Source organism: Bombina bombina, chromosome 7, assembly GCF_027579735.1.
Source record: "Bombina bombina isolate aBomBom1 chromosome 7, aBomBom1.pri, whole genome shotgun sequence".
Lineage (NCBI taxonomy): Eukaryota > Metazoa > Chordata > Amphibia > Anura > Bombinatoridae > Bombina > Bombina bombina.
The window spans coordinates 112,862,427-113,006,605 of NC_069505.1; the positions used below are offsets into that span (position 1 = coordinate 112,862,427).

Sequence of the window (144,179 nt, forward strand, 5' to 3'; positions counted from 1 at the left end):
CCAAGCTGTTCTCTATAACTACGGAGGAGCCTCGCTACCTTTCGGCATCTTGCAGTGGTTTTTTAGTTAATATAACTATTAATAATTAATAACCATTTCCTTAATTGATATCTACGCTTTCCTACACTTAGCCTCTATTACTAATAGCGATAGATATCCAGGCTACTGTTTTAGCAGGGTTGGCTCCCCTAGAAATACTCCCAAAAGCAAACAGGCTCTCCTTAAGTGTTTACTACTCTCTCCTAAGGGCCGAAGCTACCATACTAACAGAGTTGTCATATACTGTGTTGAAATGGAATGTTTTGTTTTTCAGCTATGTTATTTTACCACGTAAAGGGAATACTGAACATTGGATAGTCGCTGTTTAATGCTAATATTCTACCTTATTATACATTTAATCAACTACTAGTTTCCTACCCCCTGTATCATCTCACCCTACCCTTAAACAGATCACTTAATTATAGTCCCCTCTTCCTAAGCTCAATCACTACCAGAATATGTGCCTACAGTCACTTATGGGGAGTCGTCTATGATATTTCATTTATGTTCCTTATACCAAAATCTATCTATGTACTTAGATATGCAGTTTTTAGGGATGCTTCAGAGTAAAGTTATTTACCATCTATCTTACATTCTGATATTTTCAGTTATATAGGTATCTGTTTTGTTGCCTAAATGTTGTGTTATATTAATTTTATATGTTATTTGCTATCATTATTTGCGACTGTAGGACTGTCATCCTTAATTTATTTATGCTCTTGCCCACATTATTGGTACATATTATTTGTCCCGGTTGAGCCTCTCTCCGCCCTTTCCCGCTGGTACTTACTGCCTGCGGGTCATATCCCTCCTCCTTTTTCCTGCATGGCCTATAGGTGGCACTCCCCTAGGAGAGGGGCTCACCCAGAGGTCCCCTAGGCTCCAACCATTATAACGTTCCCCCCCCCCCAATATGTTATCATATTGTAGAGTGCAATTTCTGTTTACCTCATAGAAAGCGAATTTGCTTGCATTAAGTGCTGGATTAGGATTCAACTGCCTTCTACTTAACTGTCACCCCTCATTTTTCATAAACATGTCCTTCCTCTTAAGCCTAACATATTGTAATTTTATAATATGACTGCTGCTAATTAGTCTCCTATTCTGCCAAGCTCCGCCCCCCCACTCCCTTCCCCGCCCCACCTCAAGCGGCTCTTGCCCGCTGCACTCCTTTATCCCCCTCCTTGCCAATTTGGCCCAAAAGTGGCCAAACAACTAACTCTGAGTAGCTACATTAGAAATAACGTTCATGATAATACTCGGTCCGCACAAGGCCAACGCTGTAGCTACTCCCCTTTTAAGTTTAAAATATATAAAACTGAAGTCTCAATTTAAATTGTCCAAATCCCTCGCTAATGCCCACGATACGTTGGATTTATATGCCCCATGTGTCTGCCTTTATTGCCTAGTCAACCTCTCTCCATTGACATATCTCCTGCCAATTATAGCTCCCTCACTTCATCAAGAATCTTCATCAAATACTACTCTTGAAACTCATAATTGCTCACTAGGTTGGTTTAATTTGTATTGTTGGCTCAGCAATATCCTTGTATTAGCACTGTACTGTTTTATTTTTATTTGTCATTGCTTTTGGATGTCTCACTATTGTTATACTTGTTTATGACTTCAATAAAAAATTATCAAAAAAAAAAAAAAAAAAAAAGAAATTGTGTCCCAAGGATATCTTCTGGACTTCAAAGACTCCCTCCCAAGGGGGAGATTTTCACATTTCTCAATTGTCTGCAAACCAGACAAAGAGAGAGGCGTTCTTACGCTGTGTAGAAGACCTACATATCATGGGAGTGATCCGCCCAGTTCCAAGAGCGGAACAAGGGCTAGGTTTTTACTCCAACCTGTTTGTGGTTCCCAAAAAAGAGGGAACTTTCAGACCGATCTTGGGTCTCAAAATTCTAAACAAATTCCTCACAGTACCATCTTTCAAGATGGAGACTATTCGGACTATTCTTCCTCTGATCCAGGAGGGTCAATATATGACTACCGTGGATTTAAAGGATGCGTATCTACACATCTCTATTCACAGAGCTCATCATCAATTCCTCAGATTCGCCTTTCTGGACAGGCATTACCAGTTTGTGGCCCTTCCTTTCGGGTTGGCCATGGCTCCCAGAATTTTCACAAAGGTGCTAGGGTCCCTTTTGGCGGTTCTAAGACTGCGGGGTATAGCAGTGGCGCCTTATCTAGACGACATCTTAATTCAGGCGTCATCTTTCCAGCTAGCCAAATCTCACACGGACATCGTGTTGGCTTTTCTGAGATCTCACGGGTGGAAGGTGAACATAAAAAAGAGTTCTCTCGTCCCTCTCACAAGAGTTTCCTTCCTAGGGACTCTGATAGACTCGGTAGAAATGAAAATATTTCTGACGGAGGTCAGAAAATCAAAACTTTTAATCACTTGCCGAGCTCTTCATTCCATTCCTCGGCCATCAGTGGCTCAGTGTATGGAGGTAATCGGACTCATGGTAGCAATGGACATCATTCCTTATGCCCGCCTACACCTCAGACCACTGCAACTATGCATGCTCAAACAGTCGCACAACATCACGACTGTAGCCTATATCAATCATCAAGGATGAACACGGAGTTCTTTAGTGATGATGGAGGTAACCAAAATAATCCGATGGACGGAGACTCACTCTTGCCATCTCTCAGCAATCCATATCCCAGGAGTAGAGAACTGGGAGGCGGATTTCCTAAACGTCAGACTTTTCATTCGGGGGAGTGGGAGCTCCATCCGGAGGTTTTTGCCCAGCTGACTCAGCTATTGTGATATACCTTTAAGGTATCTCCCTTCATGCACCTTGCTCCTTTAAAAGGGAGCCTCCTACAATCAATCTTTGCCTGATTATTGAGAAGTTCTGCAGCCTTGAGGCTGTTTCCTTTGTTACTTTTCAGGTCGCAACTATACCTAACAATTTATTCGATTGGAAGTTTTCCTTAATTTTGGTTTGCCAACATGTGATACTTTTCAGCTACCTCTGAGTTTGCATATCCAGCATCTATTTACCTGTGATTACCGCTCTGTACTAAAATCCTCTACAGGTCTCCCTCTGCAGCTCCTGTCAGTTTTACACTCATCGCGGTACCTCCGCAGCTTTCCGACGCCGGATCCCCAAACCGGAAGTGAGTCACACATTCACCGCAAGCCTTCCACTCCTGCAACAGGCAAGCTCTCTCTCCTTACTCGCAGGTAAACTTTTCTCTGTTACAACTTCTGGATATTGCTTGTAACGGTTGGCTCTCTTGTTGTCATAATTAACCAAGTTGACTTTGACTAAGTTACATTTCTAGTGAACAGATAAAAATGGAAATAAGGGAGGCGCTCAAAGCTAAAGGTATCAACACTAAAACAGATTTAATAAAACATATTAATGATCACAGATATAAATACAAAGGGACGTCTCCCCAAAATAAATTAAGCTAATATCCTAAAAAGTCTATTGACCGCTAATATCCTAAAAAGTCTATTGATCGCTAAAACTAATTCAGATTTAAAAAACAAACAAGATAATCGGCAGTGCCTATGTAGTAATTGTGATTCAGGCAGAAATAAATGTTGCCAATCAAAACCAACACCAATTAGACTGGAAGCTATCCCTTTAAATAAGGCCACTCACACTAGCCACCACTATCTTGATAAAGCCCATAGGTGGGCGAAACGCGTCGTATGTGTTGGCAGTGCTGTTGTTATTACCATTGTAACAACTAACCATATCTTTGGAATCTCATTTGGAGTCTCACCTAATAACCCGGGTTACATTATTGGGACATTTTCTCTTAAGGAGCAGAGCCTCTGTATTGGGGAACACTGTTTTGGATATCCATTATACCAATCTGTTTTACAGCCCCCTGCGTGCTACTAGCACTAAGTGCAGGGCTTTCCAAAGAGGACCGGGAGTACAGCGCATAGAGGGGAGCGCAGGAATCGGCCTCTACCTTCAGCCGGAACACCTTTCTGTGACGTCAGACGCCAAAGCTGCAGTCAGCCCCGCTCGAGGTGAGGACCGGGCGAGGGAGTAAGACCAGCAACTGACAAGTCTACAACTTGGTAAAGTACACGGCTTTTTGGTGTTGACACACAAATATCTTACAAAGTAAGAGAACTTTGGACAACGGATTCATTTCTCTAAACACTATATTTGGCAGCTACGGCTTTTCTCTAATAAGGCAGCTTGGTGGTATTTCAATTACGGAACACTGTCATTTGTTTTGGTGTTTTAAAAATAACATTTATTTCTGCCTGAATCACAATTACTACATAGGCACTGCCGATTATCTTGTTTGTTTTTTAAATCTGAATTAGTTTTAGCGATTAATAGACTTTTTAGGATATTAGCGGTCAATAGACTTTTTAGGATATTAGCTTAATTTATTTTGGGGAGACGTCCCTTTGTATTTATATCTGTGATCATTAATATGTTTTATTAAATCTGTTTTAGTGTTGATACCTTTAGCTTTGAGCGCCTCCCTTATTTCCATTTTTATCTGTTCACTATAATCTAGACAATTGCAGGGATTTTTGTCTTTTAAGGGGGTGTGTGGTTATCAGTTTGGCCCAGCGCACCCATCTACCTTTTTTCGTTTTAAGTTACATTTCTACACGCATGGTATGTGATTTACATCAACCTCAGCAAATCATTCTTTAGTAAATACTGTTGACAAGTTACAAATCTGGACAACCCTACGGTTGTATTAAGCTATTTGTGTGAGTGACTCTGTATATATTTTATTGGGTGAATGTGTGTGAAGCAAACTGGATTACTGAATCATATGCTACAGATGATAAAAAAGACTCTTCCTCTAAACTTTGCTTAAACTGACTACTGATTCTGGGCTATCAGAGTTAGAGTTCTAACCTTACCCTACTGGCTATTAATTGCTCACTGTTACCATTTCTGTTCAAACAAAGTCTGTGTTTGCAGAAATAGATATACAAAAGAGCTACAAATACTCAATTTCTGGGTTCTGAGTGAGTGGATTCATTACTTAATAATCAGGCCTAAACAGATCCTGTTACATTACTAAAACATGGATCCCACAGAAGTAAAAAATGAATTCACTAACGTGTACCAGAAATTGGATTATTTAGCCCATGCTATACAAGAAGTCCAGGCTGAGAATACAGCCATAAAAGCAATGTTAAAAGATTTCATAACACCTAAACAAGTGGATATACCAGAACCCCAAGTACATACGCCAACACCTTTTTCTGGAAAACGATCTGAGTATCGTGATTTCAAAAACGCTTGCAACTTGCTATTTTCTTTGAAACCACGCACCTACCATTCAGACAGGATTAAAGTTTGCACCACAATTTCATACCTGTTAGGAGAACCACGTACCTGGGCTAACAGATTCTTTGAGCAAAACAACCCCATCCTAGATTCATTAAATGATTTTTTTTCAGCAATGACAAGTCTGTATGAGGACTCAAACAGCCAAATACAAGCTGAGACAAAACTACGGTCATTAAAACAAGGGAAAAGGACTGTAGAGGAATACACAACAGATTTCCAGATGTGGGCCTCTGACTCATTGTGGAATGAGGTAAGCTTGCGTAACCAGTTTCGCCTAGGTTTGTCCGAATCTCTAAAAGATGAACTCTCACGACTGGAACTCCCTGAAACACTCACTGGCTTAATCAAGCTAAGCACCACATTAGATAGACGTCTGAGGGAAAGAAAAGCTGAAAAAAGCATGTATGACCCCTCTATCAGACGCACCTATCCATCATCGGTCTCCCAAGAAAGAAACCTGACCTCCAGCACCCCAATGGAGATTGGGGCAATCAAAGGTCCTCTGACTCAAGAGGAGAAAACAAGAAGGAAATTAGGAAATTTATGTCTTTACTGCGCTCACAAGGAGCACACAGTTGCAACCTGCCCCCTCCTATCAAAACAGAAGAAGAGTAAGAAAAAGAATATAATATCATTATATAACTTATCTACTGCTACCCAGCTCACTGTCTCTCTCTCTTTACAGTGGGACCGTCTCCACATCCAGAGTGACGCGTTAGTAGATTCTGGTGCTTCAGGGATATATATTGATGTTACATTTGTTAAAAAGAATAAAATACCCACAGTGTGTAAACAGCAACCAGTTTTTGTGAAGTTAATAGATGGTACTTTGATTCAGAAAGGCCCTATCACACACCACACTATACCTCTGCTTACAACCACAAAAAACGGTCACACTGAATACCTTACGTATGATATCATTCCTATTGATAGACACTCCATTATTTTAGGATACATGTGGTTAAAGACACATAATCCAAGCATTGATTGGTTAAAGGATGAGATAAGTTTAACATCTAGATATTGCACAAATACGTGTTATCCACACTGTTCTATATCTTCTATTGAGAATGGTGTACCAGCAGCATATTCTGATTTGGTAGATGTATTCGATTTGAAAGAGGCTGAATCATTGCCGCCACACCGTGAATTTGACTGCCCCATCGAATTAATACCAGGGTCTCAAATACCCTATGGCAAAATATATCCTCTGTCCCAGGACGAGCTAACCCATTTACGCACATACCTAGATGACAACCTTAAAAAAGGTTTTATATCACATTCAACTTCACCCGCAGCTGCTGGTATTTTTTTTGTTAAAAATAAAGATCTAAGTCTAAGACCCATAATAGATTATAGAGCCTTAAACGCGATAACAGTAAAAAACCGTTACCCATTGCCTTTAATACCAGAATTATTGGAAAGACTCACCAATGCCACCATATATACCAAATTGGATTTGAAGGGGGCATATAATTTGATTCGGATCAGGAGTGGAGACGAATGGAAGACAGCTTTTCGCACACGATACGGGTTATTTCAGTACAATGTTATGCCTTTCGGGTTAAGTAACGCTCCAGCTACTTTCCAACACTTTATTAATGAGATATTCCGAGATTTAACTGACATATGTGTTGTAATTTATCTAGATGATATTCTAATCTATTCCACAAATTTACAAGATCATGAAAAACATGTACGATGGGTTCTCACCCGATTACGACAACATAGATTATTTGCCAAACTGGAAAAATGCAATTTCCATGTTAAACAGATTAAATTCCTTGGTTATATTCTATCTCCTCAAAAAATCCAAATGGACCCTGAAAAGATAAACACAATCCAGGAATGGACCATACCACGTACTGTTCGAGCGCTACAGAGGTTTTTGGGTTTCTCGAACTTTTACAGAAAATTCATCAAAGATTTTTCTACTATTGTAAGACCATTAACCCAACTCACAAGGAAATCCCATAGATATCATTGGAACGAAGAAGCTCAAAATGCTTTTAACAATCTAAAGCACTGTTTTTCCACTGCTCCAGTGCTGACGCTGCCAGACTATCAATCTCAATTCATACTAGAGGTTGATGCCTCCAACACCGGCATAGGAGCAGTCCTATCACAAAAAAGCAAGGAAAACCAAGAAACACATCCCGTGGCTTTTTACTCCAGAACTTTGCTCCCAGCCGAAACAAATTATAGCTTTGGTGACAAAGAGCTTTTAGCAATTAAAAGTTCATTAGAGCATTGGAGGCATCTATTAGAAGGGTCAAAAGAACCTTTTCTGATCTTTACTGACCACAAAAACCTCGAGTATTTAAGGAAAAGTAAAACTCTCTCTGCACGTCAAGTCAGATGGTCTCTGTTTTTAGATCGCTTTAATTTTTTGATTACTTACAGACCAGGACATTCTAACACAAAAGCTGATGCCCTCTCTAGAATGTTCGATCCTACGAACATCTCTGAGACCCTCAATCCTATCATACCGGAAGAGAAATTTATAAGCTCACTTTCTAACTTAGAAAAAGACATTCTTCTTGAAACTCAAAAGGAAAATGATTGCCCCCCAACTTGTGAGAGAGATTCCACATCAGGGTTAATGTACCATAATAATAGAATATATGTACCTAGGGCTCTTAGGATGGTGATATTAAAACATTACCATGACAATGTCTTGTCAGGGCACAAAGGTGTACAAAAGACCACCAACTTGATCAAACGATACTTCTGGTGGCAACAGCTAAAACAAGATGTTATACATCATCTGAAGATTTGTGATATCTGTGCAAGAAATAAAGTGGCTCACAAAAAACCTATTGGTTTATTAACTACTTTACCAATACCAGATATGCCATGGTCCACCATATCAATGGATTTTATTGTAGATCTTCCAGTCTCACGAAAGTACACCACCATTCTAGTGGTTGTAGATCACTTAACAAAACTGGGTCACTTTATTCCACTAACAAGTTTACCCACAGCCATTATTACTGCAAAGGTCTTTTTGGATAATATAGTCAAACTACACGGATTACCAACTACAGTGATCACAGATCGAGGTACTCAGTTCACCTCAGCCTTCTGGAGGTCTCTGTGCAAACTGTTACAAATAGTACACGTTATACCACAGCTTTTCATCCTCAGTCAAATGGGTTGACTGAATGTTTGAATCAGACATTAGAGCAATTCCTACGTTGTTATCTGAGTCATCTTCAGGATGATTGGGTTGATTACCTCCCGATGGCGGAGTTCTCATACAACAACTCAATCTCTTCCTCAACCTAAGTAACACCATTCTTCGCCACATACGGCTTCCATCCAACCACTATCACAATATCCCATACCACAGTGAATTGTCCAGGAGCAACAGATTTCGGTAATTCCTTACAGGATAGACTTCAGTTGCTTAAAACTCATTTGCAGGAAGCTCAAGAACATCAAAAGAAGTATTATGACCTGCATCATTCCCCTAGTCCCACCTATGACATAGGTGACTTAGTTCTGCTGTCCACAAAGTATCTAAAACTTTGTGTGCCTTGTAAAAAGTTGGCCAATCAATTTATTGGTCCTTTCCCGATTGAGGCAATAGTGAACCCGAACGCAGTTCGGTTGACTTTGCCTAAAGATCTCACTGTTCATCCAACATTTCATGTCTCTCTAATTAAGCCTTACGTAGGAGACCCCTTACTGCGACTGGCAGATCCTCCTCCACCAATTTATCACCAGGATCAGTTGGAATATGAAGTGGAGTCCATCCTTGATTCCCGGATACGTCGCGGACATGTACAGTACTTGATACAATGGAAAGGCTATGGTCCTGAAAGCAACTCGTGGGAATCGTATGAGGATGTTCACGCTCCTGATCTGCTCTCCGCCTTTCATCGACGGTATCCTGGGAAGCCCTATCTCCGCGCCCCTGATGACTGCCCTTAAGGTGGGGGATATGTGATATACCTTTAAGGTATCTCCCTTCATGCACCTTGCTCCTTTAAAAGGGAGCCTCCTACAATCAATCTTTGCCTGATTATTGAGAAGTTCTGCAGCCTTGAGGCTGTTTCCTTTGTTACTTTTCAGGTCGCAACTATACCTAACAATTTATTCGATTGGAAGTTTTCCTTAATTTTGGTTTGCCAACAAGTGATACTTTTCAGCTACCTCTGAGTTTGCATATCCAGCATCTATTTACCTGTGATTACCGCTCTGTACTAAAATCCTCTACAGGTCTCCCTCTGCAGCTCCTGTCAGTTTTACACTCATCGCGGTACCTCCGCAGCTTTCCGACGCCGGATCCCCAAACCGGAAGTGAGTCACACATTCACTGCAAGCCTTCCACTCCTGCAACAGGCAAGCTCTCTCTCCTTACTCGCAGGTAAACTTTTCTCTGTTACAACTTCTGGATATTGCTTGTAACGGTTGGCTCTCTTGTTGTCATAATTAACCAAGTTGACTTTGACTAAGTTACATTTCTACACGCATGGTATGTGATTTACATCAACCTCAGCAAATCATTCTTTAGTAAATACTGTTGACAAGTTACAAATCTGGACAACCCTACGGTTGTATTAAGCTATTTGTGTGAGTGACTCTGTATATATTTTATTGGGTGAATGTGTGTGAAGCAAACTGGATTACTGAATCATATGCTACAGATGATAAAAAGACTTCCTCTAAACTTTGCTTAAACTGACTACTGATTCTGGGCTATCAGAGTTAGAGTTCTAACCTTACCCTACTGGCTATTAATTGCTCACTGTTACCATTTCTGTTCAAACAAAGTCTGTGTTTGCAGAAATAGATATACAAAAGAGCTACAAATACTCAATTTCTGGGTTCTGAGTGAGTGGATTCATTACAGCTATGGGGCATACCAGAATTGGATCTGATGGCGTCCCGACAGAATGCCAAACTTCCTTGTTACGGGTCCAGGTCCCGGGATCCCCAGGCGGTACTGATAGATGCTCTAGCAGTGCCCTGGTCCTTCAATCTGGCTTATGTATTTCCACCGTTTCCTCTCCTCCCACATCTGGTTGCCAGAATCAAGCAGGAGAGAGCTTTGGTGATTATGATAGCGCCTGCGTGGCCACGCAGGACTTGGTATGCAGAGCTGGTGTACATGTCATCTGTTCCACCGTTGACTCTGCCAATGAGGCAGGACCTTCTAATCCAAGGTCCATTCAAGCATCCAAATCTAATTTCTCTGCGTCTGACTGCTTGGAGATTAAACGCCTGATTCTATCAAAGCGTGGTTTCTCTGAGTCGGTCATTGATACCCTGATTCAGGCTAGAAAGCCTGTCACCAGGAAAATCTATCATAAGATTTGGTGCAAATATCTTTGTTGGTGTGAATCCAAGAGTTACTCATGGAGTAAGATTAGAATTCCTAGAATTTTGTCCTTTCTCCAAGAAGGATTGGAGAAGGGATTATCAGCTAGTTCCTTAAAGGGACAAATATCTGCTTTGTCTATTCTTTTACACAAACGTCTGTCAGATGTCCCAGACGTTCAAGCATTTAGTCAGGCCTTGGTCAGGATCAAGCCTGTATTTAAACCTGTTGCTCCACCATGGAGCCTAAACTTGGTTCTTAAAGTTCTTCAAGGGGTTCCGTTTGAACCTATGCATTCCATAGATATTAAGCTTTTATCTTGGAAAGTTTTATTTTTAGTAGCTATCTCTTCGGCTCGAAGAGTTTCTGAGCTATCTGCCTTGCAGTGTTACTCACCTTACCTTGTTTTCCATGCAGATAAGATGGTTTTGTGTACCAAACCTGGGTTTCTTCCTAAGGTTGTTTCTAATAGGAATATCAATCAGGAGATTGTTGTTCCTTCTCTGTGTCCTAATCCTTCATCAAAGAAGGAACGTCTGTTGCACAATCTTGATGTGGTTCGTGCTTTAAAGTTCTACTTACAAGCAACTAAAGATTTCCGTCAAACATCTTCATTGTTTGTTGTTTATTCTGATAAACGGAGAGGTCAAAAGGCTACGGCTACCTCTCTTTCCTTTTGACTGAAAAGCATCATCCGTTTGGCTTATGAGACTGCTGGCCAGCAGCCTCCTGAAATAATCACTGCTCATTCTACTATGAGCAATGATTTCCACATGGGCTTTTAAAAATGAGGCTTCTGTTGAACAGATTTGTAAGGCGGCGACTTGGTCTTCGCTTCATACTTTTTCCAAATTTTACAAATTCGATACTTTTGCTTCTTCGGAGGCTATTTTTGGGAGAAAGGTTTTACAAGCAGTGGTGCCTTCCGTTTAGGGTATCTGTCTTGTCCCTCCCTTCATCCGTGTCCTAAAGCTTTGGTATCGGTATCCCACAAGTATGTATGAATCCGTGGACTCGATACATCACAAGAGAAAGAAATTTATCAGGTAAGCATAAATTCTGTTTTTTTCCACTTTGTTGAATCAATAAGAGAGCATTTTAACATCTATTACAGTTTTTGGCAATTTAAAAAATGTATGTTCCTGTACTGAGAATTTTTTTATTTTTTTTTATACTTGTGTGTTTTATTTCCCTTTAATTAACCTTAACCCCTTAAGGACCACAGCACTTTCCATTTTCTAACCGTTTGAGACCAAGGCTATTTTACATTTTTGCGGTGTTTGTGTTTAGCTGTAATTTTCCTCTTACTCATTTACTGTACTCACACATATTATATACCTTTTTTCTCGACATTAAATGGACTTCCTAAAAATTATTTTCATCATATCTTATAATTTACTATAAAACAAATTATAAAATATGATGAAAAAATGGAAAAAAAACCCACTTTTTCTAACTTTGACCCCCAAAATCTGTTACACATCTACAACCACCAAAAAACATGCATGCTAAATAGTTTCTAAATTTTGCCCTGAATTTAGAAATACCCAATGTTTACATTTTCTTTGCTTTTTTGTGCAAGTTATAGGGCTATAAATACAAGTAGCACTTTGCTATTTCCAAACCACTTTTTTTCAAAATTAGCGATAGTTACATTGGAACACTGATATCCCTTGACATGTATATATTTTATTTTAGAAGACAACCGAAAGTATTGATCTAGGCCCATTTTGGTATATTTCATGCCACCATTTCACCGCCAAATGTGATCAAATAAAAAAAGTTAACTTTTTCACACATTTTTTAACAAACTTAAGGTTTCTCACTGAAATTATTTACAACCAGCTTGTGCAATTATGGCACAAATGGTTGTAAATGCTTCTCTGGGATTCCCTTTGTTCAGAAATAGCAGACTTATATGGCTTTGGCGTTGCTTTTTGGTAATTAGAAGGCTGCTAAATTCCGCTGTGCACCACACGTGTTTTATGCCCAGCAGTGAAGGGGTTTATTAGGAAGCTTGTAGGGAGCTTGTAGGGTTAATTCTAGCTTTAGTGTAGAGTAGTAGACAACTCCAAGTATTGATCTAGGCCCAGTTTGGTATATTTCATGCCACCATTTCACCGCCAAATGCGATCAAATAAAAAAAACTGTTTCCTTTTTACTAATTTTTTCACAAACTTTAGGATTCTCAGTGAAATTATTTACAAACAGCTTGTGCAATTATGGCACAAATGGTTGTAAATGCCTCTGTGGGATCCCCTTTGTTCAGAAATAGCAGACATAAATGGCTTTGGCATTGCTTTTTTGCAATTAGAAGGCCGCTAAATGCCGCTGCGCACCACACTTGTATTATGCCTAGCAGTGAAGGGGTTAATTAGGTAGCTTGTAGGAAGCTTGCAGGGTTAATTTTAGCTTTAGTGTAAAGATCAGCCTCCCACCTGACACATCACACCCCCTGATCCCTCCCAAACAACTCTCTTCCCTCCCCCTTCCCACAATTGTTCCCGCCATCTTAAGTACTGGCAGAAAGTCTGCCAGTACTAAAATAAAAGTTTTTTTTTTTTTTTAAATGATCTATTCAGCTGTGATGGACCCCCCCTTTAGCCCCCAACCTCCCTGATCCCCCCCAAACAGTTCTCTAACCCTCCCCCCTACCTATTTGCCGCCATCTTGGCTACTGGCAGCTTTTTCTGTAGTGTAGCTGCCCCTCCTCCCCTTTCCAGATCCTTTGATATATATATATTTTTTTATTTCCCCCGCTCCCTCTCACGCTGCAATTCCCTGGATCATTGGTGGAAGTGGTTGCTGCGCATGTGCGCCCCCGCAGGCCCCCCCGCACGCTCCCGGCACCCGGCGTGCACATTGCACCTAAAGGATCCGGATGCCGGGTATCGTCTGGCCGCCCACCTGCGTTCCTGCTAAGCTCCCACCCACCAACGATCGGCACCATCGCTACCGGTGCAGAGAGGGCCACAGAGTGGCTCTCTCTGCATCGCATGCTTGAAAAAGGGTATTGCAGGATGCCTCAATATCGAGGCATCACTGCAGTACCCTGAGAGCTGCTGAAAGTGATCGCAATCGCTTCCAGCACTCAATTAGACCAAGGATGTGCCAGGTACGTCCATTGTCACTAACTGACAGTTTTTGCAGGACGTACCTGGCACGTCCTTGGTCATTAAGGGGTTAAGCTTCATAAGGAAATGTGGGTAGACTCAATAGGCCTTTTGGTTCTTATATGGTGTAAAAACATGTTACCTATGTAGGGCTAGATTTCGAGTAGAGCACAATTTAGCGCTCCCATTTGCACGTTAACTATGCTAGACAGAGGATTTGTGCACGCATTGGGTTGCACTCGTATTACAAGTTGAAAATAAAAAGTTTTCATACAAGCATAAATCTGACGTATACAAAAAAAATTTTTTTTTTTTAGTTACCGCGTTAACTTCTTCCATAGAATTAATGGAGCATGAAACTTAAAACAAAAACATACTCTTGCGCTAACCCAACCACGTATATTCAAGAGTGCTAAACCTAGTAAGAAATATTAGTATTTTACATTCCAGTGTTCTTCACTTAGAAGAATATGTTCTATTTATTCTAAAATACATATTTTTATATATATATTACCCTAACGGCTGTGGGTAAAGCCTTATGTACTGTAATTACCCCATCTACACAATTTTTCTGCCTCCATCTGGGGGGGGTTGAAGGGGGGTGCCGGCCGATCCTCCGGCATCCACCCCTACTGAACCTTCGCGCCCCCCCTTGAACCCCCCTGGCGGAGGGAAAAAAGATAGTGAAGATAGGGGAATTACAGTGCATCTTATATGTTTGATGAGGTGACTTGATGAGTATGATCTTACATCAGGCTTTACCCCCAGCCACTTGGGTAATGTCTGTTTTATCTGGGTAATCCTAGGATTACTCAATATTTGACTTTACCCATAACATATATATATATATATATATATATATATACTAGTCCTAAAGCCTGTGTACACTGGCTATTTTTTGCAGTACAGCTGTTCCACCCCTTGCTCTCTCTCTATCCCCCCTCTCTTTTGCTCTTTCCCTCTCTCTTTTGCTCTCTCTCTCCCTCTCTCTTTTGCTCTCTCTCTCCCCCTCTCTTTTGCTCTCTCTCCCCCTCTCTTTTGCTCTCTCTCTCCTCCTCTCTTTTCCTCCCTCTCTTTTGCGCTCTCTCTCCCCCTCTCTTTTGCTCCCTCTCTCCCCCTCTCTTTTGCGCTCTCTCTCTCTCCCTCTTTCTTTTGCTCTCTCTCCCCCTCTCTTTTGCTGTCTCTTCCTCTCTTTTGCTCTCTCTATCACCCCTCTTTTGCTCTTTCTCTCTCCCCTCTCTTTTGCTCTCTCTCCCCCTCTTTTTTGCTATCCCCCCTCTTTTGCTCTCTCTCTCCCCTTTCTTTTGCTCTCTTTTCCCCCTCTCTTTTGCTGTCTCTCTCCCCCTCTCTTTTGCTCTTTCTCTCCCCCTCTCTTTTGCTCTTTCTCTCCCCCTCTCTTTTGCTCTCTCTTTTCCCCCTCTCTTATGCTCTCTCTCTTCCCCCTCTCTTATGCTCTCTCTCCCCCTTTCTTTTACTCTCTCTCTCCCCCTCTCGCCCCCCCCATCTTGGCGCTCTCTCCCCTCTCTTTTGCACTCTCCCCTCTCTTTTGCTCTCTCTCTCCCCCTCTCTTTTGCTCTCTCTCCCCCCTCTCTTTTGCATGCTCTCTCTCTCCCCTCTTTTGCACTTTCCCCCTCTCTTTTGCTCTCTCTCTCCCCTTTCTCCCCCTCTCTTTTGCTGTCTCTCTCCCTCTCTTTTGCTCTCTCTCCCCTCTTTTGCTCTCTCTCCCCTCTCTTTTGCTCTCTCCCCCTCTCTTTTGTTCTCTCTCTATCCCCTCTCTTTTGCTCTCTCTCTCCCCCTCTCTTTTCCTCCCTCTCTTTTCCTCCCTCTCTTTTGTGGTCTCTCTCCCCCTCTCTTTTGCTCTTTCCCTCCCCCTCTCTTTTGCTCTTTCTCTCCCCCTCTCTTTTGCTCTCTCTTTCCCCCCTCTCTTATGCTCTCTCTCTCCCCCCTCTCTTATGCTCTCTCTCTCTCCCCCTCTCGTCCCCCCCCCTATCTTGGCGCTCTCTCTCCCCTCTCTTTTGCACTCTCCCCTCTCTTTTGCTCTCTCTCTCCCCCTCTCTTTTGCTCTCTCTCCCCCTCTCTTTTGCATGCTCTCTCTCTCCCCTCTTTTAAACTTTCCCCCTCTCTTTTGCTCTCTCTCCCCTTTCTCCCCCTCTCTTTTGCTGTCTCTCTCCCTCTCTTTTGCTCTCTCTCCCCTCTTTTGCTCTCTCTCCCCTCTTTTGCTCTCTCTATCCCCTCTCTTTTGCTCTCTCTCTCCCCCTCTCTTTTCCTCCCTCTCTTTTGTGGTCTCTCTTCCCCTCTCTTTTGCACTCTCCCCCCTCTTTTGCTCTCTCCCCCCTTTCTTTTGCTCTCTCTCTCCCCGTCTCTTTTGCTCTTTCTCCCCCTCTCTTTTGCTGTCTCTCTCCCCTCTCTTTTGTTCTCTCTCTCCCCCTCTCTTTTCCTCCCTCTCTTTGGCGCTCTCTCTTTTGCTCTCTCTCTTCCCCTCTTTTGCGCTCTCCCAACTCTCTTTTGCTGTCTTTCTTCCCATCTCTTTTGCTGTCTCTCTCCCTCTCTTTTCCTCTCTATCCCCCCTCTTTTGCTCTCTCTAGCCCCCCTCTTGTGCTCTGTCTCTCCCCCCTCTCTTTAGCTGTCTCTCCCCCTCTCTTTTGCTCTCTCTCCCCCTCTCTTATGCTCTCTCTCTCCCCTCTCTTTTGCTCTCTCTCTTTCCCCCTCTCTTTTGCGCTCTCTCTCCCCCTCTCTTTTGCTCTCTCTCTCTCTCTCCCCCTCTCTTTTGCTCTCTCTCTCTCCCCCCTCTCTTTTGCGCTCTCTCCCCCTCTCTTTTGCACTTTCTCTGTCTCTCTTTCCCCTCTTTTGCCCTGTCCCCCTCTCTTTTGCTCTCTCTCCCCCCTCTCTTTTGCTCTCTCTATCTCTCTTTTGCTCTGTCTCCCCTTTCTTTTGCTCTCCCTCCCCCTCTCTTTTGCTGTCTCTCTCCCTCTATTTTGCTCTCTCTATCCCCCCTCTTTTGCTCTCTCTAGCCCCCCTCTTGTGCTCTGTCTCTCCCCCCTCTCTTTAGCTGTCTCTCCCCCTCTCTTTTGCTCTCTCTCCCCCTCTCTTATGCTCTCTCTCTCCCCTCTCTTTTGCTCTCTCTCTTTCCCCCTCTCTTTTGCGCTCTCTCTCCCCCTCTCTTTTGCTCTCTCTCTCTCTCTCCCCCTCTCTTTTGCTCTCTCTCTCTCCCCCCTCTCTTTTGCGCTCTCTCCCCCTCTCTTTTGCACTTTCTCTGTCTCTCTTTCCCCTCTTTTGCCCTGTCCCCCTCTCTTTTGCTCTCTCTCCCACCTCTCTTTTGCTCTCTCTATCTCTCTTTTGCTCTGTCTCCCCTTTCTTTTGCTCTCCCTCCCCCTCTCTTTTGCTGTCTCTCTCCCTCTATTTTGCTCTCTCTATCCCCCCTCTTTTGCTCTCTCTCTCCCCCCTCTCTTTTGCTCTCTCTCCTCCCTCACTTTTGCTCTCTCTCGTCCTCTCTTTTGCTCTCTCTCCCCTCTCTTTTGCTCTCTCTCCCCTTTCTTTTGCTGTCTCTCTCTGCCACTCACTTTTGCTATCTCTCTCCCCCTCACTTTTGCTCTCTCCCCCTCTCTTTTGCTCCCTCTCTCCCCCTCTCTTTTGCTCTCTCTCTCCCCTCTCTTTTGCTCTCTCTCTCCCCTCTCTTTTGCTCTCTCTCTCCCCCCTCTCTTTTGCTCTATCTCTCTTTTGCTCTGTCTCCCCTTTCTTTTGCTCTCCCTCCCCCTCTCTTTTGCTGTCTCTCTCCCTCTATTTTGCTCTCTCTATCCCCCCTCTTTTGCTCTCTCTCTTCCCCCTCTCTTTTGCTCTCTCTCCCCCCTCACTTTTGCTCTCTCTCATCCTCTCTTTTGCTCTCTCCCCTCTCTTTTGCTCTCTCTCCCCTTTCTTTTGCTGTCTCTCTCTCCCACTCACTTTTGCTATCTCTCTCCCCCTCACTTTTGCTCTCTCCCCCTCTCTTTTGCTCTCTCTCTCCCCTCTCTTTTGCTCTCTCTCTCTCCCCTCTCTTTTGCTCTCTCTCTCTGTGTGTCTCTCTCTCCCTTCTTTTGCGCTCTCCACCCACTCTTTTGCTCTCTCTCCCCTCTCTTTTGCTCTTTCTCCCCCTCTTTTTTGCTGTTTCTCTCCCCTTTTTTGCTCTCTCTCTCCCCTTTTACTCTCCCTTCCCCTCTCTTTTGCTGTCTCTCTCCCTCTCTTTTGCTTTATCTCTCCCTCTCTTTTGCTTTCTCTATCCCCCCTCTTTTGCTCCCTCTATCCCGCCTCTTTGTCTTTTGCTCTCCTTCTATCCTCCCTCTTTTGAGCTCTCTCACTTTTCCGCCCCGCTCAGTCCCGACCGCATCACGTCCCGCCCATGTCCCACCCCCTCACACCGGTCAGCACTCGGCAGATGCCAGGGTTAGTTTGTGTAAGGCCAGGTGTGTTTGTCCTCGCGCAGTCTATACTGCGCATGACAGCTTCGGACAAACACACTTGGCCTTTTATATTATAGGATATATATATATAAACTTCAAAGGAAGAAGAGGCACTCACAGGGCTTAATGAACATTATTTTTATTAGTAATTCATCAACAAAGGTTTCAGTCAACGTCTCACAGCTGAAAATACTGCACATATATTGACTACGAAACAGTCTTGACAAAGGTCCCCGTGAGGACCGAAACGTTGACTGAACTTTTGTTGATGAATTACTAATAAAAATAATGTTCATTAAGCCCTGTGAGTGCCTCTTCTTCCTTTGAAGTTTCTACTTATCTACCATAGAGAGCACCCAGGCAATTCACCAATACAGTGAGTGCTTCTAACCCAGAACTACAAATATATATATATATATATATATATATCTGTATATACCTATACATCAATTCCTATAGATATAGAGGTATAGATATCTATTTTACATGAACAGTATCAGATATATATATATATATATATATATAAATATTTATATATAGATATGTATATATATTTTATAACACATTGATTGGAGTAGCCGTGTTAGTCCAGAGATTTAGATTTCAAAATAACAAGAGTATTGCATTGAGCAATGATACTTTTTTTTATTGGACTAACTATACAAGTAGACAATCTTTTGGAAGAGTTCCTTCCTTTCTCAAGTCTGAAGCAATACTGACCAATTCAATGGAATTTAAAGATTATATCTTAAAACACAGAATAGCTAAAAAAAACAGAAAATGTTACAGAGGTCTGAGTGCAGGGAGAGGAGGAGGTGTCATAAAAATCATGAGGGGGGCTTAGGTAACAGGCAGACAGTGTCCACTGTAGAAGAACAGACAGGGGAAATATATAGCTTTACATAGAGCATATTGTCAGTATATGGTTGGGTTATAATACAATTTATTTAATAAATATTCTTTAAAACAAATTCCCAATAAGATGCATATAAAAAATAATTAACTGAAAACAGAAGAACAGAAAGCGCAACCACAACTCAAGGTAAAAGGTATAAAGTCTTTACTATGAGCATATAATAAGTTGTACTTACAAGAAAGTGTAAGTAAAAACGCCTTTAGACAGCACACAATCAGTTGGTATCTGGGTAGCTGTACTCGCTTCCAACACTGTAAACCTTTGTCTCTGTGTGTCCGTCAGCAGAAATATTAAGGTGAGTCTCTTTTTTCCTGAAGTGGCAGTAATGTCTGTAGACTGTCCTTGTCTACGCGTTTTTTCCGACTTCTGCGGACTTTGTCAAGACACTGGATGCTGATTTCCTCTGCTCGCGGGTTTCCTCTCTTAAGTACAGTTTGGCCCCTCCTTTTGGCCATGACCTGCACCAATCTACTTCCAGGATCCTCACACGCCCACTAGCCATGTGTATCAGGCGTGCGTGTTGTTTACATATGATTCAAACGAGTCTGCTGGTGCAACGCCGCCCCCTGCAGACTCGCGGCCAATCGGACGCTAGCAGGGGGGTGTCAATCAACCCGATCGTACTTGATCGGGTTGAATTGTGGCGATCTCTGTCTGCCTCATCAGAGCAGGTGGACAGGGTTATGCAGAAGCAGTCTTTAGACTTATTTCTATATTATTGATGTGCTCGTAACATCTTCTTTTTATTTTCCTTTTAGTCCTACCTATGTAAATACTTACATCCCAATAGGGAAGAAAAATAGGTCTGGCACCTTAGATCAATGGGTCACGGGGAAATCAGGGACATACAAATGAGGTCATAGGAATTGCTGTATGTGTCCTCTTTTGTGGAATCTTGATTCTATTATGAACTGGAATCACACAAAAACTGTACCTATAACTTCTAAAGGTACCTGCCAATCCACATATGTAGTCTATGGCCTTACCTGTGGCTGTAAAAGTATTTACATAGGTAGGACTAAAAGGAAAATAAAAAGAAGATGTTACGAGCACATCAATAATATAGAAATAGGGTTAAAAATGCAGTGTGTCCCAACATTTTAAAATTCATCATAAACAGGACCCTAGCAGTTTACGCATCAGCATACTTGAAGTAGTACCATCAGGAATAAACCCACATCAAAGGTTAATCACCCTAAGACAAAAAGAAACAAGGTGAATACAAGAATTGGATAGTCTTGCCCCGAAAGGACTGAATATAGATCTAGACCTTCAAGCATTTATGGTGTGATGGATAAAATAGGATTGAGACATAGGCAGATAGTGTGGAAGCTTCATAGAATACGATAAAATTAGCTATCTGGCTTACTGATATTAATAATGTTAGACTAGAGTATAGATTTGAAATGTATATTAATTGTTAGATAGGTGACCTTAAAAGCGATTTTAAAATGCAATTATATTCATATTTACATTTATATTGATATATAGTATTAATGAATTTAGATTTAATTATAATGTCTTTGTTTATGAATTTGTTTTTTGAATGTATATTTCTTTTAAAATGAATATTGTTCTATATAGGTTTTAATATTAAAGTTGGTATTTTAGTTTTAAAATCATTTTAAAGCAGCTAATGGCTTGTTAGTAAAGATTGAACTTTTTCTATCCATTTGAATCATATGTAAACAACATGCACACCTGATACACATGGCTAGTGGGCGTGTGAGGATCCTGGAAGTAGATTGGTGCAGGTCATGACCAAAAGGAGGGGCCAAACTGTACTTAAGAGAGGAAACCCGCGAGCAGAGGAAATCAGCATCCAGTGTCTTGACAAAGTCTGCAGAGGTCGGATGAAACGCGTAGACAAGGACAGTCTACAGACATTACTGCCACTTTAGGAAAATAGAGACTCACCTTAATATCTCCGCTGATGGACTTTACACACAGAGACAAAGGTTTACAGTGTTGGAAGCAAGAACAGCTACCCAGATACCGGAACCAACTGATTGTGTTCTGTCTAAAGGCGTTTTTACTTACACTTTCAACTTATTATATGCTCATAGTGAAGACTTTATACCTTTTACCTTGAGTCTTGGTTGCGCTCTTTCTGCTCTTCTGTTTTCAGTGTCTTGTAGTCTAAACACTCCTTAGTGTTCAGTGAATTGGGAAGCTGCACCACGGACAGAATACAATAGGAGAATTTTCCTACCCACCAGAAGCAAAGGGTTTCTTAAATAGATCTACCATACTCCCAGAGTCACGAAGGTGATTTGTGGTCAGTATAAAGATGGGATAAATCCACAGTAATTGTCCTTATATTTTTTAAGATAGAGGTTATAAAACATATATCCTTATATAATAAGCTTTATGTGGAAAACATACTCAAGGCGGTTATATTTTTAAATCTTTGTATTAAGATAGCAGTTCAGATATAATTTGTGTTTTTAACACTTTGCATTGTATTTAAGATTGTTTTTTAAGACAGTAAATACATTTTAAGCCTATAAGAGTATTTGTCAGTTAGCACAGCGTGTTTCTAGTTGTGGCTCTGTTACAAAATAATTAAAATTAATATAAATTGATAAATTCCTTATATTAGTTAAAGTTATAAACACATTGAAGTATATTTATAGAAAACCAGATTATGAATCAAACTGTACACTCTTAAACTGTTACAATATTCTATACAAAGATCATACAAATATACCTTTACAAATTACCTTATTCACAATAATCTCCCAAATCAGAGTTGCATTAAAATACCACAATGAGATACCAAGGTATGGATTGTTAACTTCCAGACAAATATAATTAAGCTACTTAGCCCACAAATGATTCTATATAACTAATTAAAACACCAGAAGTTATATATATTATTAACGCAAACAGCCAATTTATTTGAGCTGAAATAAATACGTATTTATCTACAATAAGATAAATCCTAAAATATATCTGTATAGCTGCAATCTGACTATAGTCTTAGAATACCTTTGTTTAAAATATTAACAATATAGAATATTCATGCATCACCACATAACCAAATGATTATTCAGCTTCCAGAATTTCTTGTTGGTCATCTATGGAGGGTTTACTCACAATATGCAAAGGTATAAATCTCAAGAATTGTAAATCTTTCTTTGTTTAAGAAAGTGTCCTCAAAAATGGTAGAGAATATACTTGGCACCAAAGCATATGTATGTTTCTCTCCAAAAGTTAATGATTCTTTGAGTCTGTCTGTATCCTTCTCCCTTAGAGTGTGTGACACCCTTTATTTTAATCATTCCCACAAGATTTTGATAGGCCCTTACTGGTGCTTGTCTCTGATTCACCCTCGAATCTGAACATCTCATAGGTTATTTTGGGAAACGCCTCCATGAGTAGCCAAATGCCTTTTGGTTGTAATACCATTTTTTAACTATAGCTGGCAGATAACAAGAAATGCAGTTTTACCATCAATGCTGCTACAGTTTAATATAGATTCATATGTATGTTTACAATGTATTATATTTTCTTGTATTAGTAAGTCACATGTTCTATGTGTAGTGGACCACGTCACACCACTCATCCTGAGCATTTCAAGGCCAGATATGATATATTTCTCATAATACAAAGTAATTCTTATACATTTAAAATATATGGGTTTTTAAAAGGATTTTTAATACTTTTAGCATGGATCCAATTAATATCTCAGCCATCATCTTAACATCCCATACATACCTTGAGATCAGCAATCATATGTGCTTTCATATTTATTACTATCCCATATAAATATTTCATATCTGCATATTTCTTGCTGAGTGTATAAAACACATGACACTATTTAAAACACAAACCACATATGTACTTATTAGATGCCTAAAAAATATAAGAATATGTTATCCATTAAATTTATTACAAACCTGAAATGCATTTCTCAGATCCATGGAATTGTACATTTTTATACAGTACTGAAAATTATACCAGTTGTATTTTAAAATTAATTTAACAGCTACAATTCAACATGTGTTTCTGTTAGCCAGCACAGATGTGTATCCAAGGTCCAGGGGTAATTAACAGGTATGTGTTAATTACTATATTCCTAGGCCTTAGTGTTTGCTTATCTGACTTATTCACAGACTCTTGTCTCCAAGCTGCTAATATTTCCCTTGAAGTGGCCCACTGGCCTTATCTTATACAAAGGTCTAAACCTTTTGTTCTTTCTAAGATAACTATGAAAACAATTCTTTTGATGAATTTGGAACAAAGGCCTGCGATGCATCCTATGTAACCAAGAAGAAGTGGGGGTTGGTCTGCCATGGCTACAGCCCACACAATTAATGTAAAATTAGATTATAAAATGAAAACAAAATGAAATATTAGATTCCATGATACATCTGTAGTTTATTTAGGGTTACTTCACAGATACCCTGACAATATACTGACATCAAGTTATATATCAACATGGAATCAATATCTATAAAGATATGAAATTATATATACAGGGGGAATACAAAAGTTTAAAAAAGACAAAAGTGTGGACATATACTTACCTGTGTACCTATGTATAAAGAGTGTGGAATATACAATGTTATTGACTAAATGAAAGTACATTACAAAAATTTTTGATAATGTGTTAAGAACCCAGAGTCTGCATTTAGTCCAGGCATTATCATTTTCATTTCAAAGGTTTTTCTGGACAATGGATGTGGAATCCCTGTACAGCAATATTCCACATAAAGATGTTATTGATGCCTGCTTAAACTTTCTTTCCTCCGACAGCCCTAACGAGACATATAGTGCTTCTAGTCAGTAAGCTTACAGAATTTATACTTACCCACAATTATTTCATCTTCAACCACTCCATCTACTTATAAACCATGGGAACAGCCATGGGCACCAAAATGGCACCACAGTACGAAAACCTCTTCATGGCTGACTTATAACAGCGATTCCTAGCCACTCACCCTCAAAAACCCTTTAAATACTTTCGCTACATAGATGATATTTTCATCATATGGACAGAAGGAGAAAAAACCTAGAACATTTTCATAAATCATTTAATCTATTTCATGCATCAATCAAGCTTAAAATGAACTTTTCTAGAGACTGTGTCAGCTTCCTGGAAACAACAATATCCATCAGAAATGGCAAACTGCACTCATCTGTATACAGGAAACCAACAGATAGATACAGCTACCTCCACAGCTCCAGCTCCCACCCCAATCACATCCATAATCTACAGTCAGGCTACAAAATACCACAGAATTTGATCAGATACCAAGGACCGTGACAAACACCTCATCACATTGTCCCAATCATTCAGAGAAAAGGTTACAAAACAAGGATTATAAATAAAAAAATTAACTCTGCCCTCAATACTCCATGTGAACACTTACCACAATACAGGGAGAAGAAAAACATATCACGTATCCCACTAGTAGTCAAATACAACCCTGCTGTGGAAGGGATATGAAAACTCATCAAAAACTTACAGCCACTACTCTTAGAGGATTCCACACTCAAAAAAATCTTTCCAAAACCCCCCAATCCTGGCATATCGGTGTGTCGACACATTTGTGAAAGCAGCACAGCAAATCAAAATAATAAATCCTGTAACATTAAAGGGACATATTCATGTATATCTGCAAATGTGGTATACATGATACATTGCACTGCATGTGAAGTGGGATGCTATATTGGAGAAACAAGCCAAAAACTGCACCTTCGGGTTAAACATACACAGGCACATGATACATTGCATTGCATGTGAAGTGGGATGCTATATTGGAGAAACAAGCCAAAAACTGCACCTTCGGGTTAAACATACACAGGCACTCAATCAAAAATCACTGTGAAACAAAAACATAAATTATGCTTACCTAACAATTTCATTTCCATCGTGGGGAGGAGAGTCCACAGCTTCATTCATTACTTGTGGGAATTAAGAACCTGGCCACCAGGAGGAGGCAAAGACACCAAAGGCTTAAATACCTCCCCCACTCCCCTCATCACCCAGTCATTCTGCCAAGGGAACAAGGAACAGTAGGAGAAATATCAGGGTATAAATGGTGCCAGAAGAACAAAACTAAATTTAGTTCCGCCCACCGGAGCAACGGGCGGAAGCCGTGGACTCTCCTCCCCACGATGGAAATTAAATTATCAGGTAAGCATAATTTACGTTTTCCATCTAAAGGGGAGGAGAGTCCACGGCTTAATTAATTACTTGTGGGAAACAAATACCCAAACTCTAGAGGACACTGAATGGAAACGGGGGGGGGGGGGGGGCAAAAAAATACAGACCCTAATCTGAGGGCACCACAGTCTGCAAAACTTCTCTCCCAAAAACTGCTTCCGCAGAAGCAAAAACATCAAATTTGTAAAACTTTGTAAAAGTGTGTAAGGAGGACCAGGTAGCCGCCTTACAAATCTGCTCCAAAGAGGCCTCATTCTTGAAGGCCCAAGACGAAGCCACCGCTCTAGTTGAATGAGCCATGATCCTCTAAGGAGGCTCATGTCCCGCTGTCTCATAGGCTAAGCGAATCATGCTCTTCAACCAAAAAGACAATGAAGTTGAAGAGGCTCTCTATCCCTTGCGTTCCCTGAATACACCACAAAAAGAGATGTAGACTGTCTGAAATCCCTTGTAGCCTAAAGATAAAACTTCAAGGCTCGAACCACATCCAGATTATGAAGTAACCTCTCCTTAGGAAAAGAAGGGTTAGGACACAAAGACGGAACAACTATTTCCTGATTGATGTTACGGTTAGACACAACCTTGGGAAGAAATCCCAAACCATTGCGAAGAACAGCCTTATCAGCGTGAAAGACCAAATTAAGAGGCTCACATTGCAAGGCCGCCAACTTAGAGACTCTGCACGCCGATGCAATAGCCAACAGGAAGCAAACCTTCCAAGAAAGGATCTTAATGTCAATAAAATGCAAAGGTTCAAACGGAAAATTTAAGCTCCAGGGAGGAGCGGAATTTCTAAAGACAGTCCTGATTCTAGACAGGGCCTGAACAAAAGACTGAATATCAGGAAGCTCAGCGAGCCTCTTGTTCAACAAGACTGATAACGCCAAAATCTGTCCCTTTAAGGAACTGGCAGCAAGCCTCTTCTCTAGCCTATCCTGAAGAAAGGACAAAATCCTGTCAACCTTAACCTTGATAGATGCGATGAGTGACCGGCTTCCTGGCCTGAACGAGAGTATCAATCACTCTGTCAGAAATTCCTCTCTTGGCCAAGACTAAGCGTTCAATCTCCACGCAGTCAGCCTCAGAGAATCTAGATTTTGATGTTGAAAGGGACCCTGTTCCAACAGATCCCTGCAACAGGGTAACTTCCATGGCGGAGAAGATGACATCCCCACCAGATCCGTAAACCACGTCCTCCGCGGCCACGACGGAGCAATCAGAATAGCCGAAGATTGCTCCTGCTTGATACGGGCCGCTACACAAGGTAGAAGTGGCAACAGTGGAAAAATGTAAACTAGGTTGAAACCCAAGGCACCGCTAAGGCATCTGTCAGCTCTGCCTGGGGATCCCTTGACCTCGACCCGTATCTGGGTAGCTTGCAATTGAGTCTGAATGCCATGAGATCTATCTCCAGCATTCCCCATTTGTGACAAATCTCCGCAAACACCTCGGGTGGAGAGACCATTCCCCCGGATGGAAAGATTGTCTGCTGAGAAACTCTACTTCCCAGTTTTCCACACCCGGAATGTGGATCGTTGAGAGCGAGCAGCTGTGGGAGTCTGCCCATTCTAAAATCCGAGACACCTCCCTCATTGCTAGGGAGATTCTCGTCCCCCCCTGATGGTTGATGTAAGCCACTGAGGTAATGTTGTCGGTCTGGAATCTGATGAAGCTGAACGACCCGAGAAGAGGCCACGCCTTCAGAGCATTGTAGATTCCTCGAAGTTCCAGAATATTGATCGGGAGAAGAGACTCCTCCCTGGTCCATTTTCCTTGTGCCATTCTGGCACCCCAAACAGCTCCCCACCCTGCCAGACTTGCGTCCGTGGTTACAATCTCCCAGGACGGTCTCAGGAAGGATGTCCTTTGTAGCAGTTGTTCCAGACGGATCCACCAGAAGAGGGAATTCCTTGTCCGAACATCCAGAGAAATCTGCTGTGATAGATCTGTATGATCGCGATTCCACTGTCTCAACATGCACAACTGAAGAGGTCTGAAATGGAACCTGTCGAATGGAATGACATCAATGCTGGACACCATGAGCCCGATCACCTCCATAGTCTGGGCCACTACGGGCCTGGAGGAGGACTGCAGGGTAAGACAGGTAGACGCAATCTTCCTGCGTCTTTGATTTGTGAGAATTATCTTCATGGATATAGAGTCTATTATCGTGCCCAGGAACTCCACCCTATTGCTGGGAACCAGGGAACTCTTTCCTGAATTTATCTTCCAACCGCAAGATTGGAGCAAGAGAAGAAGAGCCCTTGAATGATCCTCTGCAAGACTGAATGACGGAGCCTGGACTAAGATGTTGTCCAGATGGGGCGCCACAGCAATGCCTCTGGATCTGCCCACTGCAAGTAGCACCCCCAGAACCTCCGTGAAGACTCTTGGGGCTGTCGCCAGACCAAAGAGAAGGGCCACAAACTGGAAGTGTTGGTCCAGAAACACAAATCTTAGGAACCTGACATGATCCCTGTGGATTGGAACATGACGGTAAGCATCCTTCAAGTCTATTGTCGTCATGAACTGTCCCTCTTGAACTAGGGGCAGAATAGATTTGATTGTCTGTATGTTGAACGATGGGACAGCCAGAAATTTGTTTAAACATTTTAGGTCCAGAATCGGGCGGAATATGCCCTCCTTCTTTGGGACCACGAAAAGGTTTGAATAGTACCCTAGACCCCTTTCTGCTGGGGGTACTGGTACGATTACTCAGAGAGAAAAGAGATCCTTCACACATTCTAGAAAGGCATCTCTCTTTTCTGGCCTGGAAGACAGGTTTGACAGAAGGGATCTGCCCCTGGGCGGATGAGATCTGAACCCTATCCTGTAACCCTGGGTGACTACCTCCAGAACCCACGGGTCCTGAACGTCCTGCAACCAGGCTTCTGAGAAAAGAAATAATCTGCCCCCTACTTGGTCCGATGACCGGTCGGGGCTGCCCCTTCATGCTGATTTAGTCTTGGTGGGCTTCTTGTTCTGCTTGAACTTGTTCCAAGACTGAGCAGGCTTCCAAGTTCCCTTGGACTGATCCGCTTTCACGGCGGGCTGCTGGTGTTGGGCCTTGTCCACACGAAAAGGATGAAAAGTAGATCCTTTAGACTTAGCCTTCTTATCCTGTGGTAGGAAAGCGCCCTTGCCTCCCGTGACCGTGGATATAATTGAGTCCAAACCTGCCTCGACTTAGAGATCATGTCCGCAGACCACGACTTTAGCCACAGAGCCCTGCGGCGAATAATAAAAGAATTAGTGATTCTAAAAGCCTTAATTCTCTCCTGTATCTCATTGATGGGAGTCTCCTTCTCGACCATTTCACACAGAGATTTACACAAATATGTTGCAGCTCCGGCAACCGCTGGCTACCGCCGCTGCCGGTTGAAAAACAAACCCTGTGTGCTCAAACATTTTCCTTATCATGTTTTCCAACTTTTTATCCATGGGCTCTTTAAACAACGACCTATCCTCAAGGGAAATTGTCATCCGATTTGCGAGCGTAGAGATGGCACCATCCACCTTAGGGACAGTTCCCCATAGCTCGAGCTGAGAGACCGGAACGGGGAACAGTTTCTTAAAAGAAGAAGGGGGAAAAGGATTAACCTAATTTCTCCCATTCATTCTTAATAATATTAGCCATCTTTACAGGAACCGGGAAGGTTTGAGGCACTACCCTGTCCTCATATACTTTATCAAGCTTAGGAATCAAGGGTTCCTCCGGTAGTTTTAGTTCCGGAACCCCCAGTGTAGCAAGCACTTGTCTCAGCAAAAAGCACAAATTTTCCATCCTAAACTGAAAGTCAGGCTCCTCCGCAGCCGGAGGCCTAGATGACACGGATTCCGACCCAGAAGGGACGTCCTCCAAAGAGTCGGAGTCCTCATCAGCGGATATATCCATAGGTGTAGACAACTCCTGGGCCGGGCCGCCATGAAGCACCCTATGCTTGCACTCTGCACTTAGCAGAACATAGTAAAGCATTAATCACCTTTGACACCGCCGTTTGCAGTTGATCCGCAAAATCTGACGGCCAGCGAAGCTCTCCCAAAGGAGTAACGGTTGGGCCCTGGTGCGCTGCATGTGCAATTGGAGATGAATGCAGGGAACGCACCTCATGGGACGGAGAACACTCAGAGGTTGACGGCTCAGTAGTACTAGACATCCTCTTTTTTCTAGATGTCGCAACTCTATCAAGGCAAGTGGAACATAAAGTGCAACGTAAGAGAACGGCTACAGGGCTACAAACCTACTTAATCCAGTGAAAAAGGGGACAGCCAAAACAAAGTTTGTAAAAGTAAAAAGGCTTTATTGTGTAACACTAAAAACAAGTAGAGCCGTAGCTCAAAACAGCATACACTGACAAAAGGGGTAATTTGTGATATTATAAAACAATCATTACCTATTCTGGCCACCGATACAAATTTGACACAGATAGTTACGGAGGGTTGCAGATATGTAGCAAGAAAAAGTAAGACTATTGGAAATATTATAGCACCCTCCGATCTTGCAAGTGCCAATACACGTACTTGGCTCCCACAAAGGTTTGGCTTTTTCAAATGTAGGACACAAAGGTGCAAAACCTGTAGATACGTAGTGGAAGGGGCAAATTTTACCTCAACTTCAACAAGTCGCACATATAATATCAGATTCAATCTTAACTGTAAATCCAATCATGTGATTTACCTGCTGACCTGCAGGGGGTGCAATATACAATATGTCGGGAAAACCAAACGACTTGTTAGGGACAGAGCCCAGGAACATGTCAGGGATATAGAAGACCCAGATATCTTCACTCCCGTAGCCAGACACTTCAAATCCGAACACTCGGGCAATGCTGCCCTTTTGTCCATACAGGCAATTGACCATGTACCACCACATAAAAGAGGTGGTGATAGAATCCAAAGGCTGGACTATAAGGAAGCACAATGGATTTTTCTACTTAACACCAGATATCCATATGGCATTAATAAAGAAAGCGATGTCAATCTGTTTATCTAACATTACATTCCCTTTTTTGTTACATTAAAGTGATATCCGGTATAATTACATTTTTTCTAAAAACCAACAGTGCATATAGCCAATAATAGTGTATTATAACTGTTCTCCAAATTATAACATACCTAATCTAGGGCTCAGTAACTAGGGATTATGGGTATTTTTTGTTTTGTTGCACTTTTACATCTAGCATTTTGTCTGTGTCTGTATCCCCTTCCTCAAATCTATCTATGATACCCCTAATGTGAGTCATCAGCAGCATAATTTAAGAACACATACAAATGTATATACATTCTTATTCTTTTTTGTTGCTCTTAATTGAGCCAGTTTGAATTTCTAGTTAATTTTTGTTATATAATATACTAATGTGCCTTTAATCTAGCTGCTTGAACTCCCTCTCTGTACCCTATGCCATTCTGTCAATTTTGTAGCTTAACATACTCTATTCAATAGGACAATAAGGGGTTAATTTTTGTTTTTAATTAATGTGTGTTGTTCCTTTAAATAGGAGTAACAGCGGCAGCAATCAGATAGCAGTGAACAAGTGTGCTGAGGACACACGAAACATGTCTGCTGTGCTGCACTGTTACCCCTTTTGTCAGTGTATGCTGTTTTGAGCTACGGCTCTACTTGTTTTTAGTGTTACACAATAAAGCCTTTTTACTTTTACAAACTTTGTTTTGGCTGTCCCCTTTTTCACTGGATTAAGTAGGTTTGTAGCCCTGTAGCCGTTCTCTTACGTTGCACTTTGTATTCTCATCACGCCTGGACAGAGGCGTGTCGGCTGGGCTCCCTACTTCCGGATCTCTCACACAGTCTGCACGGAGGAGCGGAACGGACGTGATAAACTGTTATCTCTCAGACACGCTGAAGTGACGCTGCTCAGTGAAAGGACCCTGGACCCTCGCAGGAACGGTAAGCGCCACACTAGTGGAATTCTCTGCAAGTGGAACATAGTTGAGCATGCGGATCTACCAGAGCCTTCTCACAATAAACACAGGTATTAGACTTTGTTAAAGAGGGAGTACCCTCTAACACGTCAGAGTCCTCCATAGCTAGCGCTTTATTACGGACTAGAGAAAATTAATAAATTGGCACCTTTATATTACCAATGGCCGGGGCACTCACCACCTCCTATGACCCAGACTACAGAAACCGATTCGTCTCCTGCATCGCCGATCAAGCATAGGAAGTTGTATAGGCCACACCCGGTCACACGGGATGCCACGCAGGACCGCCGCTGCACTAGGGAGAAAACCACGCCAAATCAGCCACGCAAATACTCCACGAAAATAACCTGAAAGTTCCACCCCTTGCCAGAGCCTCATCTCGCACATAACGCAGAAATGACACACTAAACAATATTATGTATAACCCCCCCTGTTCAATAATACCCATACCAGGAATATTAACCCTTGATTCTATAAAGATAAAAGGTATCACACTGTGACCCTGTCTTCTTCCGTTATCATTATAGTATAATAAAAATGAAACGATCTTACCAGAATCTAAGCTGTGGAACAGAAACACGGCCCTTCAAGTGTGACAGGGTAGTAGCATCGCTCCTGACATGGACTTGAGTGGAGAGAGCAGGCAGCAAAACTCGTCAACGCTGATTGCTTATGGAGCTGTTAATATGAGTCGGGATGGTTTCGCAGAAAGACTCTCCCTGCATCTCTGGACTCTAACATTCACCCAGGCTCTCACTGAGAAGCTAACAGGACTACTTAAAACTCCAGTCCCATTCCGAAGAATACTACCCTCCATAAGAGACTACTCCAAATCTTCTGACACTTCTCTGCCAACCTCCTGTGACAAAAGACAAAGAATGACTGGGGGATGATGGGAGGTATTTAAGCCTTTGGCTGGGGTGTCTTTGCCTCCTCCTGGTGGCCAGGTTCTTAATTCCCACAAGTAATGAATGAAGCCGTGGACTCTTCTCCCCTTTAGATGGAAATACTGTACCCCTGTTGGTCACCATTTCACCCAACATGACCACTCCATTCAAAATCAAAATTCTCAGAGGCAACTTCAAAAACACCATGGAAAGAAAAACCTTTGAAATAAAAATGATAATGCACTTCAACTTGTTAAATTCTGGACTAAATGTGGACTCTGGGTTCTTAAAACATTTTTAAAAATTTTTGTAATGTACTTTCATTTAGTCAATTACATTGTATATTCCACACTCTTTATACATAGGTACACACAGGTAAGCCTATGTCCACACTTATGCCATTTTTTTTTTAACTTTTGTATTCCCCCTGTATATATAATTTCACATCTTTATAGATATTGATTCCATGTTGATATATAACTTTATGTCAGTATATGCTCTATGTATAGCTATATATTTCCCCTGTCTGTTCTCCTACACTGGACACTGTCTGCCTGTCACCTAAGCCCCCCTCATGATTTTTACGACACCGCCTCCTCTCCCTGCACTCAGACCTCTGTAACACTTTCTGTCTTTTTAGCTATCCTGTGTTTTAAAGGACCAGTCAACACTGTACTTTTCATAATCAACAAATGCATGATAAGAACACAATGCAATAGCACTTAGTCTGAACTTCAAATTAGTAGTAGAATTTTGTTTAATAAATTGCAGTTATGTCTATTTCCACTCCCCCTGTATCATGTGACAGCCATCAGCCAATCACAAATGCATATACATATATGCTGTGAATTCTTGCACATGCCCAGTAGGAGTTGGTGACTCAAAAAGTGTAAATATAAAAGACTGCACATTTTGTTAATGGAAGTAAATTGGAAAGTTGTTTAAAATTGCATGCTGTATCTGAATCATGAAGTTTAATTTTGACTTGAGTGTCCCTTTAAGATATAATCTGTAAATTCCATTGAATTGGTCAGTATTGCTTCAGACTTGAGAAAGGAAGGAACTCTTCCGAAAGCTTGTCAACTTATAAATGTATAGTTAGTCCAATAAAAAAGTATCATTGCTCAATGCAATACTCTTGTTATTTTGATATGTTATAATAAAAAACAGAATTTATGTTTACCTGATAAATTTCTTTCTCCGACGGTGTGTCCGATCCACGGCTTCATCCTTACTTGTGGGATATTCTCTTCCCCTACAGGAAATGGCAAAGAGAGCACACAGCAAGAGCTGTCCATATAGTCCCCCCTCTGGCTCCGCCCCCCAGTCATTCGACCGATGGTTAGGAGAAAAAGGAGAAACTATAGGGTGCCGTGGTGACTAGTGTGTGGAATAAAAAAATGTCAAACCTGACTAAAAGCCAGGGCGGGCCGTGGACCGGACACACCGTAGGAGAAAGAAATTTATCAGGTAAACATAAATTCTGTTTTCTCCTACATTGGTGTGTCCGGTCCACGGCTTCATCCTTACTTGTGGGAACCAATACCAAAGCTTAAGGACACGGATGAAGGGAGAGAGCAAGTCAGGTTACCTAAACGGAAGGCACCACAGCTTGCAAAACCTTTCTCCCAAAAACAGTCTCAGAAGAAGCATAAGTATCGAATTTATAAAATTTGGCAAAAGTATGCAGAGAAGACCAAGTCGCTGCCTTACAGATCTGATCAACAGAAGCCTCGTTCTTGAAGGCCCATGTGGAAGCCACAGCTCTAGTAGAGTGAGCTGTAATTCGTTCAGGAGGCTGCCGTCCGGCAGTCTCATAAGCCAATCGGATGATGCTTTTCAGCCAAAAGGAAAGAGAGGTAGCAGTAGCTTTCTGCCCTCTCCTCTTACCAGAATAAATGACAAACAAAGATGATGTTTGTCTGAAATCCTTTGTTGCTTCTAAATAGAATTTTAAAGCACAGACCACATCTAGGTTGTGTAACAAACGTTCCTTCTTTGAAACTGGATTCGGACCTAGGGAAGGAACAACTATTTCCTGGTTAATATTCCTGTTGGAAACTACTTTTGGAAGAAAACCAGGTTTGGTACGTAAAAAATACCTTATCTGCATGAAATACCAGATAGGGAGAAGTACACTGCAAAGCAGATAATTCAGAAACTCTTCTAGCAGAAGAAATAGCAACTAAAAACAGAACTTTCCAAGATAGTAACTTAATATCTATGGAATGCAAAGGTTCAAACGGAACCCCTTGAAGAACTGAAAGAACTAAGTTTAGACTCCATGGAGGAGTCATAGGTCTGTAAACAGGCTTGATTCTGACTAACGCCTGTACAAAGGCTTGTACATCTGGCACGGCTGCCAGACGTTTGTGCAACAAGACAGACAGAGCAGATATCTGTTCTCTTAGAGAACTAGCTGACAGACCTTTCTCCAAACCCTCTTGGAGAAAGGAAAGAATCCTAGGGATTTTTATTTTACTCCAAGAAAAACCCTTGGATTCGCACCAACGGATATATTTGTGCCATATCTTATGGTAAATCTTCCTAATCACAGGCTTTCTGGCTTGAACCAGAGTATCTATAACTGAATCTGAAAACCCACGCTTAGATAGAATCAAGCGTTCAATTTCCAAGCAGTCAGTTGCAGAGAGACTAGATTTGGATGTTCGAATGGACCTTGTACTAGAAGATCCTGTCTCAAAGGTAGCTTCCATGGTGGAGCCAATGACATATTCACCAGGTCTGCATACCAAGTCCTGCGTGGCCACGCAGGAGCTATTAGGATCACCGAGGCCTTCTCCTGTTTGATCCTGGCTACCAGCCTGGGAAGGAGAGGGAACGGTGGAAAAACATAAGCTAGATTGAACGACCAAGGCGCCACTAATGCATCCACCAGTGTCGCCCTGGGATCCCTGGATCTGGACCCGTATCGAGGAACTTTGAAGTTCTGACGAGACGCCATCAGATCCATATCTGGAGTGCCCCATAGTTGAGTTAACTGGGCAAAGACCTCCGGGTGGAGTTCCCACTCCCCCGGATGGAAAGTCTGACGACTCAAATAATCCGCCTCCCAGTTGTCTACCCCTGGGATGTGGATTGCAGATAGGTGGCAGGAGTGATCCTCCGCCCATTTGATGATCTTGGATACCTCTGTCATTGCCAAGGAACTCTTTGTTCCCCCCTGATGATTGATGTACGCTACAGTCGTCATGTTGTCCGACTGAAATCTTATGAATCTGGCCTTCGCTAGGTGAGGCCAGGCCAGGAGCGCATTGAATATCGCTCTCAGTTCCAAAATGTTTATCGGGAGAAGGGACTCTTCCCGAGACCATAGACCCTGAGCTTTCAGGGAGTCCCAGACCGCGCCCCAGCCTAAGAGACTGGCATCGGTCGTGACGATGACCCACTCTGGAATGCGGAAACTCATTCCCTGAGACAGGTGATCCTGAGTCAACCACCAGCGGAGTGAGTCTCTGGTTACCTGGTCTACTTGAATCTGGGGAGACAAGTCTGCATAATCCCCATTCCACTGTTTGAGCATGCACAGTTGAAATGGTCTTAGATGAATTCGAGCAAAAGGAACCACGTCCATTGCTGCAACCATTAGTCCTATTACCTCCATGCACTGAGCTATGGAAGGCTGAGGAATAGATTGAAGAACTTGACAAGCGTTTAGAAGTTTAAATTTTCTGACCTCTGTCAGAAAAATCTTCATTTCTACAGAATCTATTATTGTTCCCAGAAAGGGAACCCTTGTAGACGGGGACAGGGAACTCTTTTCTACGTTCACCTTCCACCCGTGGGACCTGAGAAAAGCTAATACAATGTCTGTATGAGCCATTGATCTGGAAAGGGACGACACTTGGATTAGGATGTCGTCTAAGTAAGGTGCCACCGCAATGCCCCTCGGTCTTAGAACCGCTAGTAGGGACCCTAGCTAAACCGAATGGAAGAGCCATGAACTGGTAATGTTTGTCCAGAAAGGCGAACCTTAGGAACTGATGATGATCTTTGTGGATAGGAATATGTAGGTACGCATCCTTTAAGTCCACGGTAGTCATGTATTGACCCTCCTGGATTGTTGGTAAAATCGTTCGAATGGTTTCCATTTTGAATGATGGAACTCTGAGGAATTTGTTTAGAATTTTTAAATCCAGAATTGGCCTGAAAGTTCCCTCTTTTTTGGGAACTACGAACAGGTTTGAGTAAAACCCCAGACCTTGTTCCGCTGTTGGAACTGGGTGTATCACTCCCATCTTTAATAGGTCTCCTACGCAATGTAAGAATGCCTGTCTCTTTATCTGGTCTGAAGATAAGCGAGACATGTGGAACCTTCCCCTTGGAGGAAGTTCCTTGAACTCTAGAAGACTATTTCTAGTGCCCAGGGATCCGGAACATCTCTTGCCCAAGCCTGAGCAAAGAGAGAAAGTCTGCCCCTTACTAGATCCGGTCCCGGATCGGGGGCTACCCCTTCATGCTGTCTTGGTAGCAGCAGCAGGCTTCTTGGCCTGTTTACCCTTGTTCCAGCCTTGCATTGGTTTCCATGCTGGTTTAGGCTGGGAAGCGTTACCCTCTTGTCTAGAGGCTGCAGAGTTAGGAGACGGTCCGTTCCTGAAATTGCGAAAGGAACGAAAATTAGAATTGTTCTTAGCCTTGAAAGGCCTATCCTGTGGGAGGGCATGGCCCTTTCCCCCAGTGATGTCTGAAATAATCTCCTTCAATTCTGGCCCAAAAGGGGTCTTACCCTTGAAAGGAATATTAAGCAGTTTTGTCTTGGACGACACATCCGCCGACCAAGATTTTAGCCAAAGCGCTCTGAGCGCCACTATAGCAAAACCTGAATTTTTCGCCGCTAATTTAGCCAATTGAAAAGCGGCATCTAAAATAAAGGAATTAGCCAACTTTAGTGCGTGAATTCTGTCCATGACTTCCTCATATGGAGTCTCCTTATGGAGCAAATTTTCTAGTTCCTCGAACCCAAAAAGACGCCCGCTGTGGTGACAGGAATAATGCACGAAATTGGTTGGAGAAGGAAACCTTGCTGAACAAATATCTTTTTAAGCAATCCTTCCAATGTTTTATCCATAGGATCTTTGAAAGCACAACTGTCCTCAATGGGAATAGTTGTGCGCTTGGCCAACATAGAAACTGCCCCCTCAACCTTAGGGACTGTTTGCCATGCGTCCCTTCTGGGGTCGACAATGGGGAACATTTTCTTAAATATAGGAGGTGGGACAAAAGGTATACCTGGCTTCTCCCACTCCTTGGTCACTATGTCCGCCACCCTCTTGGGTATCGGAAAGGCATCAGCGTGCACAGGGACCTCTAGGAATTTGTCCATTTTGCACAATTTCTCTGGAATCACCAAAGAGTCACAATCATCAAGAGTAGTTAGCACCTCCTTAAGCAGGGCGCGGAGATGTTCTAACTTAAATTTAAATGCCACGATATCAGGTTTTGCCTGCTGAGAAACTTTTCCTGAATCAGAAATTTCTCCCTCAGACTGACCCTCCCTCACTTCCAATTCAGACTGGTGTGAGGGTATAACAGATAAATTATCGTCAGCGCCCACTTGCTCATCCTCTGTATTTAAAAGTGAGCAATCACGCTTTCTGGGAAATGCTGGCAGTTTGGATAAAAGATTTGCTATAGAATTATCCATTACTGCAGTTAATTGCTGCATAGTAACAAGCATTGGCGCGCTAGATGTACTAGGTGTCGCCTGCGCGGGCAAAACTGGTGTTGACACAGAAGGAGAGGATGATGAACTATCCCCACTACCTTCATTTGAAGAATCATCTTGGGCAACCTTATTAAATGTGACAGTACTGTCCTTACTTTGTTTGGACGCCATGGCACAATTTGAACATACATTTAAAGGGGGAACCACCTTGGCCTCCATACACATAGAACATATGCTATCTGAAGGTATAGACATGTTAGACAGACTTTGGCAGGCTATTAATGCAATAAAACCGTTTTTAAACAAAACCGTTACTGTCTCTTTAAATAATAAACAGAGCACACTTTATTTCTGAATGTTTGAAAAACTATGAAGGAAATATCCGATCTTTACAAAATTTGCACCCTAGTGTCTTAATGCTTTGAAAGTATTGCACACCAAATTTCAAGTCTCTAACCCCTTAAATGAGAAAAACCGGAGCTAATTGTTCAATTTACCAGTTTAACCCACTACAGTCCCTGCCACAGCCTTTGCTGCAGCTTTTACCTTCCTTGGGGGTTATTCACCACAGAAATAAGCCTTCTTGAAATCGTTTTTATGGCCACAGGACCCTCTCACATGAAGCTGCATGCACTGCTTCCAAAAGTAAAAAAAATTAAAATGAGGCCTCCTCCTTCTGCATACCAGAGTGAAGGGGCCTTCCTGACTAGATTAGGTGTCTAAACAACTGCCAGGCGTAATAAAAACGTTCCCAAATGTATTTCAAAGTCACAAAACACTCCAAAAGTCATATAAATAATATATAAATCAAACGATTTAGCCCACAATAGTGTCAACCAGTATAGAGCCCATTTATAAGCCTTCATTCTGTTATGAGTCTAAGAAAATGGCTTACCGATCCCATAAGGGAAAATGACAGTCTTCTAGCATTACTATGTCTTGTTAGAAAAGAGACTAGTCATACCTGGAGCAGAAAAGTCTGCAAACTGTTCCCCCAACTGAAGTTCTCTGGTTTCAACAGTCCTGCGTGGGAACAGCAATGGATTTTAGTTACTGTTGCTAAAATCATACTCCTCTTTTAACAGAACTCTTCATCACTTTCTGTTGTAGAGTAAATAGTACAAACCGGCACTATTTTAAAATAACAAACTCTTGATAGAAGAAATAAAACTACAACTAACACCACATACTCTTTACCATCCCCGTGGAGATGCTACTTGTTCAGAGCAGGCAAAGAGAATGACTGGGGGGCGGAGCCAGAGGGGGGACTATATGGACAGCTCTTGCTGTGTGCTCTCTTTGCCATTTCCTGTAGGGGAAGAGAATATCCCACAAGTAAGGATGAAGCCTTGGACCGGACACACCAATGTAGGAGAAAGTACATTATTTTACATTATTTTCTATGTAAAGAACATATGAATGTAAAATATTAATTTTTTTCATCTGCGTTCTCAATTTGGATCTTAACATGTTCGGGAAAGCACACATGAAAACGTAGTAATCTTAAGGAAGATATTTTTAAAAATTCTGGCGAGCCTTCAGGGCATCAAGCTCCTTTCGGAGCTTGATATATATATCGGCCCTCAGACTGGACAGGGTACACACTGTAAACTCCACAGCCCTGAATACTTACAGGAAGCTGTACAGTTCCCAAGCTACACAAGCAGTTAACCCCCTGGATTGTTGGGAACTGTACAGCTGTCTGTAAGTATTCAGGGCTGTGGAGTTTACAATGACTAAGAATGTGTACCCTGTCCAGTCTGAGAGTGCGGCCCATTTCTGTGTTTTGTATGTACTCAGGGAAATTACAAATACCTGTGTCACCCTGGGTGGTCCCCAGTTTGTTTGTTTGAAAGTTACATTGTTAGGGTAACAAAAGGGGAGAGACCTTGACATGGTCCTGGGCTTAGACCGTGCTCCAAATGCAACACCTGAGACCTCATATCTTTGAGCCCTTATAACTTTTTAATACAATATATATATATATATATATATATATATATATATATATATATTTTTAATGTTTATCAGACAGTGATATAGTGAATTTAACTGTACTTTTAAATTTATTTTTGATGTTTTTGTGTAACTTTTTTATTTTGTATAACAGTTAACCGGAGCTATCAGGGAACTTAAATAGCCCAGTGGTTAGTGTAGAACCAGTCTGCTGGTGGAGGTTTACTAGTAACTTTACTCTGACGGTCCAATGGTATTACAACTGCTGCTCTCCAAACCTGATCTAACAAATATCTATTAGCCTGAATGATTTGTTGACTGACAATTTGATTTATGGGGGGCAGCCTCCCCTGATTTAATACCTAATATCTCTATAATTAAACTTTAATTAGGCTGTATCTTATTAAAGTGATTGTAAATCCTAGTGTTTGTGAAATGCTAGGATTTACAATTGGAACAAATAAAGGGGACTTTCATTTATCAAGTATAAAATACTTCATGCTGAAAGCTCCTTTATTTGTTGGAAGCATCCCCACACTGAGCTGCTCAGGCTGCCCACAGCAGAACGCTGTTTTGCTGAGAGGTGACGAGGTTTAATACATGGTAAATATGGCTGATGACTAATCTATCTATATTTTCTTCTTTCTTTTCTCTTACCTTTTTGAAAAATAGTAAATTAGCAAAGAATGTTTAATGGTCTTGATCAATTCAGACAAATCGTAAGTACCGCACTATTGTAAGCTGTTTTTCATGTTTATGTACAATTATTTTTGGAACCATAACCCATTCCCGCCATCCCTTTAGGATGTTCCATGCCATCCTAACTGCGCTGGGCTATAGCGCCCTTAGGACGGCATGGAACGTCCTAGGTTTGGCTATCCTCCATCCATAGAAGCTGCCTAAATGGCATCGCGGGCTGGAGGGCATGCCTAGCATCATAGGCACTCCCCCCGACCCGATCCCATCATTTAAATCACGCAATCGCATGAACGGTTGCGTTATTTACATTTTTACTTATTTGTTTACATTGGAACTTTGTTCCGATGTAGACAAATAAGTCCAGACGGGGAGGGGTTGACGAAAGCTAATTTAAAAAATAATGCTAGTAAAAAAGAAACACATTGATACAAAAAGTAAAATAATTACTGTTTTATTTAGCAGTAATATCAGTTGATCTATAAAGATAATGTAACTGTAGAAAAAAGTAATATGACTTTATTACAAACACCTAAAACCACTGTTGTTCTGGATGACTGAAGTCCAGTCTTTTCATCCATAATTGGATTTATAGCAAACTTATTTGCTAAAAAACTGGTTCTGCAATATTACCATTAAGATATGCTTATTTATAAGCAATAATTGTCCAAACACTTTTGTAAAATTTACTTAATTGTTCAACCAACCCTGAATGAAATGTGTTGGTACATTTCACTTAAACAGTGTTTTTGCTTGTTAGAAAATTCCTGGTAATAACCGATATGGCACGGCATCTGTGTATATTTTCCAGTCCTTTCCATATTTGCTGGAACAACGATGTTCATCTCGTATGCAACGGTGAACAAGCAACATGGTCATGTATATGACATAGAAGTAAGGCAGCAGATGTTCAAAGCCGCAAGCCATGCAATACGCCAAACATCCCATCAGATCGCCAGTGTAATTCATATGCCTGGCCATGCCCCAGAATCCTGATGTCATCAGTTTGCTGTAATGCCTTTTGCCATCCACAGATGTATAAGAGCATTCAATGTACTTGGGCTTTGCACCCCATATCTTGCAGTTCCCGTTGGTACGGCGGAAAAGATCTTTTTGGTGGTTGGTCAGTCTGAAGATATAGTACCCAATCAATCCTAGTAGAAGGACTCCTACTGCAGCGGTGGTGGAGAGCTGTACTGGGTTATACACCAAATATAATCCCTAAAAAATAAAAGTAAATAAATAGTGATAAATTGCATATTTTACAAATTCTACAAATACTTATTAGCTACTTAATTTAATGATTAAACGGTCCTAAGCAATGCTGGGCTTAATATGGAGGGCAGTCTTTATTAGGAGTTAGGGGGTTAATAGTAGAGGGTCTGTCATTATGTAATTTAAGTGCTACAAGGGATTTTGTATAATTATACCTAATGTGATACTTACACCACATGCCACTTCCTATAGCACTTAATCATGTGATCTGGCCCTAGGCATATAACCCTCCCTAAGGGGTTAAACACATACTCAAAGTCATGCTCAGTGTACAGTGCATTGGCACTCCTGATAAAGATATGCAGTGTGCCTTTTTATACTGATTTTTGATTATTTGAAAACGGGTAAAAGACATAGTTAAAGAACTGCTAGCGCCAAGCGGAAACAATCGCTGACCCAATCGGCAGTCACACAGTTATTGTGCAACTGCCGCTGCTGATTGGGTCACTGGCAGTTTAACTATATGTTAAAAGTGACATTAAACACTAATTGCATTTCATGCACCTCCCTCTAATTATAAGTGCTGCCATTTTGTAAACTAGGTTATACTGCAGGTGTCTGAAGGAGATTTGCTGCACATGTGCAAACAAATCAGCACTGGAATGCATTGATAACTAGATTTAAACAAGGAGGCACCCATGAATAGAGGAAAGTTTCAGAATAATCTCAGTACTATGCTTATAAAAACATAAATTATGCTTACCTGATCATTTCATTTCCATCTGTATGAGGAGAGTCCATGGCTTCATTCATTACTTGTGGGAATACAGAACCTGGCCACCAGGAGGAGGCAAAGACACCAAGACACCAAAGGCTTAAATACCTCCCCCACTACCCTCATCCTCCAGTCATTCTGCTGACGGAACAAGGAACAGTAGGAGAAATATCAGGGAATAAATGGTGCCAGAAGAAAAACCAAAGAAATTTAGGTCCACCCAACGGAGAACCGGGCGGGAGCGTGGACTCTCCTCATACAGATGGAAATTAAATTATCAGGTAAGCATAATTTATGTTTTCCATCTTAATATGAGGAGAGTCCACTGCTTCATTCATTACTTGTGGGAAAAAAATACCCAAGCTCTAGAGGACACTGAATGAAAAGAAAGAAAGGCGGACCCTATTCTGAGGGCACCACAGCCTGCAAGACCTTTCTCCCAAAAGCTGATTCCGCCAAAGCAAACAAGTAAAATTTGTAAAACTTTGAAAAAGTATGTAAGGAGGACCAGGTAGCCGCCTTACAAATCTGCTCCATAGAGGCCTCATTCTTGAAGGCCCAAGAAGAAGCTTCAGCTCTAGTTGAGTGAGCCATAATCCTCTGAGGAGGCTTATGTCCCACAGTCTGATGAGCCAAGTGAATCATGCTCCTCAGCCAAAAAGATAGGGAAGTGCAAGAAGCCTTCTGCCCTTTGCGCTTCCCCGAATAGACAACAAACAATTCTGAAGTCTGTTTGAAATCCTTCGTAGCCTGAAGATAAAATTTCAAAGCTTGAACCACATCCAAATTATGATGTAACCGTTCCTTTGAAGAAGGTTTAGGACACAAGGAAGGAACTACAATCTCCTGATTGATGTTGTGATCAGATACAACCTTAGGGAGAAATCCCAACCCAGTGCGATGGACAGCCTTATCGGCATGAAAAACCAGGTAAGGAGGCTCACATTTCAAGGCCGCCAACTCAGAGACTCTGCATGCCGAAGCAATAGCTAGTAGAAAAAGAACCTTCCAAGACAGTAATTTAATGTCAAGAGAATGCATAGGCTCAAACGGAGCCCTCTGCAAAACATTAAGAACCAAATTCAAACTCCGAAGAGGAGCAGAATCCCTCAATACAGGCCTGATCCTGGATAGAGCCTGAACAAAAGACTGTATATCATGAAGCTCAGCAAGCTTCTTGTGTAACACAGATAAAGCCGAAATCTGTCCTTTAAGGAACTGGCGGCAAGTCCCTTCTCCAAACCGTCCTGGAGGAAGGAAAGGATCCTGGATACCCTGACCTTATGCCAGGGATACCCACGAGACTCACACCAGAATAAGTAGGTCCTCCACACCTTATGATAGATGCATCGGGTGACCAGCTTTCTGGCTTGAATGAGAGTATCAATCACACTCTCAGAAAACCCTCTCCTGGCTAAGACTAAGCGTTCAATCTCCATGCAGTTAGCCTCAGAGAATCTCGATTTTGATGCACAAAGGGGCCCTGTACAAGCAGATCCCTGCAACAGGGCAACCTCCATGGAGGAGATGATGACATCCCCACCAGATCCGCAAACCACATCCTCCGCGGCCACAACGGAGCAATCAGAATAGTCTACGCTTGCTCCTGCTTGAGGCGGGCCATTACTCGAAGAAGAAGTGTCAACGGTGGAAATATCTAGACTAGGTTGAATCCCCAAGGCACTGCTAAGGCATCTTTCAGTTCTGCCTGGGGATCCCTGGACCACGACCCATATCTGGGTAGCTTGAAGTTGAGTCTGGACTCCATGAGATCTATCTTTGATGTCCCCATCTGATGCAAATCTCCACAAACACTTCGGGGTGAAGAGACCATTCCCCCAGATGAAACAATTGTCTGCTGAGAAAATCCGCTTCCCAGTTGTCCACACCCGTGATGTGGATCGCTGACAGCGAGCAGTTGTGGGTCTCTGCCCATTCCAGAATCCAAGATACTTCCCTCATGGCTAGGAAGCTTCTTGTTCCTCCCCTGATAGTTGATGTAAGCCACCGAGGTAATGTTGTCCGACTGGAATTTGATGAACTGGGACGAACCCAGGAGGGGCCAAGCCCTCAGAGCGTTGAAGTTCCACAATGTTGATCGGAAGAAGTGACTCTTCCCGATTCCACCAGCCCTGTGCCTTCCTGGCACCCCAAACAGCTCCCCATCCTGAGAGGCTTGCGTCCATAGTCACAATCTCCCAGGCTGGTCTCAGGAAGGATTTTCCCTGGGACAGCCGATCTGGACAGAGCCACCAAGAGGGATTCCATCGACCGGTTGTCCAGAGAAATCTGTTGGGATAGATCCGAGTGATCGCCGTTCCATTGCCTCAGCATGCACAACTGAAGAGGTCTGAGATAGAACCTGGTGTATGGAATGACATCTATGCTGGATACCATGAACCCAATCACCTCCATACACTGGGCCACAGATGGCCTTGAGGAGGTCTAAAGGGCAAGACAGCTGGAGGCAATTTTGCAATGTCTCTGGTCTGTCAGGAATATCTTCATGGATATGGAGTCTATTATCCTGCCCAGGAGCTCCACTCTGGTACTGGGAACCAGAAAACCCTTTCCTGAGTTTATCTTCCATCCATGAGATTGAAGAAGTAGAAGGGCTCTCGAATGGTCCTCTGCCAGTCGGCAGGACGGAGCCTGGACCAGGATGTCGTCCAGATAAGGCGCTACTGCAATTCATCTGGATCTCGCCACCGTGAGCGGAGTTCCCAGAACCTTCGTAAAGACTCTTGGAGCAGTAGCCAGACCGAAAGGGAGAGCTACAAACTGGAAGTGCTGGTCCAGAAAAGCGAATCTTAGGAACTTGAAGTGATCCTTGTGTATTGGCACATGAAGGTAAGCGTCCTTCAAGTCTATCGTAGTCATGAACTGTCCCTCTTGAACTTAGGGCAGGATAGACCTTATTGTCTCCATCTTGAACAATGGGACAGACAGAAACTTGTTTAAGCACTTTAGGTCTAGAATCGGGCGAAACGTGCCCTCCTTCTTTGGGACCACGAAAAAAGTTTCAATAGTACCCTAGATCTCTTTCTGCTAGAGGTAACGGTACAATTACTCCTCTAGTAGGATAGTGGTGCACTTAGCGAGCGTGGGGATAACTCCACCCACCTTAGGGACAGATCCCCACAATTCTAGCTGAGAATCAGGAACCAGGAACAGTTTCTTAAACGAAAAAGAAGGGGAGAAAGATGATCCAAGTCTCCCCTATTCATTCTTAATAATATTCGCCATCTTTACGGGAACTGGGGAAGTCTGGGGCACTACCTTGTCCTCATAAACTTTATCAAGCTTAAGAATAGAAGGTTCCTCGGGTAACCGGTTCCGGAACCTCTAGAGTAGCCAACGCCTCTTTTAATAAAAAGCGTAAGTGATCCACCCTAAACCTAAAGTCTGGTTCCTCCACAGCCGGTGGTTTAGAGGCCGCAGATTCCGACCCAGAGAAAGAGTCCTCTGAAGTATCGGAATCCTCTTCATCAGCGGATACCCCTGGGAAGGATAGCAATGTTTAACATTTTGCTTGGGCTTAGCAGGGCGAGGTAAAGCACTGAAGGCCGCAGAAAAGCCGTTTGCAACTGATCATCAAAATTTGGCGGCCACAGGGCCCCTTCCGCAGGAGGATTAGTAGTGCGCTGGGGAGCTGCATGTGTAATCGGAGATGAGTGTAGGTAACGCACCTCGCCGGACGGAGACCCCTCAGAGGTGGACGGCTCAGTAGTACTAAACTTCTTATTCTTTTTAGATATCACTATTTTATCAAGGCATGTGGAACATAGTTGAGCAGGCGAGTATACCGTAGCCTAATCACAATAAACACAGGCATTAGATTTAGGCAAAGAGGGAGTACCCTCTAATGCATCAGAGTCCTCCATAGCTTTGCGCCTTTAATATGGACTATAGAAAAAAATGAATGGCACCTTTATACCCCAATGGCTGGGGCACTCACCACCTCCTATGACCCAGGCCCACAGAGAAACTGCTTCGTCTCCTGCAACCGAAGGTCAGGGAAAAGGAAGAGAATGAGGCCACGCCCAATCACATGGAGTACCATGCAGGACTGCCCCTGCAGCCTAGAGAAAACGCGCCAAACTAAACTGGTGCGCAGTTAATCAAATTGAAAGAAGAACCTGACTGTTCACACATTGCCAGAACCACATCTCACACATGTCGCAGCAAAAAACACAATAAAGCAATTGTGTATAAATCCTCCCTGTTCAATAATCTCCTTCCGGAGATATTAACCCTTGATTCTATACAGATAAAAGGAGCCACACTGTGATCCTGTCTTCTTGCGTTATCATACATGTATAAAAAATGAAACGATCTTACCAGAATCTATGCCGTGGAACAGAAACACGGCCTCTCAAGTTTGACAGTGTTGTAGCATCACTCCTGACATGGACTTGAGTGGTAAAAAGCAGGCAGTGAAACTCGTCAACACTGATTGCTTAAGAAGCTGTTAATACGAGTCTGGATGGTTTCGCAGAAAGACTCTCCCTGCATCTCCAGACCCTAACATTCGTCAATGCTCTCACTGAGAGGCTGACAGGACTACTTAAAACTCCAGTCCCATTCCGAAGAGTACTACACTCCATAAGAGACTACTCAGAATCTTCCGACACTTCTCTGCCATTATCCTGTGACGAAAGGCAAAGAATGACTGGGGAGTGGGGGAGGTATTTAAGCCTTTGGCTGGGGTGTCTTTGCCTCCTTCTGGTGGCCAGGTTCTGTATTCCCACAAGTAATGAATGAAGCCGTGGACTCTCCTCATATTAAGATGGAAATGTATTTAGTGTTTAATGTCCCTTTAACCCTTTTTGTGAGAGTTAAACACATAGAGTTGCAGGGTCGCTAAATAATCAGAGCATGTAATTTGTCCACTATAATGACCCATTAAGTGTAGCTATGCAATCTTTATCTGCCATAATTTACAATTTAATAAAGTTTCCAATTTGCTTCTATTCTATAACGTGTACATCTGATGCACTACATGCTACCATCCATAGTTCTTACTAGTGTATAACATGCTTTCAAAACTGCCGCACTATAGTGCTGCAGGCACATGCACGTTCCTGGGATACCAAAACAAATTAAGAAAATTTGATAACAGAAGTAAATTGGACAGTGGTTTTAAGTTGCATGCTCTGGGGCCGATTTATAAAGTGTCTGGCGGACATGATCCACTGTAGTGTATCATGTCCGCCAGACATTGATAAATGCTGATAGCATACGCTGTCGGCATTTATCATTGCAGAAGCAGTTCTAGTGAACTCCTTGTGCAATGCCGCCCCCCCGCAGATTTGCAGCCAATCGACCGCTAGCAGGGGGTGTCTATCAACTCGATTGTATATGCGATCAGGCAGATTGATGTCCGCTACCTCAGAGGAGGCGTACGAGTTTATGTGCAACACTCTTAAGACCGCTGCTTCTTAACTACTGTTTCCGGCGAGGCTTGCGTGGAAACAGGGGTCTATGGCCCCATTTAGGCCTTGATAAATCGGCCCCTCTATCTCTTTTGAATCATGAAAGAAATATTTTTGGTTTTATGTTACTTTAAGGATTTTGTAATGTACCACATTATGCTAACAAGCTATTTGAAAATCCTGGTGTGTATGTTTGTTTATCTTATCTCCCTTGTTTGTGGCCAATTAGGGATAGCTGTAAATGAGTTTGTTCTAACCAATCAGTGTCTAATATGTATCTGGTTCAGGCAATCTGCAGCATACTCAAGTTACAGAATTTGACTTCCAGCCTCTAGACTAGTCCTATTTTACAACAAGTCCAGCAAATAAATAATGAATGTACTTTGTTATGCAATTTCATTTTCACAAACTAGTTAAATTATTTTTTAGAAAATTAAATTTTGAGTTTAAATGGACTTAGATAAAAAGAAAACGTTCTGATATGTTAAAAGCATTTTATTTTTGCACTGTTACTTGCAGAAGTAAACTGAAAAGTTTCCATTGTTTGAGCCATTTGACTTTTAAACAGTAAGGGCTAGATTACAAGTGGAGCACTAATTTATCACGCTCCGGTTAACGGAGCAATTTGCCCATTGATGGGCGCACGATAAATAACCAGCCATTACAAGTGGCTGGTTAATGCTACTGCAAGCTCGGGGTAGCATTAAGTGCTCCGAAAATTAACCAGAGATCAGATCTATAGTTAATTTTCAAAATGTGCCCAATTCCCCCTAAATTAAGTATATTTTTAAAATATTTTTTTTCCCAGGGCTTAAATGAAGTGGGTGTGGGGTGAAAAAAATGGCACTGAAAAGTGCCTTTACATAGCGGTCTATGGGGACTGTGTGTTTCCTGTAAATATATGCATATGCTTAAATACATATATAGTTATGTGTTATATGTGTATATACATTAAAATATATATGTATATATTCATATATATATATATATTTAAAATCTGCTGCCCATTGCTGCGCGACTTACCCCCTTCGATGCGCTAGGTTCTTAGCCGTCTCTGACAGCATAAGAACGAGGCTCCCATTGGAGCCTATGGAAGCCCGCTCTCGTGAGTGCAAAGCTTCCATGCAATGTCAATGCAAGGTCTCGTTCGTATCGCGCTTTACTTCTAATACCAGCGCACATTTGTGTGAGCTGGTATTACCAAGTGTAGCACAAATATCGCACTTGCGTAATCGATATTTTGCTCTACACTCGTAATCTGGCCTTAAGTCGAGCAGAGTAGAGATGTGGAGTAGTTTCAAAAGACCTGGTATATCTGCCAAAAATACTTCACATGGCCAGTTTTCACCTAAATTCTCTAAGAAAAGGTGCAAGATATTTATGTGAGATATTTATCATAAAAAGTTATGAGATTTCTGGAGAAGAAGAGTGCATCTTGCAATGATAGGTTAACGTGGGGACACCTGAATAGCTAAAGAAAACTATACATCAATTTGCAATGTTTTCACTAATTTTTCATTTGTATTTACATGAAGTTGGTGAGTAAGGTCTACAGGGCTGAAGCCCTTAGAAAACAAAATGAAAACTGTTACATACAAGAAAATTCCCAATCCAGCCTATTTTTTGACACATGGAAAACCATTTTCATATAGAAACTATTTTTTGATTACCTGTAGAGTATAGAGATAAGGCAACCAGACACAATCTCCCCATCCAAGGTACCAGCCAAAATGATCATGACAAATGTCTATAGTATGAAGATACCAGTTTTCATTCCAGAAAAAGTCCAGTACATAAATGGCCTGTAAAGAAAGATGAACATCAGTCAATTTGTGATAATTTGTCTCAATGTACAATAAACTCCGAAGTATGTCAAACGCATGTGATAGGGACCTCTGCTGGGGCTGTTTCTAAAGGTGTGTAGTTCTGATTTTTTTCCCTATATTTTGTACTTATGATAATAAATGTAATTGTATTTGTATGATCCTGAAGGGACCACTGGATGAGCTTTAACTGGGCCCACTCATGGTGACATGTTACATAGACTGTATGACGAGGGTATGCTTGTGCAATGTAACTGATTTTAAATAAATCATATATGTAAATTTTAGAGAAGTACTCACCTATGTGGTTTGATATGACATGGGCATGTAAATGTATATGATTTGGCCAAAATTTGATAATCAGCAACCCTCTTTTTTTATAGTGTTGTGAACAGTGCACTGGTATTAGCCCCCTCTCTCTCTATCTATATATATCTCATCCATAATGAATGCCTCTACCAGGCTCATCTTCCTTACACGCCGCTCTTCATCTGCTGCACCTCTCTGCCAATCCCTTCACTGGCTTCCTCTTGCCTCCAGGATTAAGCACAAAATTCTGACTCTGACATACAAAGCCCTCAATTGCATTGCTCCCCTCTATATCTCCGACCTTGTCTCCAGATACTCTCCCTCCCGTCCCCTTCGCTCTGCTCACCTCCTCCTCTCTTGTTACCTCCAGACTGGCTCCCATCTTGTGGAACCCTCTGCCTCGCTCCACAAGACTCTCCCCTAGTTTTGATAGCTTCAAGCACTCCCTAAAGACTCTTCTGTTCAGGGATGGATACAACCTACACTAACCTTTCCTAATACCATTTCTCCAACATTGGTGTGTCCGGTCCACGGCGTCATCCTTACTTGTGGGAATATCTCTTCCCCAACAGAAAATGGCAAAGAGTCCCAGCAAAGCTGTCCATATAGTCCCTCCTAGGCTCCGCCCACCCCAGTCATTCTCTTTGCCGTTGCACAGGCAACATCTCCACGGAGATGGTTAAGAGTATGTGGTGTTTTAGTTGTAGTTTTTTATTCTACTATCAAGAGTTTGTTATTTTAAAATAGTGCTGGTATGTACTATTTACTCTGAAACAGAAAAAGATGAAGAGTTCTGTTTGTGAGAGGAAGATGATTTTAGCAGACAGTAACTAAAATCGTTTGCTGTTTCCACATAGGACTGTTGAGATGAAGTAACTTCAGTTGGGGGAAACAGTTAGCAGACTTTTCTGCTTAAGGAATGACTAGCCATATTTCTAACAAGACTGTGTAATGCTGGAAGGCTGTCATTTCCCCTCATGGGGACCGGTAAGCCATTTTCTTAGTCTCAAACAGAATAAAGGGCTTAATATGGGCTATAAAACTGGTAGACACTTTTATGGGCAAAATCGATTGCTTTATTTGGGCATTTTATACATGTTTATGCATGTAATTCACACTTATAAGCTTGGGGAACGTTTTTTAACGTCAGGCACTGTGTTAGACACCTTTCCAGTCAGGAAGGGCCTTCCCAGTTGTAGGCTGAGCCTCATTTTCGCGCCATTACTGCGCAGTTACTTTTGAGAGCAGGACATGCAGATGCATGTGTGAGGATCCTAAAGTAGTTGGAAAAGTTCCTAGAAGGCTTTATTTGGTATCGTATTCCCCCCTGGGTTTGGTAAAGTCGCAGCAAAGGCTGTAGCTGGGACTGTAGAGGGGTTAAAACTGTAACCGGCTCCGGTTTCTTTATTTTAAGGGTTAAAGCTCTGAAAATTGGTGTGCAATACTTTGAATGCTTTAAGACACTGTGGTGAAAATTTTTGAACAATTCCTTCATACTTTTTCACATATTCAGTAATAAAGTGTGCACTGTTTAAAATTTAAAGAGACAGTAACGTTTTTGTTTTAAAACGGATTTTGTACTTTATTGACAAGTTTAAGCCTGTTTAACATGTCTGCACCTTCAGATAAGCTATGTTCTATATGTATGAAAGTCAATGTGTCTCCCCCTTCAAAATTGTGTGATAATTGTGCCATAGCGTCCAAACAAAGTAAGGACAGTACTGCCACAGATAATAAAGTTGCCCAAGATGATTCATCAGATGAAGGGAGTAGACATAGTTCTACATCATCTCCTTCTGTGTCTATACCAGTTTTGCCCACGCAGGAGGCCCCTAGTACTTCTAGCGCGCCAATGCTTATTACTATGCAACAATTGACGGCTGTAATGAATAACTCCATAGCAAATATTTTATCCAAAATGCCTGCATATCAGAGAAAGCGCGATTGCTCTGTTTTAAACACTGAAGAGCAGGAGGGCGCTGATGATAATTGCTCTGTCATACCCTCACACCAATCTGAAGGGGCCATGAGGGAGGTTTTGTCAGATGGGGAAATTTCAGATTCAGGTAGAATTTCTCAACAGGCTGAACCTGATGTTGTGACATTTAAATTTAAATTAGAGCATCTCCGCGCACTGCTTAAGGAGGTGTTATCTACTCTGGATGATTGTGACAACCTGGTCATTCCAGAAAAATTATGCAAGATGGACAAGTTCCTAGAGGTTCTGGTGCACCCCGACGCTTTCCCTATACCCAAGCGGGTGGCGGACATAGTGAATAAGGAGTGGGAGAAGCCCGGCGTACCTTTTGTCCCCCCTCCTATATTTCAGAAATTATTTCCTATGGTCGACCCCAGAAAGGACTTATGGCAGACAGTCCCTAAGGTCGAGGGGGCAGTTTCTACTCTAAACAAGCGCACTACTATCCCTATCGAGGATAATTGTGCTTTCAAAGATCCTATGGATAAAAAATTGGAGGGTTGCTTAAAAAGATTTTTGTACAGCAAGGTTACCTCCTGCAACCCATTTCGTGCATTGTTCCTGTCACTACAGCAGCTTTCTGGTTCGAGGAACTAGAAAAGTCGCTCAGTAGAGAGACTCCGTATGAGGAGGTTATGGACAGAGTTCACGCACTCAAGTTGGCTAATTCTTTTATTTTAGATGGCGCTTTGCAATTAGCTAGATTAGCGGCGAAAAATTCAGGGTTTGCAATTGTGGCGCGCAGAGCGCTTTGGCTAAAGTCTTGGTCAGCGGATGTATCTTCCAAGACAAAATTGCTTAATATCCCCTTCAAGGGTAAAACTCTCTTTGGGCCAGAATTGAAAGAGATTATTTCTGACATCACTGGGGGAAAGGGCCACGCCCTCCCACAAGATAGGACTTTCAAAGCCAAGAATAAGTCTAATTTTCGTTCCTTTCGCAATTTCAGGAACGGACCGGCCTCTAACTCTGCATCCTCTAAACAAGAGGGTAATGCTTCACAAACCAAACCAGCCTGGAAACCGATGCAAGGCTGGAACAAGGGTAAGCAGGCCAAGAAACCTGCTGCTGCTAACAAAACAGCATGAAGGAGTAGCCCCCGATCCGGGACCGGATCTAGTAGGGGGCAGACTCTCTCTCTTTGCTCAGGCTTGGGCAAGAGATGTTCAGGATCCCTGGACACTAGAAATAGTTTCTCAGGGTTATCTTCTGGAATTCAAGGAACTACCCCCAAGGGGAAGGTTCCACGTGTCTCACTTATCCTCAAATCAAATAAAGAGACAGGCATTCTTACATTGTGTAGAAGACCTGTTAAAGATGGGAGTGATACACCCAGTTCCAATGGCGGAACAAGGAATGGGATTTTACTCAAATCTGTTCGTAGTTCCCAAAAAAGAGGGAACTTTCAGACCAATTCTGGATTTAAAGATCCTAAACAAATTTCTAAGAGTACCATCGTTCAAAATGGAAACCATTCGAACGATTCTACCTACAATCCAGGAAGGTCAATTTATGACTACCGTGGATCTAAAGGATGCGTATCTACATATTCCTATCCACAAAGAACATCATCAGTTCCTAAGGTTCGCCTTTCTGGACAAACATTACCAGTTTGTGGCCCTCCCATTCGGGTTAGCCACTGCTCCAAGGATTTTCACAAAGGTACTCGGGTCCCTTCTAGCGGTTCTAAGACCAAGGGGCATTGCAGTAGTACCATACTTGGACGACATTCTAATACAAGCGCCGTCTCTTTCAAAGGCAAAGGCTCACACAGACATCGTTCTGGCCTTTCTCAGATCTCACGGATGGAAGGTGAACATAGAAAAAAGTTCCCTGTCTCCATCGACAAGAGTTCCTTTCTTGGGAACAATAATAGATTCTTTAGAAATGAGGATTTTCCTGACAGAAGTCAGAAAGTCAAAACTTCTAAACGCTTGTCAAGTTCTTCATTCTATTCCTCGTCCTTCCGTAGCTCAGTGCATGGAAGTAGTAGGGTTGATGGTTGCAGCAATGGACATAGTTCCTTTTGCGCGAATTCATCTAAGACCATTACAACTGTGCATGCTGAAACAGTGGAATGGGGACTAGACAGACTTGTCTCCAGTGATTCAAGTAGATCAGAAGACCAGAGACTCACTCCGTTGGTGGCTAACCCTGGACCACCTGTCCCAGGGAATGAGCTTCCGCAGACCAGAGTGGGTCATCGTCACGACCGACGCCAGTCTAGTGGGCTGGGGCGCGGTCTGGGAATCCCTGAAAGCTCAGGGACTATGGTCTCGGGAAGAGTCTCTTCTCCCGATAAACATTCTGGAACTGAGAGCGATATTCAATGCTCTCAGGGCTTGGCCTCACCTAGCAAAGGCCAGATTCATAAGATTCCAATCAGACAACATGATGACTGTTGCTTATATCAATCATCAGGGGGGAACAAGGAGTTCCCTGGCGATGAGAGAAGTGACCAAAATAATAAAATGGGCGGAGGATCACTCCTGCCACCTATCTGCGATCCACATCCCAGGTGTGGAAAACTGGGAGGCGGATTATCTGAGTCGTCAGACATTCCATCCGGGGGAGTGGGAACTCCACCCGGAGATCTTTGTCCAGTTGACTCAGTTATGGGGCATTCCAGACATGGATCTGATGGCGTCTCGTCAGAACTTCAAGGTTCCTTGCTACGGGTCCAGAGCCAGGGATCCCAAGGCGACTCTAGTGGATGCACTAGTAGCGCCTTGGACCTTCAACCTAGCCTATGTGTTTCCACCGTTTCCTCTCATTCCCAGGCTGGTAGCCAGGATCAAGCAGGAGAGGGCCTCGGTGATCTTGATAGCTCCTGCGTGGCCACGCAGGACTTGGTATGCAGACCTGGTGAATATGTCATCGGTTCCACCATGGAAGCTACCTTTGAGACAGGATCTTCTTGTACAGGGTCCATTCGAACATCCAAATCTGGTCTCCCTCCAGCTGACGGCTTGGAAATTGAACGCTTGATTCTATCAAAGCGTGGGTTTTCAGATTCTGTGATAGATACTCTAGTTCAAGCCAGAAAACCGGTAACTAGAAAAATTTACCATAAAATATGGAAAAGATATATCTGCTGGTGTGAATCCAAGGGATTCTTATGGAATAAGATCAAAATTCCTAAGATCCTTTCCTTTCTACAAGAAGGTTTGGATAAAGGATTATCAGCGAGTTCTCTAAAGGGACAGATTTCTGCTTTATCTGTCTTATTACACAAAGGACTGGCAGCTGTGCCAGATGTTCAAGCATTTGTTCAGGCTCTGGTTAGGATCAAGCCTGTTTACAGACCGTTGACTCCTCCCTGGAGTTTAAATCTAGTTCTTTCAGTTCTTCAAGGGGTTCCGTTTGAACCTCTACATTCCATAGATATTAAGTTGTTATCTTGGAAAGTTTTGTTTTTGGTTGCTATTTCTTCTGTTAGAAGAGTTTCTGAGTTATCTGCTCTGCAGTGTTCTCCGCCCTATCTGGTGTTCCATGCAGATAAGGTGGTTTTGCGTACTAAGCCTGGTTTTCTTCCAAAGGTTGTTTCTAACAAAAATATTAACCAGGAGATAGTTGTACCTTCTTTGTGTCCGAATCTAGTTTCAAAGAAGGAACGTTTGTTACACAATTTAGATGTAGTCCGTGCTCTAAAATTTTATTTAGAAGCTACAAAAGAGTTCAGACAAACACCTTCTCTGTTTGTTGTCTATTCTAGTAAAAGGAGAGGTCAAAAGGCGACTTCTACCTCTCTTTCCTTTTGGCTTAAAAGCATCATCCGATTGGCTTACGAGACTGCCGGACGGCAGCCTCCTGAAAGAATCACAGCTCACTCCACTAGGGCTGTGGCTTCCACATGGGCCTTGAAGAACGAGGCTTCTATTGATCAGATATGTAAGGCAGCGACTTGGTCTTCACTGCACACTTTTGCCAAATTTTACAAATTTGATACTTTTGCTTCTTCGGAGGCTATTTTTGGGAGAAAGGTTTTGCAAGCCGTGGTGCCTTCCGTTTAGGTAACCTGATTTGCTCCCTCCCTTCATCCGTGTCCTAAAGCTTTGGTATTGGTTCCCACAAGTAAGGATGACGCCGTGGACCGGACACACCAATGTTGGAGAAAACAGAATTTATGCTTACCTGATAAATTACTTTCTCCAATGGTGTGTCCGGTCCACGGCCCGCCCTGGTTTTTAATCAGGTTTGATGAATTATTTTCTCTAACTACAGTCACCACGGCACCCTATAGTTTCTCCTGTTTTTTCCTCCTGTCCGTCGGTCGAATGACTGGGGTGGGCGGAGCCTAGGAGGGACTATATGGACAGCTTTGCTGGGACTCTTTGCCATTTCCTGTTGGGGAAGAGATATTCCCACAAGTAAGGATGACGCCGTGGACCGGACACACCGTTGGAGAAAGTAATTTATCAGGTAAGCATAAATTCTGTTTTCTTCTCCTCCATTGCTATCCGCCATGAATCTCCTTAGAATTTAAGCCTAAGAGCCCAACTGCTTGCAGATTACCTTCACAAGAGCTAACAACAACAGTGCGACTCTATGCAGGGCCATCTACCCATTTGATCCCATTAATTGCTACCTTGTATTCCGCCTATGTTTATAGCGCTGCGGAATCTGTTGGCGCTCTACAAATAACTGACAATAATAATAATAATCTATTTTAGGTGCACATGTGACCCCTTAAATTACAATGGTTGTTGATCTATGAGTTGTTGACAGGTGGGAGACAAGAACCCTCCATGGGCCTCACAGACTTTTAATACAAGTTTCTTGATAGCTTCTTAAAGGGACATTTAACACCCGATGAAAATTGCTCAAACCTACTTTCTCTTATCAATAAAAATAAAATAATCACTGCTGTCTATTTTATATGTTCCTCTTACCCCAAACTGTTGAAGGAGATTGTTTTGAAGTACAGCATTGATCCAGTGCTTGATTCTCCTATGTAAGCATCCATATTGTAACGTACGCTGCAGGGGCACAGTAGTCACATGCTCATGATGCAGTCACGTGACACACACACACGGCTACATTACATATTCTTAGAGGATCACATCTGTTTGCGGAGTGTGAGCTGCTGTGACTGAAGATTCATATTTATTAGTCAGAGTATAAATGTATTCGATTTCCCCATTTATGTATATACACATATTATGCGTCAGAACTTAAATAAAATGCTTATTAAGTACTGTTTATATGTTTCTAACTCCCCCCACAGTTTTATACTTCAAACTGCCCACAAGTTTTATGTTGTAAGAAAAGCCATTTGCAGTGCAGGGCTGCAGGCACTATTATCAGTGTAAATAATTTGTATCCTCCATGAGGGGGAGGCTGTGACGCTGCATATAGTCTCTGTGCAGAAAATATCTGCTTTTCAAGACCTCTCCTACTGTTTATGTAAATCATTAAGGGCTGACAGTTGTACAAGCTTAGTGATCGTTTAGCAATGATTGTCTGCATTGTATCAGATTGCACTGCTATATAATGCAGACGATTATCAATGCTGTACTTCAAAACAATCTCCTTCAACAGTTTGGGGTAAGAGGAATATAAAAAATAGACAGCAGTGATTATTTTATTTTTTTTATTAAGAAAAAGTAGGTTTTAGGGATTATAAGAAGACAGGTGTTTAGTGTCCCTTTAAGTGAGTTTTGAAGAATTGCATTTTTTGGAAGATTACCTGGAAACATGTAGTGCTTTTATAAGTTTGTTGTCACTGATCATCTTTATTTCATACCTGCAGAATATTGACGAGAATCATTGAGTTTGTGACATAACCATATAGTTCTTGTTGTTTGGCAGCATAAGACAGATTTATTAGTGTCCAGGCAACAATACCAGGGCGTCCGTTAAAAAATAACTTGAAATCAAACCACTTGCCAATACGAGGGTTAAACTCAACCCCCATCATATAGTTGTAGAAGAAATTTCCAGTGAATTTGCTGAAAGGATCAACACATTAAATATTAGTGGCACGGCAAAATGTCATTTTGATACAAGTTAAATTTATTACATGCTCAATGTTGAAGGGATACTAAACCAAAATTTTTTTCTTTCATGATTCAGATAGAGCATTCCATTTTTAGCGAATTTCTAATTTACTCCTATTATCAAATTTTCTTTGTTCTCGTGTTATCTTTATTTAAAAAAGCAGGAAACAAAGCTAAGAAGCCGGCCCTTTTTTTGTTTAGCACCTGGGTAGCGCTTGCTGATTGGTAGCTAAATGTACCCACCAAATCAGCAAGTGCTATCCAGGGTTCTAAACTAAAAATAATCCGGCTCCTTAGCTTAGATTCATGCTTTTTCAAATAAATATAGCAAGAGAATGAATAAAAATTAAAAATAGGAGTAAATTAGAAAGTTGCTTAAAATTGCATGCTCTATCTGAATCATGAAAGTAAAAAAATTGTATTTAGTGTCCCTTTAAGGATATTGAACAGTTTCTAACTTACCAGTCATTTGCATTGCTGGGGAACAGGTACGCTTTAATCATAACAAATGTGGCAACAGAATAACCCAAAATATTGGTACACCATAATAAAGGTATCCAGTTGTCAATGATAATGGTTGGAGAGAACCAATGGAAGTAATGTGCATTGGCAAACCAGAGAATATGAGTGATAATCCAGGCCTGGAGACCGTTAACTTGATACTTGTTTATGATGCCTGTAAAATAAAAAAAACAGAGTTACTGCAACTTCCTAAAGCTATAAGTAAGGTTAGCTGACAGCTGTCCCTTAAAGGGACATGAAACCCCAAATTTGCATTTCATGAGTCAGACAGAGCATGCAATTTTCTAACTTTCTATTATCAAATGTGCTTAATTTGCTCAGTATCCGTTGTTGAATGAGCAGTAATTCACTGCTGGGAGCTAGCTGATCAGATCCAGTGAGACAATCACAAGAGGCATATATGTGCAGCTACTAGTCAGCAGCTAATTCCCAGTAGGGCATTGCTGCTCCTGAGTTTACCCAGGCAAACTTTTTAAATAAAGGATACCAAGAGAGTGAAGCAAATTATATAATAGAAGTAAATTGGAAAGTTGTTTAAAAGGGACAGTCAAGTCAAAATTAAACATTCATGATTCAGATAGGGTATACAATTTTCAACAACGTTCCAATTTACTTTTATCATCAAATTTGCTTTGTTCTCTTGGTATTCTTTGTTGGAAGCTAAACCTAGGTAGACTTGTATGCTAATTTTGAAGGCCGCCTCTTATCCCAGTGCACTTTGACAGTTTTTCACCACCAGACAGCACTAGATCATGTGTGCCATATAGATAACAGTGTGCTCACTCCTGTGGAGTTATTTATGAGTCTGCACTGATTGGCTAAAATGCAAGTCTGTCAAAAGAGCTAAAATAAGGGGAGGTCTGCAGAGGCTTAGATGCAAGTTAATCACAGAGGTAAAAAGTATATTAATATAACTGTGTTGTTTATGCAAAACTGGGGCATGGGTAATAAAGGGATTATCTATCTTTTTAAACAAGACCGATTCTGGAGTAGACTGCCCCTTTAAAATAGCATGCTCTATCTGAGTCTTTAAAGTTTGTTTGACTTTACTATCCCTTTAAACAAAGAGAATACAAACTCATTACCTATGGCAGCAAACGGTCCAGGATGTTATTGTGTCATAGCAAAAGCAAATTAGCTGGGTGAATTCAAATGTTTTAAAAGCAAATACCTTGAAACCCTGGTCTATTTGCAGCTCTCAAGGACTATAGTTGATGCCTCAATTAAAAAACATATCTCTACAAACACATTGCCTAGATGAAGCAGGAACATTTAGCCTAATGATTCACAATTATTAGTTGACCAATGGCATCTATCGGCTTACACTAATAAGCATGTGATTTTATAATTAGGCACCATGTATATTATTTGTTGCATTACAGCAGCATTTTTAGTATTAATATGGCACCCCAATTCTCAAAGGAATCACAGCAATATATTTTAATGCAGTTATTTTTTTATGTCCTATTCTTTAACCTAAGTGACGTCTACAGTAATTAAGTAAGATGTTATATCTATGTCTCATTTCACTTCAGGTGATTTATGAATGTAATGGAATACCTCCCAAGCCTCACCCCATTCATGTGCAGTGAGTCAAGGCCTTGGCATATTTAAAAACAGATTGACAGACAGCGATCTAAAATGTTCTACTAGTAATCACAGGACTTTGTGTGAGGAGTATATATATATATATATATATATATATATATATATATATATACAGTCCAGGTGTGTGCACTCTTACCATCAAACTACAACAGCCAGGGTGCTATAAAACTCTGTGATATTATTTTGAAAGAAGCACTCACTGGGCTTCAGCCAACCGTGACAACAACTGTGTTCTTTATTGTGACGTTTCGGGACACAAACAGTCCCTTCCTCTGACGTCATTGCTGGTTCTATACAGTGAGCTGGACCACTGCGAAGTTCCAGTCTGCCCCATTAGCACCATTGGGTGCTTCACCTTTGTGAGTATTATTTGACATCTTGCAACTTTATCATACTGTGTCGGTGGTACTAGGCCATGGTGGCGCCTCTGTTCTTTTCTTTAGACTATTGCAAGATAGCCTCACATGCAGGCATCCAGCAACAGCATGAGATAGAGCCTGATCTCAGTGTGTATCTCACGTATTGGAGGCACTCACTGACAGGCATGTGATCACTGGGAAACGCTGTCCCTGCACTCGCTTGCCCGATGCGGCCTCCATAGCACTATTTCTACCTCACTGCTGAGGCATGCAAAAATAGATCAGCCTCATTGTTAAGGGGTTAAATAAAAAAACTTTGTACATCATCCTAAATGATATGTTTATTAATAAATTCTAAAGATGTGATTTCTAACCAAGTTCTAACAATGTAAATAATATGCTTATCTTTAATAAGACTTAAAGGAATATAACAATCAAAACTAAATTGTAATCAGTAGACTTAAATTTTGATTAAAATTTTTTTTGCAATAACCATGTATTAGCAATAATGCTTCTAGTAAAAGGTATTATTTTTTTAATGATGGCTTTTAATTTGCATGCAGCTTCTTAACTTGCATTATTGTCAACACAACGCATGTTACTACTTTCTCTCTAAGAAGGTCAAATCAGTTGTATGCAGCATATGGAAATATGGGGCGCGATCCGATATAGATCGCAGTTTGCGACGCAAGCGAGGGAACCGGCGTCGCCCGCAGTTTCAGCTCGCAACTCGAGCTATCCCATATATGGCGCCGTCAGATGCTAACGTGCCGTAAGTCTGACAAACCAGCGATGTCCAGAAATCTGCGCAAGTACAAATTTCTGGCGTCGCCAGTGATTTGCGGCACGTTAGAAACTGCCGGCGCCTATAAAACCTGACTAAAGTCTAAAACACCCGCACTGTCTAACACGCCTCCCTAACATAGCCCGACACGTCTAACCCTCTATCCGCTATCCCCCCTCACTAGCCTAACAATAAAAAAGCTATTAACCCCTAAACCGCCGCTCCCGTACCCCGCCGCAACCTAATAAAGTTATTAACCCCTAAACCGCCGCTCCCATACCCCGCCGCCAGCTATATTATATCTATAACCCCCTAAAGTGAGCCCCTAACACCGCCGCCATCTATATTAAAATTATTAACCCCTAATGTAAGCCCCTTACAACCGCCGCCATCTCTATTAAAATGATTAACCCATAATTTAATCTACCTACCCCCGCCGCCAGCTATATTATCTATATTAACCCTAAGTATATTATAGTTAATATAGTTATTACATTATATATATTAACTATATTAACCCTAATTATATTAGGGTTAATATAGTTACTATAGTATTTATATTAACTATATTAACTCTATCTAACCCTAACACCCCTAACTAAATTTATATTAAATTAATCTAATTCATATTATAAACTAAAATATTCCTATTTAAATCTAAATACTTACCTATAAAATAAACCCTAAGATAGCTACAATATAATTAATAATTACATTGTAGCTATGTTAGGGTTAATATTTATTTTACAGGTAAATTGTTAATTATTTTAACTAGGTATAATAGATATTAAATAGTTATTAACTATTTAATATCTACCTAGTTAAAATAATTACCCAATTACCTGTAAAATAAATCCTAACCTAAGTTACAAATACACCTACACTATCAATAAATTTAATAAACTACAAACATCTATCTAAAAATACAATTAAATTAACTAAACTAAATTACAAAAACAAACAAACACTAAATTACAAAAAATAAAAAAAAGATTACAAGATTTTTAAGCTAATTACACCTATTCTAAGCCCCCTAATAAAATAATAAACCCCCAAAATAAAAAAAATTCCCTGCCCTATTCTAAATTAAACAAATTTCAAAGCTCTTTACCTTACCAGCCCTTAAAAGGGCCTTTTGTGGGGCATGCCCCAAAGAATTCAGCTCTTTTGCATACAACAAATACAATCCCCCCCCCCCATTACAACCCACCACCCACATACCCCTATTCTAAAACCACCCAAACCCCCCTTAAAAAAGCCTAACACTACCCCCCTGAAGATCTCCCTACCTTGTCTTCACCACACCGGGCCGAACTCCTGATCCGATCCGGGCGATGTCTTCCTCCAAGCGGCAAAGAAGAATTCTTCCTCCGGCGATGTCTTCCTCCAAGCGGCAAAGAAGAATTCTTCCTCCGGCGACGTCTTCCTCCAAGCGGCAGCAAAGTCTTCATTCTTCCGGCGGCATCTTCAATCTTCTTTCTTCGCTCCGCCGCCGCGGAGCATCCATCCCGGCCGACTGCTGTACTACGAATGAGGTACCTTTAAATGACGTCATCCAAGATGGCGTCCGCCGAATTCCGATTGGCTGATAGGATTCTATCAGCCAATCGGAATTAAGTTAGAAAAATCTGATTGGCTGATTGAATCAGCCAATCAGATTCAAGTTCAATCCGATTGGCTGATCCAATCAGCCAATCAGATTGAGCTTGCATTCTATTGGCTGATCGGAACAGCCAATAGAATGCGAGCTCAATCTGATTGGCTGATTGGATCAGCCAATCAGATTCTTTCTTCGCTCAGATTCTTTCTTCGCTTGGATGGATGCTCCAAGCGAAGAAAGAAGATTGAAGATGCCGCCGGAAGAATGAAGACTTTGCTGCCGCTTGGAGGAAGACGTCGCCGGAGGAAGAATTCTTCTTTGCCGCTTGGAGGAAGGTAGGGAGATCTTCAGGGGGTAGTGTTAGGCTTTTTTAAGGGGGGTTTGGGTGGTTTTAGAATAGGGGTATGTGGGTGGTGGGTTGTAATGGGGGGGGGGGGGATTGTATTTGTTGTATGCAAAAGAGCTGAATTCTTTGGGGCATGCCCCACAAAAGGCCCTTTTAAGGGCTGGTAAGGTAAAGAGCTTTGAAATTTGTTTAATTTAGACTAGGGCAGGGAAAATTTTTTTATTTTGGGGGTTTATTATTTTATTAGGGGGCTTAGAATAGGTGTAATTAGCTTAAAAATCTTGTAATCTTTTTTTTATTTTTTGTAATTTAGTGTTTGTTTTTTTTGTAATTTAGTTTAGTTAATTTAATTGTATTTTTAGATAGATGTTTGTAGTTTATTAAATTTATTGATAGTGTAGGTGTATTTATAACTTAGGTTAGGATTTATTTTACAGGTAATTGGGTAATTATTTTAACTAGGTAGATATTAAATAGTTAATAACTATTTAATATCTATTATACCTAGTTAAAATAATTAACAATTTACCTGTAAAATAAATATTAACCCTAACATAGCTACAATGTAATTATTAATTATATTGTAGCTATCTTAGGGTTTATTTTATAGGTAAGTATTTAGATTTAAATAGGAATATTTTAGTTTATAATATGAATTAGATTAATTTAATATAAATTTAGTTAGGGGTGTTAGGGTTAGATAGAGTTAATATAGTTAATATAAATACTATAGTAACTATATTAACCCTAATATAATTAGGGTTAATATAGTTAATATATATAATGTAATAACTATATTAACTATAATATACTTAGGGTTAATATAGATAATATAGCTGGCGGCGGGGTAGGTAGATTAAATTAGGGGTTAATCATTTTAATAGAGATGGCGGCGGTGTAAGGGGCTTACATTAGGGGTTAATAATATTAATATAGCTGGCGGCGGTATAGGGGGATTAGATTAGGGGTTAATAATTTTTATATAGGTGGCGGCGGTGTAAGGGGTCAGATTAGGGGATAGATAAGGTAGATGGCGGCGGTTTTAGGGGCTCACAGTAGGGGGTTAGTTTATGTAGATGGCGGCGTGGTCCGGGAGCGGCGGTTTAGGGGTTAATAACTTTATTAGGGATTTCGGGGGGGGGGGGGGCTCGCGGTTGACAGGTAGATAGACATTGCGCATGCGTTAGGTGTTAGGTTTTATTTAGCAGATCGCGGTTGACAGGGAGATAGACATTGCGCATGCGTTAGGTGTTAGGTTTATTTTAGAAGATCGCGGTTGACAGGGAGATAGACATTGCGCATGCGTTAGGTGTTAGGTTTATTTTCTAGTTAGTTTAGGGAGTTACGGGGCTCCAATAGTCAGCGTAAGGCTTCTTACGGCTGCTTTTTGTGGTGAGGTGAAAATGGAGTAAGTTTTCTCCATTTTCGCCACGTAAGTCCTTACGCTGCATATTGGATACCAAACTGCGCTGGTTTGGTATACCTGCCTATGGCCCAAAAAACTACGGGCGACGGCAGAAATATACGCGCGTAACTTCTAGGTTACGCCGTATATAGGATACCAAATCAGCGTAAATATTGGCATCGCCGGCTTTTGCGGGCGACGATTTATATCGGATCGACCCCATGCTATATATGCAGTGTGTACAGTACAAGCTATGATTGAAACAAGGATAACTTTTTACTAAAACTATTTTTTGTGACTTATTATGTATTGCCAAAATGATTCTAAACAAATATTGAAATACATTCATGTAATTCCCATTTCAAATGTTTCTATATTGTCCCTTTAATTAAAAATACATAGGCTTTACTAAAGAAAATTTACCAGCAGGTGTTCGTGCTCCGTCTTGAACCCCTCCTTTATATCTGGGGAGAAACTTATGGCAAATATCTGGAACGTACATATACAGAAAAACCTAAGAGTAAGAGATAACATTTAAGGGACAGTATACAGCAATTTTCATATAACTGCATGTAATAGACACTACTATAATGACGAATATGCAGATACTGATCTAAAAATCCAGTATAAAACCTTTTAAAAATGTCCTTAGAAGCTCCCAATTTAGAACTGTTAATGAGGTTAGGCTGGGATACCCACTGAAAGGGCCTGGGAAATCAGGATGAGCAGACCACCCCCCCCCGTCCCTGTATATGAAAAGACCCATTATGCAAACAGGAGCAAGCTTGAATCTGTAGACATCAGTATACAACTAAAACATTGGGGCTTGGTTAAGAGTCTGAAAATCAGCACAATGTTATTTAAATATAAGCAAAACTTTACATTGTTGTAAAAACACTCCCAGATATGCTATATAAAGGGATAATCTACAAAACATTTATGCAAAGCAAAATCTAGTGTACAATTTCCCTTTAACAACTGTGTATAATCCTATGTCATTAGTGTCCTAGCAGACAATCCTTGTGTGTCCTATTCAAAGCTTAAAATGATAAATTACTAATCTTGTAGTCCTGATACTTCCCACCTAATTACATAGCTAAACTTAAAGGTCTTAAGGGGCCATTATAATGAAAACATTGCATGCTCTATTAATTAGTTAGAGCATTACATTTTATCATAAGCAACCTTGCAGCTCTATGTGTTTAACCCATGCAAAGGTGTTTAACACACAGTTAAAGTACTGCTTGGGAGCTGCAGAGATCTGCTGGTCCAGAACTGAAACTGCAGCAGACCCAATCAGCAGTAGTAGTCTTTACTGTTAAAGCAATAATCTAGTCAAAATTAAACTTTCATGATTCCGATAGAGCAGGCAATTTTAAGCAACTTTCTAATTTACTCCTATTATAAACTTTTCTTCATTCTCTCTATATCTTTATTTGAAAAAGCAAGAATGTAAGCATAGGAGCCAGCCCATTTTTGGTTCAGCACCTGGGTAGCGCTTTCTGATTGGTGTCTAAATGTAGCCACCAATCAGCAAGTGCTGCCTAGGTGCTAAACCAAAAATGGTCCGGCTCCTAAGTTTAAATTCAAATAAAGATACCAAGAGAATGAAGAAAAAATTGATAATAGGAGTAAATTATAAATGTTCTTAAAATTGCATGCTCTATCTGAATCATGAAAGTTTAATTATCACTAGACTATCCCTTTAAATACAAAGGGCCTGATGATCTGAAGCTCTCTGCTCTGGCGTGATTATTTAAGAGGTCTCATCAGTACTGCAAAGTCCCATAAAGAATTTTATAAAGGCAAATTGTACCTTAAAGGGACACTGAACCCAATTTTTTTTTCTTTTGTGATTCAGATAGAGCATGAAATTTTAAGCAACTGTCTAATTTACTCCTATTATCAAAATTTCTTCATTCTATTGGTATCTTTATTTTAAATGCAAGAATGTAAGTTTAGATGCCGGCCTATTTTTGGTGAATAACCTGGGTTGTCCTTGCTGATTAGTGGATAAATTCATCCACCAATAAAAAAGTGCTGTCCAGAGTTCTAAACCAAAAAAGCTTAGATGCCTTCTTTTTTTAAAAAGATTGCAAGAGAACGAAGAAAAATTGATAATAGGAGTAAATTAGAAAGTTGCTTAAAATTGCATGCTCTATCTGAATCACGAAAGAAAAAATTTGGGTTCAGTGTCCTTTTAAAGGGACAGTCTAGTATAAATTAAACTTTCATTATTCAGATAGGACTTTTAATTTTAACCCCTTAAGGACCAGCGACGTACCCTGTATGTCGCTGGCCTTTTTTTGGGACTTGATTGTTTTATAGCGCGGTCTTGCCACCAGCGTTGAGACTGCTCTATTCCACAAAGCCTGCTGGAGGGAGGGCATTAATAGCGTGTTCTTGCTAGACTTGTGCTATTATGTCCTGAAAAAACCCTTAACGACCAGTGACATACAGGGTACATTGTGGTCATTAAGGGGTTAATCAACTTTCCAATTTACTTTTATCATCAAATTAGCTTTTTTTCTCTTGGTATTCTTAGTTTAAACTAAACATAGGTAGGCTCATATGCTAATTTCTAAACCTTTGATGGCTGCCTCTTATCACAGGCTTTTTAAATCTCTTTTCAACACAAAGAGACAGAAAGTACACGTGGGCCATATAGATAACACTGTGTTCAGGCACAGGGGGTTATTTAAGATTTAGCACAAAACAATGCTAAATTTAAGACAATATATAATAAATAGTCACATTCATGTGATCAGGGGACTGGAAGAAGGTTCCTAGATACAAGGTAATCACAGAGGTAAAAAGTATATTAATATAACAGTGTTGGTTATGCAAAACTGGGGAATGGGTAATAAACAGATTATCTATATTTTAAAACAATAACAATTCTATGGTAGACTGTGCCTTTAAGAGCTGATCATCTTGCTATGCAGTGTTCTGAATGTGAAGGGGAGTCACATACAATGCAATATAATGCTGAAAAAAGCCTACAACATTTTTTTGTGATTCTCTCCATGCCGGCAAGTTAGAGCCTTATATTTTTTGCTAGAAACGCCTTTTAAAATATCTGTCTAGGACAGAGATGGTAAACCATTTTGATAATGTCTGTCCAAATGGCAATAATCTTACAAAACATACTCTTGGATGTCATGGGAAAAATTCTTTTTTAACTTTCTGCAATGAGAGTTTTTTTTAGTGAATTTTTCTTTCTGCAGGTCATTTTGAAATGAATTTAAATTTTAAATTAGGCAGTTACACTACAGCACCAGATCAATTGCAATGTGTTAATTAACTGGATAATAAAGCAATTTTTAAAGTTTTATAAATGCATTGCCAATTAACTGCAGATAGAAATTAGTTTTGTTAAGTTTTTAAAATGTTTCTTGAATGAATTTGTTTCTTTGGCTCTTTGTCTAACATCAAATAATTATAAGGTAAAAATGTAGTAAAAAAAAAAAAAGGTGTATTGCTCACAAGAACTCAAATTCAGGAGACACAGCTTTGCAGACTGGTAAAGACTAGTTGTGGAGATGAGACGGTCATCAATCAATGTGCTGCTGCTTTGCAGCACTACTCCGTATTTGACTGTTCTCTTCAAACAGTGTTTCTCTCTGGCTGCACTGTGTTAAGGAAAACTTACACAGTGCACCCAAATCACAGCGCTGTTTGAAGAGAACAGCCTATTGTAGAGCAGCGCTGCAAAGCAAAAGCGCTAACAGCATGTACCCCATTCTTTCTGCAGACATTCTGCATTTTCTGCAGATCACAGCACGTTCTGCATTGGGCTAAAATTTAAAAGGACATAAAAAAAAAAATTAAACGTTTTTTTTTAAATTTACTATATGTATCAAGAATTAAAGCTTAATCACTGACACATATAGTTGTTCATAAGAAAAATGATTAATCCTTCAGTATGGTTGGTTTCATTGGATACAATTGGAAATCCAGCAAATTTTTCAACCCTGGGCACGAGTGCAATAAGATTGCCACCCTGGTCTAGGAGTTTTAAAAAATATATATTTATATATAAATTAATTAATAAAAATCGTAGCTACCTGGAAAGAAACCCAAATTGTATAAATCTTGGCAGCTCTCCAGTTTAAGAGAGGGGTCTTGTTCCAAATGTCAGAGATTTTAGCATTGCCTGTGTACAGGTCAACAATGGGGCCAGAGAGAGCACACTGATACTGGTCACATGACATCACAAAATAGTACACAATCAGCGGAGCAAACATAAGGAGGAAGAGAACACCAGCCAAAGAAAACCAATCGACTTCCCTGAAAGAACAAAATATGACAGGTGGTTAGATAAGGTAACAAATATTTAAGTCACTTAGTAATTACTTCTGGGATTCCGTACATATATACATATACAATAATAAGGCTTGTTCTAAATAAAAAGAGCATTGCATTTAACACTAAAATCTGTATATTTTTTTATATACCATATTTCAAGGCTTGACAAACCCAGACGCAATGGAGCAACTGGCACAATTTTTACACCACGGCAATACATGTTTAATGCAGGGCTCAACAATATATATATATATATATATTACACATATACACAATAAAACTTGGATTTGTTGTTCACAGCTGCAAGCCCTAGAAAAGATCCAGCCACCCCAAGCTACATTTTTGAGACTCTTGAAGGCCAGCACAGGGAAGTGGGGGCACCCATGGGTGTCTTGTGGACTCTAAATCAATGTGCCTGAGCCTTATTATAAGGAGCCAGTAGCTCCCTGGCACGTGTTTGTCGGCCCTTGTTTTATTGACCCTTTAAAAACATTGATGGCACTTTGCTGATTGTTACAAAAGAGGAGTGTGACTTGGGTATTATTATTTGAGATGATTTGGAATTTGGTAAACACTGTAGTACTGCAGCAAGTAAGGCCGATAGAATGCTTGGTTGTATTGGTAGAGGTATTTGCAGTAGTTATAGTAAGGTTCTTTTGCCATATTACAGATCAAATAAGGGCTACTAAAAATGGTACATGGTCTAAATATAAAACCATCAAAGACTCAATGACCTAAATATGTATAGCTTAGAGGAGAAGAGGGAAAGAGGTGATTTAATATAAACTTTCAAGTATTAAAGGGCTCCCAAAAAGAGTAATTCTAGAACAAGAGGTCAATTTGAAGGGGTAGTAGTTCAGGAGTAATTTGTCAAAGTACTTGTTTACACAAAGTATACAAATACCACTGTCTGGCTCCTAAATATTCTTACTGGCTCCTAAATGTTAAACAGATTTGTAGACCCTTGAAATATGCTTACACTTTCAGGAAATTTTGGGCCTATGGTTCTTATCTGTGTTTCTATGGTAACTTAAATTTATGCAGAATGTTACAAATAATACAGTTCCCTTACCAGGCTCTTCCCCATTGTCCTAACTTTTCCTTTTCACCATTGGCAATATTTTTGTTATCTCCTCTGGAGGTGTTTACTTTTCGTCGTTCACCCATTTCTATGCTGTAACAAAAAATTATATATATTAAAATCACAAATCACAATCACTAGATCATTTATGTATCACAAACATGTATCACACATACTGCAACCTGTTAAAGGGCTTCATTTTCTTGTAATATAAATTTACTTTTTACTTTTCTTTGTTAACTAATAAAAATGTGAGAGAGAGAAAAAAGAAACATCAATGAATAGAAAGAGATGTGACAAAGAACAAATTATTAGGCCAAAATGGAACAAAATACAAAATGGAAAAGGGATAAATTGTTTAGAGAAATTTGCTGTTTAAAAGGGATATTCTAGGGCACTGATGGCAAACCTAAGCTGGCACGCAGAGGCCTCTCTGTTGGCACGCGAGCCCATGGCTGCCATTAGGGGGTGACGGGCATTGCTGGTGTCAGAGGCCGGTGAATCTGGGGGGCCCGTCTGTGCCCCGACTGCTACTGCCTGTATTTTAAGTAAGCAGTGTAATAAAACTTTATACTGAGAGTCTGAGTCCCTTGCATTGGTCCCTTATTCCACTAAAGGACTGCACAGGGCTCATTATCCGCTTGCAAGCATGTACATAAGAGGAGGAACGTCATCCCTGGAAGCTGTAGTTTCTATTACTATCAGCCTGCTGCAACTTGTAGCAAATTTAAGGTGGGCTGCTTAGTAGTAGAAACTACAGCTTCCAGAGATGCCGTTCTTCTTCATATGCTCCCAGAGTAAGATGATGTTCCTCCTCATATGTGCGTGCTTGCATGTACATAAAGGGCCCTGCGCAGTTGTTTAAGTGAAATAAGGGCCCAATGAAATTAGAAGCAGCATGTTTCAGCATGACTCAAAGGTAAATGGCGCTACTGAGTATATTGTCCTGCATACAGCCAGCATACTGTGCAGTGAGGAAATGCTTCATTTATGTTTATTTAGATCTCTTGTGAGCTTATTTTATCCCCCCCCCCCCTGCTTTTTTATTCTACTGCTACTTATTTCCCACTAACAAATGCCACTGGGGAATGAGGCAAAAATGTCCCAACCGATCATTTAAATGTTTGTGAAAAATCCTACCAGATAAAACCATGAGACGCAATACAAATAATGTAAAAAAAAAACCTCAGTATTCAGGTTTAATTGCAGTGTTGGCACTTTGTACATTATTGTATTTTTAAACAAATTCTACCTTTTACTATTTTTATCTCTGCAAATTAAATAATCTTAGAGACATAAAACTCACATTTTTTCTTTTATAATTCAGATAGAACATACAATTTTACTTCTAGCATCAAAATGCCTTTGTTTTCTTGTTATCCTTTATTGGAAGGCCGGGAGGTACGCTCAGTAGCAAGAATGTTATACATTAGCAAGAACACTAGATGGTAACTTTTTTTTCCTGCCGTGTAGTGCTTCAGACGTGCACACTACCTATCTAGATATCTCTTCAACAAAGAATAACATGACAACGTAGCAAATGTGATAACTGAAGTAAAGTAGAAACTTTTTTTAAAATTGTATTGTAATTGCATGTCTATCACGCCCCTTTTATTTTACTGCAAAACTGGGTCTAAAGCAATGCGACAAACTAACTTATAATTTTCAGTCTCAGTTATAAAGATATAAACATTGTTCCAATGTAGACAAATTGAAATCACGCGATCGAGCAATCGATCACGAAATTTCAATTATGGGATCGGGTCTAGGGGCTTCTCTATGACGCTAGGAACTCCCTCCATACCGCGATCAAATCCTGCAAGCGCAGTAGGCTTCAGGACAGCCGTTGGCTATGACGTTGTATTCCGTCATAACGGCTTTAAAGCGCAGCGCCGTTGTGACGGAATACAACGGCATAACGGCGGGAAAAGGTTAATTACATTTCCACAGACACCAATGCAGCGCAAAGCCTGTCGTTAACTCTTTAGGCACAGTTTTGATCTCTATAGGCAGCTTACATGTAGTTATTCTCAAACATAGATTAGGTCTGTTCAACATAAAACGCAGTGTATGGTCCAACAGCAATTTATATATATATATATAGTTTTCATGCCCATAAACAACTATCCCTCTACTAATCTATGCAACACATTACTTATTCTATTCTGTGTTTGTTTCTGTTTGAGTTTAAATGTAGGTTATAACACTTGTAGCACATCAGAAGTTTATATATAAATAGCCGCACTGTAGTGCAACTGTAATTAAAGTTAGCTTGACCACATTTTTTCAGTTATTAAAGGACTACTAAAGTTACAATTAAACTTTCATGATTCAGCTAGAGCACATGATTGTAAACAACTTTCCAATTCAAATCCATCAATATTTTTATATGCACACCTTCTGAGGCATCAGTTCCTACTGAGCATGTGCAAGATTCACAGAATATACATATATGCATTTTTTGATTGGCTGATGGCTCTCACATGATTTAGTGGGAAGCAAAATAAAAGTAACTGAATTAAAAAAAAAAAATCTACTACTCGTGAAATTCAAACAAAGTGCTTTTGCATTGTCTATTTACTATGCATTTATTCATGATGCTATTCTACTGAGTTTAGTGGTCTTTTAAGGGGACATAAAATGTGCTAAAACAAAATGGGTTACAGCATTGTATTACCCATACATACAGTACATATATACTTACCCTTATCATTTAATAAAGAAAATGAGCTAGACCGATCTTTATGAGAAGGGGCATGCAGAAATATTTGATTGTGTAGTATGTATGTTTTTTTTTGTTGCTGATATACTTTAAAATATTTTGAGCATGCTCATTAGGAACAAGCAGCTGGTAAATAAATCAAGACATGAAATTTGGTGGCAGGGGTTTGTGGGAGTTGTAGTCACAGATATTGGTCAGTATTGTGCTGTAGACTAGTGGACAGTTTATAGCACACACAGACAAACATTTCACTGTGAAGAATTAAATAGAATATACTCCAATTTCCCTGGGAGTCCCTCATTTTCAGAGTTAAATTATAGGAAAGGTGAAAAACATAAATAATGTGAGAACTTTGCAAAGTTTTTTACTTAGCATAATTAAACCATTTTGGCCTAGATTACAAGTGGAGCTTAAAATATCACTCACGCAAGCACAATATTTGCACTCCACTCAGTAATACCGGCACTGCAAATGTGAGCTGGTATTACAAGTTGAGCAATGCAAATGCAACCTCTCGTTGCATTGCAGGGAAGCATTCTGTGCTTCCAGCCTCAATCTCCTGTTGTGAGAAACGGTTGAGAACCTAGCACAGCGAAGGAGGCAAGTTGCACAGTGATGGGCATCAAATTTTAAATATATATGTATATAAGCATAAGCATATATATTTACAGGGAACACACAGTCCCCATAGACCGCTATGCAAAGGCACTTTTCAGAGCCATTTTTTTTTTCTAACACCCCACAACCGCACACTTTAACCCCACAAAACTGCTCCATGCAGTTTTTTTTTTTTTTTTTTAAATATGCTACAATTTTTTTAATACAAAAAAGGAAACTTTATTTTGGGGGCAATTGGGGGATATTTTAAAAATTAACCAGAGGTCTGACCTCTGGTTAATTTTTGAAGCACTAATTGCTACCGTAAGCTTGCGGTCGCAATAACTAGCCACTTGTAATGGCTGGTTATTTATGGTGTCCCCATAAACAGGTGAATTTGCCCATTTATGGGTGCGCAATAAATTAGCGCTCCACTTGTAATCTAGCCCTTTATGCATTTTAAAGGGACATAAAACAAGTTGGGATAGAGACAAAATAATATAATATGTACGTTAATTACTTTACCTGCAAATTTATACTGAAGTGCCTCGCCATTAACCCTTTCTTTTTAGTTTCTGAATTGTAAAGCTCTAATTCCCCGCACACATTTCCGTCTATGGCTGTATCTATATCTATTGTTATTTTGGTAGAATGTAAAAGTAAATAGGGATTATCTGCTGGAGCATGCCTAGAAGCTGTGAGCTCAGTTGAAATACAATGTCTGTGTCTAAACACTGATAACAGGGGTGGAGTTGGTTGATCCAGGCAGCTAAGCTATGTAATTAATTTTGCTTATTTTATGCAAACTATTTTTAATTAATTTGCCTTTTTAGGATATGCCCAGATCTCAACCTGTTTTATGCCCCTTTAAGTTTAATTACTCCTTAACATTCCATTAAAATAGTCACTGACATAAAACTAAGAATTATTTTTTATATAAAGCATGTTAATAGCTTTTAAGAAATGGAGACATCACTCTATAAACAATGAATGTCATGTTTCACTGTCACAAAGCCATGTGTTATAGAATATGCAGCTCAAACAGCTACAAGGCTCATGCGTGCATGAGTGTAACCTTGGCTTTGTACACTTTGTACTGTTAACTTTTTTATCTCGCACACTGAAGGCCATCAACAGCATTTTACAGCTGTCCTGATATGTTAATCACTTGTTTCATATAATTCCAAACATAAGAAGTTACTAGAGGTCAACTACTTATTGTCATTTACATATGTATGTAAAATGTCAGTCCCACTATGTAAAGTAGCAGTCCTATGTCAAATCTCAGTAGCACTATGTAAAATCACAGTCCCATTATGTAAAAATGCAAGTCCCCCAATGTAAAGTCACACTCCCACTATGTAAAGACAGTCTCCCTATGTAAAATCTCAGTTCCACTATGTAAAGTCCCAGTCCCACTTTGTAAAGTCACAGTCCCACCACTATTCAAAGTAACAGTCCCACTATGCAAAGTCACAGTCCTCCTATGTAAAATCTCAGTCCCACTATGTAAAGTCACAGTCCTCATATGTAAAATCTCATTCCAACTATGTAAAATCTTAGTCCCACTATGTAAAATCTCAGTCCAACTATGTAAAATCCCAGTCCTCATATGTAAAATCTCAGTCCCACTATGTAAAATCCCAGTCCTCATATGTAAAATCCCAGTCCCACTATGTAAAGCACAAGAATATGTGAGGCAGAAGCTCTCAAGACTAATTCCATTTATTGTCATTATGTGAGCACAAACCTTTCAATAATTTTGGTTTGCCATATAATGGAAAGTTGGAAACCTGATTTAAACTTTAGATTAAGACCATGGCAGCGTATATACAGTTCTTCCATAAAGTTAACTACCTCACATATAACTCATTTTGAAACTAAAATATTTACACTGTATCTAGACTCTACCCTGTTTAAAATGAGCTATAAAAAGCACTATTTAAAAGAACATTCACCTCTATAAAACATTCTATTGTGCACATAAAAGGACACTATTTAAACTATATTTAAGGTTATATGAAAACTGATTATTTGGAAACTAACATGAAGTATGTACAACTGGACCTTAGAGCTTTTTGTACAGCTGAACAGTAGCATTCCTCATAAAAACAAACAAAAAATTGTTTTTGAAATACAGAAACATCTGTTTTACAAAAAAAATCAAAATCAATTAATTTTAAGATGTGATTTAGATCTCAATTTAAGACACAAAACAAAACAAAAAAATCTCATTCCATTAGATATTTGGATCAAGCTAGTACGAAGTAGAATTTCTAATTTGCCTGTACACCTATATATAATGTTGCCTTAAAGGGACAGTAAACCTTAAAGGGCCAGTAAACCAAAAAAATAATGTTATATAATTCTGCACATTGAGCTGCATTGAGTGTAATGGCGTGGTCGGGCCGAGCTGTTACTAGACAGCTGGCCAGATGCGCTCTGAGGGAAAACCAGACCCGCTCAGTAGAGCACAGAGGGCGGGTCTGGAAAACCCTCTTTTTTTTTATAAATGTTCACCGGATATATTATGTTCTATAAAGCTAGCACTCATATAATGTTATATAATTCTGCACTATGTGCAGAATTATGTAACATTATTTTTTAGGTTTACTGGCACTTTAATAAAAAAAAATATCATAATTTGATTCACTATTAAGGTACAATATTTTTTACTAATTCAATGTTATTATATATATATATACTGGTATATATTTTTTTAATACCAAATTTTTATATAATGTTTAAGTAAAGTGTCACTCCCTACATTATGCTTATTATTCATAGCAAGTCAGCGATGGCTCTACATATATCCCTCGTGAGCGCGCATCACCATTTTCAATTCCATCAATCCTTCAGTTTCTCACTGTTGTGGGAGGAATGCTGCACTTGTCACTGGGAATGTATATGATTGCGTGCGCGAGCCGTGCATGGTATGGTCGGGAGTCGCACATGCGCTGTATTGATTACCCACGATCCATTTGGGTAATAGACATGCGTGTTCAGAAAGCCCCTGTTGTGCCTGCGACCGGGTATGCGCTTTGCTACAATTATTATTAATGACCCAAATTAGCATATTTGTTATGATTGTGTAACTGCCAATGTCTATTTATTGAGCCTGCGATCTGGGGCTGTCTGCTGCAGTGAGTAAAACTAACAATGCGGTTTGTAAAAAAGGGTTAATTAAAAGGTAATTATTGATATTTGAAACATTTTACAATTATTATGTAGTTAAGTTTTATGGCATACTGAAATAAAAAAATGATGTTTAAGAGGTGATAGTTTTTATGATCCTTTAATTGATTCTAATGATTGAATACCTATATGTCAGCCTATATATAAAGACCTGCTTACATAAATCACTTCTGAACCTGACAACTACAAAAACTAACATAATTATCCTCCCAAACACAAATGCATTAAAGGGGATAGAAAGGTCAAAATTCAAATGTGCATGGTTGCATTTAGATGTTTAAATAGAATCATTTTTGAAATATACTCCCATTATCAAAAATGCTTCTAGTAAAAATTTTACTGTTTTTTCCTGTGGCATATATTCTGTAGAGTGCACCACACTTTCTCAGAGTCAACAGTGACTTGTATGAAACAAATTAAAGGGACAATTAGTCAAAAATAAACTTTCATGATTTAGATAGGGCATGTAATTTAAACAACATTCCAATTTACTTTTATCATCAAATGTGCTTGAAGACCGCCTCTTATCACATGCTTTTTTATTTAATTTTCACAACAGGGGAGTGCTAGTTCATGTGAGCCTTATAGATAACATTGTGATCACGCCGTAGCTTGTTGGCAGACACAGCACTAATTGGCTAAAATGCAAGTCAATAGATAATAAATAAAAAGTCATGTGATCAGGGGGCTGTCAGAAGAGGGTTTAGATACAAGGTAATCACAGAGGTAAAAAGTATATTATTATAACTGTGTTGGTTATGCAAAACTGGAGAATGGGTAATAAAGGGATTATCTATCTTTTTAAACATTACAAATTCTGGTGTAGACTGTCCCTTTAAGTCTTTACTGATGCAATACACATCACTTACAGATTTCTGAACGAGCATGATGTTTGATTCCTGATCCTTTAGTCCAGGGGTTGACAAATTTGTTAAAAATCTAGGAACCAGCCCAAAAATGTATTCACACTTTCTGGGGAACAAGATCCTACTGATCATGTGCACAAGCTCACAGGGTATATGTATACTAGTCTGTGATTGGCTGATGTCTGTCCACATGAAAAAAATTATATTGTCAAAAAAAAAAAATTCCACTGTTTATTTGAAATTCAGAGTAAGGGGACGATTTATCATTGCCCGAATCGGCCCCACTGCAGCTGTTTCCGTGCAAGCTTTCAGGCTTGCGGAACACAGGAGTTAAGAAGCAGCGGTCTTAAGACCGCTGCCTCTTAACTCATACGTCTCCTCTGAGGCTGCGGTCTGCAATCCGCACCGCTCGGTGTACGATTCACCAGAACTGCTTGTGCAATGTTAAATGCCGACAGCGTATGCTACAGTGGATCATGTCTGCCAGACATTGATAAATCGGCCCCTAAGTGCTATTGCATTGTCTATTTATTATGTACTTGTTGATTATGTAATTCTACTGCATTGAGTAGTTCTTTAAGAGAGCTGTGCATAAACGAATGCCTGCAAACCTCAATAATCTGAAGCATTGTTGAAAAGAAAAGTAGGCCAAAATTACTCCACAACGATGTGAGAGACTGATAAAGGTCATACAGAAAACGATTACTTCATTTAATGCTGCTAAAGGTAGTTCTACAAGCTATTGAATCATAAGGTGTACTTAGTTTTTCACACATTACTATTTTTGTTAAATAAATCATAACACGGTGTAATATATCATGTGTTGTTGTTCATCTGAGGTTGTATTTACCTAATTTAGAAACCTACTAAAGGACTAGATGTTCTGATACGTAAAACAATAGAATTCAAAGAGGATGTACTTTCTTTTTCACATGACTATACGCTGTCAGCATTTAAAAATGCACAAGCAGTTCTGGATGTTCCTGCGGAAACAGGGGTATAGAGCCCCACTTGGGCCGTGATAAATCGGCCCCATACTGTATATACACATATGCTGTCCATGGGCCCAATGATCTTAACCTCGCAATTTCAGATGTGTTTTTATCTCCAACCCACGCAGGGGCTGCCCTGGTGGAATTATAGTAAAAAAAAGGGGCGAGATGTCTCCTATTGAAAGCAATGGAGCTAGCTGGAAAGGGACACAGCACAGTGGCGCAAAGTTAGCAGTGAGCAGGGGCGCACTTTAAAAATTAAATCCTGCATCCAATATAAACCACATTATGCTTCTTTCTGCGAATAGCAGGGTGGATAAGATTCAATGTTTTTTTTTTGTTTTGTTTTTTTATTAAAAAATCATATTTTTTTATTTACATCAGATTTTTTTTAATTTAAATAGGATTTTTTTAAGATACATTATAATCTAAAGGTTATTAATTCTGAAATATAGATTAGTTTTTAATTATATAGCAAGATGCTGTATATTCATGGTTGTGATGTTTTGGTAAATGATTCCATTAATCCACAGTGTCATGCTCTCCCCATGGGTTTCTGTCAGATTATTGTGAGTAATTTTTTTCTTAAAACTGAACTTTAGTTCTCAAAACTGTCAATTTGTATTTGCAGAAATAGCATACCCCCTCATCACAGCAAACAAAAAGTTATAAAATAAACATACAGAGTAGAGAAATAGGCCTTAAAGGGACATAATCATGAAAGAAAACTTTTCGGTTTCAGATAGAGCATACAATTTTCAGATTTACTTCTATTATCAAATTTGCTTTATTTTCTTGGTATCCTTTGTTGAAGGAGAGCAATGCTCTACTGGGGTTTAGCTGAAGACACCTTTTAGGATCCGGATGATTGACACCCTGCTAGCAGCCGATTGGTCGCAAATGTGCAGGGGTCGGCATTGTACAAGCATTTCACAAGAAATGCTTGTGCAATGTTAAATGCCGACAGCATATGCTGTCGGCATTTAGCAATACCCGGCGGACATGATTCGCTGTAGGGAATAATGTCTGCCCAGTATTTGATAAATCTACCCCATTAGGTCAGACAATGACAAGCAGCTAGCTCACAGTAATGCATTGTTTCTGAGACTACCTATGTATGCTTTTTAACAATGAATACCAAAAGAACAAAGCAAATTCGATAAGAGAAGAAAATTGGAATATTGTTAAAAATTGCATGTTTTTCTGAATCATGAAAGTTTAATTTTGACTTAACCGTCCCTTTAATGCCATTACCCCTATGAAAATCTATGTACACAGAATCAACCCATACTAAGTTTCAAGAAGCTCACTAAATAGAAGATTGTTTAGAAACTTTAGAGTGATACAGATCTGCACAAGGAGGGAGGGGCAAGCATTACAAATTAAATATAATGTTATTGTTTTAGTTAAATAAAACTATTTAAATTGTTTTTATTAAGGTAATGGTTATTTTTCTCCATTTAATAAAGTGCAGCTTAAAAGTTACTTAAATATGAATGAATAACCTATTAAACTGGAGAGAGTTCACCTCCCGATAATTTCATTCATTTCAATAATCTATATTCATATCTAATGATATATAAACAAATCAGTAATGGTCTGATATAACTAGAAAAATAATCTGAAAAGTTATTTTAAAAATGAAAACCATGATTTAAAAAGATTTAAATCAAATCCACCCTGGTGTATAGCATCTTACAATTGCCTATATTTTTGTATGCATGTGTTTTTCTATTAGGGTTGTATTTTAAGTGTTCTGAGAAAAGCTTGCCAGCCTTTAGTTTGCGACGCTTGGATTAGAGAGAAAATTTCTATACACCCATGGAACACCCATTTGTACTTAAAATTACGAATTTCAAAGTGATATTTTCACATCCTGTGTACTTAAATTACGATTTATGCTGTGCTTATTTAATATGATTTATTCCTGAGTAATTTACATACAAAATTTACATCTTTTATAAAATATGATTCTTGGTGAAAAATGTTGTTACGATTTTTGATGCACCTTAACCTTTTCCAGCGTATTTTTGAACAAATGGTTTAATTCATGTTGTAAGATTTTCAAAATATGAATTTCATTCCACCAGGGAAATAGAAGTATTGGCGACCATTCTTTAATAATCTCGCCAGCCCAGAGACCTTTAGATTATCTGGCCCCATGAGCCACAAAACTAGCAGCGCAATGTCTATCCTTGAGAACTCAGTCATAGGCAGCCTTAGAGGAGTATTGCACCACTGGTGTTCCACACTTGCCCTTGCCGAAGAAAAGCAGCAACACCAGCCACCAAGTACCGAACACACACGTAGCCGTGCGGCGAAGGGACAGCAGCATTTGCATTTGGCACAACTCACCACGTCACTCTAAGTTGAGTGCACATAGTAGCAGGAGAATTAGCAATTATTTCCGTGTCCCACATAACTGTATTCTTTCTTTGCTGCACTTCAACTACACGCAGGAAAATGTAGTGAAGCAGTGCTAACCTTTCGCTGTCCTGTGGCCTAGAAAGGATCCAGCCACACCGGACAGAAGTGCGGATGGTAGCAGCAAGTGGCGGTAGGCGGGGAAAAGTGGGGTGTATTGTGGACAACAAAACAGGGAGCCTGGATCTAATTTTAAGACACCAGTGGTGTCCTGGCCCCCAGGTTTGTTGAGCCCTGCTCTTGTCACACGTGGCATATGTGCGTGTACTGCTAAAATAGTAATACAGTTTATTAGAAGCATTTTTGCTAATGGAAGTACAGAACAAAACATGCTTCTATTTATAAATTAAATGTATCCATGCACATTTCAAGTTTGACCTTTCTATACCTTTAAACCACCACTTATGGCTTCTGTAATGTGTGATCACTGTGTACATTTCTCATAAGGATGTTGTGACCCAGAAGCTAAGCATAAACAAATAATGTGTTTGTTTGTATTTCTGCTGAACACATCAGAAAAAAAGTAATGTTTTGTAGACAGAACAAGGTTACATTGTGCATAAGGGTCACCAGATGAGAAATGATGCAACAAAAGAAGACATCACAAATAAAAAGGAGATTAAAAAAATAAAAAATAATTAAAGGGACAGTTTACTCGAACTTTTTCACCCCTTTAATTTGTTCCCAATGATCCACTTTACCTGCTGGAGTGTATTAAATTGTTTACAAGTATTTCCATTACCCTTATATTGGCATTTGAAATTGTTTATTTAGTCTGTGGTATCCCCACCTATTCTGAAAGTTTTTGGCCTTGAGGCCAAGCTGTATTAACACAGCCAGTAGAAGAAATTACACTCCCAGTGGGTTATAGTAGAGATAAGGTAATAAAATGTTAATTTTCCATTGTTCTCTCCAAGTATTGGTGATTGGTTTATGGACAGATATAAGGTAAAGGAGCAGGTATATGTACACAATGTGATAAAGTAATGAGATCTGATTATACCTACAAGCTCAACCCATTTTATTAGGTTGTGGTTTCAAAACACAAAATCAGCTAATTCATATACACAAATAAACCTTATAAAAGCAAATCTCATACATTTTATACTCTGCAGCTGGGGGGAACACATTAAGGGAAAAACTATTTTATAGTATACTGTCCCTTTAAGATGGGAGCATCATACAATAGTGACATCACTTCTGGTTTCACAGTTTCGCTGTTTTATGGAGCAGTGAGAAGCTCTGAGCTGTTTGCTTGAATAATTCTGCACCATAAATAAAACCTAGAAAATATCTTTACAGGCTTAAAGGGCCCTTGTAGTAATTTTTAAGCACATGGTTAAAGGGACACTGAACCCACATTTTTTCTTTCATGATTCAGATAGAGCATGAAATTTTAAGCAACTTTCTAATTTACTCCTATTATCAAATTTTCTTCATTCTCTTGGTATCTTTATCCTGCACGTTCACGAGTGAGCGGCTCAGCAACGGTTGCAATATATATATATATATTGCTATAGCAACCTTTGAAGCATCCTGAGAGCTGATAACGCTCTGCATATAAGGAGCTTCATGGAAATAAACATTTTAAAGTTTGCCAGTTTTGTTTGATATATTGCACTTACTTCTCGACTTATATACTTTTGGTTTTGGATTGTGCTGTATTATAATTTTGTTTATTTATTATTATAATCCCGTTGTAGCAGTTTGCCGAAACAGACACGCTATTGCACACACACTCCTCTGTCTTATCAGCAAGCCAATGCTGATTGTACATGGGAAAAGAAAAAAAACGCCCATTTTATCAGCTGTTATCAGATAAAGATAATTACGGATAGATATGTGGCAGTGTTAGCCTTGAGTATAAAGGGACAGCTCATGTTCTGAAAATTAGAAAATCCTCAATTTTTAGAGCTAAATTATATGAAAAGGGGACATAATATGTAATAAAAGTATGATGAAAAATTGTTTCATTCCACATAACTAAACATATTTAATCATCTCAAGGTGTTTATTGTGCCTTTAAATGCTCTAATGGCATTTTTAATGACAATGAACAATTATTAAAAGGACATAATTGTCCAAGTTGATAAGTGCATGAGTACATTTCAGTTTTTAAGGGAAGCATTTTACAATACACAATAAATTAGCAATGCTTTAGCAACCTATGCACATATGTTGTGCATGCCCCAAGCACCCTAGTTCAAACACTCTTTAAGATCAGTGTTTTGTATTGTGTCAATGATTATTTAATTTGCATTATACAAGCCAGTGCTTTCTGGGACAGATATAGCTCATGCAATACAATAGTGAAGTTAATCTATTTAGTAAAATGTTTGGGAACTTCAGACTATGTTAATGAGGGTAGTGTTTTGATACATTTTCATTTCAATAGGTCCATCTCCCTTCTCAGACTCACAAGGGTGAGGGGTGGGTTTGAACAGGCACAGTGTTTAAATGCTGGTGCACAGGGCAACATGTATCTGTGTTCTACTAAAAACTTACTACTAGAAGCATGTTTACTTACAGAAATATAACACTAAAATGCTTCTATAAAAATGCACATTTTAGATTGTATCATTATGTCCCTTAAAGGGACACTGAACCCAATTTTTTTCTATTGTGATTCACATAGAGCATGCATTTTTTTTTTTTTATTTTATTTATAAGCCAAGACAAAAAACGGAGATAATACATAATACATTTGTTATTTTGAGCAAAAAATTGAGAAAAATAAGGAAATACTAAGACCCAATATGGCCTAATGGCCTTGCACGGTTTATACAATATTATGCTAATTCTACTTAGCATACATATTTGAGATTATGCTTAGTATTATTCAAAATATTAAAATAATTACTTCATTTGTCTGAAAATGCCTTGGGTTTTTTTTTTTTTTTTTTTTTCCTTCCCAAGAACATATTTGCGCCCCGCAGGGCTGATTATCTTTACATATTACCCAGAACAACCATTGGTAAATATTTGTTTGCAAATATGTTTGCAAAATTATATCACTATGTTTCAACCAGAGTAATTAAAAAAGGAAGAAGAAGGAGAAAGAACAAAAAAAAGAAAAAAGAAAAAAAAGAAAAGCGGGGAGGAGGGAAACAAAACAAATGATAAACTCTGCTAGATTTTTCTCTTTCTCTCCCCCCTCCCCTCCACTATCTTGGATCAATTTCTCCAGCCACCGAAGTGATTGGAACATTATAACATACTATCCATCCAAACAAAACCAGTGACAATTGACCAGAAAAAAAAAAAAGAGAAAAAAAAAGGGGAAACCATATTAGCTAATCTCTTCCCCTCTCCGCAATTTCTACATCTACCAGGCCCCCAGGAGAACTATTTCTGAATTTTTAAAAGGAAAAATTAAATAATCAATTTCGATTTCCTGAAGTGATTTTATAAATGTTGCCCATTTACTAAAGAACTTCCTTATGTCCGATTCCTTGTCAATATCTATGTCCTTTTGTTCTAGCATACATTGTTTTTTTAAATAATTCCTGATTTCGGGAATTGTCGGGAGTGCTCTTGTTTTCCATTTTTTACAAATCAGGTATCTAGTAGTTAAAATAGAGAGGGTTATTATTTTTTCATTATCCTGATGACCATTTTCCATCTTTAGGCACAGTATAATTTGGTATAGTGATAGAGGAGTTATGTTAACTTTTAATGTAGTCTTTAGCCAAAATTCTAATCTATTCCAGAATCTTCTAATCTTTGGGCAAGACCAAAACATATGAATCAGGTCTGCCGTCTGAAGGGAACATTTAGGACACTTATTAAATTGCTGATTGTGTATTCTAAGGCCTTTCTCCGGAGTAAAGTATGTCCTATGAAGGAGCCTAATATGGGCCTCCCGCCAGGTGGCAGATATCGTAGATGCAGCTACTTTACTTATTGATAGTTGGATAGTTTTCGAGTCAATGTTAGTCTGGGGTATTAATGAACTCCACTTTTATGCCATAATATCTAGTAAAGGAGTACCTCTACTTGTGTTAAGTATATTGTAGCATGGGGTAATAGACATATGGTAATTTTTTTGTCAGAATTAGCCAGTTTTCCAATTTACCTAGCATCCAGTAATAACCTTGCTGTTTAATTAATTCCGCAGCAAAATGCCTTATTTGCAAATAAGCAAAAAAGTCTCTATTAGAGAGATTAAATTCTGTTTTAGGACTTGATACATTTTCTATCTTTGTCTAATATACAAATTATTTTGTCGAAACCAGAGTTATACCACCTATTAAAGATAATTGAATTTATACCTGCTTGGAATTGTGGATTCCCTATTATAGGGAGATGTTTCGAGACACTTCTGGATATTGAAAGAGATTTAGTTAGTTTACCCCATGCCTTAATCGGGATATATATAGTGCTAAGTCCTTTAATATTCGCAGGCAACTCCCGTGATAAAGAATGGATCTTAGCCACTGGGAGATAGGGCTTACAAATATTCAGTTCTAATTCATTGTTTAGAATATAATTTGTTGCGTATATCCAATCAGCTACTATGCACGCCAGAAAGCTAAGATTGTAGAATTTGATGTTCGGTAGTGCTAAACCTCCAAGATCTTTGGATATAGTAAGTTTAGCAAGAGATATTTTAGGTCTCTTACCCTGCCATATGAATTGACTAAGTGCAGCATTAATAAAGCGGATATCCTTTTCTAATAAGAGCAATGGTACATTCTGAAGGATATATAGAAGTTTAGGGAGGAGAATCATTTTAAATAATTCTACTCGACCAGAGACTGACAAAGGCAAATTCTGCCAAGATTTGAGTTTCTCCTTAATAGAAATTAATATGGGTGATATGTTAAGTTTGTATAGGTCCCGTAGGTTAAATGGAATATGAATCCCTAGATACTTAAAAGAATCTGAGACCACTCTAAATGGGATATCCAAAATGGAGCTATTATTTTTCCTCAGCCAGAGTATTTCAGATTTTAATTTATTTACCTTGTATCCCGAGAAGGAGCCAAAATGATCGGTTATTTGAAGGAGTTTTGGTATGTTTAGTTTTGTGTTAGATATGTAGATTAGTAAATCATCAGCATATAGACCGATTTTTATCTGATAATCTCGGATCCTTATGCCCTCTAGGGATTCCCTGATCATAATAGCCAGCGGTTCGATAGCTATATCGAAAAGAAGTGGGGAGAGAGGGCAACCCTGACGTGTGCCTCTGTCTATCACAATTGGAGAAGAAACAGTGTCATTTACTATCAACCTTGTTTGGGAATGAGTATGTAAGTTTCCTACAAATCTAGAAAGATTACCAACTATCCCAAACTTTGTTAAAGCTGTCAATGTATGATTGAAAACTACAGAATCAAAGGCTTTCTCTGCATCAATTGACAAGACTGCCAGGTCAGGGAGGCCCTCTCTCCCCGTGGCAGAGAGGGGATGATTCTGAATATAATCCATTGTGACAAGGAGCTCTCTAATTTTTACCGCTGAGTTACGCCCATTTAGAAAACCAGCTTGATCTGTGTGTATTATTTTTGCTAAGATGGGTTGTAACCTAGTTGCAAGAATGGTGGACATAATTTTGTAGTCTGAGTTGAGCAAGGCAATTGGTCTATATGACTCTTTTTGCAATGGATCCTTCCCCTCTTTTAAGATCAAAGTTGTATATGATGAGGAAAAGGAGGCCGAGATCGGATTACCATCAACATAAATCTTATTATAGAGATTACTCAGGTAAGGTGTTATTTCTGCTGACAAAATTTTGTAAAATTCATTTGGCAGCCCATCAGGGCCTGGGGCTTTATTAGAGGAGAGTTTGAGAATTTCTCTCTCTATCTCTTCACTTAAAATAGGGGAATTAAGATTAACAATTTCCTCAGCTGCTACTGTAGGAAATGTGATTTTACTCCAAAACTCAGCAGCCCTTTCCCCATCATAACCTTTACAGGCGTAGAGATCCTGATAATATTCTAAGAATATGTCGGAAATTTCTTTAGGGTCTAAAATTTGCTTCCCCTTACTTTGAAGTTCTTCAATAGTTGGTTTCTTTCCCTCCTTATTAACTAATCTAGCTAACATTTTTCCAGATTTGTTGCCAAATTTATATAATTTGGCTTGCAATCTGAGTTCTTTGTGTGTTTCCTGGGACAATATAAAAGAGTCTCTAGCGCTTTTGGCACAAATATATTTTGCCCAATTTAAGGGATTTTTTTCCAGAAGAAAGCGGTTGTATGAATTAATCAATGTGTTATTGATTTCTTTTTCTCTTAGCTTCAGCTTTTTAGTTAAAGTAGCAACATAAGTGGTGATTTCGCCTCTTAGTACCGATTTGGCTGCTTCCCAGAATATATCTGGGCGCCCTACATAGTCGCTGTTGTTATTAGCATAATCTTTAAATTTATTCCTGATCCGTTCCTTAAATTTGAAATCCGTTGCTAAGTAATAAGGGAAGAAAAAAATGAGAGAATTTGGGCTTTGGATGGCCCAGATGAATTACGAGAAAGATAGGCCCGTGATCGGAAAGAAAGATCGGCATTATTCCTGCTCTTATATTTGTTAAAGATAGACGTTCATCCGTTAGAAATAGGTCGATCCTAGAAAGGGTTTTGTGGGCGTTGGAGAGACAAGTGTAATCCTGTGTGTCAGGATTTTGAATTCTCCAGATATCCCGTAATGCCAAGTTTTGCTTAATTTTATTGAAGATTTTTGTATCTAAATTGTCTTTCTTTTGTTTTATTTGCATGGGATTTCTCCTGAGCCTATCTATCGGAGATTGTGGTGACATGTTGAAATCTCCTCCTAGGATCAAATACCCTTCAGAGATTAATAAGAGTTTGGTCTGAATGGTATTCCAAAAATTCGGGTCAGAAACGTTAGGACCATATATATTACAAAGTGTATATGTCAATTGGGCTGCCTTAAATTTCACAATAACATATCTCCCCTCCGAGTCTGCCTCAGAATTCAAGATTTCCACTTGTGATTTCTTCCCTATTAATATAGCTACACCACTCTTTCTCCTAATACTTGGTGCTATAATAACATCTTTGACCCATTGGGCTTTTAACTTTAGAGATTCTTCAAAATTTAAATGAGTTTCTTGTATAAGGGCAATATCTACCTGGGTTCTACATAGATGAGAAAGTATTGCTTTTCGTTTAATGGGAGTCGAGATGCCTCCTATGTTCCAGGATACTATTTTTAAATTATTTGCCTTTTGCATCACTTACTTAGGGAGCGGAGAGGGGGAGAGAGAAGAAAAAAAAATGGGTAACATACATAAATTAATTAAAAATGTATCATTGAAACTTCCCCCAATCCCCGGGGATTCCCCATACATAGGCCTTATTCTATTTTTATGACATAGAGTCATCATCTGTCTAAGGTTACGGGTTCAGTGTTTCAAAAAAATCTGCAGCCATTTGAGCATTTTCAAATAAATGTGTTGTGCCATTAGCTTCAACTCTAAGTTTAGAGGGGTATATTAAAGTGGCTCGGTACCCATTTTGTATGAGCTTTGTACAGATCGGGGCCAACTCTCTTCTCTTAGAGGCTGTATGCGCCGAGAAATCTTGAAAAATCATGATTCTAGCCTTGTCTATGAGGACTGGCTGATTTTTACGGTAGGATTGCAGTAGCATGTTTTTGTATTGGAAGTTGAGTAGTCTCGCAATAACAGGTCTAGGGTGACTGTTATCCCTGTTGTCTGAGCGAGGAGGACCCACTCTATGCGCTCTTTCCACTAGAATCGGATGGTAGGTTGGAGGAATGTTTAGGGCCTTAGTAAGTGTATCTGATATAAAACAACATAAGTCATCATATTGTTTGTCCTCAGGGAGGCCAATTATACGAATATTATTTCTTCTAGATCGATTTTCCAAATCCTCCAACCTATCATGGACTCCCCGGAGATTAATCTTAAAGTCTCAAGTTTAGAGTTATGTGTTGTTGTTAAGTCCTCCAAGTCTGAGACTCGTTGCTCTACCTCTTGTAATCTGTTGGAGAACTGTCTTATCTCCTGAGTTAACAGGGATATATCTTGTTTAATTTCTGCCCTTAGCGTGTCAAATTTAGGTGCAAGGGCTTCAGAGATGCTAGTAACTAGGCTTTGTATATTGGTAGATTCAGATATGGATGCCATATGGGTAATAGTTGATTCAGAAAGGGGGTCTTGAGTATTTTTAGTCTTCCTGTCTCTATTTCTAGCTGCCATATTTGGTGAAGGTGTCTTAGAAGTATTAGAAAAAAATTTGCCCATGTGTACTATATCTATTTAAAGGGTTGAAAAAAAGGGGGGGACATGTAAGTGAGTTGTTTATCAGTGAAAAGGAGGGGGAGAGAGAGAAAAGGAGAAAAAAAAAGAAGGGGGGGGCAGTGAGCAAGTGTGGGGAGTAAAACGTGTATTAAGGAGTTTAATTCGTGAAATGTGAGGGACGTGATTGTGAGAATGTGTCAATGTGGGGTGACAAAAAATTGTTAGGTGTAGTTATAAAAATTATTTTTGTGAGAGGGGAAGAGGGAAAAATTTTGTTTTATTTTTAATTAGCTTCCCCTATTACTAACTGTTATACTGTACTATAAAGTGAATGTTTCGTGATAGTTCTATTTGCAGGTATGGACGTGAAGGTTATATTATTGGAGTTGTTAAGAAGGAGAAACGAGGCAAAAGGGAGTAATAGATAAATTTAGAGTATTAGATGTTTCTAAAAAAAGGAAAATTAGCCAAGGATTAACAATTGGAATAGAAAGAGGTATTTCACCTGTTAGTTTTCCCTGTTAGAATATTACTGACGTTATACTCAGATATATATTGTACATCTATAAAACAAGCAAATTTTGCTTTTCAGAGTTTTGTTTGTAGAGAGCTGAAATGGTAAGGAATCTCTACATTATCACATCCCTTCTTTCATTCTATTGTTCTTCAGCAAAATATTTGCTGTGATTATATGGTTTCGCTTGGGCAAAATATATAATTTTTAGATAAGCCTTTAGTTTTGTGATAGAGATCACATCTAATTTCTTTTACACCAGGGGCTGTCTAAGGCTGTTTACAACCTATGCCTATTGGCTCCACCAATTCAGTTTCACTGTAAATTATTGCAGCGGACTGGAGACAATTATTTACAAAAGCTTCCTTAGGATAAATACAGAAAGTTTTATGTCCAACAATAAGTGTAATAAGTTTTTTTTTGTTTTAAAGACTTCTAGAGGTTATGAGGCCTCAGTCTAGGACAGAAGCAGGTAAATATAAAGGGGTAAAGATAGTTATAGCTCTTGCCCTTATATCTTTACAAGTATCTTTTTGTAACAACCTTATGTCAATCTATATCCCACACAATAAGTAAAGGGGGAGGGAGAGGAAAAAAAAAGAGAGGAAAGACAGATATTATACAACAATTGTCTCTCTTTTCTCTCCCTCTCCCCTCCTAGCAAAAATAAAAATTTAAACTAAACAGGGCCAACCAATTTCAGTTGATTTGAGTTACTTAGTTTACTTCAACTTAACTAAACAATTTTATCTAACTCGTAGGTTTGTTTGATAGCTAATAGCTATTTAGCATAGGAAGGCAACATTCTTAATTCAAGTATATGACATTAATAAGGCAGCAAAGTTAGCAAGTAAATAAGTGAATAGAAACATTAGTATCAAGCTGCTGACAATCAAGTAGTTTTAAATAATCAGTATTTTTTTTTTTTTAAAGCAGAAAAAAAAGAGAAAAAAAAGAAAAGAAAAGTTTGATGTTCCAGGAGCAAAAACAAAAAAGAAAAAAACAGCAATATGAATTTATGTCTCTTTGTTTAAACTCAGCCGTGCTTGCTCCAAAGGGCCATGTTGAGACAATAGTTATTTAGCATTTATTGCTCTATTCCAGTACACCCATCAAAGTTTGCCCCTTGTATGTATAGAGTCAAACACTGTTCCAAGTGGGAAGGGCGGTGGGGGGTAATAAGCAGTAAAACAATTTCAAACGTTACCCGTTGCTGTCTGCAGATGCAGCTCGAAGACCGCAAGATTTTTCTCCAGGGCGATCCCCCTCACGCAGCAGCGGTGGGAGGGGGAGCGCTTTTACAGACGGGCCTCACCTGCGGGGAACAGAAACAGCCAGTTGCCTCGTATTCAGACCGGTACCAGAGGGTGAGGAGTTAGGAACAGACAGTCCAAAGTCCAGAAGATAGGAATAGCGGTCCGTGCCCCTCACGCAGCACCGGTGGGAGGGGACACCCGGACCCGATACAGCAGTCTGTACAACCGACCACCTCTCCACACCCTCCACCGCAGACAAAGGCAGAAGCAGCCGGGGACCGTCCAGCAGGAAAAACTCACCACCGCGGGAGGCCCAACAGGAAAGAGTCCGATCGCTACAGGGTCCGCAAAAGCCGGTGCTGACAAACAACGGGCGGGCTCCCATTTCAAACCCCGCGAACACCGCCAGACCAGTCACAGGGAAGACTTTACTCAGGTAGGTCTTCTGAGATTGGGGTATGATGACCTCTGTCCTTGTGTGTTTACAGAAGCAGGTTTATACGAGGAACCAACACACAAAAGAAAGGGGAAAGAAAAATATATCTTCCAGTTTGGGGACCAGTAGAGAGAAAAAAAAAAAACAAGAATAGTCTCTTAGAAGTGTTCAATATATAGAAACAGGGACCTATAAATGCTGCAGAATGCAGCTCAGTGCATAGTCGTGGCACTGCTGCCGTTCCAGGAGCGGTGAAACAGCTAATTAGGCCACCCTGGGTCTGAGGGTTTGGGCGCGAGAGTTTTGCCAATAGCCTAAGGTGGAGGTAATGCTTAGACAAGTGCAACAGGAGCCCTACACCTGAGCTCCTCCCCCGGAACTAGAGCCTAGAGCATGCAATTTTAAGTAACTTTCTAATTTACTCCTATTATCAAATTCTTTTCATTCTCTTAGTATCTTTATTTGAAATGCAAGAATGTAAGTTTAGATGCCGGCCCATTTTTGGTGAACACACTGTGTTGTTCTTGCTGATTGGTGGGTAAATTCACCTACCAATAAACAAGTGTTTTCCATGGTCTGAACCAAAAAAATAGCTTAGATGCCTTCTTTTTCAAATTAAGAAAGCAAGAGAACGAAGAAAATTTGATAATAGGAGTAAATTAGAAAGTTGCTTAAAACTGCATGCTCTATCTGAATCACAAAAGAAAAAAAATTGGGTTCAGTGTCCCTTTAAAAGAACACTAAACAAGAATATAGGCCATTGACCTTCCTTTCCAAATACGGTAGTTTCAATTTAACAGACAATATAAAAAAACAAAAAAATTTTTTTACTAATCCTGGAAGTGGATTTTTTTAATGATGTAATTGGGTAACAAAGAATGCTAAAATGGCAGTACTGGCTATGCAAACTAAATTAAATGGAATGTAAATTTAGATGATAAAGTGCCCGTTTTTTAAAAAATCTGATTAAAAACAGGGGCACTTTAATTCATTAAAATTTACATTTCACTTGTGTTGTGAAAATACTTACCTTTTAATTTTGACAGCCGCTCCAGCGATTCCCCCAGTCGTCGCAAGCCTCTTCATACGTCAGAAATGACGGATCAGTCATCCTCCAATCACGCCCCCCCCCCCGGGGAATTAGTGTCTGATTGGAGGAAGCCGGATTCCTCATTTTAGACCCGTAAAGAGGCTTTGCGACGGGCGGGGGAAGCGATGCAGCAGCTGTCAAGATTAAAAGGTAAGTATTTTCATAACACGAATGAAATGTAGATTTTGATGAATTGAAGTGCCCCTGTTTTTAATCAGATTTTTAAAAACCGGGCACTTTATCATCAAAATTTACATTCACTTTAATACAGAATAGCTTTTATAAAGAAAGGAAACTGAGAAAGAATAATTAAAGATGTATTACATGGCCATAATGATTCTAAGCTTTCTTTCTGAGTCCTATGTTTAAACATTTGATAATTTTATTTAATATAGACTAGAGGATTACAAGGGTCTTTGAGATTGTAGTAAGTGACCATGCACAACTAACAAGGTCAGCTGTTGTTCTCCCGGAACAGCTGGCCCTTCATATTCGTGTTAATCGGTGATCAATTTAAGGAACAAAAGGTGTTTGACAGAACAGTTAACTACATCAGTGCAAGTAACTTCCAGGGGGGCCATGAAATTCAATGCCCCATAAACTCCTAAGTGTAAGATTCGTTTAAATAACCATTTAAAGTTAATTACACAGGAAACTGAAACTAAAGAGGTGAGGCATTCTGTTTAAGTATTAAAGAGGCATTAAATAGATTAAAATAACTTGATACTAATTGCACAAAGATTTAAATTGATAGCAAATAGTATTGCTCCATACATTTTACTCTGCTCAGAATCCTTTTTGATTTACTCTATAGCAGGAGTACCAAGCTCATTTTATCTGGGGGCCAATGGTCAACTGTGCTTCTCTGATGGGGGCCACTTGAACAGAGTAAGTGTTCTGGAACTGGATACACTAGGAACTGGAAATGATATTTACCCAAGTAGTAGTGCATGCTGGGAGTTGTAGCCCACAATAAACATACACAGGTGAGTGACAAATGAAGTGATCGTTCTGGAACTGTATAACTGTGTAAAAAGTGACATTTATCAAACCAGTGCATTGTGGGAGTCTACAATGAACAATGTATGCTTGTCTTTATATTTATCTTGTGAGTGACTGTATAGAGCATCTTAGAATCCTAAAAAAAATGATGGGGCTCAAATGAATGAATTTCCTAATAAACAAGGGAGGTCCAGATTAAACTATCTTTAGGGCCGAATATGGCCCAGGGGCTGGAACTTTGAGACCACTGCTCTATAGTGATGTGTTACAGATTGTAATATAGAATGTTAAATTATGTGTAGTTAAAAAGTTTGCAATATAATTGTATTATTCATATTGCGCCCTTTGTCTGTAATTGAAATTGTTGGTTTTATAAATTGCACTGAGTTTCTATAAAGTAGTGGGCACCACAATGTTTGAACTCATGTTTTCCTGTTAACAAAATGGGCAATAAAAGAGACTTTCCAAGCATGGCTGCATGAAACATAAGATCATCTAACAGGGTCTCCACACAGCCTTGTTTGCACAAACTCTATTTCATTGCCTGTGTTCTAAAGGAATCCGTCTACTCCGTAGGAATGTGTATACCTCGTCACTTCCGGTGACGTTTGTCAGCTGGTGGAGGTTTGTGGCGCTCACTGCGCCTGCGCTAGAGGCACTAACTCCTTACAAAAGCTGATTAGAATACGATCAATTATGTGGCACGCGCACGTTACTAATCATTGAACCAGCTAGGGTGATAGCTGAACATTGAGTAGCTATTCCATGTTTGGTTAAGGGAGTCTGGGTACATTGGTGGAGTTATGTGTCTGCCTGTCAGGGGAGTGGATGCAGGATATGATGTTGAGCATAATGACACTACGAGTGTATAGTAAAACAACAGCATTGTAAACTATCCATTTGTATTGTAGACGTTTTACATCCATCTGTATTACTCTATTTTATGCTTTGATCTCTGTAATGTGCGTCAGTACAGAACCTGGGTATGGATTGGGATGGGTGTGAGAGAGAGGCCGAATCAGTGATATTAATGTTTTCCAGCGCTTGTCGATTTCCAGCTGTCTGTTAAGGGTCCATCCCTTTAGGGAGAAGGAGAAGTCCGGTGTCTTAAATGAAAACGTCTACAATACAAATGCATAGTTTACAATGCTGTTGTTTTACTATACACTCGTAGTGTCATTATGCTCAACATCATATCCTGCATCCACTCCCCTGACAGGCAGACACATAACTCCACCATTGTTCAATGATTAGTAACGTGCGCGTGTCACATAATTGATCGAATTCTCATCAGCTGTTGTAAGGAGTTTGTGCCTCTAGCGCATGTGCAGTGAGCGCTACAAACCTCCACCAGCTGACTATACGTCACCGGAAGTGACGTAGTATACAAATACACATATACACATATAAATACATATATACACATATAAATGCATATATACACATATATACACATGTATACACATATACATATATACATATTTACACATATAAATACATATATATATATACATATAAATACATATATACACATATAAATACACATTGACACATATACATACACATATAAATACACATATAAATACATATATACACATATAAATACACATATAAATACACATATGCACATATAAATGCATATATACACATATAACTACATATATACACATATAAATGCATATATACACATATAAATATGAACTGCCGTTAAGGCAGGAAACGCGTCAGCCGAGGTCCTTTTGTTTGCTGTGCCTTGTCAACATTTTTAATGCAAGTATAAATAAATATATATTATTTTAATTACCGATATCTCTCCCTGCCTTTCCTTGCATCGGAACTGTGAACTGTTTGTTTGCTTTAAATACATATATACACATAAATACACATGTATACCCATATACATATATACACATTTACACATATAAATGCATATAAATACATATATACACATATATAAATATATAAATACATATAACTACATATATACACATATAACTACATATATACACATATAACTACATATATACACATATAAAAACACATTTACACATATACATACACATATAAATACACATGTCCTATATAATAAATGGCCAAGTATGTTTGTCAGATGCAGTCACTGCACATGACAAACATACCTGGCCGTTTGGATCCTGACACTCAGCACAGAGCAAGGGGGGGAGAAGGGCCAAAGAGGGGGGAGAGAGAGAGAAAAAGAGGAAAGAGAACCAAAGAGGAGAGAGAGCAAAAGAGGGGAGAGAACCAAAGAGGGGGGAAAGAGAGCAAAAGAGGGGGGAGAGCAAAAGAAAGGGGGGAGAGAGCCAAAGAGGGGGGAGAGAGAACAAAAAAGGGGGAGAGAGAACAAAAGAGGGGGCAGAGAGAGCAAAAGAAAGGGGGGAGAGAGCCAAAGAGGGGGGAGAGAGAACAAAAGAGGGGGGAGAGAGAGCAAATGAAAGGGGGGAGAGAGAGAGCCAAAGAGGGGGGAGAGAGCGCAAAGGAGAGGGTCGAGAGAAAGCAAAACAGAGGGGGGAGAGAGAGCAAAAGAGAGGGGGGAGACAGAGCAAAAGAGAGGGGGGAGAGAGAGCAAAAGAGAGGGGGAGAGAGAGCAAAAGAGAGGGGGGAGAGAGAGCAAAAGAGAGTGGGGAGAGAGAACAAAAGAGGGGGGCAGAGAGAGCAAAAGAAAGGGGGGAGAGAGCCAAAGAGGGGGGGGAGAGAACAAAAGAGGGGGCAGAGAGAGCAAAAGAAAGGGGGGAGAGAGAGAGCAAAAGAGGGAGAAGAGAGCCAAAGAGGGGGGAGAGAGCGCAAAGGAGAGGGCCGAGAGAAAGCAAAAGAGAGGGGGGAGAGAGAGCAAAAGAGAGGGGGGAGAGAGCAAGGGGTGGGACCGCTGTACTGCAAAAAATGTCCTGTGTACACAGGCTTTAGTACTAGTACACATATAAATACTTATACACATATAAATACATAAATACACATATAAATGCACATATAAATACATATATACACATATAAATACATTTATACATACACATATACACATATAAATACATATATACACATATAACTACATATATACACATATAAATACATATATACACATATAAATATGCATTTACACATATAAATACATATATACACATATAAATACACATTTACACATATAAATACATATATACACATAAATACATATATATATATACATATAAATACACATATAAATACACATATAAATGCATATATACACATATAAATGCATATAAATACATATATACACATATAAATACATATATACACATATAAATACACATTTACACATATAAATACATATATATACAAATTCCTATGGTAGACGTTTTATTTTAAGACACCTGGTCATTCTCTGTCCCTAATTGATCCCAGCAGAAGATAGAGATAAATAGAAAACTATTTCCAAGGCGCCCATTACATTATAGAAACTAAACTACTTTATAAAAACTAAACATTTATGATTAGATCTTCAATATTTAAACAAGCAATTCTAAGAAATACATATACAAAGGCTAACCTTTGCTTTGAATACATCATTATATGTAGGATGTATTTTCTGGTTAATATTTTTTAAATTGACATAAAGGTACAATACTAAAATGCTGTAATGTGCTTGAGCGGAAATATGTGATTAAAGGGACATTCCAGTCAAAATTTAAATGCACATAGATGAATTACATCTTTGAATATAAACATATTTGCAATGTACATGTATTAGCAATAATGCTTCTAGTAAAGTTATTACTGTTTTAGTGTTAGCATTTTTCTCTGCATGTGAAGCATAGCTAGATATTCTCAGTTCACCAGCATTTTAAATCCCTGCTGAGCCGTTAAACACACAGAGTTATCAAAATCTTGAGCTTGTTTTTGCTAGATTGCAATTTCTGATCTTAGGCCATCAGTGTGTCACAATCCTAAAATGCTTCTGCTGTTAATACCGTTATAGGGACAGTAAAGTCAAAGTTAAACGTTCATGATTTAGATAGAGTATGCAATTTTAAACAAGTTTTGAATTTACTTCTGTTTTCTTGGTATCTTTTTTATGAAGAGTAAAGCTAGATAGGCTCATAAGAGCTCAGGAGTGTGCACGTGTCGTTAGTATTCTATGGCAGCAGTGTTTTGCAACATTATTTGTAGCTTTGTTATACAATGTTGCAAACGACTGCTGCCATAAGAGTACTAAAGACACGTGCACACTCCTGAGCTCTTATGAGCCTACCTAGCTTTACTCTTCAATAAAAGATACCAAATAAAACAAAGCACATTTGATATCAGAAGTAAATTGGAAAGTTGTTAAAATTGCTCGCTCTATCTGAATCATGAACGTTTAATGTAAAGCTTGAGGTCGTTACCTCCTGAAAACAATTTAAAATCTTTATCTGCCCCTTTATTAACACAATTTTGAGATCCAAAATCCAAATGGCCAGGACTAAGGACAAACAGAATGGTGACTTTTTGGGTTTAGAAATTACATAACAATCTGAAGGGCCTGCAAGTTTATTGTTTTCATTGGCCATTTTCACCAAAACTAACAATGAAACAAGTGCTTACAATAAACAATACAAATGATCTGATTGTGACTGTAGTGAAAATGTCTCATCTTCAGCCATTAAAGGGACAGAACACACAAAGTTTTATAAAAACTGCATGTAATTGACACTACTATAAGGAAGAATATGCACAGATACTGATCTAAAAATCCAGTAAAAAAACCTTTTTAAAAATTACTTAGAAGCTCCCAGTGTAGCACTGTTGACAAGGTTAGGCTGGGACACCAAATGAAAGGGGCTGGGAAAGCAGGAAGGGCAGAACCAACCCCCCCCCCCCCCCGCATATGAAAAGACCCATTGCACAAACAGGAGTCTTTAGACATCAGTATACATCTACAAATTTGAGGCTTAATTAGGAGTCTGAAAATCAGCACAATGTTATTTAAAAATAAGCAAAACTATACATTGTTACAAAAACACTCCCAGATGGGTTATATAAATAGGTCATCTACAAAACATTTATGCAAAGAAAAATCTAGTGTACAATGCCCCTTTAACATGCAGATAATTATCAAGTATTACATTGCTATCAACCCCATAGTTAATTCACCATTGATCCTGAGATAAAGGGCCACTAAACCCAAAATCTTTCTTTCATGATTCAGATAGAACATACAAATTTAAACAACATTACAATTTACTTATATTATTTGTTTTGCTTCATTTTTTAGATACCCTTAGTTGAAGAAAAAGCAATGCACATGGGTGAGCCAATCACATGAGGCTTCTATGTACAGCAACCAATCAGCAGCTACTAAGCATATCTAGATATGCTTTTCAGCAAAGAATATCAAGAGAATAAAACAAATTAGATAATAGAAGTAAATTAGAAAGATGTTTAAAAATACATTCTCTTTCTAAATCATGAAAGAAAAAAATGTGGGTGTCATGTCCCTTTAAGCATGGCTGGTGGTTGTTGGCTATGCTCATATGCCCCCCATTGTTTGGCTCAGCAACCATGTTTAGCGCAGGATAAGTAACGCACTGCTAATCCAGAGCTGACTTTAACTATGTGTTTAACTATTTGCTACATAAACAATAGCACCTCGGCTAGGAGATTATACTATGTATTCAGTGCCTTCTCTATAAAACAGTACCCTCAAATGACCTACATCACAGAAAGCTTGAAAGTGTATACATTTAACTATTTGTGTAGAAGCCTCAAATATCCTATAATAGTGCTTTTTTCTATAATATCTTACGCTCACACTGCTTGTTTAGTTACAATGTCACGTTCTAACTCATGTAATGGAACGCTAACAGTAATATCATGATCTTTCTGCTTCTGCCCAGCACAAACTACACTCTTACTAAACAATTTTAGCCTTTCTGTTCAGACCTACATAAAGCAGCTACAAGGGAAGTTTCATAAAACAGACAGACCCATAACAGAGGAAGTGAAAAAGCCATAGGATGTACAGCATTTATTACCCATATGGGATTACCTATACAACTATTGCAAATACTGAATATTTTAGGTAATGTTGTGTACAGTTCCTGTTTAACTCTTTTATTTTTCTATTTATAAAGCTTATACATTATTTATGCTCTTCAGAGTTCTCATAATGGAGAAGATGATAGTTTAAGTGCATTAATAACTCACTATGCTATTATATGAGTCATTTCAGATGATTTGATGAATCAGCCCTGTAATGTAATATACAAACAATGTCTGTTCTCTGTGCTATGAAATTCCAGTTGGACCGTAGCTGCAAGGAAGGCTTACAATTAATTTATACTAATAAAAAAAACACTTGGCATGAAGCAGTTTATTCTGTGGCAGTTATAACAGCAGTAGCTGTCAAAGACACAATACATTGTAGCCCTTCCTGGCACAGAAGGGGTTCAATGGCAAATGGCCAGAAGATTGTGAGACGTACTGTACCAAGGGAGTTGGGAGGAACACACCTTCTTTGTTTACAGAAGTTTAAAAGGCTGGATAAAATCACACATGCAAATACCTCACACTATTTACTGTGATTCACGTATGTGTGTGTGAAGAAATGTATTGTATTCCAATTGCAAAAAGTTTAAAGGGACAGTCTAGTCAAAATTCAACTTGCAATCCTAAACAGCTTTCCAATATACTTTTATAATCAAATGTGCTTTGTTCTCTTGGTATTCTTTGTTGAAAGCTAAACCTAGGTAGGCTCATATGCCACTTTCTAAGCCCTTGAAGGCCGCCTCTTATCTCAGTGCATTTTGACAGTTTTTCCACAGCTTGTCAGCGCTAGTTCATGTGTGTCATATAGATAGCACTGTGCTCACTCCAGTGGAGTTATTTATGAGCCAGCACTGATTGGATAAATTCAAATCTGTCAAAAGAAGCGAAATAGGGGGCAGTCTGCAGAGGCTTAGATACAAGGTAATCACAGAGGTAAAAAGTGTATTAATATAACCATGTTAATTATGCAAAAATGTAGAATGGGTAATAAATGGATTATCTATCTTTTAAAAAAAAATACAAATTATGGAGTAGACTGTCTGTTTTACCTTGGCTTGTCAAATCTAAGGCTTAGGAGCTACAACAGAGACCAGTTATGCATTTGGCCACCCACATAAACTAAACAGTACAGGAAAAACACTAAACCACGTAGGATTGCTACTTTCTCAGCTCATACATAACTGTCACTATCTGGCCCCAGCAGTAGAGATTAGATAAGAACAGACTTTTAAACCTAGGGTATAGCTACATTACAAAATGGTGGTTCTTATTACTATTTAGAAACTAAAACTTCACACTTATTTCTTTAATAATGAAACACATAATATAATTTAAAAACTGAACCTGCATGTTATTCTTAGGTTAACCTTTTGTTTGAATACATCATTAGAGCTATTAAGTATGAAAGGGAAATCTCGTGCTTTTCTTTCATGATTCAGACAGAGAAGACAATTTTAAACAACATTCCAATTTACTTCCATAATCTAATCTTTAGATATTCTTTGAAGAAAAAATAGCAATGCACATGGGTGAGCCAATCACACAAGGCATCTATGTGCAACCACCAATCAGCAGCTACTGAGCCTATTTCTATATAATTTTCAACAAAGGATATTAAAAGAATGAAGCAAATTAGATAACAGAAGTTGGAAAGTTGTTTAAAATCATGAAATAAATCATTTTGGATTTTTATGTCCATTTAAAGTCCTTTTTTAAATATGCGATGTGAGTCTGTGGAACTGCACATTATCCTATAGAGGCACAATGTAAACCACAGCAACAACATATCGCTAGCTAAATCAATCATTGGAAGACAAGGATATATAAATGTCTGATTGTGGGTGCATGTCTATAAATTATGCAGGGCTGGACATAGTCTCAAATTATTAAACAAACTGTGTTGAATGAATATGAAAGTAAAAATTTGACTAGTAACTTGAAAAAAATATCTGTCTACACATATTTGATTCTAGTATTTCTAAAAACTTGCTTATCAGCAAAAAAAACAAACCATGGCCCCTCATGCAAACACCATGGTCCCTCATACAATGGCTGAACACCCCTTATTAAACCAAGTATTTTGCTGCCTACTAAATGGTGCACGTGTGATCACCCCGGAAAAGGGAACTTTAACTTGTATATTCACTCATAAGTTCAGTTGGGACTCTGTGTGGCAGACTAATCAGTTCTAATCACTCAAGTTATACAAGAATGGAAAGATACAGAATGTTAGTTAGTGAATCACTTCTATAGAATAACATAGAAGACTATTAGTGAATCTACCCCACACAATATCTTAGTTACACAACATCAGTGCATTTGCATACATCTCCCTTTCATGATCACCTCAAGCTTTTCTTGCACAAATACATTTTCTCTCTACAAAATGCTGATTTTTTTAAGTGATGTTTATCTGTTATCTTTACAAGCTCCCCTTCCCCTGCATGATTAGTAGTTTTTTAGCTCTCTTGCATTTTTTTGTATCTTGCCATCAAACTAGCTAAGTGTGCAGATTGCATCTACACTGCTATCTGTAAACACAAACTCAGCAAATCAAAGGTTGAGCAATGAAAGATTGATAAAAAAAATGTTATCTGATATTCTAGCTGTTTACTATGTTATATAAAGAAAGCACATCTCAGACATGCACAGATGCAGCAAGTCACGAGTAAAGCACATGAAAGGACAAAAGTCACTTGTAAAGGAGATATAGAAATATCAGTTCCTTTTTTCTTGTTTTGTCATGAGTGCAGAAAATACTGTTGCATTTATAAATACAGTATAACAATGAATGTACACATGGAAAAGGAAATGGTTTACTGCCAACCACAACTGGCAGCAATAAAAAACTTAACCACTTGAATACCAGAGAGGGCTGAAATGTATTATAGTCGTACATGGCAACAGAAATCAATGCTTTGGATAGCCATGCAGTTATTTACCATTAAGAATTATGCTAATTCTGAGGCTTTGAAGCAATTTTGTTATTCTATATGAAAATAGACAGTACAGTTTGTCTAAAAAAATGTGTTATTTATATGTATGTATCACTAAAACGATTACCCAGCTTTTTTTTTATAGTAAAGGTATTGCAGTCACTGTAGGTAAACAGCATATGTATCCAATCACAAGCTGTAATAATGGGTGGCAGTTATACTAATAGTGGAATAATCCATTTAGAAACATTAAATCAATCGTAATCACTGTGTTTATTATTACTGTTATTATATTATTACTACTAATATTATTATCTTTTATTTATAAAGCATTACCAGTTCCCAGTTATGTCACAGCTGGTTACATAAACAGTTATGTTATCTAATATGGCTGATAATGTGTATACATATTGAGTGTATATATATATATAGGCTACAATATTTACTACAGAGACTAAAACAGCTCTACATTACTTTGAAATACATTTGCAGTATAAATCGTGCTAATCTTTAATGAAACCTTGCATTCCCATTTAACTGAGAGCAAGAGATATAGATAGATCGATAGATGCTATATAAATGAATTGTATGCATTACCTCTGTGTGGTTACCGTACTGGGGAAGCCTCCATCCACCCGTGTGCAGCTCCTTTGTGTGTAGAACACTACACTGCAGGGTGTTCTTCCTCCCTGTTATCCATCCCACCCCTCTAGTGACATACACAGGACTCTGACCAATCACACACTCACTTACAGCCACATCACTGCCTGTTGAACAGCTGGATTGGAGCAGCTACCTCAACACACCATCTGGTATGATAATGTCACCATAATGCAAGCAACATTCAAAGGAAAGGCAAACAGCCCTGCACTTTTACTGCTATTAGAATAACATAGATTATGCATTATTTATGTTGGCACACAATTATTTTAATGTTCTAAATTATCTAGATGATTGTTCTAGATTAGTTTATGATAAAACAGCACTAGCAATATGTTAACAAGTATAATCTCAGGTAGCTTTGAATGAGACAGGAGTAATAAAATAAGTTTAAGGTCCTGTCCCCAGGTAGAAATCCCCAATCCAGAATTCCAAAATCCCAAAATCCAGAATTATTCAGATATTTTCATTAGCTAAAAAAGAAAAAGTAATTAATACACATTCAGTCCATTCCAAAGTCTAGTATAAACAGCACTCAGCTTTATAACTTTTTTATAGTATGCACTGGCCGTATATAATTAAATATTTATAGCAATGTTGGTAAGCTACATATTTTTTCCTTTTTTATTTCCTAAATTACATAAAATATTGGGTGGTGGGGGGGGGGGGTTAACTTGGTCCCATCTCCTGTCCATGCTGTCCCATTTTATAGATGCAAATATTATGAAATCCAAACTGTTCCAAAATCAAATCCTTTTCAGGCCCCAAATAGTTTGAATAAAGTGGATTTATACCTGTATATGACTTACAGGGGAGAGTTTACCATCACTTTAAAGCACTGGTTTTCAAACCTGTCTTAAGGCCTCCCTAAGAGGCCAGATTTTGAGGATATCCGAACTAAGTGAAGTAGTCAGCTGATTACTAAACATGGTTCCTGCCCTATCCAAGGTTACCCCGACAATCTGGCCTGTTAGGGAGGCCTGAGAACAGGTTTAAAAACCTGTGCTTTAAAGGGACATTATGGAGCCCCAGAGACTGAGTGGGAACTTTGTGAAACTTCTTTTTTTTCCTTCTTTCTGCTAAACATGCACGTGATTTACAAAGGTGTGCATATTGTTGTCATGCGCACTATATTTCATGTATAAATTTGCGCATGCTTCTTTATTTGTAGTCACGTTTTTATTTATTTATGTGTTGCTAAATCATGTAGATCATTTAAAAAAATAATAATAATAATTTGCATGGCCTGGCCACTCCACGGCTTCTTAGTAGGACATAAATCACTCTGGCCTAGATTTAGAGTTGGGCGGTAGCCGTGAAAACCAGCGTTAGAGGCTCCTAACGCTGGTTTTTACCTCCCTCTGGTATTTGGAGACAGTCATTAAAGGGTCTAACGCTCACTTTCCAGCCGCGACTTTTCCATACCGCAGATCCCCTTACGTCAATTGCGTATCCTATCTTTTCAATGGGATCTTTCTAACGTTGGTATTTAGAGTCGTGTCTGAAGTGAGCTTTAGAATTCTAACGACAAGACTCCAGCCGCAGAAAAAAGTCAGTAGTTAAAGGGACAGTATACACTTATTTTCATATAACTGCATGTAATAGACACTACTATAAAGAATAAGATGCACAGATACTGATATAAAAATCCAGTATAAAACTGTTTAAAAACTTACTTAGAAGCTGTCAGTTTGGCTCTGTTGAAAAGGTAGATGGAAAGCCCACTGCAAGTGGCAAATAAGACACTCCCCCCCTCCCCCTTCTTTTACATATGAAAAGACCCTTTACACAAACAGGAGCAAGCTGGAGAAGGTAGCTGACAGTATTCACATAAAACTTTGGGGCTTGGTTAGGAGTCTGAAAATCAGAGCAATGTTATTTAAAAATAAGCAAAACTATACATTTATTTAAAAAAACAACTTTATGGGCTATATTAATAGATCATCTACAAAACATTTATGCAAAGAAAAAATGAGTGTATAATGTCCCTTTAAGAGCTTTCTGGGCTAACGCCGGTTTATAAAGCTCTTAACTACTGTGCTCTAAAGTACACTAACACCCATAAACTACCTATGTACCCCTAAACCGAGGTCCCCCCACATCGCCGCCACTATATTTAAATTTTTTAACCCCTAATCTGCCGCTCCGTACACCGGCGCCAACTACGTTATCCCTATGTACCCCTAATCTGCTGCCCCTAACACCGTCGACCCCTATATTATATTTATTAACCCCTAATCTGCCCCCCACAACGTCTCCCCCAGCTACCTACAATAATTAACCCCTAATCTGCCGAGCGGACCGCACCGCTACTATAATAAAGTTATTAACCCCTAATCTGCCTCACTCCCGCCTCAATAACCCTATAATAAATAGTATTAACCCCTAATCTGCCCTCCCTAACATCGCCGACACCTAACTTCAAGTATTAACCCCTAATCTGCCGATCGGAGCTCACCGCTACTCTAATAAATTTTTTAACCCCTAAAGCTAATTCTAACCCTAACACCCCCCTAAATTAAATATAATTTTATTCTAACGAAATAAATTAACTCTTATTAAATAAATTATTCCTATTTAAAGCTAAATACTTACCTGTAAAATAAACCCTAATATAGCTACAATATAAATTATAATTATATTGTAGCTATTTTAGGATTAATATTTATTTCACAGGCAACTTTGTATTTATTTTAACCAGGTACAATAGCTATTAAATAGTTAATAACTATTTAATAGCTAAAATAGTTAAAATAATTACAAAATTACCTGTAAAATAAATCCTAACCTAAGTTACAATTAAACCTAACACTACACTATCAATAAATACATTAAATAAAATACATACAATTATCTACAATTAAACCTAACACTACACTATCAATAAATTAATTAAATAAACTACCTACAATTACCTACAATTAAACCTAACACTACACTATCAATACATTAATTAAATACAATACCTACAAATAAATACAATTAAATAAACTAACTAAAGTACAAAAAATAAAAAAGAACTAAGTTACAAAAAATAAAAAAATATTTACAAACATTAGAAAAATATTACAACAATTTTAAACTAATTACACCTACTCTAAGCCCCCTAATAAAATAACAAAGACCCCCAAAATAAAAAAATGCCCTACCCTATTCTAAATTAAAAAAAGTTCAAAGCTCTTTTACCTTACCAGCCCTTAAAAGGACCTTTTGTGGGGCATGCCCCAAAGAATTCAGCTCTTTTCCCTGTAAAAAAACACATACAATACCCCCCCAACATTACAACCCACCACCCACATACCCCTAATCTAACCCAAACCCCCCTTAAATAAACCTAACACTAAGCCCCTGAAGATCTTCCTACCTTATCTTCACCTCGCCGGGTATCACCGATCGGTCCTGGCTCCAAAATCTTCATCCAACCCAAGCGGGGGCTGGCGATCCATAATCCTGCGGCTGAAGAGGTCCAGAAGAGGCTCTAAAGTCTTCATTCTATCCGGGAAGAAGAGGCGATCCAGACCGGCAACCATCTTGATCCAAGCGGCATCTTCTATCTTCATCCGATGAGGAACGGCTTCATCGTGAAGACCTCCCGCGCGGATCAATCTTCTTCCTTCGACGTCCAACTGAAGAATGACGGTTCCTTTAAGGGACGTCATCCAAGATGGCGTCCCTCGAATTCCGATTGGCTTGAAGATAGAAGATGCCACTTGGATCAAGATGGTTGCCGGTCTGGATCACCTCTTCTTCCCGGATAGGATGAAGACTTTGGAGCCTCTTCTGGACCTCTTCAGCCGCAGGATTATGGATCGCCAGCCCCCGCTTGGGTTGGATGAAGATTTTGGAGCCAGGACCGATCGGTGATACCCGGCGAGGTGAAGATAAGGTAGGAAGATCTTCAGGGGCTTAGTGTTAGGTTTATTTAAGGGGGGTTTGGGTTAGATTAGGGGTATGTGGGTGGTGGGTTGTAATGTTGGGGGGTATTGTATGTTTTTTTTTACAGGCAAAAGAGCTGAATTCTTTGGGGCATGCCCAACAAAAGGTCCTTTTAAGGGCTGGTAAGGTAAAAGAGCTTTGAACTTTTTTTAATTTAGAATAGGGAAGGGCATTTTTTTATTTTGGGGGTCTTTGTTATTTTATTAGGGGGCTTAGAGTAGGTGTAATTAGTTTAAAATTGTTGTAATATTTTTCTAATTTTTGTAAATATTTTATTATTTTTTGTACTTTAGTTAGTTTATTTAATTGTAGTTATTTGTAGGTATTGTATTTAATTAATGTATCGATAGTGTAGTGTTAGGTTTAATTGTAGGTAATTGGAGGTATTTTATTTAATTTATTTATTGATAGTGTAGTGTTAGGTTTAATTGTAACTTAGGTTAGGATTTATTTTACAGGTAATTTTGTAATTATTTTAACTATTTTAGCTATTAAATAGTTCTTAACTATTTAATAGCTATTGTACCTGGTTAAAATAAATACAAAGTTACCTGTAAAATAAATATAAATCCTAAAATAGCTATAATATAATTATAATTTATATTGTAGCTATATTAGGGTTTATTTTACAGGTAAGTATTTAGCTTTAAATAGGAATAATTTATTTAATAAGAGTTATTTTATTTCGTTAGATTTAAATTATATTTAACTTAGGGGGGTGTTAGTGTTAGGGTTAGACTTAGCTTTAGGCGTTAATCCATTTATTACAGTAGCGGCGAGATTCGGTCGGCAGATTAGGGGTTAATAATTGAAGTTAGGTGTCGGTGATGCTAGGCAGGGCAGATTAGGGGTTAATACTATTTATTATAGGGTTATTGAGGCGGGAGTGAGGCGGATTAGGGGTTAATAACTTTATTATAGTAGCGGTGCGGTCCGCTCGGCAGATTAGGGGCTAATAAGTGTAGGCAGGTGGAGGCGACGTTGAGGGGGGCAGATTAGGGGTTAATAAATATAATATAGGGGTCGGCGGTGTTAGGGGCAGCGGATTAGGGGTACATAGCTATAATGTAGGTGGCGGTGGTGTACGGAGCGGCAGATTAGGGGTTAATAATAATTTGCAGGTGTCAGCGATAGCGGGGACGGCAGATTAGGGGTTAATAAGTGTAAGGTTAGGGTTGTTTAGACTCGGGGTACATGTTAGAGTGTTAGGTGCAGACGTAGGAAGTGTTTCCCCATAGAAAACAATGGGGCTGCGTTAGGAGCTGAACGCGGCTTTTTTGCAGTTGTTAGGTTTTTTTTTCAGCTCAAATGGCCCCATTGTTTTCTATGGGGGAATCGCGCACGAGCACGTTTTTGAAGCTGGCCGCGTCCGTAAGCACCGATGGTATCTAGAGTTGCAGTGGCGTTAAATTATGCTCTACGCTCCCTTTTTGGAGCCTAACGCACTGAAAACCCAGCCATTCTGTGAACTCTAAATACCAGCGATATTTAAAAGGTGCGTGGGAAAAAAAGCATGCGTAGCAAACGCACCCCTTTGGCCGCAGAACTCTAAATCTAGGCGTCTGAGATTATTTAGTACATGTTTATTATTTATTTTGGCCCCCCCCCCCCCCAATTTTTCTTGAAGTGTAACTTTGAAAATAAAGGCTTTTCCAATTCTGAGGATTGAAAGTGAACATAGCAGATTTTACAAACCTAGAGAAAATGTATATATTTGGTGACACAATTTACCTGTCCCTAATTTTATTTTGTATTAAAAAAAAAATAATTAAACAAACAATTTTATATTCAATTGATTTGATAACAAATCATTTGCGGTTTTACATTATGTGATTTACATTATATTAATAAATATGTACATTTTTCGGGCTACATTATTTGTTTGCAAAATTAATAGCAAAGTTGACTGCTGTTTCTGGTATTCAGAGAGTTCTGTTGAAAAATGGTGTAAAAAAATGTGGCTTCTAATTTTCAATTACAGGGATTTCTTTCATGTAATTAGCAAGAGTCCATGAGTTAGTGACGTATGGGATATACATTCCTACCAGGAGGGGCAAAGTTTCCCAAACCACAAAATGCCTATAAATACACCCCTCACCACACCCACAAATCAGTTTTACAAACTTTGCCTCCCATGGAGGTGGTGAAGTAAGTTTGTGCTAGATTCTACGTTGATATGCGCTTCGCAGCAGGCTGAAGCCCGGTTTTCCTCTCAGAGTGCAGTGAATGTCAGAGGGATGTGAAGAGAGTATTGCCTATTTGAATACAATGGTCTTCCTCTAGAGGATCTTTTTCATAGGTTCTCTGTTATCGGTCGTAGAGATTTCTTCTCCTACCTCCCTTTTCAGATCGACGATATACTCTTATATACCATTACCTCTACTGATTCTCGTTTCAGTACTGGTTTGGCTATCTACTATATGTAGATGAGTGTCCTGGGGTAAGTAAGTCTTATTTTTAGTGACACTCTAAGCTATGGTTGGGCACTTTATATGTAAAGTTCTAAATATATGTGTTTAAACTTATATTTGCCATGATTCAGGATAATCAGTATTCCTTCATTCAGACTGTCAGTTTCATTATTTGGGATAATGCATATGAATATATATTTTTTCTTACCTTGAAAATTTTCAATTGACTATTTTTCCCTGTGGGCTGTTAGGCTCGCGGGGGCAGAAAATGCTTCATTTTATTGTGTCATTTTTGGCGCAAACTTTTTTGGCGCAAAATTTGGTCATTTCCGGCGCCGTAGTTGACGCCGGAAGTTGTTCGTAGTTACGTCATTTTTTTGACACATGTGTATTCAGACGTTTTTTTGCGCCAAAAAATGTGGGCGTCAGTTTCGGCGTCAGAGGATGTGGCGTCATACTTGGCGCCAAAAGATATGGGCGTTGTATTTTTTGTTCCACTTTTTCTCACATTATTTAAGTCTCATATTTTTGCTGCTTCTGGTTGCTAGAGGCTTGTTTGTTTTGCATTTTTCTCCCATTCCTGAAACTGTCATTTAAGGAATTTGATAATTTTGCTTTATATGTTGTTTTTTTCTATTACATATTGCAAGATATTTCACATACTGTTCCTGAATCAGAACATACTAACGGATTCCTGTTGACTGATATCAGTTCTACCAAAGCTAAGTTCATTTATTTTAATGTTATGAATGTTTATCTTTAGCTATGGTTTGTAATAAGTTATCATGATAAACTTTTACATGCAGAATCCATTAGTATTTATGCTTTATATATTGCTATTCTTTTTACATCTTATGTACAAGATATACTTAGAAATTTATAAGAATATTTTTCTGATTCTATGTTAAAGGCTTTGTCTGACATCCCGCCTTCTAATAACATTTTTAGGTCTTTTTCAAACTTCTTTTTTAGTTGATGAAGTTTCAAATGACCAACAACATAATGAATTATCCTTCTCTGATGGTGTTTTTTCTCATTCAGAATTTTCTTCATCAGATATTGACACTAACAAATCTACTTTTTTTATTTTTATTAGAGTACATTTGTTCTTTGTTGAAAAGGTGTTGATTATTTTGGATATTGAGGTAACTAGTTCTTTTTCAAGACTAGCTAACATTTTATTTCTGCTTATTAATCTTCTGTGTTTTCAGAGGGTTTTTTTTCCAGTTCCTGATACTAGGGAATGGAATAGGCTGAGAATTTTCTTTTATTCCTTCTTCAAGGGTTTAAATTATTTTCTTTGCCGGCAGTTAGTTTTCAGTTTTGAGGGTTCCCCAATTTAATGGGGCTATCTCTACTCCTGCTAAATATGCTATTGTTTCTATAGCAAAATAGTATTTATTTTTTTCCTTCAGATGGTTGTATCTTATTTAAGGAAAATTATTTATTTTCAGGTACTTTTCTTGGACCTGTAATTTATTTGGATGATGTTGCAATTGCTTCATTTTTCTGTTTGGATACTTTAAGATCAAGTATCGGATTATGATTTATTTAGCATTGTTAAAGGGTCAAAATCTACTACTCATTTGAAGTTCAGACTAAGTGCTATTGCATTGTCTTGTTATCTTGCATTTGTTGATTATGCAAGTCCAGTGTGTTGACTGGTCCTTTAACTTGATTAACATGCTAATAATTTCATTTGTGTCTTCATTTTATTGAATATTTTCGCAAATTAGGTTTAATCTATGTCTTTAGCTGTTTTAGCTAGAAGAATTTTGTGATTTCTAAAAAATCCATATTTCTTTTTTCCAAGATAATCAATTATTTGGTTCATAATTGGATTCAATTCTTAACTGTTACTCTGGGCTTCAAGACTGAGTTCTAAGACTAAAACTTTAAGCTTATATTAGTTTTATTGTTCTTACTAAGGAACAAAATCCTAAATTCTTACCCAAGTAACATGTTTTTAATTGGAAGTTTTTTCAGTTCAAAATCAGCTCTCTAAATTTGCATGTATGTGCCGTATTCCAGCTTAGCTGGTAAGGGGCAGGTTAAGACTTTTTTGAAATTTGTTTGGTTCTATTCGGTCCAAATTTCTTAGATTTTGGATACAGAATAAGATTCAGAGTAAAACCGTCTGTGAGAAGTCTTTTTTTCTCTATTATATTCCAGCTATTCCAGTAAGGCTAACACTTTCCGTATGTGTGTTTCAGACCTATATATTTTGGGTATTGGTGAAGCGCGGCTGGTCACCCGTTGGGACTCAAGCGCTGCTCAGATCTGGAGTTTTCTGGGGTATTTATTCCAGTTCCATTTTTAGGAAATGGGTTTTATTCAAGACTAAACATTGTTCTAAAGATAGAAAATCTTTTTGAATTGTCATATAAGTATACCATCTTTTAGAATGGTGTTTATATGGTCTATTTTGCCTTTTTTGGTCAGTGATGCATTATTTGTTTACAATAGATACAATAGATGCATATCTTCTGTTTTCATTTCAGATTATTTTTATTTTCTGAGATTCTCTTTTTTGACAAGCATTACCAATTTGTTGCTTTTCCTTCTGGTCTAGCGACAGTTCTAAGAATCTTTTCAAGGTTCTCAGTGTTCCTTATTTGGACGGTCTCGTGGTACTGGCTCAGTCTTTTCGTTCTGCGGAATCTCATACGTTTTAACTTGTTGTTTCCTCAAGTCATGGTTAGAGGATCTTTTTATCAAAAACTCCTTGATTCCTCTCATACAAGGGTCACCTTTTTTTAGGTTTCCAGATAGATTGTGTCAATGTCTTTGTCTCTAACAGACAAGTGACAATTTATTGGGTTCCGTTTGTCGGAATCTTCAGTCTCTATTATTTCCTATAGTTGATATATATGCATGGAAGTTTTAGGTCTCATGGCTGCAGCATTGGATTCAATTACCTTTGCTCATTTTCATAGGAAACCTTTCCAGTTTTTTTATGCTGAATAATGGTGCAGGGATTCTAGGATATCACTTTTTATATCTTTGAATCCTAATGTTTAACTATCTTTGATCGGTGGTTAAGTTCATCATCATTTAGTTCTACGGGTCTCTTCGGTTCTTTCAACCTAGACCATGATCTTTACAGATGCGAGTCTTTCAGGTTGGGAGGCTGTCTGAGGATCTCTGTCAGCACAAGGGGTTTTAGAAATCTCAGGAGGCGAGATTACCACTCAACATTTTGGAACTCCGTGCGATTTTCAGAGCTCTTCAGTTCTGGCCTCTTCTGAAGAGAGAATCGTTTATTTGTTTTCAGACAGACTATGTCACAACCGTGGCGTATGTCAATCATCAAGGGGGGACTCACAGTCCTCAGGCTATGAAAGAAGTATCTCGGATACTTGTATGGGCGGAATCCAGCTCCTGTCTAATTTCTGTGGTTCATATCCCAGGTATAGACAATTGGGAAGCGGATTATCTCAGTCGCCAGATGTTACATCCGGGTGAATGGTCTCTTCATCCAGAGATATTTCTTCAGATTGTTCAAATCTGGGGACTTCCAGAAATAGATCTGATGGCCTCTCATCTAAATAAGAAACTTCCCAGGTATCTGTCCAGATCCAGGGATTCTCAGGCGGAAGCAGTGGACGCGTTGTCGCTTCCTTGGAATTATCATCCTGCTTATATTTTTCCGCCTCTAGTTCTTCTTCCAAAAGTGATTTCCAAAATCCTAATGGAGCGGTCATTTGTACTGCTGGTGGCTCCAGCATGGCCTCACAGGTTTTGGTATGGGGATCTCGTTCGGATGGCCAGTTGCCAACCTTGGACACTTCCGTTAAGGCCAGACCTTCTGTCTCAAGGCCCATTTTTTTCCATCAGGATCTCAAATCATTAAATTTGAAGGTCTGGAAATTGAACGCTTAATTCTTAGTCATAGAGGTTTTTCTGACTCAGTAATTAATACTATGTTGCAGGCTCGTAAATTTGTGTCTAGGAAGATCTATTACCGAGTCTGGAAGACTTACATTTCTTGGTGTTCTTCACATAAATTCTCTAGGTTTTCTTTTAGAATTCCTAGAATTTTACAATTTCTTCAAAATGGTTTGGATAAGGGTTTGTCTGCAAGTTCTTTGAAAGGACAAATCTCTGCTCTTTCTGTTCTTTTTCACAGAAAGATTGCTAATCATCCTGATATTCATTGTTTTGTACAGGCTTTGGTTCGTATCAAGCCTGTCATTAAGTCAATCTCTCCTCCTTGGAGTCTCAATTTGGTGCTGAGGGCTTAACAGGCTCCTCCGTTTGAACCTATGCATTCTCTGGACATTAAATTACTTTCTTGGAAAGTATTGTTCCTTTTGGCTATCTCTTCTGCTAGAAGAGTTTCTGAGTTATCTGCTCTTTCTTGTGAATCTCCTTTTCTGATTTTTCATCAGGATAAGGCAGTGTTACGGACTTCATTTAAATTTCTACCTAAGGTTGTGAATTCTAACGACATTAGTAGAGAAATTGTTGTCCCTTCATTGTGTCCAAATCCTAAGAATTCTCTAGAGAGGTTCTTTGCATTTTTTGGATGTAGTTAGAGTTTTGAAATATTATGTTGAAACTTCTAAAGATTTTAGAATTACTTCTAGTCTATTTGTTATCTTTTCTGGTTCTCGAATTTTAGAATGACTTCTAGTCTATTTGTTATCTTTTCTGGTTCTAGGAAAGGTCAGAAGGCTTCTGCCATTTCTTTGGCGTCCTGGTTTAAATCTTGATTCATCATGCTTATGTGGAATCGGGTAAAACCCCGCCTCAAAGGATTACGGCTCATTCTACTAGGTCAGTTTCTACTTCCTGGGCTTTTAGGAATGAAGCTTCTGTTGATCAGATTTGCAAAGCAGCAATTTGGTCTTCTTTGCTTATTTTTACTAAATTCTACCATTTTGATTTTTTTTTTTTTTTCTTCTGAAGCAGTTTTTGGTAGAAAAGCACTTCAGGCAGCTGTTTCAGTTTGATTCTTCTGCTTATAATTTCAGTTTTTTTAATTATAAGATTAAAACTTTTTGATTTGGGTTGTGGATTATTTTTTCAGCGGAATTGGCTGTCTTTATTTATCCCTCCCTCTCTAGTGACTCTTGCGTGGAAGTTCCACATCTTGGGTATCTGCTATCCCATACGTCACTAGCTCATTGCTAATTACATGAAAGAAAACATAATTTATGTAAGAACTTACCTGATAATTTCATTTCTTTCATATTAGCAAGAGTCCATGAGGCCCACCATTTTTGTGGTGGTTATGATTTTCTTGTATAAAGCACAATTATTCCAATTCCTTATTTTTGATGCTTTCGCTCCTTCTTATCACCCCACTTCTTGGCTATTCGTTAAACTGAATTGTGGGTGTGGTGAGGGGTGTATTTATAGGCATTTTGAGGTTTGGGAAACTTTGCCCCTCCTGGTAGGAATGTATATCCCATACGTCACTAGCTCATGGACTCTTGCTAATATGAAAGAAATGAATTTGTCAGGTAAGTTCTTACATAAATTATGTTTTTGGGAACATGTAAAAACTAAAAGTAGAAACAATGGGGTAGATTTACCAATGTCTGTCCAACATGATACGCTGTAGCATATCATGTCCGACAGACATCGCTTAATGCCTTGTTAAATTGACCACAATGTATTTGACTGGAATATTAAGTAAGTAATGACTCTGCAGACAATATAAGAACACAGAAGCGCCACATGGCCCAATATTGTTTGATAACAAGTGAAGGTAAAATATGTGATGGGTACACTCACATTTAGTACGGCCCCCCTAGTGGTGTAGAAGTCTGGGATCAATTAACAGTCACCCAGAAGACTGACCTCCGATATAGATGATATAAAACACAAAAGTGCCTATATCGCCTAGTATTGTTTGTATAGGCAGATAATGTATAATAGTGATATATATTGCACTCACATTTAGTAGAGCACCTTCCGTGGTGCAAACAGGGCAAGCTGGATTCAATACAGTCACCCAGTAGACTTATATCCGGTAATCTGGAACTCCCAATGATCCACAGGTGAAAATGTAGACCAAAAAAGGCAATAATAGTGGAAATAATAGTCCGTCAGCAAGTCGTAAAAATATATATAAAGTAAAACTTACTTTATTTAAGATAATAAAAGCAACGCGTTTCTCAGCCAACCAGTGGCTGTTTCATCAGGCTTAATAAAATGAATGCTATACACTTGCTATATATACCAGCCTACCCTAAATGATGAACTGCACCTGAGTTAGGTGTTAATCAATTAAACAGTCATGTGTGTAAATGATCCAATCAAATGAAGTAATACCAAGTGACCTCACAGTGTAAACAAACATTCAGTATCAGAGCTGTACAACTTAAAATAAAATATTAACAGTACAAAAATAATCATTTTTTAAACATTTTAACTAATACACATTGAATGTAATATAGTCACAAATCTATTCTTGTACTAAGATCGTTTATACCAAACTTCTTTCAGTGTTTGAGTGACTAATGCACGTAACAAACCTTTTTCCCATTCAAAGTGTACAATAATTAGTAAAACATTTAATGAGGGTGTTTAACAATATTATGTGACCACCTAATATATTTGTTCAGGGAGATACTGCCTAATAATAAATTGTAGTTGGTTTTATGTGTTACACTGTAGTAACTCTTATACTTTTGTGTAAAGGGTTTAAGATATAAATAAATTCCCTTAGTGAGATTAAGGGAGGTGTTGCTCTTTAATGTTCTAAGCAGGTAATAGAGGTTTGAATTACCTGAATAGACACAGTGAGACAGTTACTTTTGAAATCTATAGTGAAACACAGTTCTGAGTTGTTCTAATTGTAGAGTAGGTAAAACTTAATCAAGTCAATAAGGAGTATGAAATGACGATGGTGAGTCTGAGTTAGTTTAGGCAATTCCTGTCTTCACGCACACACAGAGACATCCTAAAATATATACAGTCCCAAGCAGTCCAACACACAAACCATACAGGTCAAATGAGAATTCCTAATATGATGAAATATATTTATGCAGAGATAGAATCTGTATGCAGTAGCAGAAATTGTACATTCACATGTGGCAAGTGTAAGATCGGATCTCCGGGACTGGAAATAATCAATACAAGTTGTGCGGCATATAGAGGATTAAACAATTCAAAGCAAGGTAAGTACTTTCCGGATTGAATGAATACAATACCCAACAAGGATCCGGTAGAAAGGAGAGCTGAGCTGTGACCGCCGTCGGCGGTGGGTAAGCTGTGTGTGCGCGGCTTAGTTCCGGAACGCTGAGGAAATAGATCCGGAGGCGTATGAATCTAGAATCCCGTAGTGGAAATGATAGGAGAGTCCTTGTGAGCAATCAGTAGTAGAAAGACCTGATAGGTAGTATGTTAGACACAAGCAACCAACGTAGCAGTATGCTTCAATATTCAGGCAATGTGTGTTGTAAGCTGCTGCTTAATAAAGAGGGAATAATGAGATGGGAGGGGATAATCCTTAAAGGAATTTCACATACACAGAGAACCATACGTATGTAACTTTAAGGAGGTGTGTTTCTAACTTCTTAGTAATTACCGTTTAAAATTACAAAGTGTTGAGACAATATGGAGAAAAGGAGCGCTATAAGCTAAATAAGATAGTCTGGAGACCTCAATACAATTAATCAAACATACATTTATTTTAAAAAATTAAAAAGTGTCATACAGTAGTATATATTAGGGACGTCTCCCTGAAATTAAAACAATTCTATATCTAAAACAATAAAGTATATAATGTACCGAGTGTTTATGTTTATTCCACCTTTCTATTTTAATTATCTCGTATCCACCTTAATTAATATGTTGCCGCAGCTGTAGCGGCTATTTTCTTAGTCTTTCAATCACAAACAACAAAAATCCACTAATAATATACAAGAAAATAAAATATATTTTAGATCAACCTCTTTTTTCCCTAAACCTTTGAAGTACCCTAAACTATGTAAAAGAGAAGTCATCTACTAAGAGCAAAATAAATTGACAAGGAAATAAAAGTATACCACAAAAAAGTAGAGAAATTTAGAATTATATCAACATATAGACAATGATAATAAATAAATCAATTACAGAAAAAACTAAAATAATTAAGTTTAAGGTTGAAACTCGTACAATTAATAATAAATTAGAAATGAAAATTAGTTTACAATAGATCGTTAGTTTCACACACATAGAAAAAATAGTTTACCAAAATAGTAACACATATAGTCATTTATAATCCTGAAATAAAATAGAAGGCTGATAATTCCACCGTAAGATGAGAAGGTCAAAATCTGAATATTATAAGAAAAGCGAAATATATTAAGTTTGGAAGGTGTATATAGAAGATAAAAAGAAATAACAATCCACCTTATACAATTGAGCAAACAGGTGACATCCAAAACTCTTATTAAGTAGCAAAGAGAAAAGCTAAAAAAGATTCCACCTTAAAGACATCTGAGAAATCCACCTTTCTAAAAAACACCTATCAAAACAGTGTACCTATCAACCAATAGAATTGAATGGAGGGCTTTTTAAACTGCCGGTGTAACAACTAAAATCATCCGTCTTGATAAAGCCTATTGGCGAAACGCGTAGACGTTCTTTCTACCACAAAGAACTGGGCACCCACTAAACTAACCCCACTTTGAAAAAGGAGAGGGAAAGAAAGTTTAAGACAAACGGCCGTTTGCGAATCTAAGTCCTAGTTCCCATACACACGCTGGAGGCGTGCATCATAACTACCTGTCTTAGGAGGCTGTCCGGGAAACAAAGAACCCAGACTGCAGGGGTGAAAATTGCTTCAGACCGACAGCATAAAAGAAACCCATACACGCAGGAGCGTGGTCCAGGTTTCGATACCAAACAAAAAGCAGTGACCAGATTTTGACACCCAGGCAACTTACACCAGACACAGAAGTGTCAGAAGACCCGGTAAGCCCATCCGTATACAAAAATAACTGTTTTACAGACAAGTCTACAAAAATTACAGAAAACAGCAAAAGACATTGTAACGATAAATGACCTATATAATTACAAATTCATAAAATCATAAAAAGAGACATTGTTGCTTTGTGATTGAAAGACTAAGAAAATAGCCGCTACAGCTGCGGCAACATATTAATTAAGGTGGATACGAGATAATTAAAATAGAAAGGTGGAATAAACATAAACACTCGGTACATTATATACTTGATTGTTTTAGATATAGAATTGTTTTAATTTCAGGGAGACGTCCCTAATATATACTACTGTATGACACTTTTTAATTTTTTAAAATAAATGTATGTTTGATTAATTGTATTGAGGTCTCCAGACTATCTTATTTAGCTTATAGCGCTCCTTTTCTCCATATTGTCTCAACACTTTGTAATTTTAAACGGTAATTATAGGGAAGATTACCTGTGAAGGAGCTTTAAGATTAGATTCCGGGCGCAGTCTCTTATTGATCCAATTTCTAACTTCTTAGCCCATAAATCGTTATAGTGATGTTCTTGTTTCACTTACTAAAATTGTATGTAGAGATCTCAGAGTTTGTTGCCGTAATAGCGTGGTGGGCAGTTATCTCCAATCCACACTTACTGCTCGTGTGTTTGTCAAATGACATTAAGGGAAATCCTGATGACGTTCCTTAGGATGATAGGTCCTATATGAGTGATGTTGATTAGGCCAACAACTGAGCGCGTCATGATAATGAGGGGGAAAAGGCGGATCAGTGTAAGCTGTCTTCGTAACAAACTAAGTATAGATTAATTGTACCTATGGGAATATTGTTATGTATAAATTGAATAATAGTGATGATGGTCCATACAAGAAATACGGACATTGGGTAATAGAATATCCTTACCATCATTTCTAGTATGGACCATCATCACTATAATTCAATTTATAGATAATAATATTCCCATAGGTACAATTCACCTCACTTTATATAGTAGATTATGCCTTACGATTGTGGTGATAAACATCCATGCATTTTGCATGGGAATACTACTACTATTCTTATAATAGTTCGTTACGAAGACAGCTTACACTGATCCCCCTATTTTGCCCGCCCAAAGGAAGTCTCATAATGTGAACTGAGGTGAGCTAGCTAGGAAGCTCCAAATTCTCCTAGAATGCTTTATTTTGCACCTTGTGATAGGTGCATTATTCTTATGAGTATCCTTCTTATGGGATGGTTATTTAAGAGGGAACATCAAGCAATAGTGATTTTGTGCCATTGGAGCGCCTTCTCTTGGCTACTGTAGCAGGAAATTTAATTTATTTATGGTGATCAACCCCATCTTATTTGAAAAGGTAGTGTCAGGGTGCCAGGAATCAGACTGAGACGAGAAGTGCAAAAATAATCACACCTTTATTAATAACTAAAAATAATAAAAAGTCCACAATTCAAATAACAAGCCAGGAGTCAAAGCCAGAGCTGGTAGTCAGACGAGCCGAGTCAGGAGCCAAAGCGAGTAGTCAGACGAGCCGGAATCAGGAACAAGGAGAACAGCAGATTCAGGAACAAGCCAGGGATCAGGAACCAGGAGGGACATCAGACAGCCAGGTAATACACAGGAACTGGAACACAGGAACTCACAAACAGGTCTGGGACAACGCAAGGGCAAAGCATACTGAACAGAGGCCCTTTAAATAATAGGTGATGACATCACAATACTGAGACTGCAACCTGTCTCACACGGATGACGTACACCAGTCTGGCCATAAGAGAGCTTGCAGGAAATGAGCAGCATCACACTGTACCAGATTCAGTAAGAGGTGAGTAAAATGGGTGCCAGCAGCATATGGCAAACAAATCATGGAAAAAACCCTGACAGTACCCTCCCCTCAACGACCCCTCCCACGCGGAAGGACAAAATGCATAAGACCTTCTCCAGATTAGATTATTTTTTTTAGTCAGCGAGAAATTATTACATATGGAATTAAATACAAGAATAAATGACATATACATATCCGATCACGCTAGCATCTCTTTTTATACACACTAAGCTACAAGGAAGATCCCCGAATAGCCGTTTCTTCTTCCCAAGATACTTGTTAAATAACATAGATTTTCAAAACTGGATGAGAAGTAAATGGAATGAGTTTATTAACTTTTAATAGGTCATATAGAGAAAAAACAGAAATACTATGGGAAACAGCGAAGGCATATTTTAGAGGGGAAATAAAAGCATGGCTCATTATAAAAAATAAAAAGTCTAAAGCAAGAGAATTACAACTCTCGAACACGCTAAGAAATAGCTTTAAAAGATATATTGAAAACCCCACAAATCAATTATGGAAAAAATATCAAGAAAAAAAACTAGAAAGGAATAATTTTCTTAATCACAAAATGTATCAGACAGACTTTTAAAAAAAAGGCAATCGGCAGTAGCTTTAATGGGAAAACTTTGAGATGGCTAGCACTTTTAGAAAATGCCCATAAGAAAAAAAAACATCCATAAATGCTGTTATAAATAACGGGCAAAGATATACAAATACCGTGGAAATTAAGGAGATTTTCTTTAACTATTTCAAGAACATTTATGCAGAACAAGAAATAAACAATAATAACAAAGATACATTTTGGAAGAGCATACAAGTCCCAAAATTGACCAGGGAAAACTTAGAAATTCTCAATGACCCCATAGAACAAGAGGAAATTTTAAAATCAATTGAAGTATCTAGATTAGGGAAAGCCCCAGGGCCAGATCAATTACCGACAGAATTCTATAAAATTCTCAAAAGAACAAATATCTCCCACGTTAAAAGATTTATTTAATAATTATTACATACAAAACAGTATGGTATCCCCTTATTTTTCAGCATCAGTTATAAATTTAATCCTTTAAAAAGATAAGGACCCCGATTCATATAGGCCAATATCCCTGTTAAACAACAACTACAAGTTGCTTACGGCAATATTAGCAAATAGGCTTAAAAAAATTATAGACCCAATAATACACCAAGATCAGACAGGCTTTATGCAAGGTAGAAACGTGGCTAGGAACATGAGTAGATTAATGGTACTGATTGAAAACATTTGGCTTAAAGGGACATAAACCCAATTTTTTTCTTTCATGATTTAGATAGAACATAACATTTTAAACTTTCTAATTTACTTATATTATAAAATGTTCTTAGTTTTCTTGTTATTCTTTATAGAAAAGCAGAAATGTAAGCTCAAGAGTGTGCACGTGTCTGCAGCACTATATAGCAGCAGTTTTGCAACAATGTTATACATTAGCTTCAGGCATGTGCACGCTACCAACCTAGGTATCTCTTAAACAAAGAATAACATGAGAATGAAAAAAAATTGATAATAGAAGTAAATTGGAAACTTTAAAAAGTCTTCTATTTGAATCATGAAATAATTTTTGGGGGTTTAATGTCCCTTTAAGGTGCAGAAACAAAGCGATAAAAGTAAAAGTGCCATAGACACGACACTTATAGCAATCCACGCAGAAAAGTGATCATATGGGATCACTTATTAACTTCACTAGAAATCTTTGGAATCACTGGCCAATTTAATAGGTTTATTGATTTAATATATAAAAATGCCACTTCTACCTTATTAATAAATGGATCTATCTCTAATAAAATAACCATAGCCAAGGGCACCAGACAGGGTTGCCCATTTTCGCCACTATTCTTTAACTTATCTATAGAACCGTTAGCAATCTGTCTCAGGAAGGAGTTAGAAGGCATAAGGGTGGGGAAATCTAGAGTCGTCTATATGCAGATGATCTACTGGTATTCATTAGTAATTCAAAAAGGAATATCCCTTGCTTATTGGAAATTATAAATATGTACAGTTCTTTTTCGGGATATAAAATAAATACATCCAAGTCAGAAATTCTCTGGTTAAATAAGGATTGGGGGAGTTTAGACTCCCAACCATTTAAAGAGGCAGAGAATGTCATTAAATACCTGGGAATATATGTAAGTAGAGATCCATCAGACTGGTACAAGATAAATTATAACAAACTCTGGAAATCAATTATAGATCAGCTTGAAAGATGGAAATATTTTCCACTTGCACTTTCAGCCAAAATACATCTGATTAAAATGATTATTTTTCCGAAGATATTATTTCATCTTCAAAATCTTCCTTTACTAATAAAAGAAGAAGATATAAATAATTTCTATAAAAAGTGCACCCAATTCTTCTGACATTTAACCTTATAGGCCACTTTAAAGATGTTGTTAGACTTATCTAAAACAGACCTTCTTCATCACAAATAATTAATGGTTCCTTAACGACAAAATGATATATTGCCAGCGGTACTAGACAGGGTTTCCCCCTTTCTCCACTCTTATTCAACATTGTTATTGCGCCATTAGCAATCCTACTTAGAAAATAACCAGAGGGGATATTGTTAGGGGGGGGAGAAAATGGTACTGGCCTTATACGCAGATCTACTTTTATGTATTAGAAATTGTAAAAAAAATATCCCTATACTATAAAATTTTATCCAATAAATTTAGTTCCTTTATAGGATATAAAATCAATTTATCAAAGTCTGAAATTTAATGGCTAAATAGAAATGTTACCAGCTTGTAGGAGACACTGTTTAAAGAAGCAAAAAGTCAGATTAAATATCTAGGAATTTTCTTGAGTAAAAACCCAAATGAGTGGTATGACCTAAACTATGGCAGACTCTGGACCTTGCTAGGCCTAGAATTACAGAGATGGGGTACACTACCTTTAACAATACCAGCAAAGGTGCGGCTAGTTAAAATGTTTATTCTCCTTAAAATTCTATTCCTATGTCATAATCTGCCTTTGCTTAGTAGAGAGAAAGTTTTTAAACAAAGTTATATTCCAATTATAACCAATTTATTTGATAAGATAAGAATCCAAGATTAGCTCTGATGAAATATATGAAAGAAAAAAATAGATTTTGGAGGGTTAGGGTTCCCTAATATTAAGTACTACAATTGGGCCTTTTTGGTCAAGATTGCAAGTGATTGGATAACGAAGAATGACTTAGTTTTGTGTTCACAGATAGAAGAAAAAGTAATGGCTCCATATTCTCCGAAAGCTTTACTTCATTTAGCGAAAGGTGACATCCCTCAAAATATCCAAATAAGAAAAACACTAGTTAATATCACAGAAGCTTGGTGGTCTAAATTTAATCAAGAACTACTTTTTTTTTTCTGTCTGTGTGGGTAATTAGGGGTGGGATTATTTTCACCTGTGTGGGCCTTGCAAGCCTATAAATTTAGCACATTTACTCTGTGAGCTTGCTCTTTCAGGCTTGCTGTATTGATTATCTGTTAAAGTAACATTGTCTGTTTAAGTATAATAGCTAACCAAGCTATTTTATAAATTATTTGCTTTGCAAGGGTTGCATTTTTAATTTAAAAAAAGGAAATAACTAAATAACTTTATTTCTAGCATTCCATTTTTTTTTTATTTTTTTTTTCTGTCTGTGTGGGTAATTAGGGGTGGGATTATTTTCACCTGTGTGGGCCTTGCAAGCCTATAAATTTAGCACATTTACTCTGTGAGCTTGCTCTTTCAGGCTTGCTGTATTGATTATCTGTTAAAGTAACATTGTCTGTTTAAGTATAATAGTTAGCTTACCAAGGTAGTTAGGCAAACAAGGTTTTGGAGTAACCAAGGGGAAATATATTTATTTTATACTTTTAAATTAAACCTTTTATTAAGAATGTGTGAGAATCTCATTCAGTGTACAGCTTGCCACATGTTTGCATCACTGGAGCAGCCGCTTCTGGGATTATATGTTTGTGGCAAATGCGAGCATATTGTCTCTTTAGAAACTCGTATTGGGGATCTGGAGGAATGAATTGCAACACTACATGAAATTCAGACACTTGAAAGGGAAATGGATAGGACTGAGCTGGTTGTTAATGGTTCCAGCAGTGGGAATGGGGAGGATTCAGATGAGGAGACTCCAGGATGTAGCTGGGTCACAGTAAGAGGGCGAAGTAAGCGGAAGAGACAGGCCAGTTCTGAGCTGGTACACCCCAATAGATTTGCAAGATTAAGTGAAGATGTTGGAGATATCAGTTCAGGGGTGGCAGTGTCAGAGAGGGCCGTGTTGCCTAGTATAGTGAACAGTCCTTTAGCTGTGGAAGAGGAGCATACTATGGTGGGCAGTCCTTCAGTCATGGAAGAGGGGCATACAAGTCAGGGCCAGAGAAAAAAGGGATGTGGGTGGCGCCACTGAAGGCTAACTGTATAACAGATCAAATAAAATCAAATAAATAATATTAATAATATAATATCAATGTTGTAAATAGATTGCGATCCAATGCATAAAAGAAGTAATAAAATGCCCCTTTGGGTCTAAACACAAGGTGATAACTATCAGTATAGATGAATGGATAAGTCACGGGGCTAAGTTATAACAGTATAAATCACAACATATACTAGTAGGACTCCTATGTAGCTAAAACACACTAAGCTGAAAAATTGTGATACAAATAATGGGGTGTTGAATAAGACTAGTTTAATAAAGGTACATTTACTAATAAAACATTTTATCACAGGACATTCAGACACATATAGCTATAATAGCACCGGTGCTAACAAACTGTAAAAACCTTAATAGAACAATGTTAAATTCATATAAAACTAAAATTTAATAACGATAATACTAGCTAAGAATAATAAATAAAGAGCTAAATGCATACAAAAAAGGCTCAAAAATAAACCCAAAAATGCAATAAAATAGACATAAGAAAACGTTGTCAAGGAACCTAATACAGCAGCATTTCTCAAAGTCTATTTGGATACCTCTGCAGCGTGAGCACTAGTAATGGTTCTATTTGATACTGTTCCGGACCAGGGTTATAATGTTGCAACATACAGTGAGTAAAGTGATTGTGTCACATGAGTCTTTAAATAACCCGGACTCTTTTTTTGGATGTTTGTAACTTTGTAACGAATTTGTGGCTTTATAGCAAACTGGAATTGAGTCACAGAAATAATGCTGGATTTTGAATTGACGGTTTTCACTTACTTGAGAAAACACAGACCAGTCTCGGTGTTGAATAACCACCAGGTTAACTTCTTAACAATTGGAACTTTCACTTAGATGAATTAGACGATGTAGCTGGCAGCTCTAAGTATTTGCTGATGCCGTAAGGGAATTCCTTCTGCTCCATCGGTAGTCGTATAGGAACTCAGTGCGCGCACTTTTTTTGAAAAAACCCGCTCCTACCGTTCAACCAATCAGCCTTCCTCCTTGCTTGGTTGGTTCAAGCTATTGATCCTGGCTTGATGGTACGGTTCTGGGAGCTCAGTAGCAGTTCATGCGAGGCTTTCAATCAGCCTCTCCTTGTCTTGCAAACACTCTCACAGGTGTTTAGGGAATCAGTACAATCCACGCGTATCGGCTTTAGGCCTTTGTCAAGATCAAGTCAGGGCCAGAGGCAGATGTTGGTGGTAGGAGACTCTATTATAAGGAAGGTTGATAGGGTAATTTGTCATCCAGACTCTTTACATAGAACAGTTTGCTGTCTTCCAGGGGCTCGTGTTAGGCATATTGTGGAGCGTATTGATAGATTGTTAGAGGGATGTGGGTCTGATCCTGCAGTCATGGTGCATATTGGTACTAATGAAGGAATCAGTGGGAGATGGAGAGTCCTAAAAAATGACTTCAGGGAGTTAGGTAGCAAGCTTAAAGCAAGGACCTCCAAAGTAATATTTTCTGAGATATTACCAGTGCCGTGTGTTAACTCAGTAAGGCAGAAGGAGCTAAGGTCTGTTAATTCATGGCTAAAAACATGGTGTAAAAATGAGGGGTTTGACTTTTTAGAACACTGGGCTGATTTTTCACTAGGGTACAATTTGTACAGTAAGGATGGATTGCACCTGAATGACATGGGTGCAGGTGTGTTGGGGGAAAGGATGGTAGCACGTTTAGAGAACCTTTTAAACTAGGCAAAGGGGGGGAGGGTCAATTAGAACAAAATAGAACAGAGAGATCAGTCTCTGAATATGTCACTCCCTTAATATCTCAAGGAAGGGATGACTTAAGAAATGTCACATTAGAAAGTATAGAGGAAAGTACACCAAGTAGCAGCAGAAAGCACATGAAAATTAAATGTATGACAACAAATGCAAGAAGCATGACAGGTAAAATGGGGGAGCTGACGCTCTTAGTTGCAGAAGAGGACTATGATGTTATCAGTATAACTGAAACTTGGTGGGATGATTCACATGACTGGGCAGTTAACTTAGAGGGGTATACATTATTTAGGAGGGACAGGAATAATAAAAGGGGTGGAGGAATTTGCATGTATATTAAACCTGACCTTAAACCTACAATAATGGAAGATATTTATGATACAAGTGACAATGTAGAGACCCTGTGGGTTGAAATAAAGAGTGGGGGGAAAAATCCTAAAAAAATATTACTAGGAACATGCTACAAGCCTCCCAACATTAGTGACCCGGAGGAAACTCAACTACTTATCCCAATAGGTAAGGCTGCTAATAACAGTGCTGTAATTATGGGAGATTTTAACTACCCTGATTGATATAAACTGGGCCAATGAAACTAGTAATTCAGCTAAGGGGGATAGATTTTTAAATGTTCTCAGGGATAACTTCTTGTCACAATTAATAGAGGAGCCAACTAGGAGTAAAGCTATATTGGATTTAGTGCTATCAAACAATACAGATATAATATCAAACATAGAAGTTAAAGAACATTTGGGTAACAGTGATCATAACATGGTCACATTTGAAATCTCTTTTCATATGCAGTGTTTTAAAGGCTTAACTAAGACTTTTAATTTCAAGAAAGCAAAATTCAATGATTTAAGGAAATCATTAAATAATATAAATTGGGACAATGTATTTTCTAATAAAAATACAGAGGATAAATGGATAATATTTAAAAATTTGTTAAATAAATATACATATCAATACATACCATATGGTTATAAAAATAAAAATAAAAAAACTAAGCCGTTATGGCTAAATAAAAATGTGTTAAGAGAAATTAGGAAAAAACGTAGGGCATTTAAATTATTAAAAGAAAATAGTACAGACTCAGCATACAATATTTATAAGGAATGTAACAAAGCATGCAAAAAAGCAATCAAATTAGCCAAAATTGAAAATGAAAAATTAATTGCCAAGGATTCTAAGTCTAACCCTAAAAGGTTCTTTAAGTACATAAATAGCAAAAAATCTAAGAAGGATAATATAGGTACATTAAAATGTGTGGAGGGTAGCATGATAAATAATGACAGGGAGAAGGCTGAGGTACTAAACCAGTTTTTTTCTTCAGTATACACAAGAGAGGAACCATTGAATGATACTTTGGAACAGAATAGAACATGCCAGTCCATACCACTAACTGGGTTTTGTTTAGAGGATATCAGGAAAAAACTAAAAAATATTAAGGTAAATAAAACTCCAGGCCCAGATGTAATACACCCAAGGGTGTTAAGTGAACTTAGCACTGTTATAGACAAACCTTTACTCTTAATTTTTCAAGACTCATTATCCTCAGGCATGGTACCCCAGGATTGGCGTAAAGCTGATGTGGTGCCACTCTTCAAAAAGGGAAGCAGGGATGATCCAGGAAGCTATAGACCAGTTAGTCTGACATCAATAGTGGGGAAGATATTTGAAGGGATTATAAGGGATTATATTGATGAGCATATTCGTGTAAACAAGATTATGAGTTCTAATCAGCATGGCTTTAGGAGAAATAGATCATGTCAAACTAATCTAATTAGATTCTACGAGGAAGTAAGTAAAAATATAGATAAAGGGGAATCAGTTGATGTGATATACTTAGATTTTGCAAAGGCATTTGATAAAGTGCCACATGAGAGATTAATGCACAAAATTAAGGGACTGGGAATAGCTGAAAATGTTAGCTCATGGATAAATAACTGGATAAAAGATAGGGAGCAACGAGTAGTAGTAAATGGATCATACTCAGATTGGACAAAGGTAATCAGTGGCGTCCCCCAGGGATCAGTACTGGGCCCTGTTCTTTTTAATATTTTTATAAATGACTTGGAGCAAGGATTAAATAGCGACATCTCTATTTTTGCAGATGATACTAAGTTAAGTAAGGTCATTAGGTCAGAGCAGGACGAACTCTCTTTACAAAGGGATTTGCTAAAATTAGAACTATGGGCAAGTGAATGGAAAATGAGATTTAATACGGAAAAATGTAAGGTTCTACATTTTGGAAGTAAAAATAAGCAGGCTACGTATTTTTTAAATGGGACAAGACTTAGCCAAACACAGGAGGAAAGGGATTTGGGAGTAGTAATAGATAACAAGCTAAAGATGAGTGCACAATGCAGGGCAGCGGCTTCAAAGGCTAATAAGATACTAGCATGTATTAAAAGAGGCATTGATTCAAGGGAGGAAAGCATAATTCTGTCATTATATAAAGCCCTGGTAAGACCTTGAGTTTGGAGTGCAGTTCTGGGGACCGATTGCTAAAAAAGATATTGCAGAACTAGAAAAAGTTCAGAGAAGGGCCACAAAGCTAATAAGGGGATTGGAGAAATGAACCAACCTAGGAGAGGCTAGCCAAACTGGGTCTGTTCTCTTTAGAAAAAAGGCGCTTGAGAGGTGACATGATTACTTTATATAAATATATTCAAGGCCCATATACAGAGATGGCAGAAGCTCTTTTTATTCCAAGAAAATTGTTTCTGACAAGAGGTCATAATTTAAGGTTGGAGGAAAGGAGATTTAATCTCCTGCAACGGAAACGTTTTTTCACTGTAAGAGCAATAAAGTTGTGGAACTCATTACCAAAGGAGGTAGTGAATGCCAATACCATAGATACATTTAAAAATAGTCTGGATAAATTTCTGTATATAAACAAAATTCATGGATATGATTGCTAGTATTAAATGGGTCACATTTTAATGGGGTTATTTAAGCTTAACTGGAGCTTTTTGTAAGTATTTTAGATTTGTATAGGTTGAACTCGATGGACTTCAGTCTTTTTTCAACCTTATCTACTATGTTATCTACTATGTTAACTACAAATAAATAACAGGATGTCCAAATATCTTACTATTACAGGAAACCCAGAATTTATGCCAGGAATAACAACAAATGTATTGCAAAAATGGAAAGATAAAGGTTTGATATTTGTTTTCCAACTTGAAGATCCTGGGGCCTATCTATCAAGCTCCGTATGGAGCTTGAGGGCCTGTGTTTCTGGTGATCCTTCAGGCTCACCAGAAACACCAGTTATGAAGCAGCGGTCTATAGACCGCTGCTCCATAACCTGTCCGCCTGCTCTGAGAAGGCGGACAGACATCGCCCGCAATTCAACACGATCGAATACGATCGGGTTGATTGACACCCCCTGCTAGCGGCCGATTGGCCGCAAATCTGCAGGGGGCGGCGTTGTACCAGCAGTTCACAAGAGGTCTGTCGGACATGATCCGCAATGTCGGATCATGTCCGACAGGCCTTTCATAAATAGCCCCCCCCCCCGAGTTAAAAAGGATGAAATCATTTGACTTCCCTAGCACAATAATTCTAACTTCATGTGAAGGAGTTCTTCGCATATCTAAAAATCAGGCATTATTACAATACATTAATAGAAAAGTATGGGAGAGATTGGTCTTTAGGAGTGATTGAGTCAAGCCTCCAAATTTTACAATCAGGGAATAGTTCCATCTCTATATTGTATAATCTGTTACTGCAAAAAAGTGGGCCGGAATATTAAAACAAAATATATGAGAAATGGTCAATGGAGTTTAATGAGATAACGGTTTATGACATCATCCAAAGTTTAAGGACACTCTCAAAAACTTCCAAAGCAATTGGTTGTAGAGAATCTCATATGCGCGTTTTATATAGAGCAGACATAACAAAATATTTTTTAACCCCTAATCTGCTGTCCCTAACATTGCCGACACCAACCTACATTTATTAACCCCTAATCTGCCGCCCCCAACGTCGCCGCCACTATATTAAATTTATTAACCCCTAAATCTAAGTCTAATCCTAACACCCCCATAACTTAAATAATATTTAAATAAATATAAATAAAATAACTATCATTAACTAAATTATTCCTATTTAAAACTAAATACTTACCTATAAAATAAACCCTAAGATAGCTACAATATTGTAGCTAGCTTAGGGTTTATTTTTATTTTACAGGCAAGTTTGTATTTATTTTAACTAGGTACAATAGTTATTAAATAGTTATTAACTAGTTAATAGCTACCTAGTTAAAATAAATTCAAATTTACCTGTAAAATAAATCCTAACCTAAGTTACAATTACACCTAACACTACACTACAGTTAAATAAATTACCTAAACTAACTACAATTAAATACAAGTGAAAAAAATTATCAAAAGTACGAAAAAAACCAAACACTAAATTACAAAAAATAATAAAATAATTGCAAGTTTTTTAAACTAATTACACCTAATCAAATCCCCCTAATAAAATAAAAAAGCCCTCCAAAATAATAAAAAGCCCTACCCTATACTAAATTACAAATAGCCCTTAAAAGGGCCTTTTGCGCAGCATTGGCCCAAAGTAATCAGCTCTATTACCTGTAATAAAAAATACAATACCCCCCCAACATTAAAACCCACCACCCACACACCCAACCCTACTCTAAAACCCACCCAATCCCCCTTAATATAACCTAACACTAACCCATTGAAGATCACCCTACCTTGAGAGGTCTTCACCCAGCCAGGCCTAAGTCCTCAACGAAGCCGGGCGAAGTGGTCCTCCAGACGGGCAGAAGTCTTCATCAAAGCCGGCCAGAAGAAGTCCTCCAGATGGGCAGAAGTCTTCATCCAGACGGCATCTTCTATCTTCATCCATCCGGCGCGGAGCGGATCCATCTTCAAGACATCCGACGTGGAGCATCCTCATCAAACGAAGTCCAACTGAAGAATGAAGGTTCCTTTAAATGACGTCTTCCAAGATGGCGTCCCTTGAATTCCGATTGGCTGATAGAATTCTATCAGCCAAAGCGAAATTAAGGTAGAAAAAATCCTATTGGCTGATGCAATCAGCCAATAGGATTTAGCTCGCATTCTGTTGGCTGATCCAACACATGCAGTGCCCTACAATTCCTCTTTATCTTCTCCTGGGGTTACGTTACAAGATATCAATTCTCTCATGTCTTCTGTAGTTTCTGATGCGTTGTCTGCTTTTCCCATGTTGCAGGGAAAGCATAAGAGGAAAAACAAACATTCAGTGAGGTTTCTGATGCAGTTGTTGCTATTTCGAATGCCCCCTCGCAGAAGCCTGAGGAAGAGGATACTTCGGTAGCATCTGAAGGTGAAATTTCAGATTCTGACAGTGTAATTCCTCTTGCTGACACTGAAGTTGTGTCTTTCAGGTTTTAGCTAGAACACCTCCGTCTGTTACTCAAGGAGGTTTTAGCTACATTGGACGACTGTGACACTACGGTCGTAGTGAATCCTAAGAAATCCAGTAAGCTAAACAAATATTTTGATGTACCTCCCTTGGTGGGGTTTTTTCCTGTACCAGATCGAGCTTCTGAGATCTTTGCTAAGGAATGGGAGAGACCGGGTATCCCTTTTTCTCCATCTCCTATTAAAAAAAAAAAAAAAAAGTTTCCTATAGCAGACTCTATCATGGAGACTTGGCAAACAGTACCTATGATGGATGGGGCAGTTTCCACTTTGGCCAAGAGGACTACCATCCCCATAGAGGATAGTTGTGTCTTTAAAGATTCTATGAATAAAAAATTAGAGGGGTTACTCAAGAAGATGTATGTACACCAGGGTTTACAATGGTAAACTGCAGTGTATATTGCTACCGTCACTAGTGCGGCGGCATATTGGTTTGATGTGTTGTCTGATGCTATTAAGACAGACACGCTCCTTAATGAGATCCAGGATAGGATTAAAGCCCTTAATTTAGCAAATTATTTTATTACTGATGCTTCCCTATAGGTTATCAAGCTGGGAGCAAAGATTTCAGGTTTTGCTATTCTAGCCCGCAGTGCTGTATGGTTAAAACCTTGGTTTGCGGATGTGTCATCCAAGTCTAAATTTTTAGCGATTCCTTACAAGGGAAAGACCTTGTTTGGACTAGGCTTGACGGAAATAATCTCTGATATTACAGGAGGAAAGGGTCATCTTCTCCCTCAGGATAAGAGAAGCTAACAAAAGGGACGTCAGAGTAATTTTCGTTCCTTTCAAAGCTTCAAGGGAATTTTTTCCGCTTCCTCTTCCAAACAAGAACAGTCCAAGCCTTCCTGGAGATCCAGTCAGTTTTGGAGCAAGGGGACATAGTGTTCCCAGGGATACAAACTAGAGTTCAAGTATTTTCCTCCCAGAGGCAGGTTTCTGCTTTCAAGTTTTTCTGTAGACCAGGCAAAAAGAGAGGTGTACGGGACCTCTCCGACCTGGGAGTGATTGTTCCTGTTCCAATGCAGGAACGAGGTCTGGGATTCTATTCCAATCTGTTTGTGGTTCCCAAGAAGGAGGGAACCTTCAGATCAATTTTAGATCTCAAAAATCTAAACAAGTTTCTCAGAGTGCCATCCTTCAAGATGGAAACTATTCATTCCATTCTTTCTCTGGTCCAAGAGGGTCAATTTATGACCACGGTGGATTTAAAGGACGCATACCTGCATGTTCCCATCCACAGGGACCTTCACAAGTTTCTAAGGTTTGCATTTTTAGACAAACACTTTCAGTTCGTGGCTCTTCCATTTGGTCTTGCCACAGCTACCAGAATTTTCTCAAAGGTTCTGGGATTCCTGCTGGTGGTGCTCCGATTGCGGGGCATTGCAGTGGCACCTTATCTGGACGATATTCTAGTTCAGGCGCCTTACTTTCAACAAGCAAGATCGGAGATGTTATCTTTCCTGCGGTCTCACGGATGGATTCCAACTACAAAGGTAGTTTTCTTAAGAACCCTAGTAGACTCCTCATCAAGGATATTTTTTCTGACAGAAGTCAGGAAATCAAAGTTTTTCGATTCTTGCCTAGCACTCTCCTCGGCCATCAGTGGCTCAGTGCATGGAGGTAATTGGGCTGATGATAGCGGCACTGGACATCATCCCATTCGCCCGTTTCCACCTCAGACTTCTGCAGTTAAGCATGCTCAGGCAGTGGAACAGAGATTATGTGGATCTGTCTCTGCGATTACAGCTGGAGCAGGAGACAAGGGATCTCTACTTTGGTGGTTGTCACAGTATCATCCCTCCCAGGAAATCTGTTTTTGCAGATCTTCCTGGGTGATTGTGACAACAGATGCCAGCCTTCTCGGATGGGGAGCAGTTTGGGGCTCTCTAAATGCTCAGGGAACATGGACTCGGTCGGAGTCTGTTCTACCCATAAACATTCTGGAATTGAGAGCAATCTTTAATGCTCTCCTAGCCTGGCCTCAGTTAGCTTCGGCCAGGTTCATCAGGTTCCAGTTGGATAATATAACCTCTGTGGCTTACATCACCCGTCAGTGAGGAACTCTGAGTTCCTTGGCCATGACAGAGGTAGCCAAGATCATTAAGTGGGCGGAGATCCACAATTGCTGTCTGTCGGCGATCCACATTCCAGGAGTGGACATCTGGGAGGCGGTCTTCCTAAGCAAGCAGACCTTTCACCTGGGGGGAACTCCATCCGGAAGTGTTTTCCAGCCTGATTCTCATATGGGTCAGTTGGAATTGGATATCATGGCTTCTTGGCAGAATGCCAAGCTTCCATGGTACGGGCCAAGGTCAAGGAACCCTCAGGCTGTACTGATAGATGCTCTGACGGTACCTTGGAATTTCAGTCTTGCATACCTATTTCCTTTCACCGGCGTGGCCTCGCAGGATTTGGTATGCAGACCTGGTGGACATGTCATCTCTTCCACGTTGGCTACTTCCTTTGAGGAAGGACCTGCTACTTGAAGGACCCTTCTTTCATCCAATTATAGTTTCTCTGAAGCTGACTGCTTCAAGATTGTACGCTTAATTTTATCCAATCGTGGATTTCCGGAATCGGTCATTGAGACCATGATTCAGGCTTGTAATCCTGTGACTAGGAAGATTTACCATAAGATATGGCGTAAATATCTATACTGGTGTGAATCCAAGGGCTACTCTTTGAGTAGAGTTCGGATTCCTAGAATTCTGTCCTATCTCCAAGAAGGTTCGGAGAAGGGATTGTCGGCAAGTTCCCTAAAGGGTCAAATATCTGCTTTGTCTATTTTGTTACATAAATGTCTGGCGGACTTATCAGACGTACAATTGTTTTGTCAGGCCCTAGTCAGGATCAGGCCTGTATTCAAACCAGTTACTCCTCCTTGGAGTCTTTATTTTGTTCTTAAAGTTCTTCAAGGGGCTCTGTTTGAGTCGATGCATTCCTTAGATATTAAGTTGTTATCTTGGAAAGTTTTGCTTTTTGTCGCTATTTCATCTGCTCGTAGAGTTTCAGAGCTCTCTGTATTACAATATCAGTCTCCTTACCTTATTTTTTTAATCGGATAGGGTGGTTTTACGTACTGAATTAGGGTTTCTCCCTAAAGTAGTTTCAGACCGGAACATTAATCAGGAGATTGTTGTTCCTTCCATGTGTCCTTATCCTTCTTCTCAGGAGGAACGGCTTCTACACAATCTGGATGTGGTACGTGCACTAAAATTCTATTTACAGACGACTAAGATTTTTCTTCAGTCTTCTGTTAATGTAAGGGACAGAAAGCTATGACTACTTCTCTTTCTTTGTGGCTGAAGAGTATCATTTGCTTTGCCTATGAAACTGCTGGACAGCAGCCTCCCGAGGGAGTAATGGCTCTTTTTATGAGGGTTGTTTCCTTTTCCTGGGCATTCAAAATGAAGCCTTTATGGAACAGTTTTGCAAGGCTGCAACTTGGTCCTCTCCACTCTTTGTCAAACTTCTGTAAATTTGACTTTTTAGCCTCGACTGAGGTCGTTTTTGGGAGAAAGGTTCTTCAAGCAGTGGTGCCTTCCATTTAGGTTTCCTGTCTTGTCCCTCCCTTATCTGTGTACTCTAGCTTGGGTATTGATTCCCAATAGTAATTAATGATGATCCGTGGACTCATTGGGGGGTAGTTATCAACGTGTCAACTTTCCTGCCTTCGCTGGCCCAATACGCCCGCCTAAGCTCGCCTCACATCGCCGCCGCGGACCTGAAAAAATTCGCCTAAGTTATCAAGTAAAGCTATCAAAAAGCCGCGGGGCGATGAACAGCGGACTGTGAGAGTTATCACTCATCCGATCTCGCTGCTCTTCAGCTGTTTGACAGCTTTCTTGCTAGGCTGTCACTAAGCACTCACACTAAACTACACTGTTCTACCCCCTATACCGGCGCCCCCGGAGCCCCCCGCAACTAAATAAAGTTACTAACCCCTAAACCGCCGCACCTAGACCCCGCCGCAAGTCTTATAAATGTATTAACCCCTAAACCGCCGCTCCCGGACACCGCTGCAAGTCTTATAAATGTATTAACCCCTAAACCACCGCTCCCGGACACCGCTGCCACCTACATTATACCTAGTAACCCCTATCCTGCCCCCCCTATACCGTCGCCCTCTATAATAAAGTTATTAACCCCTATCCTGTTGATCCCGCACCTTGCCGCAAATAAATAAATAGTTTAACCCCTAAACCGCCGCTCCCTGAACCCGCCGCAACCTATATTAAATGTATTAACCCCTATCCTGCCCCCCCTACACCGTCGCCACCTATAATAAATTTAATAACCCCTATCCTGCCCCCCACTACACCGCCACCACTGTAATAAAATTATTAACCCCTAAACCTAAGTCTAACACTAACCCTAACACCCCCTAACTTAAATATTAATTAAATAAATCTAAATCATATTTCTATTATTAACTAAGTTAATCCTATTTAAAACTAAATACTTACCGGGGGCAGAGCCAGCTACCAAAGCGCCAAGACACACTTTTACAGAGCTCCTGATATTTACCTACTAAACCTTTGTTTTTTGCTGTTTTGGGAGCCTATATATCTTTCCCCTATATTGCCCTCAGGATGGAGATGTTCCCTGCACACTTTATTTCCTTATTAGAAGACCTAGCTGTTAAGGCGGACAGTCAGTTTTTCAGTTTGAGGTCTGCAATTTTGGAGACACGCAATAAAGATGGCGCACCCGTCCTACCCTACTATTACCCTCTTGCTACGGCGCAGACGGCAGACTCACTACTACAGTATTCTATTGATCGCCCGCTGGAACGGCAATCCGGACAGAGCTTAATTTATAGTCACCCTGGACACGTAAGAAGTGAGCTGAAGCTCCCAAGCACAGCTGACCTGTGCCACACACAAGCCGCTACTATCATGGAGCCAATGAGCCCGGTGTTGACACTTTCTATCCCAGCCACAAAATCTTGACCGAGGAGTTGTCAGCCTTACAGTGCAGAGCTATGCGCCAGCCACGGTACAGAGTTGTTCCCTCACAAGGCAACTACCAGCAAGCGACGATCGCAATTTTGAGAGCCCTGGAGTATGGAGGCTGCACTAACGGTTCTATGCACCTTAGCAACGGTATACAGGGGGTCGTTACTTCCAAGAAGGCACAAATCCTTCTAAACCAGGACTACACTCTCACTAAGTTAGGAAGATCCAGCAAAGACATACCTGGGGCGGTAGCGCTGAGACTGTCACACAGATTCGTAGTACTGATTCCCGTAGCAGTTTATGGAACGCTAGTGGGACCTTTCGATCCAGGAGGACACTTTGCTTTCTAGTTGCCCTACTTAACCACATAGCGCAACGTGAGATACCAGGTTTTTGTGTCTGTAGTATTTTATACTACACAACTTTGCTTTGTTTGAACATTGCTCCCACCAAATAGGTATACTATGAAAATAAAGTTATGACCTCACATTATGCACCGGAGACCTATACTATTCATTGGACTGTTTAAGCCTCTTAATGTCTGTACCCCTTGGGTCCCTAATAACAGGAGCTGGTTAAAAGATCCAGTGTCACCTCCTCCATCATCCTGGACATTACTTACGCATACTAGGCATTCTGACTTGCTGTAGTAAGCAGCTCCTCAGATCTCATGTTTCTCAGGGATTTTGCTTTGTAGGTGGACTGAGCCTACTACTAGTTATGTCTACTGTTTGAAGCGATATGTGTATATATTATGGGGAGTTGCTTAAACATATTTAAAGAAACAGTTGCTAGCTTTACGTTTATATCCCCACATTGTAATGTTTGATGCTAATCCTCCTGTAAAACCATGTACACTAGCTTTCCAATCTAGCTCCAATTAGGGAGTCGTACAGGATTGAAGGCGTTGCACACTCAATGGTTACCTTTATGCATACTATTCTTCCTAGAGAGACCTTTGCATTTCCCTCACCTTAGAACATAATGCGCCAATAATATGGCTTATGTTGGCAGATGAATGTTTTTCTCTTTAATCTTCTTTTCTCACACAGTGTAGGATTGCCATACAAAGTTTAAAATGCCCACAAGTTTTAACCATCACATGTCTGCATCAGTATTGTGGGTGGATGGGTGGATTATAGCTCCCCCGGGAGGTTGCATACCATATATTTATAGATATGTTTGCTGACATACCTGTTTATGCACCTTCACATGATATAAGCCTTTATATTGAACCCTAGTCAGATTTGTAATGTTTTTTGGGTTACCATATATTCTTACATTGTAGAATGTGTTAAGGCTAGGATACTCGTTAACAGTCGAATAGTTATATACTTGGTATTTCTACTACCTATATTTCCTTCTGACCGCATTGCTATCCAGTGATGTTAGCTTTAGTTACCCCGCCTGAATAATGAGAACCCCATGGCACTATTTAGGGCAATGTCCCGAAGCTTGATATTTTGTATCTCTAGATATTTAATACTACATCATGACATTTATTTTTCCAGATATCTATGCTCCCTAGGTAGATGGTATCAATGGGACAACTCGCCTACTTCTGCTGGGCCCCTCTCCTCCCTTTCCCGCCGGTACTTATTGCCTGCAGGTCATATCCCTATTCCCTCTCCCACATCGCCTATAGCTGGCATTTCCCTAGGAGAGGGTCACGCTTCATATTCTTTGATAATCCCCCCCACACATAACTTGGGTAAGAGATACACTCTTATTTCCTCTCTGATGCCTTATCATATCCCTAGTATTAAAGATGCTATGCTTTACCTTACCAAACAAGTGGGTCTGGGACGTTCTATAATACTTTTTACATCTCACAAGCAGTCATATGCAAATATGGTCACACTGTATGGATTATATAGCCCTGACTTTGCTCTGTCTCTTGCGTATAGCTTGCTAGTGTACCTTTTATATAACTAGTCAGGGGTAAATGATGGCTCTGGTACTACAACAACCACAAATTTAAATCATTGCCGAATCTCACAGTACTGCTATATTTATCACAACTTGACTTGTTAATTCTCTTATGGAACATGCTTGCACAGACCTGTTATTATAGTTCTTGACGTGTTCTGTAATGTACATCATTATTTTTCATTATGTTAGGTGAAGACCTTTGTAAGTTCTGTTCCTTGCTCTCTAGTTATGTCTTCCCTGGCATACAAATGTCCTGAATGTATATACCACAGAAACTGAGGTCTCCATATCTCGCTAGAGAAACTCCTATAACAGTTTATATCTGTTGAATGTAACGTAGGAGACAGTCATATTATCTGATTTAAACTGTCATTAGTGCAAATTATCTGCTCCGGCTGAGCTTCTCTCCCCTCTCTTCCGCTGGTATATGCTGCCCGCGGATCATATCCCCACTCCTTTCACCTACATTACCTATAGCGGGCAATCCCCCAAGAGAGGAGCTCACCCAGAAGTCATTTACTTGTTGTATATTGAAGTTTTGTACCCACAGTACATATACAAATTCAACATCCTGACTGGCTACGTCCTCCACCCCCCCCCCTCCCCTGCCCCTTTTACTCTATTTTGAGCGGCTCTCGCCCGCTGCATCCCCCTTCCCCATAAAACTATAGAGCCTTCCCCTCCCTAGCCCTAACCATCTCTGAATAGTTATCTAAATCTTCTTCTCATATAACTAGGAGAGGACCTTTTCTTTTTTGGTTATATTACGTGTATTATACTCTATACTAAAAATGAAGTCTTTCTTTGAGACAGCCCACGCTTTATAGCAATGTTTAGGATATATGAATACGCTGTATGGCTAATCACAATGTGTTTATATTGTTCTGTATATGTTATGGGGCACCCCCTTTCATGTCACAACAAGTGTAAGTGATGATGTCACAGAGAATAAGTTACAAGTTACAACCGAATAAAGAAAGAGATATTATATAAGCACTCAAGGTCACCCCTTATATCAATGTATAAAGGCGTGTATGTCATAAGAAATTAAAACATAAATTGTATAGAAATTTCTTAAAATACTGGGTAAAGAGTTCAAACTAAAATGCTAGCGAGATTTAGCTCAACAGTAATATCTCAAATCCACATAAAATTAAAGGATTGCTCAATACTAATGTAGCAATCTGCACAAATGTATGAGGTGTGATTTGTAGCAGAACGAGGTAAAGATATCTCCTCCGTTTACTACGTAGTATTTCAGTAAATGGTTAGCGCAACCGTGTAACCAAAACGGTTTACATAAGATCAGAAAATAGCAAAAAGACATATTAGAAATATCAATGAAAGTGTATATCGTGTCTTGGTGCACTATATGGCAATCTGATTGGGGTAAGATACCAGTAACCGATATTGCAAACAAACCAAATGGAGGTCAATTTACAGTAATTGGTTTTAAAATCTTATATCCAAACAGCAGTACCGTTTTCCCAAAAGTCAGTTATATTGCTATAATACCGGTTGCATTAGTAAGGCTCAATTAAAGTTATAAATATTGTAAATAACATCTATTGGTATGGGTTAGTGTACTGTCATACATATACATGCTCAGCCTCACTGCCAATTAGAGAACAATAAAAGATTAACCACATCCGTTTACAGATCACTACAGAGTATACTTATATCAACTGTATAGTAGTATTTAAGTTAGGGTAAATGTATGCTGCAAGTATAATAATTGGAACACCCACCATAAGTATCAGTAAGGGATTTAGTAATTGTAACTCAGCTCCTATCTACTGCAAGGTTGTGGTTTGGTAACATGTGTATGCTTAATTCAGTTTATAGATTACCCCACTCCGGATTTAAGGGCATAGCAAAAATATTTTTGGTGTATCTGGGTGGAGGCATATCGTGCTGATAAGAACTTCTCAACCAGGACTCTCTACGCCATCCAGGATCTCAAGCACTGTCAGGTGTATTAGCGATAATGGAGAGTCTGATCCCTTCAAGCTTATCATTGCTCCTGAGCCCAACAACAAAGCACAGTGATCTTCAATCTTTGGGAAGATGGTCCACATGTATTTTACATCCTGAGTCATCCTGTGGATTATGTGATCACTGGGCCAATTTCCTGAGTTGGCAGGCTGTAAAATCGATCTAGAGGATCGTCGCTGGAGTGATCTACTATTGTGTTTAGTCCCATACTATTGAGGGGATATATTGTACATATAGTCAGTGGGTACATTTTCCTTCGATGTAATTTGCAAATTACATAGCCCCACAACAAGATCAGGTCCTGGAACCTCCTCGGCCGCACTCTCAGTTGTATTCAGCCATTGATTTTTAGTAGAGGCCTTCTCAAGGGGCCGTCTTATAGTGCCTTGGGTAATGTGTTTTATAGCTAAGCCCTGATCGTCATCCCCAGGGTCGTCATCCCCAGGGAGCCTCAGAGTACCATCAACGTGGTGACCATTTGCTGGTGGGCAAGGATAGGCTTCCTTTAAACAGTTGTTGAGAGCATAGGGGCCAAAGGTGGTGTCCAGGGTGTGAGTAAATGCATCCTGGAATTCATCAAGTAGTTTAGCGAGCTCCCTTAGCACATAGTTCAGCTCCATATTGAGTGTATTTACTCCTAACAGTAATTATGGTGCGGTAAAGTGGTTATCAATTGAAGGTATAGCCGATTAGCAGTCCACTTGCGACTGCGTTACCCAGCTACTCTGCTGAGGGGGGGGGGGTCTGAGGCCACGTGATAGGCCACCACCTCAGACCTAAGTCATTCAGATTAGGTCTCTGCATTCATTAATACACAGAGGTTTGGATCAATAGAGTCCATGAAGTATAAGGTGCTCGAATATATAGTTTTGCTTCCAAACTAATTGAGTGTACTAGCAGTGGACTATGTTTTTTAATGGACCCAACCTTTAAAGGGACAGTTTACTCAACATTTTTCACCACTTTAATTTGTTCCCAATGACCCACTTTACCTGTTGGAGTGTATTCAATTGATTACAAGTAGCTCCTTTACCCTTATATTGGCATTTGAAATAGTTGATTTAGCATGTGGTATCCCCACCTATTCTGAAAGTTTGTGGCCGCATGTCCAAGCTATAGATAAACTTTGTAAACACAGCCAGCAGAAGAAATTACACTCCCAGTGGGATATAGCAGAGATAAGGTAATACAATGTTGATTGTCCATTGTTCTCTCCAAGTACTGGTGATTGTTTTATGGACAGATATAAGATAAAGAAAAATGTATATGTACAAAATGGGATACAGTAATGACATCTGATTATACCTACAAGGTCAACCCATTTTATTAGGTTGTGGCTTCTAAACACAAAATCAGAGCCTTAATATACACAAATAAACCTTAAAAAGCTAGTATTCATACATTTTTTACTCTGCCGTTGGAAAAAAAAAGCAATTGTAAACACATTAAGGGAAAAACTATTTTACAGTATACTGTCCCTTTAATGGATACCAACATTATCATCATGACAAAAGTGATTGTCTGACAGAACCATACGCATACAGGTTAACATCATGGGGGTACGGTATCCTCTGTGTTGCCCCCATAATACACAGGCAAAATTGAGACCCCTTGTTTGAAAGTAGCAAACATCTTTCAAATGGGTCCTTTGTCCATCCAGCTGAAAAATACCTCAAAGTATTGGTTCTATTTTGGGGTGATTTTAAAAGGTCTATATTGCCTCCTCAGGATAAAAATATATCATAAGACTCCCTTATTTGGAAGAGTTAGGTTCCACCATTCAAATAAGGGATTTCATAACCGTTTTGCCATCAAGTAATTTTTTTTTTTAATACTTTTTATTGAGGCTACATGAAATCATTACAAACGAGAAATAGGGCTTTTGCTACATATATACAGTAATATGGGTACAATAGTTGGCGGACATTATTCAAAGTTGCTCCACACGCGATGGCAAGGGCACTATAATGGCAGACTCCTCTGATATATTGGTTCACAAGATACTTGACATATCAGTATCAGTTTAGTATTTCCTCGTGAGGAGTGGTGCTAGCATTTTGATTCAAAATATTATGAACAATTGGGATTGAAGTTCCCTAGAAAGAAATGCTTTTTTAGCACTCGTTGCCCAGACTGATCGTAGAGGCAAAGAAAATATTTAAAATTAAACTTTATTTGAACACTTAAAAGATGGGTGAACACAAACAAATTAAAAAATCTCTATCCAGAGTAAATGGGATGTGAGAGTAACAGTGGGAACTAATGGTTGCTTGTCAGGCCTTTATTGCATGAATGTAATATCAGGACTCACTGTTTATCAAAAAAGGATCTCCACATATGGAGTGGCAAATAGAGAGTGGGCCATATAATGAGTTTCAATTTTATTATCTTCTAAGGTCTTAGGAATTGTGTCATACACTTTCCAGTTTTGTGTGCATAAAAAATGTGATCAACAGTGCTTGCTAATTCTCAGGCAATGTCTAAAGTAATCGTTAATGCACATAAACTGGGTATGTTCAGATTATATATCTGTTCAGGTGGATAGGATTTAGTTTAAAAATACTGACAGAATTGTTACACTTGATTGTGTTTGTTTATATTGTTCCAGTTGTTACTGACTGTAATAAATACTTGGCAATATTTCAACTAGTTGTCGATATACTTTATTTGTGGTAGATTACATTTGTTATGCTTTACTTTTTGACATATTTGTTTATGAATTGGCACGTTATGAGTCCTTATACTGCGAGACAGCACCCTATCCGAGCAGTTAATACACTTGAATAAAATAAAATAAATTGTCAGCTGTTTTTTCGCTACCAGTTGTCAGTGTATTTCATTTATTGGTAAATTGCACTTGTTGCCTTGTTGCCCTTTGACATGTTTGTGTGTGAATTGGCAAGTTGTGAATCCTTATACTGTGGGATAGCGCTTTATCTGAACCGTTGGTACACTTGAGTAAATTTGTCTGCTATTATATCGTTATATCTGAGCCGTTGGTACACTTGAGTAAATTTGTCGGCTATTATATCGTTATATCTGAGCCGTTGGTACACGAGTAAATTTGTCTGCTATTATATCATTGCATTTATCAATGGCTGCTGTAAATAATAAACAGTGTTACCACTGACTGTTAGTCTTCTTATTCGGTTATACTATTGTAACGCTCTATCATCTTGCATAAAAATTTGGCAAATTCTTATATTGCGAAATGTCGCTCTGTCTGAGCAACTGTTATCTAGTAGATCATATGTTATTACAAGCGTACTTTTATCAACTTTATTGTAAATAATTGCGCTTCCCCATTCACTTATTTGGCATTATAGATTAGTTTGTATGTATTTGAAATATCATGGGTAATGCTTTTAACTGTATTAATATTGTGATACACCACTTGGCAATCGTTTACCGTAAAAAAGGTATTGTTAAGTGTTCTTATTTATGCCAATTTACCTGTTGTCTAAGTATGCATTCAAATGGTATAATGCTAGTTTACTTTTCCAAGTGCAACTATTGCTTAATTTATCAGTTTATATAGCTAAATTAATCCTATCCTCCTAAATAAACCAAACCTTACGGTTCGAAGATAGGTTAAATTATTTATGGCGCCACTGTATCAGTGGATTGCTCTCC

The 144,179-nt window shown here is 39.1% G+C and overlaps 1 protein-coding gene across 1 annotated transcript; it reads right to left on the bottom strand.

The window, feature by feature from the left end:
- Positions 1-40,920: 40,920 nt before the first annotated feature.
- DHCR7 (7-dehydrocholesterol reductase) lies at positions 40,921-103,010 on the bottom strand. Its single transcript, XM_053720244.1, has 8 exons — positions 102,905-103,010; positions 70,021-70,122; positions 68,708-68,930; positions 65,064-65,154; positions 58,479-58,692; positions 57,764-57,968; positions 49,578-49,709; positions 40,921-41,703 (listed from the first exon to the last, which is right to left on the bottom strand). The coding sequence occupies exons 2-8, from the start codon at positions 70,113-70,115 to the stop codon at positions 41,239-41,241; spliced, it is 1,425 nt and encodes a 474-aa protein (XP_053576219.1). The 5' UTR covers positions 70,116-70,122; positions 102,905-103,010; the 3' UTR covers positions 40,921-41,238.
- Between the last annotated feature and the right edge of the window lie 41,169 nt (positions 103,011-144,179).

Excerpts from the sequence above, each read along its gene's own strand:
- DHCR7 (XM_053720244.1), bottom strand. The coding sequence starts at position 70,115 with ATGGGTGAACGACGAAAAGTAAACACCTCCAGAGGAGATAACAAAAAT. Across the intron at positions 57,969-58,478 it reads CCCAGCAATGCAAATGACTG|CAAATTCACTGGAAATTTCT; the intron begins GTAAGTTAGAAA and ends TGATCCTTTCAG. Across the intron at positions 49,710-57,763 it reads TTCTCGTCAATATTCTGCAG|GCCATTTATGTACTGGACTT; the intron begins GTATGAAATAAA and ends CTTTCTTTACAG.